Source organism: Poeciliopsis prolifica, unplaced genomic scaffold (genome assembly GCF_027474105.1).
Source record: "Poeciliopsis prolifica strain line A6 unplaced genomic scaffold, Auburn_PproV2 SCAFFOLD039, whole genome shotgun sequence".
Taxonomy (NCBI): Eukaryota; Metazoa; Chordata; class Actinopteri; order Cyprinodontiformes; family Poeciliidae; genus Poeciliopsis; species Poeciliopsis prolifica.
This window is the reverse complement of record NW_026562414.1, coordinates 4967531-5111709: the sequence shown is the minus strand read 5'-3', so window position 1 is coordinate 5111709 and position 144179 is coordinate 4967531. Positions and strand designations below refer to the sequence as shown.

General features: G+C 36.8%; 2 protein-coding genes across 5 annotated transcripts in view; both read right to left on the bottom strand.

The window, feature by feature from the left end:
* LOC129375430 (protein FAM184A-like) overlaps positions 1 to 19119 on the bottom strand; it is a 171616-nt gene extending 152497 nt beyond the window's left edge. For 2 of the 4 annotated variants that reach the window (XM_055054505.1, XM_055054504.1), the window contains exon 1: positions 18427 to 19119. In XM_055054505.1, the coding sequence (XP_054910480.1) occupies positions 18427 to 18582 (156 nt within the window). In that variant the 5' untranslated portion in view covers positions 18583 to 19119. The remainder of the gene's footprint in view (positions 1 to 18426) is intronic. The other 2 variants (XM_055054506.1, XM_055054507.1) reach the window with 1 other exon arrangement.
* Positions 19120 to 33382: 14263 nt separating this feature from the next.
* Positions 33383 to 141012, bottom strand: man1a1 (mannosidase, alpha, class 1A, member 1). The gene is made up of 12 exons (XM_055054239.1): positions 140312 to 141012; positions 112221 to 112317; positions 92027 to 92142; positions 87614 to 87694; positions 56172 to 56266; positions 46376 to 46499; positions 46211 to 46304; positions 42850 to 42965; positions 40402 to 40621; positions 39322 to 39494; positions 39033 to 39148; positions 33383 to 37436 (listed from the first exon to the last, which is right to left on the bottom strand). Exons 1-12 carry the CDS (start codon positions 140813 to 140815, stop codon positions 37310 to 37312), a joined length of 1863 nt encoding a protein of 620 aa, XP_054910214.1. The 5' UTR covers positions 140816 to 141012; the 3' UTR covers positions 33383 to 37309.
* Positions 141013 to 144179: the final 3167 nt, after the last annotated feature.

Here is a 144179-nt window from a genome sequence, read left to right as displayed (position 1 = left end):
ACTGTATGGGCTAACCCTGACTGACATGGACCCGGCCCAGAGGCTAAGCACACAGCGCGGCGGGTTCAAACGCGCCCGGCGACAGATGCACAGTGGTTGGTTGTGGCACTGACAGCTTGATCTAATCTGACCCCAGCATTGGATGCCTGGTTCGAGGTGTGTGTGGGCTGTGCGCTACACAGCTGCTGAATGATGAGGTGCACTCCATCACCTGCCTCCTAGTCAGCCTCCTGTGAAATACAGGATGAATGTCCTCTGAGGAGAAACACAGCTGGAGTTATTCCTGTCTTTGTGAGGACAGATGCATTTATTTCTGTTTTAAACTTATACAACCAGCTCGTAACCTTTAAGCAGTGTTCTCATTTTAAAATCGGTGTGCTGCAAAGATTCCCACGGTGAGACAAGCAGCCTCTGATTATCTCACCTCAGTCCCACGCTAATCCTTCTCCTTCTGTGGCCTCTTTACATTTGTCAATGTCTGCAAGGAGTGCAGAGTCAGCAGAATGACTGTGAGGCTCCCGCAACTACAAGTCTGTTGTTCACACACACATGTACAAACGCACACAAACATACACACAACTGTTTAAACATGGAAGAAAAACCCCAGGATCTCCCATGAGTCAGATCTGATGCATCTAATCATTATGGATTGTTGATTTGATTTGGTTGATTGGTTAGTTAGTTGGGTTGTTTGGTTGGTTGCGTTGATTGGTTAGCTTATTTGGAGTGTGTAGGTTGTTCAGTTTGGTTGTTTGGGTGGATGGTCTCAGTTTGATGAAGAGAACTCTGGTGGAAGATTGAACTATAGTGCAGGGCATTCTGGGTAAAAACAACCAAAACAAATGTGAGTAGCGCTGCAGGGAGAGATGAAAAAAAGAGAAAAAGAGAAATCCTACAACAAAAAAGTGGCGCTACTCCAATTTTGCTTACATTTTACGTCAAAGGAAGTTGATCTGTTTTCTTCAGAGGTTTTTGGTGCAATGCCATCACTGGTGAGGAGAGGACCAAACCAACCAAACTTTTCCAAAGGGTTTGGTTGGTTTGATGCAGTGCAGTGAGAACTACAGCTGCTGAAAATGTAACAAATGCTGCGTTTTTGGTTCCAAATCAAATTGATTCTATTGGACTATAAGGAGTGAAAACTGCCTTAGACACAAAGGTAGAAGATTTTTTCATCTAGAAGACCAGCTAGTTATTTTCTGTCAGGTGCTTTCTGTCAGGTGTTTGAGAAGTAGCCTTTATTCCATTAGCCAAAAAATGAACCAGAAAGCAGTGCTGTAAATGGAGAAAAAGCCAAAATGAGCAGGTTTCTCGTATGCTGTGTTGCCTGAGTTACAGCAACATCAGGTCAACCACCGAAGCATAAAACCCGTTTGAGATGCGACTGGATTCCCTTGATCTACACCAAGAATCACGGCTACAAAACTGGAGGTCACTCTGCACAAACCTGGCGTTTAATGTTTACCTTGAATGCATTTCTTTGATGTCTGCTTCAGGAATCAGTGCTGAACGCGTGCCGCATCAGAAGTGATGTATGAATGGGACGGTTATTATGGAACGGGTGTTAAGAATAGCACAGTGCCAGGCTCCTGTGGGAGCGGCTTGGCTCGTTCTATCTCACTATTCTCATCTTTCTCTTACAGTCTCTGTTTTGCTCACACAGTCGCAGCATGCAGAATTCCATTAGCACCGGCATCAGTCTGTAACACTTGTAGCCTGCAGCTTCTCACCATCTTCTGCCATATTTCTGCGTGCGTGGGTGTGTGCACAACCTGTGATCTCATCATTTGTGAAATTTTAAATGCAAAAGGACTGAAGGTACTGTAAAAGATGCAATGTTCAGGTGTTCTGTGCACATCTGTTTAATGGGGTGGTAAAAAAGACAAGGTCAATATGTCATAGCTTTCCTACGAAGCTGTCAAGACAGGAAAAAAGAAATCAACAAGCAGAAGAATCCCATTTGCACCAGCCAGTCGAACATTCTGCTGAAGTGGTAATGAGCTGTGAATCCACAAATGACTGCCTGAATGTTGCATTCACAGAAAAGCCAGCAGCCTCAACACACAAGACACTTCCCACAATGTTCAGATTGGCGGTCAGGATGATTTTTTCCCTTCCTACTACATTATTTTTACAAGGTTTCAGACACAAGCCCACATCATGAAACATCAATCATACAAAAGCAAAAGCAGTCAGTGAGCCAAAGAATACATGAAACGGAGCCCTCCATTTTTTTGCAACTGCACTAGATTAAAAAAAACAATAGCAATACATGCAGGAAGACTTGAACACAAAAGGAGTAATTCACACCAGTTTTCTGTGTCCTCTCCTCAGCCACAAACAAAGCAGCTGAAGTGAAGTAGGGCTGAAACAATTAGTCAGATTAATTGTGATGTATTACAATTAATCTGATGTATTGACTATTGAAATAATTGTCAACTAATTAGGCAATCGATTAATCGTTAACTAGAGCATACAGACTCAAACAGGACATTTGCTGAAGGAACAACATACACAATAAGTAACGTGTTTTGGTTTGAGATAAAAAGAAAAACTTTGTAAATATTTTCTACTCATGTAAGAAGAATTTTTTAGCTGTTTGTTCATCCATTAATACAAACGTTCAGGTGTGCACTAAAGAAATAGGTAATGAAATGTTTATTTGTATTTAAAAAGTGATTGAAATATTTGTTATTTGTATTGCTTATTTTATTTTTAACATTGTATAAAGAAGGCTGAAGTGGTCAAATTAAAAATCTGCAGAATGTGTCAATTACTGAAAATAATTGATTACTAAAATTTATCTTTTCTTTTTACTATTTTTATTAGCAAAGATTTCCCAGTTCTGAAATTGTGTAACACCTGGCAGGAGGAATCATGTCAGAATAACACAGCTAAATTAAAGGCATTTTCAAAAATGCCTTTAATTTAGCAATACCCATTTCACAGACACTGAAATGAATTTTTCCTTCTGACTGGGGAACATTTCTGTTAAATAACGGCAAAAAGAATCTATAGTGCCCTGAAGCTAGGGATGAACTGGGTTTGCTTTTGGATTTGTCTTTATTGATCACTAATAACTTTCAACTGTATGAAAGTGTTTGCAGTCTATTTTTGACTGTGAGAAATGAAACACAAACACAAAAGTACTTGAGTTACACGATCTAAAATAATACTTTGCCTGCTAGCCTCCAGAATGTAAGAAAAATGTAAGAGAGATTCAGATGTTTATTAAAGCAGGAGTGAGAAAAACTGATCATAGCATCTCAGGTCTTTAAGATTTCCCTTTCTGTAACAGTTCATCTCTTAGAGATCTTAAAAGTAACCTATTACGCGTCCCTGAACAGGTTAGGATCAGTCTGTGGTCTATGCAAAATATGTTCATTACAAATCTCTTGATTTTCAGATCAAGAGATTTTAGTCTCATCAGTTCTGCCTATGCTGAGCTCCTTTCTGCTGTTTTAGAGCCTCTTGTCACTTTAAATCCAAATAAGCTACTGCTCAAAACACAGCCATGCATCTTTGAAAAGCAGAAGTGGAGCCTCCTGCACAACCAACAAGAATGGAACAAGTGATTTTTGGATGGTAAGTCAACAACAAAACACTTGTCTTTCCAGCAGCCATTGTACAACACATGCAGCAGTAAAACCAGCTGACCAAACATGGTCAACTTGGGTTGCTAGGTAACAGGGCTGGGCTCAGCTGGGGTTTCTAGGTAACGGCACAATGTGACGATTTTGAAATGGCTCGTTTTTCAGATACCAAAAAACATAAACTTATTAAAATGGCTGTGTGCTTTTTGTTTTTGTTTTAAGCGCTTCAACCTTTTTTAGAAACAGTTTAAGTCCAGCAGGCCCTCCATGTAAATGATTGGTTAAGTCTTGCCTTGGTCTTTTTATTTCCATATTTGTGATGTTGTGTTTTTTCTTCTGTCGAAACTTTTTGTCCTGGCTGCACGGTTGGTAGCACTACTGCCTTGCAGCAAGAAGGTCTTGGGTAATTGTGTAATAAAATAAAAGTGATGCATGAGTTTTGAAATCGGAATTGGGTGCTTTTATCGCTTCAAATGAATAAGAGGCATTTCCTTCCACCATCTTCAGTCACCTCAGTGAAGCACTGAATGACTGTAAATTAAAGGTTTTATGCTGCGACTGTCTTTGTGCAGATTAAATGGCGCTCTTTAGGCGCCGTCAGCAGCTGCTTCATTTAGGAAGTGAAGCATAATGTTGAAATGTTTTTAAACTCAGAGACCAGCGAAAAAGAAGAAATTCATTCTTTGATTCAGCTTTTATTATGTCTGACGCTCCAGGCAAGAGAGGCAGACATCAGCCAAAGGATTAAACTTGAACAAATGGCTCCCTGGTTATAAATCCTGCACCGTTTCTTGTTTTCAGCTTTTATTTTTGATTGTGATCATAAGACGGGCATGAATAAGCACAACTCTTGCCTAAAGCAGCTTAATTACAGATTCTAAGGTGTTGGTTTTACATGAATAACCACATGCTGTATTTTCTATGAAACTTTAGCGTTATGCCTGCAGTCTGCAATGCAAAAACAATTCATTAAGGAACCATTTAACTCACTGACACACAAAGAGAAAAACCGCAAGAACCTGCTGAAAAATGGGCCTTATTGATCAGTCACAGCTCAACATTTACAACACAAAAGCTGCAAATCTGTAGAACACAAGTAAAAATTCCAATCTACTCAATGATCCCACATTTTTCTGATTTACTAAGTAAAAATTTGAGATTCTACAAGTGTAGGTAATGCATTTCATTCACTAATTGCACAGCATTCTCAAATTACTTTTCATTAAATCTGTTTGTGCTGTCACTTTGCATTGTTGGAGAGTTCCTCCTGAGGCAGCAGGGATCAGTTTGATCTGATCTTAATGGGAAGGCAGACTGGAGGCCGGGTGGGTGATGTCACGGTGAGGCCTGCTGCTGTTCGGATGCCCTTTAGCTGGAGGAAAGGACAGACTGACAAACAGGAGGAGGAGGAGTGGACGTGAGGGGAGCCAAGTAAACATGTCTGCCAGCTTCAATAAGAGTGAAAAAGGGTCTAATTTTCAGAAAAATGTACCAAAAAAAAAAAAAAAAAAGAAAAAACTAAGGAGTAATCAGGTGGAGGATAAATGTTAGTCTCACGCAATTAATCGAATAATAAACTAGTATGAGATGATAATTTCAATGCTGACGATTATTTTGCTTGCAAGGCCATTTTGCTTGTCATCTGGGTTGGATGTGGTTTGTATTTCAAATTTAATTATTGCTTTATGTTTTATTTTGGAAATCTAAAATATCTACATGCATTAGATGTTCTTTTAAAAAATAAAAAGTTTATTGGTCTTTAAGAGAGCAAAGTTGTATTTTTTGCCACATTCACACATATATTATTTGAAAATTGGCTAAAAACTGTTTTATTATTTATGGCATTAATTACTGGGACAATTTATTCAATTATTCAAACATTTTTATGGAGAGAGACCTAAATAAACACAATAACAGAATTTTATGTAAACATACATTATACATCTGCTGAAAGTACAAAATAGAGGCACAAAAAAAATATTTTCCATTTTTAACTTCAAATGCATGATTTTTTGATGAGAAATTATTTTCTTAAAATAATCTGCTACATCTTGCTAAAAAGTCACTTGTAAATTTGTACATTTGAAACAAGACAACACCAAGATATCGTATCAGGAACTAGATCATAAATACTTGGTAACATTGTGTTTTTGCAGTGTAGTAGTGAATCAACGACACTATATTAGACCTTCAAAAAAAATCTGATACTAAAAGTGTTTATTATTAAAACTCATATTTTTGCAAAAACATTAAGATTTCTTATAAATAAAAAAATCAAATCAACTTCCATAACCTAAGTGTAAAACTACTGTTTAAAGTTATTGAAACAGTAAATTGATTGACATGTACTAACAATCACTTTGCAAATAAAGATAAGTGGTTTGATTATGAGCCAATGACATCATGAATCTAAAGATGACAAGGCCTTGCTTAGTGAAACTGGAATATTATTCCCTACCTCGGTTGTTGCAGCACTGCAAGGTTTAATGTTGCCTGGTTGGTTTGTTTTGAAATGCAGAGACACAATCTTATCTGAATCTCACTGACTTCAGGAAATAAATCATGGTATCGACGTGAAGCAAGAGAGAGGCAGATTTGATCTGGCTGGAGCTAATTTCAGAGCTGTAACAGAGAAAGGAACATTTAGGTTTGTGAAGGTAGACTGGCCTCCCAGGCACTCCATAGATTTGATTAAAGATGTTGCATATAGGTGAATATGAATTCATATCTCTCCTGGAGTCATCTCATTTCTATGATGCACTTGTTAAGCAGAGAGTTAACACAAGCTTGGTGAGCCTGCACCGTCAGAAAAGTAGAATCCAGTAAGTAAAAATGGCTCCCTGGTGGCCAAATACTTGCCTGCCAAGAAAGAGTAGAAAGTCGAAGTAGCTTCAAGCCTTAAGGAAAATTCAGGCTGTTGCTCAGAGCTGACAAAGACTGCTAAATAGTTCACTGCCTGGTTTGTGGAGCAGGAAGAAGGTTTAGAGTTTCTGTTAACACTGAAATTTGCTTCATTCCCCCCCCCCAATTTCTAAATATTTTTAGCTTGTTGATCATTTTTATTGCTTGTTATGGGTGATAAAATCAATAAAGAGACCTTCAGGAACAGGTGGAGGCTGAAAAGAGAAGTTTGGAGAGAAAAGAAATGGGTGTCAACATTTGTCATGAATGACAGATTGCATGGTTTTCAGGCACCCTGAAGTTCCCATCTGCAACTGATTAAATCTATTTGTAGCCTTGTTATTGTGATTTATGTGTCATGTGAAGAAGAAAAGAACAAAACGTGACAAATCAGATACATAAGCTGAAGCTGGACTTACAGAACCAGTAAGAACACAAAGAAAGCCACCTTAGTATTAGTATATTTTCACATCTAATTAAATAAACAGTTTGTTTTGAGGTTTGTAGGAATAGCTGTTCAGTATGCTGATGAAAATTGAACAATCAACTTAAACAGTGAAGCTCTGCACTGTTTAAATGTGGAGCTTCAGTAGTAAGTAATATATCAGAGCCAGCATTTCGAAAAACACTGAAAAAAGTTGCAGAAAGAAATCAATTCTTTAGAGAATAACAATTATTAGTCCTGGGAATTCAGAATCAATTCAACAATATTCAAAACTCAGTTTTAGTCTGCTTAATTGTTTTGTAAAAGAAATATATTTTTGAATAAGTCTTTGATTTTTTTTTATTTAAGACAAAGCCAGGCAGCTAAACTAACCTAGATATGATCATTTAAGTTACAGAATCTATTGCAAAAATGTATTTTAGTTTAAATATAAAGTTATAAAATTTAACACAATATGAAACCTTATAAAATTGTCTTCAATAAAAGTGCATTTTGTTTACTCAACACATAATTTAAACATAATCCCAGAACCATTCAAACACAAACATTGTTTCTAAATCAAAAACTGTCAACCTAAAACTCAGTAGTTAGTTCACACTTTCTAATTTGAATAATTAATATATTTTAAAAGCGACTTTGTAATCAATTTTAATCATTGTTTTGTTTATCTATTTTGAATATTTCAAATGTTTTCTAGTGCCAGTGATAAATCTTGGCTGAATATTAGTGTTTTGGTCTCTGAGAGAGCGTACACATTATGCCTTTACTATTATTACTCTACTAGTTGAAATGGTCTCAAAATGACATCATTACTGTTCAGTATGAAAGTGACAGGCCAAGGGACAAACCCCCATAAGTCAGTAACATCACCTGAGAGTCTTAACCGATCACAGATCAGTGAGGTTGTCATGACGCTTTCTACGCCATTCCAGACTTAAAGTTGAGAATGTTGTGCTCTTTGTAACTGTGCCATATCTCTTGACTTTGAACAAGTCTGACAAAAAACTTGAGACAGATTCCTTCTTCTCAGCTGGACGACCATGAACACAGAGAGGCAATTTATAACAAAGGAACCGGAGAGCAAGACATTCAGGGAACAAAGAGGATGAAACTTCTTCGTTTTTCTTCCTACTGGAGGAAAAAAGATGAAACCAGCTTCCTGATGCTGTAGACCTGACCCTTCCCTAATAACCAGCAGAGTTGTTCTGACTTTTAGTTGAGAGGAGAGACGCATAATACCCAACAGAAATCGCAGTTTCTGACTCTGGTCATAAATATTGGGCCCATTCCAGAAATGTACTTTAAACCAACATAACCATTGCATAAAAACCAGTTTTAACTTCACTGTGCCAAACTCTAAGCAATCTTATGATATGCTTGTGCCTAATTATGACTTTTTTGTTGAAAACATTTTTTTTTTTTGCATGGTCATTTAAATGCAATCAAAATGCAACTGTCTGCATGTGATTGTGTTGTGATTCACTTCACTTCAAAATCCAGATTTACTGCATCTGGCTTCTTCTGGTGCAGAATTATGATGAATGTCTCATGTCAACTTTTGATAAAATGTGACATAACTGTTCTGACTGCTTTGGAAACTTTTCAACATGTCCAATGTCAGTAGCACAAGTGGTTAAACATCTGATTATTTTTCGGGAGTGAAAAGATCAGAAATGGGCCATTCAGACTGCTGTGAAAAAAAAATCAGATGCAATGGCAAAAATTCAGATCTGGGTTGCATTTGTGTACGCAGCCTCACTGTTGATTTGAGACTAATGAGGAAGGCCTTATTCAATACTGACACTGGAAATCTGTCCAATATCCGCCAAAATATGAGATCGTATAATTATCTCTAACCAGAAGACTATTTTATTTCATCTAACGGTGATAACTTGGGTCAGATACTTTGGTTGAACCAAAACAACAAACATGTCAAATAACACTGATAACACGGTCAACAGCCAAAAAAACAGTCTGGGGCTTTTCAACTGTTTTAGGGTGATTTTGAGGTGCAAAAATAGCAAAAATAGCAATGTTTTTGCTCAGTCAGGGAAACTTTCTGAACTATGGATGTAACATGAGCATCAAAATGCATGACTTGTTCTCACATATGGATCAGCTTTCTGAGAATCTGGGATCAATAAGTGATGAGCAGCAATCCCATCAGGACAGACAAGAGACAATGTTGTAATGTTCAAATTACATGGGCTTAACATTATCAGTGTTTATATTCAATTTACAGAAAACTAAGTTTAAACCAACATTCAATGAACACACTCTGTTAGAAAACATTCTTCTTTCCTAAAACCGTTTTTTGGACGAGAAATATTAAAGGAAATGAACTGATAACGTCACAAAAATGCCATCAATTTAGTCAGAAGATTGAAAAAATACAGACAACTTTCAAAAAATATTTTTTGAAAGTTATTGGTGATTTCTAAAATGCAGAAAAATGCAATAAAGGCAGCAAGGGAACGTATCAGAATGGCAGTTAAATAAAATCTACAGTAGAGACTATTGGAGTGAAAACTGTGGATTAAACAGGAAAGGTCATGCCAATTTAATTTTACTTTGGGACCAATAAGATATTTTTGACTTCAAACTAATGCTCACACAGTTCTCCAATGCTCCAGACTTTAATAGCTTAGGAAGGAAAAAAATACAGCTTTTCGATTAGGACTCAGAATTTCACAGCAATGTTTTGTGTTATTATTGTGTTAATGCTAAAAATTATTATAACCATTTTTATGTACATCAATCAAACACAAATACTGCTCTTAAAACGTTCCCATTTGAAACAGGCTTCTTCAGAAGAGTGATTTACATCACTAAGCTGCATAAAGTAACTGCATGTAATTATATTTTTGTATTTACTGATATTTATTGATGTTCTTGTGGAACAAATAGGAGAAAATAGTACAAATATAATTTACTATTATTGATTTTCTTTATCATTAATTGAAATCATAAATGATAAATGCACACCCCTGTTTTCAGTCATCTTCTTCTGTTTTTGTGCATTTTATTCAGCTTGATTAAGTAAACGGATTTCTGAAACAGACACCATCCAATCATCAGCGAGGCGGGCTTCGTGTCCGTTTCTCCTCATGTCAGACACGAACAATAGAAATCACAGAGACGCCGTCGACCGACACGGAGACAGGTGGAAGATGCTGACAGCCTCTTAGGAGGATCTGTCTGACTAATCAGGTACGCATTACAGCCAGCTGTGCATCGGAGCAGCGCTGCGTCCTGCCTGTAGCACCAACATGAAATACTGCAGCATCAGCCAATTAAACAGGCCAGAAAAAGGAGGAAGCAATATGGTTTACGGCTGAACAAAGGCAGAGGAAACCTTGAAGGTCAATGTTAACAGTGACTCATCAAAGCCACACTTCCACTGTGTGTGGATTGTGTTTTTATATCTGTGGACAAAGCTCCAGGCCGGTCCCAGTCTTCCTGCATGTGTGTGTTGGGGTGTATCTAAATGAAACCCGACAATGAATTGTGACAATAAATGATGAAGCTTCCTGCACAGGTTAATAAGCTGTTCGTCTCACAGCGGTAGCAGTAGGCCACCACACACACACACACACACACACACACGCAACACACTCTCGAGCCTTCATTTTCAGAAAACTACTTTTAGAAATTAAAAAGCTGAATGAGTTGGAGAGTATTTTGAGGAGCAATCTGTTACATCCCTAGACTCTGGGAACTATTGCAACAACTGAAGGAAACATTAACTTGGCTGTGGTATAAAATGGTACCTGCTTTGGAAACGAATGGTTAAAGGGAGCCAGTGCAAAAATGGATGAATGGACTGACGAATAAATGAAAACAACTGTTAAACAAATGGAAGAAAAAAATCAACTTATTCGTTTCTCCACACCTGAAAATGGTTGTGCAGAAACATAATCACTGCAATCACTCTGGAGAACAATTGATTGCTGTAATCAATGTAACAACCATTAATTCAAGCAAAATATATTCAACAGTTGTTGAAGAAGTACTTGAGAAAATGCTTGAACAGTTTTAGTTTGTTTGATTGTCTGAAAAAAGTACAGCTGGTATTGTTGTAATGCATCTTTCTTGGCTTCTGGAAAACGCACCCATACATTTATACATCTTCATTTTTATAACTATCTTTAATCACCTTTTGTTTGTTTTTGTCTCCACCTTTTCATCTACTGTATATCATTCTCTGCGTTTCCTCCAGTTTTGGCTTTTCATAAGCAATCTGAACGTAGAGAAGGAAATAAGTCACGATGTGATCCGGTAGTATTAAATAGACTGATCAAATTAATGACATTAACTGTGAACACATACAATTACTACATGCTGTGATCTTAGGGAGGTCTTGTTGCCGCACCCCTTGGATAGGGGGGAACAAACAAAAACATTTAATTATTTAATAAAATAAATATTTTATATGCATAATCAGAAGATGCTCAATCAATAAATACATTTTTCTTCATGTTTCAAGTTCTGTTCACAAAACCCCAGGTTCAGCAAACAAAACTCTTAACAAGCAAAGAAGATTTTAACAAGTTCTTCTAACCCTGAATGACCTGGTTTCTGTTATCGGACATCTCCAATGTAAAACTGGACAGAAATCCCTATGTCACGTTTTGAGGATCCTTTTTCAGAAGCTTGAAATCAAATTTAGGAAAAAGCAGAGTTTCACAGAGGATGTTCACAAACTGGAACAAGTTATGTGGAAGCATCCAGGAATCCTGAGTGAATCATGCACCTCGTATTTCTGAAATAAATGTCAGATTCAAGGACACAGCTGTTACCTTTAGACACTTAGCATAACAACAACAGAGACTTATAAACACTTCTGTGCTACAAAACGTTTCATTTATTGGAGTGTAGTAGCATAAAAATAAAAACAAATCTTTTATATGTCCATCTGAAGACACAGCAGGTTTCTTACCATGAAACAGAAGTTGACATTTATTGTATCATTAAACGTGGCAATAAGTTAAAATGGTGATTTATTGCAATAAATTCCAATTAATGTTTAAAACAAAACAGTCTATATTGTTAGGATTGTCAGTTTTAGTATTGTTGGTTCCAGGAGAGCATCAAATCAATATTAATAAACTTCAAAATATAATTCAATGCAGTTAAACTATGGAGTTAAGCCATCCAAATTACACTTGTTTGCTTTATCTGACTAAAGAAGCGCATTACAAATAGAAATGGCTTTCAAAAGGAGTATTTGTGTTTTTGGGGCTAATGACTCTGCAATGAAGCAACATTGCAGAGTAATTATACAATTACCTAAAAAATAAGTAATAAATGGTTGTTATTGTCACTTTTAGCATTATCATAATAGTACAACAGAATATCATGATAAAACTTACCTACCACTACTCATAATGGAAGTGCATCAAAAGCGAAACACAAACTTCAGAGACTAAATATGTTTAATTTCCTCTCCTTTAGATCTGAAACACATTCTCAATTCACCTATTTAAGGAAAATGGGAGTAAAAATCCAAAGTGTGTTGATTTTTTTCTTCATTTAACAGGTCATTTAGCAGCTTTGGCAGCATTTAAAAGGATAATTTGTTGATTATGTTGAAGAAATAGCAGAGAGATTAAAGTCACTGTGTCGGGTATTTGGTTTCAGTGTGAATCTGACCATCTGCTTTCTAATCCTGCCCGCCCCTCGCTGCATGGATCACTGCACTACCACCCCTGAATTATGGCTTCAGCACACACATTTTTCTGCCAACTGAGGACGGTAGATTCGGTGCTTTAGCAGAAAAGCCAAGAACCAGATTCCAATCTCATGCCGTCAACTTAGATTTTATAAATTCGATATCCAGTTACTGTTTTTGTTTTTAGATTTGTGTGAACTTAGCTTTGATGATGTAAGAGAAAACTTAATGGATACTAATGTAAAAAGGAACTACTCCATTACAGACGTGAACTGTGCTTCCTTAAACTATTACATTAAATGAAATTATTTATTCATGTTATTAAACCGTTGAGACCGTTTTCTTCATTCTACAACAGTGATAATGTAAAAAACAAACAAAATTGTGTTTTTAAATGTCTCTCTCAAAAACGCTGTATACACCTCAGTGGTTTGAGAAAGTTACAAAAAAAAACTCAGAATATTTTCTTGGCAAGTTGGCTGGCATTTAGCAAATAGAAATTATTTTGGTGATTCAAATTAACATAAATTTGGTGTAATTTGACTTCCCGCATTGAGAAAATGTTTTGATTATTTCTCAGTTCAGGCTTTTACTCAAACATTAGATTGCACTTTATTACTAAACTGGTCAGTTTTAATACAAAATAGGAGTTCGCACATAAATCAACCTTGAAAACAGCCAACGGAAATTGAAAGATTTCAAGCACCCAAACAGGCCCTGGTAAAAGGTAAAAAATAAAGACAAAACAAACTTTTCCCAAATTAAAGTTGATGCAAACTGGCCTTGATATATAAAAGCTGAAATAATGAACAGTCAACATATCAGTTTTTCATTTATAATGACTGGTTTTTAATTGTATAATATTTGGTTAAAAATCTGTGGTTGGTAATCAAATTTCACATCTAAATATCAATAATAATGTAATCACAAAGTGTTTACATTGATTTAAAGTAAAATGTTGTCATCTGAATGTTTTTGAGGCATCAAAAAAAGAAAGTATTTAAATATGTGTCTCAGTATTGGTCTATTTATGAGGAAAACAATGCTACACACACACACACACACAGAGAAAGGGAGAGAGAGTCAACACAACTGCATTTGACTCTCTGTCTCTTTGAATCCCTTCATCAGGAAAAACATGAGAGCTCAGAGGTCTATTTCTGACTCACTCACTTGAAGACGAAAGTCAGTCAGGCATTGCTGATGAAACACACACACACACACACACACACACACACACACACACACACACACACACACACATTATTTTCTACATCATTGTCTTGATGAAGTGAGCAGACATGTTGCATTGGACTTCCCAAACCTCAGGTCTGACAAGAGCTACATGCAAGAGCTTTGAACTATAATTTATATAAAATGTGTTGCCATGGCAGCAAAGTCTCTGCACTGCCTCCTTAACAATAAATCCAACCTTTTTGAACAGAAATAAAAACTCACAAAATAAAGCTTTCAAAAGGAAGGGAAAAAAACTGAACAGAGGCTGAACAAGAAGGCGATGAGAACGGCTTTGTGCATTAAAGATTACTGCGAGGAGCCTTAAATAACGGCGGTGGCTAACAGGTCCTTCATCACAAATCATGAGGTTCAGAGCCGCTGGAGAGCTGCAATCAATGACCCACTCACTCCCTATGCATGAAACGCCTATAGAGACAATTTGTCAGGAGCACAGAGATGGAAACCGTCTTTCTGCGGATTGTAGGGTTTAAAATTATGAGAAAAAGATGAAAAGATAGGCAGGAAATGGTTTATAGAAATATTAAACGAGAAGGCTGGTCAGACAAAATACAAGATCAAACACAAACAAATAATCGGATTAATCATGATGAATCAATCACTGAAATGATCTTCAACCAGACTGTTAATTTACCAATTAAGTAAGGACCAGATTAATGGTTAACTTGAGCATACAGACTAGCTAAAATAATAGCCAACTGCTGAAAAAAAACAAGACATTCAGATAAAGCTGCCCACTCATTTGTCAGAGAAAATTCTCACAGTGAGAATTTTGATTTATTCTTACTGAGGTTAAATTTGTATGATCAGAAATGTTATTTACTGGCTATTTTCTCCACTTGTTGCATCAATAAACATCAATAAATTCAAAAATATGATTAAATGCAGTTACAGTGTGTAATTCAGTGATATAAATCACATTTTTATGGCATCCTGGAGAAACCCATTTCAGATGAGAAAGTTTTCAGGAATATTTGTGTCTGTGGCGCCATGAATGCCATACTGTGCACTCGCCATCCAACAAAATTATTTGTTACCCATAAATAGTAATAAATAGTTATTTTATCATAATATTTAATGTTATCATGATATTGCAAAATATTGTGATAAAAATCTTCTTTGTTTGCAAGTATGTTCTACCCAGACCTCCTCAAGTGGCCTAGTTTTTAGCTAAAGAAATGCTATTGTTGCATTTTAGGTAATAAAATGTTTATTTTCTCATTTAAAAAAGAAGTAAATTTTTTATTTGTATTTTGTTGCATTTGTAATATTGTTTAAAATAAGCATGAATGGAAAATCTACAGAATTTGACTAATTTTTTGCATATTAATTGATTAATCATTAGAATAAATCTATTGCTAAAGTAGCAGCTCTTTCCCAAACATTTTCAGTCCCTGTGGGTTTGTCCTCAGCAGCTGGAAATCTCTCAGGCTGGGATGTCAGAGGGTTGAGGAGGCAGATCGGTGAGGTTTCAAGGTTGATATTTATTCCTGAACGCCTCTCCCGCTCAGCGGAGATCAGCGGTCAGTGTGAGCAGCAGATGGCCTGAACACTGCAGGCCGATTCCCCAGCTTTGTTGTTGTGGCCTCACTCAGCACGGCACTGGAGAGAGGCGAGGCTCAGACGTGTCGCCAGTGGGAATGTGTGCGGACTGGCTCATGAAAATACCATCTACTGTTGTTCCAGTTCCCAGAAACAACTTTATACAAACTTCATGTGATTTAGTTTTCTCTTGTCGGCCATTTTTAACTACCGATTTTGTTCTGTTGCAAAGGCTTTAAAAGGATGATAATTTTGGCTCCTTTCATTTTGGCTCCTATGGATGCGTTCACACCAGTCCTGTTTGGTCCGCTTTAATCAAACTCTAGAAAGTCTGGTTTGTTTGAGGAGATGTGAATGAGAAATGAAAGTCTGGTTGTGGATGTGATGCTGTGTAGCAGTCAGTCTCGCAGAGACTCTGAAGTGGCCTCTGACTGAAGACAGTTGCTGTATGATAGACTCATGAATGCTATGACATGCTAACAGAGATATTTCACTGTAACGTCAGTCGTTTGCAAGCACTCCTCTATAAATTTCTGCCTGTCTGTACGGTATGGGGAGATCACTCTTGCCCAGTATAATCAATATACGAGATGATTGAACTTCCTCTGTTTTTCTCTGCTTTGCATCCATAAAGCCTCCTTTTCAACTCCTCATAGTTCAGGTATTAATTGAGCTTTCAAGATGCTAATTAGCTCCTCTGGTTCCAAAAACTATACCTTGTTATCACAGTTACTCATAATACCAACTGTGCAAAAGCAAAAAAAAGTGAGAACAAAAATTGCACAGCATTCTTGCATGTTTGGAGTAACCATCTAAACGTGCAACAAGAACAAACCAAAGCTAATGTAACCGAGCTACTCCAATATGCTACATCCTGCAAACCCTGCAAAAAGCACAGATTTTATGTTGAGTCAGCATTGGATACTCTCTGACACATACTTTAGATCACAGAAAAGCCCCCTGACAAACATTTAAGGCTCCATAATGACAGACTGAGGGCCCAAACCTGCCTTAGCACGACTGAATCTTCCAGAGCGATTGCTACACTATGTTAGACGTTTTCATTTTGGTAAGAGTCGGATGAAAGCTGTGATCCTCAGGGCAAAAGATTGTTTCATATCCATTTGAAATACCAGTGAAAGCCCACAAGTGGATCATCCCAGCCATCTGGCTAAAAACAAATCCCTCAGAACGAGCTCAGAAATCTAACACATAAACAATACCCACAGCTTTCCATGCAACGTTGCTCTGGATGTTCTGTTTATTCTGAATTTCAGACAGTCAACTCCAAGACAATAAATGTTTAACTACAAAAGGATAAAAATTAGAAACGTGTGATTTTTTTTCTTTTCAGTCTATCTCTAGGTGAGTCGTAATAAATTAGAATATCAACAAAAATTTGGCTTATTTCAGTAAGTTGGCGCAAAACGTGAAAACATACTCATTAGAAACAGTTATATATATTCCAAGTGTTCGTTTTTACTCATTTTGATGACTATATCTTTCAGCTAAGGAAAACACAAAATTATGTTATTTAGGACGTTTAACTAATAATACAAATTAGAAAATAATATTTCTTTAGTCTCCACAATCATGAAGAAGGCTCCTCAGCCACAAAACATCAATGCTAAAGACTCTTGCTAAGCACAAGCTACAATATCCAAGCTAGTTAATGGAAAGTTATGCAGAAGGAAAACATATCACTGTCAAAAACATAAATATCTGGTTTAATGACTATAGCATCATTGTGTTTGGTGGAAACTCCACAGAGAATTCATCAGAATGTCAAACGGAAAATTAAGCAAGAATGAAAGCAGTGCCATCACTATACTGTATTAAATTATATTGATAGAGAAGATTCAGGTGAACTAAAATGTTGATTTTCATTGCTGTAAGTCTCAATCATAATCTGTAACTCAGAAAAACATTTTAAATGTATCACCTCACACATAATGAATCTAGAGTTACTGGACTAAATTAACTCTGTTATAATGATATTCAAAATTAATGAGCTGAACCTGTAGAAGTGTTTGTCCTCATAGTGCAGCAGCCTCAGCACACCTGAGTCAAATGAGTTCATTAACTCCAGCCTTTTCTCATGGCCCATTCATTGGGTTCAGGTGTGCAGAAGCAGCTACGACAAGGCACACATTTTAAATAGGAGCATTGATTATTTAAAGCTTGTAGAAGTCAAACCAAAATTAGGTCATAATCAGAGTAGGACGACATCAACATACTTTTATTCAAGCTAAAGTAAAAAGTCACCATCTTGGAAATTACTCAATTAAGAGTAAAAAAGTATTTGGTAAAAACTACTGAGTAAATGATAAATTATCAATCATTTGATTTTTAAAAGTTACATCAGACGTACCCAAATATAAAGAAAAGTGAAATTTTGGGAATTTTAAAATGACAATAATTCATGTAAGTAACAAAAAACAACAATCAGGCAAAAGAAAAAAATTTCCAGAATAGTGTCTTTCAATAAAAAACTTCTGAAACTTCAACAAAAACTGCAGGTGTGTGTCTGTGTTAAAACGATGTTTGTTTTTCCATTTAGTGGGTAAAGAATCCAGAAATTTTACTAAAGCATAGTGATACTTCAAAATAAATATACTCAAGTAAAAGTAAAAAGTACAGCATAGGAAAAGTACTTCAACTTTTTTTTTAAGTTACTCAAGTAAATGTAATTGAATACCAACTCTGGTCATAATAAATAATAATCCAGAATATGTTTTAATAAATTAAAACTTTTAAATTAGCGAGGAACATTTAAGTGTTTCCCTTTTAATTTTTTTGGGCAAGTTGGTCTTAAGTTATAAACTTTCAGATTTAATTTTATACAAATTGACTTGCAAAGTTATATTCAATCATAATAGATCCCGAATGTACTAGAACACACCCTAAATCCAGTCGGAAGTCATCATGTTTTTGCATCTATTTGTTTTGTTCAATATTTAAATATTTCCTGTTAAATGTGAGGAAAAAACAATGGAGTCCGGTGGAAGAATTCTGCTTACCTTGGTTAGCTGTGCGATCTTCTTGCTCATCCTCAGGTGCAGGTCCTGGGTATATTCCATGGCGACGCCGGACTGGAAAGAGGTGGTGGATGAAGAAGTAAATTTCCCCTGACCGGTGGGGAGGTAACACTGCTGCCAGCCCGACCCAGTCGCCATCTTCACGATGATGCTTGAGCGCGATAAGGGCAGCGATGGTTAACTGGACGGGGGGCGAGACGGCGCAGAGACGCACAGAGCTGGGACAGCGTGTTTCAGCGAGGCACGGCAAGAGTTAATCAAAAATATCAAGCCTTTCTGACACACAACCCGCTTTCATTTTTGTCCGCTTCCCGTTAATAATGAACTAAAGGGTCAGATTTTACCGATTCAACCCCAGAAAAGACCAGCTACTAGCATCGCATCCGGCCGTTATCAGCGGGTCGTAGTGCGGGCACCTGGCGCTGATGTGGAGCTCCGGTTCTCCGGGCGGCGGGCGGGCGGGCTGCCTCCCTCCCAGTCGGTCACCTTGGTACCGTTTCTCAGCGGCAGCCGTTAGGAGTGATTCCTCCCCGAAGCATTCCGGCTACATGTACCGGACAGAGCGGAGACCGGAGGGGACAATGGGAGAGAGTTGGGAGAGAGCGAAAGACTGGCTCGGCGGTTGGTTGCTGCCCCTCTTGTTGCCATGGATCACCTCAACAGTTTATGCTGCATTCACGAAGGATGGGAGCAGCGCTGCGTTCACGTGCCGTCGGAGAGATGAGCTCACGCGTTGTGTTGCAGCAAACAGTGGCGGTTCAAGACCAAATATTTTTCTTAAATTCGCTTAAAGGAATAAGTTCGCCTTTTTATGTGTTAATAACAAGTCTTAGATTTTGTTGTGGTAGCCTGTTTAATCTGGTATATGCTATAGTTTTTCTTTTTTTTTTTTTGAAGGACTTTACTGTTAACCGAAAGTTTCGGTGTGGTGGCCAACAAACGCTGTGTTCACGTAGCGTTCCAGCAATAAGCTAACACTTTCGATGCAGTAATGTAAAGACAAGCAGTGGCGGTTCTAGATCCAAAATTTCAGATCTTTAGAAGACGCTGAGTGGAACTTCCTTCAAAGTGAAATGGAAACAAAAATAGAGTGGCTTCATTGTTGGATTTGCTTTTTCTCCCTTTGGTAAAAGACCACCAGCTAGCTCTCTTGCTAGAATTCAACTCTGATTTGTTTTGGTTGTATTTACCCAGAATGCCTTGCGTTATAGTCCGCCTTTATTCACCTAGTATGAATTCGAACTGCACTATAGTTCCAATTGGTGAAAAGGGTAAAAATCGACCACTAATTTACATATTTCGAAAAGCCTGAATGTTCAGCTGCTCCATGTTTTTCTTTGGAGGATTGAATCCATAATTTCTTTAGCAGGAGTTGCAATAAAGACAATAACAAGCATTTCAAATCTTTTGCAGTACAGTGATAATTTAAAGATAAAACCACACACCTCCAGAGAGGAATACTAAAAAAAAGGCTCCTACAGATGTTTTATGTAAAATTACAGACTCAACTCTCCAGAGTTCGCAGTTCTTTACATTCCAATATAAATACTGAAGCTCATTATACATTTCTGACACGTTTCTACTGGGTTTCATAAACCAAACCTTGAAAAACACACAGGAAATAAAAGAGAGGATGAAATAGCACACCACATAAAAGAAGGCAAGGAAAGAAGAACATAAACAGCAACAAATGAAAAGATTTTAAGGAAGGAGCGACAGAAGGTAGAAACAAAAGTAAGTAAGACAGGAAGGAAAAGAGGAGAAAAGGATTGAAAGGCAAAAGAAAGCAAAGAAATACAAGAGAGAAACAAGAGAAAGGAAGGACACAAAGAAGGAAACGAAGGAAGAAAGAAAGAATGAATGAATGAATGAATGAATGAATGAATGAATGAATGAATGAATGAATGAATGAATGGCACCAATGAAGAAGAGAACAAGGAAGGAAGGGAGGCACTTTGAGACAGGTGGAAAATGTCATAAAATCTGAAAATAAAAATACTCTTCTTTGTGAATTTTCTTTACTCAAACTTCTCCACACCTGGAAAATACCTGAATTAACTTCCAGACTTTTCCAGACCCAAAAAAAATAAATCAGAGTAAAATCAGAATAAATGGCATCATAAAACACCGTATTAAACACTGAGGTCAAGTTAATCAGCTGGAGTCAATTACATCCACTTCCACCCCATAATAAGCTTCTATTAATCATTTTCCATTCACCCAGAAAACAACAGTTTAACATGAAAGGAAAAAAAACTAAAATAACAGCAAACACAATGTAAAAAATATGACATTTAATTTATTTCTCACTGCTTGTGTTTGTTCTGGTTCACCAAGATTTCTCAATAACGTCCAAAACTTGATGAATTTGTTGCTGGTTTGTTCCGTTTTCGCACCTAAAAATGTGTGAAATCAGCCGAGTTTCACAGGTGGAATAACTGAAGGCATTTTCACTAAAATATAAAAATATAAATCTGTGTTTGTCTGTTTTTATGTGTGAATATTAAGATCTGCTGTGCAACAGAAATGCACCAAGCTGCGTTTGCATGACGTCATTTCATCCGTCAAAGCAGAAAGAAGAGGAGAAAAATAAAAATAAATAAAAATTCAAGCTGACTGGAACGGCAGCTGCAGGCGCTCTCTCACAGTCATAATCACAGCCGTGACGCAAACAGTTTGTCTTCTGCGTCCTATTTATGGTTCCAAATGGATTTTTTATTTAATTTTCACATGAAAAAAAAATGTTTGTAAGGAACAAAAATCATCTGTGCGCTTTATTACAACCCCAGAGAAAAAGGATTTTCTACTTTTGCTCTGTAGAAACAAACGTATCTTAATATTTTGGGCTGAGATTTTAAAAGAAAGATGGCTTTCTTTTAAAACTTCTGGTAGATTTAGCCAAATCCCGTAAATTAAATAAAAATGGATTTGTGTGCAGCAAAGTGTAAAAATCTCTGGATAAACGGGATTCTGCTCATTGATACAAAGTCGCATTAGAGCTGAGGAGAGAAACAGAAGTAATTTCACCAAAAACAAGTTCAAGTTTCAAAAGTTGAGAATTTGAGATCAAAAGTCAGAATTCTGAGATTAATCTCAGAAAATTTCAAGAAAAACTTGCACATTTTTATGTTTCCAAGGTTGAAAAGTTTTGATTTTTTGAATTTTTCTGAGTTTTAAAAGTAAAAAAGAGGCTTTTTTTCCACTTTTAAAACTCAGAAAAATTCCCTGCTAGATTTCTGTGATTAATCTAAGAATTCTGATATTACAATCAAAATTCCCACTTTTTAGATTTCAGTAGGAATTCTGAGGAACAAAAATCAAACATTTTGATTGTTTAAAATAAATTTGAAAGCATAAGTGAGGTTTGATTCTAACCTCAGAAAATTATTTGAACAAAACTTAAAAACTTCAGTTTGAAAAGACAGTTTTTTATCTTTCATCCTGATTTTAGTTTAATCACAATTTTTACTTTTATCTTCTGAGTTCAAAGTCAAAATTCTACTTTTTAATATGAATTCTGACTTTTTTTCCCCATAATTCTGATTTTAATCTCAGAATCATCCCTTTCTGTACAAATTTTTTTCAGGATTCTGATTTTAATCTCCTGTGATCAAACGTATAAACTATTTTTTGATCCCAATCCTCTTCTGTACTTTTTGTTGTGATTGTTTCTTTTTTCCAGTAGTTGAAAAAACTGTTTCCAACGTTTCCAGTGTTTCCAGAGTTTCCAATTTTTCCAGTGTTTCCAATGTTTCTAGTGTTTCCAGTGTTTCCAGTGTTTCCAGTGTTTCCAGTGTTTCTAGTGTTTCCAGTGTTTCCAGTGTTTCTAGTGTTTCTAGTGTTTCTAGTGTTTCCAGTGTTTCCAGTGTTTCCAGTGTTTCTAGTGTTTCTAGTGTTTCCAGTGTTTCCAATGTTTCTAGTATTTCCAGTGTTTCCAGTGTTTCCAGAGTTTCCAGTGTTTCCTGAGTTTCCAGTGTTTCCAGTGTTTCCAGTGTTTCCAGTGTTTCCAGTGTTTCCAGAGTTTCCAGTGTTTCCAATGTTTCTAGTGTTTTCCAGTGTTTTCCAATGTTTCCTGATTTCCAGAGTTTCCAGTGTTTCCAGTGTTTTCCAGTGTTTCCAGTGTTTCTAGTGTTTCCAATGTTTCCAGTGTTTCCAGTGTTTCCAGTGTTTCCAGTGTTTCCAGTGTTTCCAGTGTTTCCAATGTTTCTAGTGTTTCCAGTGTTTCCTGAGTTTCCAGTGTTTCCAGTGTTTCCAGTGTTTCCAGTGTTTCCAGTGTTTCTAGTGTTTCCAGTGTTTCCAGTGTTTCCAATGTTTCCAGTGTTTCCAGTGTTTCCAGTGTTTCCAGTGTTTCCAATGTTTCTAGTATTTCCAGTGTTTCCAGTGTTTCCAGAGTTTCCAGTGTTTCTAGTGTTTCCAATGTTTCCAGTGTTTCCAGTGTTTCCTGAGTTTCCAGTGTTTCCAGTGTTTCCAGTGTTTCCAGTGTTTCTAGTGTTTCCAGTGTTTCCAGTGTTTCCAGTGTTTCCAGTGTTTCCAGTGTTTCCAGTGTTTCCAGAGTTTCCAGTGTTTCCTGAGTTTCCAGTGTTTCCAGTGTTTCCAGTGTTTCCAATGTTTCCAGTGTTTCCAGTGTTTCCAGTGTTTCCAGTGTTTCCAGTGTTTCCAATGTTTCTAGTGTTTCCAGTGTTTCCAGTGTTTCCAGTGTTTCCAGTGTTTCCAGTGTTTCCAGTGTTTCCAGTGTTTCCAGTGTTTCTAGTGTTTCCAGTGTTTCCAGTGTTTCCAGTGTTTCCAGTGTTTCCAGTGTTTCCAGTGTTTCCAGTGTTTCCAATGTTTCTAGTGTTTCCAGTGTTTCCTGAGTTTCCAGTGTTTCCAGTGTTTCCAGTGTTTCCAGTGTTTCCAATGTTTCTAGTGTTTCCAGTGTTTCCAGTGTTTCCAGTGTTTCCAGTGTTTCCAATGTTTCTAGTGTTTCCAGTGTTTCCAATGTTTCCAGTGTTTCCAGTGTTTCCAGTGTTTCCAGTGTTTCCAGTGTTTCCAGTGTTTCTAGTGTTTCCAGTGTTTCCAGTGTTTCCAGTGTTTCCAGTGTTTCCAGTGTTTCCAATGTTTCCAGTGTTTCCAATGTTTCTAGTGTTTCCAGTGTTTCCAGAGTTTCCAGTGTTTCCAGAGTTTCTAGTGTTTCCAGTGTTTCCAGTGTTTCCAGTATTTCCAGTGTTTCCAGTGTTTCCAGAGTTTCCTGAGTTTTCCAGTGTTTCCAGAGTTTCCAGTGTTTCCTGAGTTTCCAGTGTTTCCAGTGTTTCCAGTGTTTCCAGTGTTTCCAGTGTTTCCAGTGTTTCCAGTGTATTGACTGTTTCCAGTGTTTCCAGTGTTTCCAGTGTTTCCAGTGTTTCCAGTGTTTCCAGTGTTTCCAGTGTTTCCAGTGTTTCCAGTGTTTCTAGTGTTTCCAGTGTTTCCAGTGTTTCCAGTGTTTCCAATGTTTCCAGTGTTTCCAGTGTTTCCAGTGTTTCCAGTGTTTCCAGTGTATTGACTGTTTCCAGTGTTTCCAGTGTTTCCAGTGTTTCCAGTGTTTCCAGTGTTTCCAATGTTTCCAGGACCTGAATGGTTTTGCATACCATTTGTGAGACGTTTAACTGCAGCTTCAGCTCTGTAGGAGCTCCATCTATTAGCAGTTGTGCTGTGTTTTTGCACCGATCCCACGCTGTGCTGTTTCAGTTGAAATAAAACAAAAGCGTTTTTTGTGTAATAACCTCTGGAGTTATCCAATTATCTTCCAGTTTGATTGTTTGGCCTCTGGTGTTAAGGATGTTCTCGGTTTATTTCTGGGAGCAGAGATTAGATTGTGGCCGTTATTATGTTGTCAACTTCATCACTTTTCGGGTTCTTCTAATTGGATTGTGTTGGTCTGTATTCCCTCAGCAGGAGGAAGCGCAAATGTACAAAATATACAAATTATTAAGCTGTGAAAAGAGGAGATGAAGATGATTTTATTCACTCTAAAAGTGGAAACGAATGCATCAGTGCGGGTGTTTATCCCAAGAACAAAAACAACAACAGATAATCATCACTCTCGTCTAGTGCAACAAATGCAATTCTTTATTTTAAAGGTTTTCTTACGTTCCTCAGTGTCTGTATCATTCTGTTGGTTGCAGCGGGTAAATCTTTTAGTTTTGCTGTGTTGTGTTAGAAGCCGGTTCAGTCAGCCGATGTAACGAGTTCATTATTCACTGAGAGCAGCGTAAATGAGGATGTGACCTATTTTACAATTATTAACATGCTGCTGCCAGAAACACAGAGAAATTATTACCATCAGAAAATTATATTTATTTTCCCCTAATTTTGGAAAGGACACAGTTTCAACAGTCAAACGTTTTCAAGTTTTGGAAATTTTCTGAGTTTGGAAAGTCAGAAACTTTCATGTTTTTTATGAAAATGTCTGAGATTAATTTTTAATAAATTTGAGTTTTATCAAGAAAAACTTTAATTTTTATAAACTCAGTGCTTTTTTAAATATATTTTTTGGAAAATTTCTAAGATTAATCTAAAAATCTCAGTTTTTTTTGCAAATTTCCTACTTCAGAAACTTTAACATTTTCAGGTGTATTCCAGAAAATTTTGAAATTATTTGCAGAATTCTGACTGAGATCAGAATTCTGTTTTTAATCTTTTCAAATCAAAAGTCAGAATTTTACCTTTTCATATAAATTCTTTCTGTAAAGCAAATCAAACATCTGCAAATCAAACTTTTTTACTTTCAGAGGCTTGCTACGAGTAACCGTGGCATAAACAAAGTAACTAAAACATGCCGAATGCCGGCCCTGCAGGGCCCACTTTGGGCCCCATTCAAATTAATCCACATACTCTGCTTTTCTTCATGAACCGAGTTACTGAAATAATCGATCTTTTCGGTCATATTCTAATTTATTCAGTGTTTCTGTGAATGGACTCCATGTTCTGGTCTCTCTGAAGTGCTTTTAAACTTACCAGTCACATTCACCCATCAGCACACCAGTTACGGCTGAACTAACGGCCCCAATGATCACTTTCCCCAGTGAGCTGTAGCTGCCCGGAGTTAAATTAGCTTTGAACCCGACAAATATGCAATTTAATGGTCGGCTCCAGTAAAAAACACCACAGAAAATAATCTATCTTGGATTGAAAAGCCTTGAGAAGATAGATTAGGTTTGGTTGCAAAAAGCCAGGATCATAAAGGCTCAAGTCCATGTCCAGATTTGATGAGTAAAATATAAAATATTTTATTGTTAATATTCAGCCAGATGCAGCAGGGTCAACAGGAGGACAGACGAGCAGCGATCCTGATCGTATCGTCCAATAAAACCAAGAAGTTAACGATGTTCTGCCAGAGGCTTTTCTGAAACCTGGAAGTGTCTGATTTTTGTCAGGAGGTTGGATTTGATCAATACACTGCAGAAATACACAGCATATTAAAAAGCAAACATACAGTTCAATCCAATTCTTGCCTTGGGTGCTTACTGGCCTGGTCCATCAAATTACGCCTTGCATGAAAATGCAAACTTCAAAAAGCAAACTTTAAAATTCAGGCTTCTGAGCCGACGAGCAGCAAATCATTAAAACTCATCGCGGCGCCATCAGTGAGACGGTTCTGCCTCCACATCATCAACAAATACAACAAAAACCAACAACCATGTCACCACTTCCAAATATAACTAGAATCAAAGTGTGTATTTTAATTTGCTCAGCAGCAACGAAAGTTGAAATCCATCCTGAGCCTCTGGATTCGTCACAGTCAGCAGAACTGACAGCTGTAAACTGATGAGAGGAAAGAGGGGAAACGTTTCCTCTCCTGTGCGAGTCGTTTCTGCGTTTATTAGACAGCTGATCGGGAAGATGGAGACGGAAAACGAGGGATTAAAGAAAGACGAGTGACATGCAACACGGATCCTGGGCTGGAAACAAGACGTTACGACGACCGGAGAGTAAATCATTTAGAAACTTTTCATGTCAGGAGCAAAATAATTTCACCAAATAAAAACTAATTCAGGGCTGAAACTTAGTATTATTTAAGAAAGTGATTGTTCTGTCAGTCATTCTGACGATTAATCAATTATGATGATGATTAATCGATTACTCTGGTGATTAATTGAATAAAAAAAATTGGAACATTTTGCTGATTTTCATTACATTTTCATAAAATGCTAGAAATACAATCAATCGCTTCAGTTGTAGTAGATTATGCAGATTGAAATATTTATTTCTTACATTTCTGATGATTTGGACTGATAGATAATCAGGACTCAAAATTCAGTGTCTGAGAGAATTATATTTCCTAAGATCAGCAAAAAGTGATATTTTACCAAGGAATATCACGATTCCCCATGGATTACTGCATCAGTGCGGCGTAGCATGGACACAATGAGACTGTGGTTTTGCTGAGGCGTTCAGGGAACTCAGGCTGCTTCGATCGCCTCCATTGTTGGCCACCATTTTAGCTGCTTCTTCTTGAAAAGACGAATAAAAATGTTTGTAAAAGAATCTCTTTGATTTTCCTGACATTTAGCAAAAAGAATGAGAAATACTAATACAACCACTGATGCTCACATCTTGAGTTCCCAGCATTGTTTCTAAATAGTTGACAGAATAAGCAGATTTAGCAGGTTTTTTCCCACCCTTTATCCTTCAGGAGAAACTTCCCTGACAGTTCCCCCATGACAGGAAATGCTGAACAAGGATACATATGCATGATCAGGCTGTTTAGCGATTCAGCTGCTGTGTGAATGGAAACGTATTCAAAGGCTCCGTGTCACTGCATTGTCATCCCTCTGCTCACCTGCAAACTGATGGAGAAATCCACAGTTAGGCCGAATGCAGAGATCATATAACACACAGAAGTTCAGAATATTCATACAGAAGCAATTTGCTAAAAATATCAATATATCACCAGCTAATTTAGTCTCCAGGGAGCGCTGTCAAACACAATGAGCCGGGGAAGGAACATTTATGACGCTTTTTTAGATAAATAACCTCTGATAAAGGACAAACTGCTTTACTGGCCCAAATATGTGAATCTCATCATTCTGACTGAAACAATAACTTGACTTAAGTGGCCCAAGAAACCATAAAATGAACAATATACAGGCTGTGAAGGCTATAAAAACGCTGGGTGAAGGCTTTCTTCCCTTTATGGCTCGTTTTATGTAGTCGGAGGGTTAAAATGTGAAGTATTTATCCAGGCGGCTGCAGATACTCTGACAGCATGTGAAGTCAGGAGAGCCACATTTAGCATGTGGAAACGGATTTGATCTAAATTCACAGCATGAAAGCTGCAGTCTAATCCGGACTTGTCCTTCCTCCAGGCCAACACTTTGTCTCACTGGTTAAACTGGAATAAGTTCCTCTGGTGCCGACATCCCTGCACACCTCAGGGCTACATTTGTCTCAGTTTTTCTCTTTTTGCACAAAGATGGTGAAATCTTTGAGCTTTCTAAGAAAAATCACAGCACATACTTCAAATTAAGGGCTATTTTTATACTCTCAGTTATTTATATTATTTTTATTTAATTTAAAGATAAAAACTGACTCTAATAATCTCTTGCCTCTCAAAAGTGCTACACTGTAAAAAACAGTGTTTGGGAAAAGTGTAGTTTTTACAGGGAAACTCTGGCAGCCGTCGTTATTCATGTAGAAATGACAGAAGTCAGATAATGAACTCTACTAAAAAAAAGTAAATTAATTTAACTGCTGTAAAAATCCATATAAAGAAAATATTTTATGAAATTATTTCAATCAAAATCTGAGAAATAAGATGAAATCATTCAAAAATTCGATTCAGCTCCATTTATTAGCAGATGCTGAACGTGCATCATATCAGTGTTTTAATCTCTCAGCTTCACCACAAACGATGATAATAGTTGCATAACGAATAATCTCTGTTTAGATTATAATCTCCAGAGACTCAGGAAACTCTTTAACAGGTTTCTGTTTGGCTGCTGCAGCTAAACTGCAGGAAAAAACAGCAGGAAGCAAAAACGTCCCGAATATTTTTGGTCCAGTTTCTGCTGCAAACATCTTCGTGCAACATTAACCCACAGTAACAAGAAACAAGCAAGTGATTTCTTAAGATAGATGAATAATCCTTGTTCCAGATTATTTCACTTTTAAAATGATAAAACGTCTTGTTATAAATTAAATAATCTGCCAATGAGACTAAAACGTTTTTAAGATCAATATTATTGGCTCCTATATCTTGATGAGAAGCTACATGTAAGTTAGTTTTGTCTTATTTTGCACTAGAAACTGGAAAGCAGAAATCACTCAGAAATTAGAGACACTATTTGGCGTTTCAAGATGCTGATTCCCAAAAAATGTATTAAAACTGTTTTTGGAGCAGAAAGATCACAACCTCACCAGAAACTAATGAAGCCAATCGATGTGAATTAAACATTCTGCCAGAAGTTGGGGTCAAATTTCCAGACTGACTGATGGCAGAAGTTCATTAATCGATGTAAAAAGTGTGTCTGAGGTTCAGCGGTGGTTCGATGAGATACTGGGCAAAAACATCCATGCAAATGTTAGAAAGTCTGAATGAGACCAGAGCGGTTCCTCCTGCAGGGTTTCTGTGGCTCAGCAGATTTACTCCCAACACACAGACATGAATGGAGGGATTTTCAGGAACTCAATGCTGCGGTTGAGTTTTCTCCCCTGTTTCTGCCGCAGCAGAGAGAAATATTTTCTATTTAAAGCTCTTCTCTGTTCAGGCTCGTCTCAGTTCCTCTGCAGGTAAAACTAATGGAAGGGAGATTTATTTCTGCAGAACGACTGCAAGTCGATGAAGTAAAACAGAACTGAGGGTCTCATTGGGTGTTTATGGACCAGTTATTTTCTTACAGCTAAGCTAATCTTTCAGTCCAATTCCTGGGTTTTATGTGCTGAATGTCCTTAAAACTGCATTTGTAGGTTTTTGGGTTTCTTTGCTTCTGCCACAGAAACTCCTGCAACTTTAAACCATCGAATGTCCCACTTAGAGTTTAGTAAATCTTCACTAAACGTTCAGCGTACTTTAGCAGGTGACCTTCAGCAGCCATTTTTGGAGGTTACATCAGTTTTTTTACAGTGTAAGTTTTTAGAAAGCATAATTCCTGCAAATTTTCCTAAATGTTCTACAATCATTTTTACTTTCTCACTATGCTTAGGGAACATTTGCTAAAAATTACTCCTGATAGTGTTCATGGCCCGTCAGGGTACTTTAGCTAAATGCTATAGCTAATTTTCACTGCCCTTTATCCAGCCTTAACAAACTGTTAGCTAAAGGCTATAGCTAATTTTCACTGCCCTTTATCCAGCCTTAACAAACTGTTAGCTAAAGGCTACAGCTAATTTTCACTGTCTTCTAGCTAGTGCTCAGGTTACATTAGCTAAATCCTAAAGCTAACTTTCTCATGTCATCTAACGTGTGTTCTTGACTAAATGCGACAGCTAACATTTCAGTAACCTTTAGCTAGTGTTCAGGGATTGTTAGCTACATGCTACATGTAACTTTCCAGTTTCTTCTAGCATATGTGGACTATATGCTATGGCTAATGTTACAACATCTATAAACCAGTGTTCAGAGAATATTAGCTAAATGCTACCGCTAACTTTCTAAATCCTTTATCCAGTTTCATAAAATGTTGGCTAAATCCTAAAGCTATCTGTCTTGTAGCCTTGAATCAGTGTTCAGTGAATACTAGCTAAATGCTAATGCTAACTCTGAAGTATCCTTATATAATGTTCACTAAAGAGAGCAGAAAAAACAAGGTTAAAAGAAATAATGTAGGTTTGAATTAAATTTTTTTTTTAGTTTTACTTCCAACAAAATGTGTATTTTGAAAAGAAGAAACCATTTTTCAGTGGCTATTAAAAAATCCAAATCCCAGATGTGCTGATAGTGAATTGAAGATTTCCTCACAGGTGTTAAAATACCATTTTAGTAAGTCAAACTATTTTAGCTTTGGTATTTTTCATCAATTCTTTTTACCAAACTTCTGGTGTCGACTAAACAGAAATAGAAAAATGGAAAAACAACTAATGACGTCACATCTTCTTACAGTTTCACACCACAGACCAAGTGCTGCCTGTTTCTGCTTTATTTACTCTGTTGTGCATCATCTCTCCGCTGGTTCATCCAAATTAGCAGCTATCAGCATCGTGTGGATTAATTACACGTTGCTCTCTGCACTTTCTGCCACCAATTCAACAAATCTGAAACAGGAATTAACTCATCAACCGGAGACACGAAGGCAAACAGGATTATTCGTCACGTTCTGCATGCAGTAGCCAAACCTGTTACATTAATAAAGTGGTTCAAACAACAGCAGCATCTTGTTTTGCTGTTTCTGGTATCAATTCTCAGACCAAAGAAAACATGTTTTATCACATCAGAGCTGCTGAAGGTCGACTGAGACAGAAAAATGAAAGCAGACTTTACAGGGACGAAGCTTTGCTTCGCTGGTTTCCATGACAACAAGAGATGCTGCAGAAAACGTTCAGATAAAAAGATCAATCATTTGAGCGAGGAATAAAAACAGTTTTACGTCCAAACCCATCAGTTCTTCAACATCTGACTAAATCACAATTTGGTGGATTCGCTCCAAACCACTGGATGGAAACATGAATTAATTCACATTTTTGTTTTTTTTTAAGTTCCCTCAAATTTCATCCAAACTTTGAAAACCCGTTTTAGTCGAAGCTGATTCGACTAAATCCACCTGGAGTCTCAAAAATGAACCTTTTGTCTCCAAAATGATTTCATATTGTTCAAATTTTGGTAGAAAGAAATCTCAGTCGAAGACAAAACTGTTTGAGCAACACTGGACTAAAAATAACTTTAAAATTAGTTAAAAATGGAAGAAAATTCTTTAGAAAACCAGCAGTTCTGTCTCTGTCCACGGTGCTGAAATTAATCTATTTCCAGCAGCAGAGTTACATTTAGGAACCGTTTCACATTGGCGTCAGTATGTTGCATCAAAAGTATCGCTGTGCAGAGACATAAATAACTCTAAAGGATCCATCCAGGCGGCAGGAACATCTGTCCAGAATGTGGGTCAGACGTCCCGCCTCCCAGTGGGACTCAAACAGGAAGTGGAGCTGCAAACTCCTGGGGGATTTCCTGGTTTCAGAACAACAACCAGCCATGATGGTGGCAGAGGAGCAACGTCTCAGCAGGGGGGAAAACATCCGACACCCACAAAACAAAATGAAATCACATAGTTTTAATCTGTCCCAGTTAATCCGTGTGACGCGTTTTCTTTGACTCTTCTACTCTTGTGGTTTCGGTGGGAATGGTGTGGTGGTTGTGATGGGATGACAAGCAGAGAATAATCTCAAAAAGAGGCATTAAGATTTAAAACTGCAGCAGTGGGAATCATCTGGAGCATATATCGTCCTCTGCTGCCATCTGGTGGCAGGTTTTAGGAACCCCAGTATTTATGAAGGTTTCATTTTGGACAAATAAGAGCAATTTGTATGAAATGAAAAATCCTTTTGAAATCTAGATCAAAAGGATTTCTTTTGATCTAGAAATCCTTCTAATATGCTCAAACTTCCCAATTAATTCAGTTGAAATAATTCACACAACCAAGAACCAAATATTTAAACTTCCTTCAATGACAATGAGATCCAACACGGGTCCAATCCACCTTGAGTTCTAAAAAATCTAAATTGTATACCAAGCTAAAATCTGTGAATCAAGAGGAATTTAAAGATATTATCGTATAAAATACACGATAATGAAGGAACTGCCGTCAAGAACTGGATTCAGCTGAAACGCTGCGGCTCCAGTTCACATCGAGGTGCAGACAGTTTGTCCCAACATGGACAAACCAAATGGACCTGGACGAAAGAACTTTGGTCACATCAATGATCCCAACACAAAATGTGTAAACTATGCTTAGAAATGAACTGTTTTTGTTCCAGTCAGCCAAAGAGCTTTGCTACTCCGTGGGTCGAATATTCAGCCAAAATTCCCTGAAACTGGAAAGCTAGCTGTAGCATTTAGCTAATGTACCATGAACATTGGTTTATACATACTGAAATGTTAGCTATAGCATTAGCCAACACTCTGCATGTGCTAAGGGATGCTGGAAAGATACTTGTAGCATATAGCTTGTACCCAACAAGCCCTGAACACTGGATAGCTGTAGCAATTAGGTAGCAGTTCTCTTATGCTATTATTCTGTAAAGTTAGCTGTAACATTTAACTAATATACCTTGAATGCTAATTTATAGATAATGTAACGTTAGCTAAAACAGTTAGCCAGTTCTCAGCATGTGCTGGGGAACACTAGAAGGTTAGCTGTAGCATGTAGCAATCCCTTAACAGAGGTCAAAGGACAATGAAATGTTAGGAGGATTTTAGCAGATGCAGCTAAAATATGTACCTGAAAATAAAGACAGACATTTTTTTTCCACTGAAAACCACAATGAGAGAGAATATGTAGCCGATTTAGCAACATTTAAATTCAAGCTTCCCTTCGTTTCCTCAGTATTTGGTAGAATTTCACAGAGTTCTGTTAAACGTTCTGGGTTTCCTTCCACAAATTCATCAATAATTTGCTGACAAAACTGGAGAAACTAGATCAAGTTTCACATTTCCTGCTCAGAAAACCAATTCGTTAAGTTATTGACATGTTGTGCATTTCAGCTCGTCGGCACAGATCTTGATTTTAAAAATGTTCTTATCAAAATAATCAGATGATTTTTTTTTTTACCCACATCTTTGTCACATAAAGATCGAGGTTGTTCAAATAGATCCACAGGCGTATGGATGGTTAACCAATCAGAAGCTTGCAAAGCAATGACATCATCATCTTGAGAATTCCAAATTCTATTTGCTAAAAAAATACAGATAATTTGTTCAAAATGTACAAAAGCCACAAAACCTATTTCTGGTTTTCTTTGGACTTTGGTTGCTTGATAAAAACAAGGGAAACAACAATTATTAGAAGATGTTTTATTCACAATAGAAGTGTAACAAATATAGTTTATTAAAAAGTCTGCTGCTCAATATTATCATTTTATTCCATATCTTCAGAAGATTCTTTATATAAATGCCAAACGGCTCGTCTGCCGCAATGCAATATTTACATTTCATATCAACAATAATTATATTTCACACAATAAATCAAATTTCCCCACAGAATTAAAACACTGCATACAAATGTAAAATAATCTGTGCAATGGAATGATTCTCAGTGAGTTTTTCTACATTTCTGAGGCTGTTTTCACACATTTGAAGCTCTAAATCATCGGCTGTTTGGGCGACCGAGTCAGTGACAGAAAAACAATGAAGCACAAAATGATCAGAAAAAAAAGAAAAATCACCAAAAAGTCCAACCATTTTTATGGAAATAAATTAAATCTGAAGGTGATAATTGGACCAGATTAACGCTGCGGGACACAAAAATAAAAATAAAAAGCTGCAGATCAGCCCTTAAAAGAGTCTAAACCCAGTAATTCTCTATAATCTGAACAGCTAATCTCATTTCCTGCAAAGAATAAAAAGAGAAAAGTTAAATTCAAACCGACAAAGCAGCATCTCATCTTTTTAAATCCTTAATTTCACCACAAATAAATTGAGAAATTAGAACAAAAGACCTAAACTAAACATGAAAAAAAGTTGTATTTAATGTAAATTCTTCATGTTAAAGCTGTAAAAAAAATGAAAATGCTTCATACACAAATAAAAATCCATTGATTCAGAGTTGAATTACATCCAATAATTCAGCAAAAACTAAAATTAATACAAGTGAGCAAAACGTTTCTTTCTGAAACGAAACGATTCAAGTTTTAGATTTTTTTCTTCCTTTGATTTTTAGTTTCCCATGTTTGCGTTTCTACCTCTCAGTAAATTCATTCTTCTGCAGCTTTTTGTGCTTTTTAAGACAAATAAGTGAACTAAAGCAAAAATAATTTCACGTTTGATGGTACATTCATTCGGCTCCATCTGATCCTTTGTTTTGTCGTCTTTCTGTCACTTGAAAAACATTTTAAAAAGAACCGACTTCAGTTTTTTTTCTTTGATTTTGCAGATTATAAAGCAGCTGTTTCTGCGGTTTGTTTACTGATGAACCCACAGCGCCCCCTGGAGTCGGCACCCAGCACCCGCATCTCCTGTGATCCACCAGAAATAAATCATCACAATCAGCTTTCAGACAAACAAAAGACAGAAAAACTATTCAGAGAGAAAACGATTTAAAAAGGAAACTCTTTGGAGTAAAATATTTCATTTGAGATAAATTAATTAAGATAATTTTCCTGTTAGAGGAAATTAAAGCTTTTTATTGAGATTTGACCCCAAACTTTGGAAAAAAAAAGAAAAAAAAAAAGAAAATCTAATTTTTGACACCGAAATGAAAAATTAGATTATATTGATGTTTGATTTTTCTATTCAATCAAAACAGGAATTTAATTTAATCAGTTTAAGAAAAAGAAAGTGAAGTAATTTAATAGACGCTTTAAAAACAATCAGATTTTTGTTTTGTCTTCAGTTGAAATTTGCTGTTTTTTCAACTTTTTCAGAGAATAAAAATCTCTGCAAACCTCAAACATCTTTTTTTTTTAAAAATGTTTTCCAGCAGCAGCTCTCTGCTTTTTTCACTTTTTAGTCATGATGTCTTGGTCATAATTAAATCGACTCCAGTTGGTTTCAGTAACTTAAAGTGAAGAAATTTCATACATGATTTCAAAACAATCTGACTGATAAGTTGATTTCAGTTTAATTTGATTATTTCTGGTACTTTATCAGAGAATAAAATCAACAAAACATTTTCCTAAGCGCTAGAAAAACCTGCCTGGATTATTAAACTTTGTTTCTGTGTTTTGGCCAAACTTAAAGGTCAGACAGATGTTTTATAAACCTCGGATAAATAATCTCTGGCGGTGACGCAACTTTTTTAACGACTCTCCATCTGCCGTCTGTCTGCTTTAAAACTCGGCTGATGAATTGGATCCGCCGCCTCCAACATCATCATCTGGCAAGACGAGAGAAAGATCTGCAAGCCTTGCACATTGTGATTGGTAATTACTTTATAATGCAGCTAATTTCACAGTCTGCAGTCGTTTGGCCCAAGATTCAGGAAGCGCAGCGGCAATCTGCCACCACTAGGTGTCACTGCAGCCCAGGAAATAAGACTTATGACTCTGGAGAGGGAATAACGCATCTGATCTCCTACTTCAGATGGATTTTCCTCAGAAAGGAGTGGTAATCCTTTTATTCATGTCCACTTTTGGTTAAATCTTCATCTGAAGGATGGGAACACACTTAAAGCTGAGAGTCTTTGCTAAAAAAATCCCTTCTTTGTGTTCATGTGAGCTGCAACGCCTCTGTTTTTACCAGCGAAGGCACTAGATTAAAGACCAAACTGGATGAAATCTGGCTTCATCTCTGCGGTTCCGGGGGAAAAAAACGATTAATTAATCATGATGTAAACGACAACGTAAATGGTAAAAACTGCGCTACGTTAGTATGGCTTCAATGTGATGGAAGGTGGAGCTGTTAGAGCAAAGTTGAGTTCCTGCATTTCCTCACAGAGGAGAAGATCCTGCCTGACGGAAAACAGAAGAGAAGAAGAGAGGAAGGTTACATCCACTCATTGATACCAACTTTAACTACATTTAAATCACCATTTTGCAGAACAAAATGATTAAAAACTGTCCAACTTCAATGACTTTCTAACAGTAAGATCCGTGGATTTCCTCTAATCACAGAGTCATATATATATACATGCACCATCGAGGCCCCAGTGGCTGGTTATTAAGATCTCAGTTACAAGGTGAAAACAAACAGGCTCACCTGTTAATTGGGTTTATCGGGACAATTCCCAGTGGGCTGGTCTTTTTTTTATTTATTTATCATTTATTGTGAAACATTTCTCGACACTTTAAATTAGCCTTAAGGAACTACAATGATTCAGATGAGTGGATGTAAACTCTGGAACAGCAGCGTAAATGTTCAGGGTCTCAATGGAGGCACTGATTTCAAAATCTTAGCTGATATTGATAAGAACAACTAGAAATAATATCCCAGAATCCTCTGCAGCATCACCGTCACATCGGGTATTAACATCGGGCCAATTCCGATATTTCATGTATGCCAAAAATAAAATAAAATAAAATAAAATAAAGCTCCCTGACAATTTAAACTGCTCCAAAATCCATCAAAATTATTTATTTTTTTTACCGATTTAAAAAAATATTAAAGTCTGAAGTCATTAAAACTAAAATCAAACCAATTTTTACAGGGAAAAAAAGGCAAAAACTATCTAGTTAGGAAGAAATATCCATTTTTAAATCCCTGTTTTGGTCAAACTCTGATGGAAATGTGAGAAAGAGGAACAAATCAAACAGCTGGTCAAAGAAAACCAGATCTGAACGAGGCATGATTTAGATCGATGAAAACATAAAAAAAGGAAATCCCAGTGTTTGTCCAACCAAACAGATCCTCAAGCAGCGAAAAGGAAACAGGAAGTGAGCCGGGAGACTTTCCGCTCACCGTGTCGCTTCGTCGCCCCTGTCAGTCAGAGCTGACGGGTTTTTGTGCCCAAACGTCTTTAATTCACAGAGAAAAGAACTAAACCCGACAAACATCCTGATTAATAATGTCACCAGAGGGAGAGCAGCTGATTATCTCTGCCGTTTCCAATCCAAACAGGAAGTTCTCATGATTCCAAAGCTGCTCCGGATCCGACCCAACCGGAGATCAGTGTTTGCAAAAAGATTCAAAATAAAACAAAAACCCAAAACAAATCAGATAAAACCAGAACAGATCCAGTTCATAAAAAGAACAAAAAAATCAAAATCCGACAAGGAGGAACCTGTCACCAGCAGGAGGCTCAGATATACAGGGTCAGAGGTCACTGGGGGGCTACTCCACTTCGTTGGGCGTGTCTGTTTTGTCCTTCCTGATGACGGGCAGCGGGTGCGCCTCAGTGTTGAAGACCCAGTGTTCGAACGGCAGGTGGTCGTCGTCGGAGAACAGCAGGTACAGATACCTGCAGGAAAACAAATTAAACAGAAACTTTTTCAGATAGTTTCCAAACCAAAGGACTGGAGCGCTAACATTCGCTAATCCGCTAAGTCAGGTAGTGCTTTCGCCAGCTTTGGAAACATTTAGCGCATGAAACGTAAACCGTGTTACAGCGTATTTGATCCTGTTCATCAACTATCAAATATCCAGTTGATCTGTTGCAGAAAAAACATTTAAACTTAGCACTTTAGCATTAGCATCCACTAAATACCACGTTGCTGAAGTTCCTCTGTGTTGCATCATAAAACCTCAAATCCAGCATTTAGCAAATTAAATGCTGGATTTGTTTGTGTGAAATTGTGAAACACAAAACCTGACCAGTAAAAACAAAAGTAACTGGAGACGATTGGAGCAAAACGTTTGACGCTGCGGCTGGCAGGGGAGTTTCTGTCTCTAATATTTGGAGCCTTTTCTAATTAACTTTTTTAGATTTATGTAACAGACATCATCTGGGTGACATATCTGTAATTACTGAAGCTAAATTAGGAGCTTTTGTTTCGTCGTTATTCCTGGAACTTTCTCCAGATTTTAGATTTGTGTCTCTGGGGCTTTGATCAGAAACAAAAAGAGTTTAAATTCATTGTTATATGATATTATTATTACAGTTATTAGTATTGTGTTGTACATTATACCACAGGGACAAATAAAAATATTTAATTTAATACACTTGACTGCTCTAAGAACAAAACACTAATTTCCCAAAAAGCAAAAAAATTAATAACTCGAATGAATAAAACAAAAATATTTTACACATTTTCTGGTATTTAGTAAATAGAAATAATTTTGGTAACTGAAAACCAGAAAAGTTCAGTCCAATTGAACTTCAGACTAAGAAAAAAAAAGTTTTTATTAGATGTATGAATTTGTTTGATTTGTGTTTTTCCAAATTCAGGATTTTAATGAAACATTAGGAAGCAGGCGAGTCAAACTCATTTTCAATTTTAGTTTCATTAAGATTATGAATGTTAATGATGAAACAAATTAAACTGTTAAAATATTAATATGTGTCTCTGCATTCAATGAGTATTTCTTTAAATTAAATAATCTTGAACATCTTTCCAGGATTTTGGAAATGTTTTTGTCATTTCTTGTGACTAATTTTGTGGAGCAGATTAAGAAATATTTGCACTTACGTTAAAAATGACATTTTGAACAGTGGAATTCAAGAAAGAAATACTGCCCCCTGCAGGAGGGAGGTAGCATCACTTAAACCAGACAAAACATATCGTCTGTTGATTTATGTTTTAAACCATTTTTGCAGAACATTTGCAATAAAATCACAACTATAGACCCGCAAAAAACAAAAACAAAAAATACTGGCATCTGTTTATTGTGTGTTCATTTCCACAATTAACTAGAGGAACTGACTGATGTAATTTAGCGTCTGAGGGCCACAAGATTTGGCCCCTAGGCCTCGAGTTTGACACATGTATCTTTGCATGTGTGTGTAAGAAATAACCTTGAGCCTCTGTCTGAAGCTGAGCTGGAGTGAAAGGCAGCTCCAGTTTGTGTCAGGTCAGGCCTGCAGGGCCGAAGGGAACGCTGCTCGGTTTGGACTTACTTTAGCGTTTCGGCCAGGTAGAAGCTCTGCTGCACGTCGTCGTGGTTCGGAGACGAGGCGTAGACGTCTCTGACGCCGCTGTAGCCTCCTTCTAGTCGGCAGTGCTTCTCCAAGGCCTGGATGAGACGCAAACAGACAGACTCTTAAAATATCCCTCAGCTCATGTGCTTCATACGGAAAGGGAGCTAAATGAGTTTGTTTTATTTTAAAGGGTGTCAGATGAGGGAATAACACGAACATGATGTAAAGCTCAAACGGTTCCTTTTGGAGAGAAATGAAGTTACTTCACCTGGACGGCCTCCCAGCCCCACTCCCTGTATTTGGGGTCATGGGTGAATCTCCACATGTACATGTAGGTCTCGATGACCTCCGGCCGCAGGATGAAGTATTTCTCATTCTGTCGGGTCGCGATGGCCTCGACTCCGCCGTCGAAGCGGAACGCCTCCGGACCGAGCTTCAGCGCTTTGGAGAAAGGAAACAACATCGTTAAAGACTCACATCACAGCTTTCATTTACTTTATGTCAAGGATTTATATCACCTGACAGCCAGCGTTAGCAGACTTTAGATTTATATAATAGCTGCTGTCGTTTAGTTTACGCAGAGAACACCATCATAAAACTGTTTTCATTTTGCTGAAGATTGTAATCCTCCAGAAACTTATTGAAACATCGAACAAAATATGATCATCATCATTTTAATTTCTTTCTAATGTTTAATAAAATAAAGATAATACAAAAACAATGATAAAAGAATAAAAATGAATGCTAATAAAATCAATTTCAATCATAACAGCGTAGAAATGAGACTAACTATCTGACAATTAATCGAACAAAAAAAAAAATCAGTTTTTTTATTTAACCACTTTGTCATTTTCATACAATATTAGAAATATATTAAAAGATACAGGACAAACATTTATCCAGTTAGCAATTAATTGATGACTAAATTAGTTGTTATTTTAATAATCAATTAATTTGATTAATCGTTTCAATGGATTTGTTTCATAAATGGAAAGTATTTGTCTTTTTAAATAAAGCGTCTTGTTTTTATTTTAAACTGAAGATGTGGAATAAAAAGGACAAAAAAGCAGAATTTGCTTTTTCCATTCAAACTTCATAAAATAAAGGAGGCGTCCCAATTTTGTTGTGAAACAAAAAAAAAAAATCCTACGTGGAAGAATTTAAAAATAATTTTACTAAAATATTTGAATCCACGAGAATTTAATGATCAATTAACTCAAAACAAAAAAAGACAAAATGCTTTAAATCACATATAAAATCTGACTAGAATCTATTTATAGTTAATTCTGAAATGATGATTATGAAACATAAAATTTCCAGACGACTCAAAGGCTCGTCCTGGAGTCACCTGTCCTGGCGTACGACTCGTGGCAGGTGCGAGCGATCTCCGCCGCCTGCTCCATCTGGTGGCCCGTTCTGTCGCCCGGGGCCCCGTCGGCGCCCAGAGCGATCATGCCGCCGGCGAAACACGTCAGGTGGCCCATCTTGTGCTCCAGCAGCCCCCCCTTCCACTCGGCTATGTAGGTCAGGCCGCTGCTCGACTTCCTCATCAGGTTGGTTTCTATCGCCTGGCAGCAAGAAAAGGATCAGAAAACGTGAATCCAATGTTGTTTCTATGATAGGGATGCAATTGATCAATTATCTATCAACTAATGATTAATTGATAAGCAGCCATTTTCTTAAAAACTTGAGTTTTCGCCACAGCTTTGCTTTGATTGCCTCTTTTTGACAACAAATCCAGGAATGTTTATAGAAGGGATGCGAGTTACCAATGATTTAGTTGATCTAAAGTTGATTGACTGGAAACGTTTAATTGATTAACGGCCATTTTTCTACAATCAAAATGGCTGATCGTCTTTCCATAACACAAAGAGCTAAATTGTCCATAATATGCTGAATTAAAATGGTTACATTTTAATATTTTCTATCAGTTGTGTTTAATACAACTGATATTAGCAGAAAATTGAGGTTTTCTAACCTACTTAGCTTAGATTAATATTTGGTTGAGAAGTCGACACTTCTCTTTCCCGCTCCACCATTTTGTTTCTCTGATTAAGAATGACCAGCGGCGCCATCTGCAGGATGGACCAAGTTAATCGATTGGGATTCATTTTAATCTAAAAGACAATTACTCGACAATTCATCATAAATAGATGACTGTTTTGGATCAGTAGTCAATAATCCTCCCAGATTTCGTCATTGTCGATGTTTAACTCCAATATTTTCGCTCTTGAACGCACCGCAGTGAGACAGAAGGACATCCAGCCGCTTTCTCCAGCTGAGACCCATCGTTTATCACCACAACTTAACTGGATGATTTATTATAATAGAGGACATAAATAATCCTCTGGGTGCAGGAGGATTTTTTCCCCTTCCTATGAATCAGCTTCACCATCTTCGACTCTTCGTGAGGTCATTTAAATAACCAGATTTCTGTAACGTCTGCAGATGAAGGTAAATACCACAGCATGACTGCTTTTTATTATTCACAGCTGACCTTGCTGTTGTTGTCCGCCATTATTCAGCATCATCTATAATGACTCAGAGGCTGCATGAGGGATTTAAACCCTGTGGAGTAAACAGCAACACTTCACCAGCTGTAAACAAACATCACGCTGTCTGCTGAGAGGGAACAAGTGGAAATTAGACGTCCTCTCAACGTGAGGTTTATGTAACACCACCAGGTTCTAAAAGTTTCATTTGGTTGATCACAGACTGGAGATATATCTTCTATAACTTCAACTAAAGAACATTGACCACCAAACATATATGCATCAATACACATTAAATTGCTTTCGACTCATTACCACTGGCATTGACCAACATATTTAACATCTATTGATGATTTTTATGACAGAATTTGACAAAACAGGATGTCAATTGGTGACTGCATGTTGTTTTTAAGACTTATTTTGTGGTTTTATGATGTAAAGCACTTTTTCCTGCCTTCTTGCTAAAATGTGCTATGCAGGTCAAATTGATTGGATCTACGTTTCCATTTGTCAGGTCCAAGTCGCGTGTGGATTTTGTGCAAACATTTAAAATGAACCTGAAAATGCGAATTAGACGCGTCCGTCTGCTGGTTTGGAGCGAAACAAAGTTTGATTTTCATGAGATGTTGACGCTAAGCATGGCAGTAAAAAAGTAGAGGTTTCAAACTACCGACTAACTGCAATGAAGCCCAGCCTGTCACCTAGCAACCTCAGCGGAGTTCGGACCGTTACCTGACGAACCAAGCTCCAGCAAGTTTGGTCAGCTGGTTTCCCACTGTATGAGCTGTACAATGCCTGCTGGAAAAGAGTTTAGTTGTTGACTTACCATCCAGAAACCACTTGTTGGCTCCATTTCTGCTTTTTAAAGATGTACGGTTGCATAGTTGCGCATTTGTTTGCAGCCATTTTCACGTGCGAGTGTAAACATCGAGTTGAGGGGATGTGGCCAGCAGCAGCTTATTTGGATTTAAAGTGACAGGCGGCCCTAAAACAGCTCAAAATCGGACTGAAATTTGATCATCTAACAATGATTTTGCTAAAAATGTAGCAACGTTGTTTTGCATCACCCAGAGAGCAAACCTAACCTGGTCAAGGAAGCATAATAACTAAAGCAGGAGATCAGAAAATCACCTCAAATTAAGTTTGACATCGTAAAGTGAAGCCAAAGTTGTGGATAAAGACATATTTAGTATTTCTGACCAACCCCTGAAGCTTTATTTAAGTCCCTGCCCTTTGTTTAACTTGAGCAGCTAATCCAATAAAAGCCCTCTCAGCATGTGTGTGTGTGTGTGTTTGTGCCTCACCTGCAGGGCATCGTAGTACATCTTCTTCCCTTCCTCGTCGGTCTTGTCGGACATAAGCCAGGCCTTGAGCAGATACTCATAGAAGCTGTCGCCGAGGCCACCCACAGACACGTGATCTGCAGCAAAGATTAGCGGAGGAACATAAATCAGCAGCGCGGCTCCGGCGAGGGCGCTGCACAAACACCGCTACGTTATTCTGGCGGCAGGCTGATCGAGTAGTTTTCTAGTTTTTGTCCCGCTGATAGTCGGCGAAGGCTCATCCATATGCATGCGTTATTAACGCAGTCCGGCACCGTTGAGAAGCGCAGAGATTAAATGTCAGCTGTGATCATCTTGAGGTGAAACGAGAGGAAGAGGATGATGATGATGAGGAGGAAAGTTTGGTTTAAAGAAGGAGAAACATTTAAAAAGAAAGAATCAGTGATGAACAGAAATATTTCTACATCGCAAAAACATAAAATTAGTAGTTTTGGTTTAGTTTTCTAATGTAAATATCTCAATAAACCTGAAATAAGAAAACTAACTTAAAAGTAACTTTTCAGCAACAAATAGGAGCTTATTTAAAGTAAATAATTCCTTTATATTGATGAAAAGGTACAAATTATCTAACTTAAAACACAAGATTTTTCCCGGTTTGGAGTTTTTTTAAAATTGCGACTTTATTATGGTAATATTATGACTTTGGGTTGGTAATATTGCAACTGTGTTTTCATAAAGTTGCTTTAATTTCAATTATAAGTTGAACAGATTACTAGTGCCAGGCTATGAGAACATTTCTTTAATTATGAGAATATAGTCTCAATATTAGCAAAAAAAGACACAATTTTACCAAAAATCTGTCCTAAAATTACATCAAATAAGATTTCTTTTGTTATTTTTCATATTGAGTTCTCATTGAATTATGACTTTATTTTCAAAAAGTTGCTTTTATTTCATTTATCCTTTCCGTGAGTTGGACAATTAAGTCCAAACTATGAGAATTTTGCTTAATTATGACATTATAATTATAATGTTAGCAAAAAAAGATAAGATTTTAATCAATAGGATGTTTTGAAAAACAAGTTTTAATGAGAATTTTTTTTTTCTTATCTGTTGGCGTTCATAAAATTACTACTTTATTCTGGTCATTTTAACATTTATTGTCATATTATTTCAACTCTGTTCTTGTATACCATTCTTGCATTATTATGACTTTCTCCTAATTAAAAGTAAGTATCTTTATATTTTGTTATATTTCGATGATCTGAATTTCTCAACACGACTCAAACCTTAAGGTAGAATATAAGAGTTTATGAGCTTCCTCTCCTGCCAAAGTTCCCAACCCAACCGCCGTCATATTCTATCAGCTAGACAACTTTTATGCAATCATTCCTCTTTTCTTTGTGTTATCTAAACAGCGATTCTACTTTTATGCGTCTCTTAATGAAATACTTACCTGAAAACACCGTTATCAGCTTTGTGTCACATAAATATGAACAATTATAACCGCTCATGCGGTTTAAATGGTTGTTTTACTGAGCATTTCAGAGCAGTCTGCGGGAACAGATCCATATTTATCCGACTCAGACAGTTGCAGGCCTTTCATAAAAAGCTGTGCAGTAAAACTATACCTGACAGCGCTTCAATAAAAGCTGAGAGCATATCAGTGGATATAAAAACAAAATAATAAAACCAGGCAAAAGGACTTTTACTTTAATGTCACATTCTTTTTCGGTGGAAAGCACAGGTTTCTCTTTTTTTTTTTACGGAGAACAGTAAAAGTTAACAGCAAAATAATGTGAATAAAAGGTGAAATTGGATCAAGAATATAGAACTTTTTATGGCTGTTAAATGTGAAACACTAAAAAGTAGAAGGTGGGTTTAAGGAGGTCAATTTGAGCTCGTCTCAAAGCATCTTTTTGCCACTTTATATTCCGATGCGGCTGCAGCTGCTGCGTTTTTTGGACTTTCTGAATAATTCTTTAATAATATTTTTATTAAGGTTTTGTAGTAGATTTAGTTCACTTGTTGTGAAGGAGTCAACAGCTAAATAATGTCTTAATCAGTTAGTTACACTTATTCAAATACAAAAGCGTTTTAGAAAAAATTAACTTTTAGGCGTATTTTTACATTTTACTTGACTAATTTTATTTTGAAGCATTTTTATTCTTACTTAAATCAAATTTCCTCATGTAACTCATGTTTTATTCATGGCTGAATAAAAAGTTATTCTGCAAACAAATTTCTCCACAGATCAACTCTTTCCTTAAATAAAAGAAGTAATCATTTAAAAACTGCATTTTTCATTTATCTAGACTAAATATACTGATAGAAAACTTTCTTTGATGTATAAAAACACCAACATCCCAGCTTTTATCTTGGCTCTCCGTTAGTCTTTGTTCTCCGCTCGTCCTTCACATCCGATGCCTCCATCATCATCATCATTACCTGTTTAGCTCTGTGGTTTTAAGAGTCGGCTAATGGGTTTAAAATTACACCCTATCAGGAACATAAAAGCATCTGAACAGACCGAGAATGAAAATACTTGACGGGTGAAGAGTGGGCAACCAAACCGTGAAGTCGTCCAACAAGATTCAACCGGCAGCTTTAGGAAACGGAGCATGACTTGATCTGATGCTAGTAAACATTAGCGTGCTTTGGAGCTTGTGGAGGGACAATTTTTTTTTTATTTATAAATTTTGTCAAAGTCCAAGAAGAAAGTGAAAACATTTTTCTTTAATTTTTCTGCTGAAAATGTTTATTTCTAGAGGAATTTCTCTTCTGCTAATTGTAGTTAGTGACAAAACATTACTGTCCAAAAAAAGATTATATTTCAATAATTAATAATCTCAGTCTGATCCAGACAGTTTAATGATTACATCAGGAGAATAAATGTATATCAGCTCTGCTGATTTAAATCTGCACAATTGCAGGTGAAAGACGGACATAACGCGCTGCAGAACTGCAGCAATTTGCATGAATTAGTTCAAACCTGGGCGACGTTCATAATGTAATAAATTCAGATTTCTATTGTTGGTTTACATAATGAATTCAGACAGTATTTTATATGTTAACTACAGCGTTTCTTCTATATGAGAAGCTTTAAGTTTGAGTTTTTGCATATTCTTCTGTTTGTAGGAGTTTAAAGATGTGTGTGTCAAGAACAATAAGAGTTTATTAATATTAAATTAATGTCCAAAAAGCCTCAGAGAGATGCTTAAATTAATACTTTCTAGTTTAAATGAATTGTGTATGAATTTATTGGCACATTTATTGAAACTTTAAATGGTTTGTGTCCTTACCACATGCTTCTTACAGCCACCGTTCAGGTTCAGATATAAAAAGATCAAATGATACTTTATCAAGTGACAGAGTTACTTACGTTGGCCCCACTGGCCGCTGTTCGGGTTCAGGTAGTTTGGATAAAGTCCCTGAGGTTTGTCCAAACGGTTCAGTACTTTCCTGATGTTCATCACCTACAGAGACAGGAGTATCTGTCAGTGAAATTGTTGTTTTGAACAGATTTCAATGGCTTTGCTTCGCTTACCTTCTGAGCAAACTCTGGGTTTCCGGAGAGTTTGCTGAGGTGCATGAACTCCAGATGGAGGGTGCCGTACTCCGCCAGGATGCTGCTGCCGCCTGAAGCCCAGGGCCAGTTCCTACCGACACCACTGGGACACAAAGAGAGGGACGGTTAGAGACGGGCGGACGGAGGGAGGGATGGATAAATTGGTGGTTAGACAGATGGATGAGTGGATGGATGGTTTTAGAGGCATTACTGTATGGATTATTATCACTATTCTATATATTTAAACAGACGAATTGATGGAGGAAACCTCAACATAAAGTGTCATTTCAAACTAATGGAAACAGAAATTTCTTCCATATTTTCCTTTTCCATAATTTTGCAGATCTAAAAACAATTCAAACTATTTTTCAGACTTCCAGTGTCATACAAAACAAATTTCCATTAATGTGACAGAGAGGATAAAGAGATGAAATGGTAAACCAGGAGTTAAGGGTCAAATCCAAACATGGAGGCATTTATCAGCCGGATCCTGGATGGGAGCTTTAAACCAGCAGCTGTTTAAAACTCAGCAGCTCCTTTGATCCGGGAGACGTCTCAGCACTACATTTGCATTCTTCTTCTTTAGTTGATTTTAACAAACAGATTTCTAAAACAGACCTGGAAGGAGCCAGACTGACGTCACAAAAAGCAGCATATTTTTCCTTCCTGCAGAGCAACCTGCTTCCTTGACAAGTACAAAAGACTCTACAACGCAGAGTCTGCAAGATCATTAAAGCCACTGATGAGACAATTTCAGGCCAAGGACTGATGACTCTGATGGCAATGCCTCAAGTGAGTACTCATGAATACATATTGGCTATTTACTTCACTGTCAGTGCAACACGAAGCGCACGAAACAACCGCCGCATTCAGGGAAGAGATCCAGCAAATGAGAGGAAGAAGAAGAAGAGATCTGTGAACTGGGAGAAGAGCCACACTCACACAGATCTCTTTAAGGACGTGGATGAACATACTAATTATCCCCCCCTTCAAGTCATCATGCTGCACAAGGCGTAATTTGTTTCCCATTACACCCTGGATTTAATCAAGTCAGCCAAACAGAGGGAGGACCAGGGGAGCAGCAGGCGGAGAGACGCGGCAGGGTCACCGGTGAGAGACAGACCCATCAGCGGAGAACCGGGTTCATCCATGATTCAGTCCGAATTTAACCCCTTCAGGCCTGTCTCCACTGGAATGGGCGTCCTTTTTCCTTACTTTCTTCTGGGTTACTATTACTAATATTAGCAGCTTATTATTGTTATCATTCCATCATTATTATCACTTTCTTCTTAGCGTTTACATTTCTTTCATTTATTGTCATATAGCACAAATTAGTAAGAGTTTATAGGCATATATTTGCAAGGAGTTGGTAATTATTCAGATTATGTATGAGTAGTTATTTATAATCGTCATCATCATTATTATTATTATTATTATTATTATTATCATCTGTAGATTTTCTTGTCTTGTTATGAATTGGTTTGTAATCATACAACAGGTACAAGAATATTACAACATGGTTTTAATTACAGATTTTGGCTAATTATTGATATATTTCATTAAATTGAAATAAGTGTTCACTCCTTCCAAATCATTTCAAACAGAAAAGTAATGGTAACCTGACTATTTTGTTGTTGGGTATGTATGCACATGTTTTCTCTGTCCTGCTTGTTTTCTTGTTTTGAAAAACATAAATAAATAAATAAATATACAAAATCAAATTCAGTTATGGATGGATGGGATCAGTAGATGGACGACTGTTGTGATGATGGACCGACGGGTACAAAGTTTAGACAAAGGGTTAAAAAACCTAAACTTTATCTTCATTTCTGCTCCACTTTGGACCAAATGAACCAGTTTAAAAACGTTAAACCAGTTTTTTTGTTTCCGGTCCCATTGGTTCCTGTTCTGGGACTGGAAAATGGCAATAATCCATCGTAATACCGAACAATGGAGCTTCGTCTGGCCCACCTGGGTCCACTGTTGTGTTTGACTACTGAGGCACATGGCCCACTGACCCAGTTTAACAACTCCACGCTCCACAGAGTGGGGAGACACTTATTAAAATAAATTATTTGGTTAATGTCCTGTTGCATTACTGGAAGTGGACCAATCTCATTCAAATAAGATGATGTTTAAATGGATGAAGTGCACACATGGCTTTGATTTCAGCTTTTTAATGGATCATCAGGGAATTAAATAAATGAAAACAAACTTCACCTGGAAGCTTCTTTTATGCCTCTTCTCATTTAGCTATTAGTAAAAGCCTTGAGATGTTGAATAGAGCTGTTGTAGAAGAGGCTTTTTTTTTTTTTTTAATCCACCAAAATGAAAATTTACTCACTCAGGAAATGTTTCTGAAGTGTTTCGGTGACCCAGAGCTGCAGCTTTATCAGGAGATTATGAAAAGACCTTCACTAATGCACCAAGGCAACTTTCAATATGAATCCAGAGATCAACATAAATTATCCAACTCTGATTTAAACGATATGATGCTGTTTGTCTAAAATGGTATGGATTTATCTGCTTGTCCCACGTTTTGGGTAAACATTGTTTATCTGTTATGTATCAGCAAACCCACAGGGGTCAAGGTGTTGATGAATAGCAGACTGATGCTGCTGTGATTTAAATTAGTTTCCAGTAGAGGACATGAGTCGCTCCTGGTGAGGTTTCATTTCACTCGGATGAAAATCACAGAAGTCTTTCAGCCTTCAGTGAATTCTGCAGAGAGAACAACTCCTATCTAGAAATTGACTTTCAAATATGGGTGAGGATTTTTATGACTTTTGGTGCCATGATCCAATTAAAAAATAAATTTTGTTGTTCATAATGATTTCTTAATCTATTGGTGTTCAAAGTATCCTCTTGATTTACTCCAATCTGCTTTGGTCTAAAACAATTAATCAAAATTATGGTGATTAATTGATAATTGAAATATTTCTCAACTAACTTACAAATCAATTCATTGCTAATTGAAGTATATAGACTCACAAAAAGGCTATTTGAAGTAATAAGTCAAAACCTTACTATATTTATACATTTTGCATTTAATATAAAAATACTTTTGTCTGCAAATATTTTTTTTAGCCAAAACTCCTCAACTAGCGCAGTTTTAGCTTCATCCGGTTCATTTCTAAAGGAATGTTGCGTTGTTGCATTTTAAGCAATGAAATGGTTTCTTACTTAATGAAGGAATTGAATTGTTTATTTGTGTCTTTTACATAATTGTAAAAAAAATAAAATAAAAAATGCTTCAGTAGGAACATTTAAAAATCTGTACAATGTGCTAATTTATTTCAGACAAATTGCTAAAATAATCAACTACTAAACTAACTAGCTTCAGCCCTAAACAGGATACACATTAAAATGCCACATTTATTAAATTTTAAATATTAATTCATGTTAGAAGGCCATTTACCGCCTTTTTTAGAGTTTATATACTCTAACAATTAATTAATTGAATGAGTTGACAGTAATTTTAATAATCGATTAATCATGATTAATCGTTTCAGTCCTAATGTGAATCGATTTTTTGCACACTCCTACTTTCCAACTTCATATATTAATAATCAAGTTTCCCTTCCAGGGTCATGAATTAATCAAGAAACATTAGAAGTGCACTTTGTAGCAGGAGAAAAAAAAATAAATTTTCACACTTTCACTGTCCTCAGCCTCAACAGGAAGCTTCGACTTCTCTTTTTCCACCTCATTTTCTTTGCTCACGCTTCAAAATCTATCGCACCTCTTCTGCAGCCGTGAAGAAAATGTGCGATAATGTCAGAGTTTGGGTGGTTTAATTAGAGACCTTTAATCACGGCTGCCTTTCCACCGCAGGTTGCTGCTCTGAGAGTTAGAGCCAACATTTGGGCAACTTATTCCCTCAAAGAAATTTGTGCAACTTAAAAGCCAAGAATTTATTTCATGGTTAGATAAAACGATTAGGGTTGGTGATCTGGCGCTACGACGAGCGTCTGTCTGACCACAGCATACAGTAAACTTCGTGTTCAATAGAAAAATTTAAATCTGAATAATTACACCAAAATCGTTGTATCGAGTTATAACAGAAGGGATGGCTGAAATAAAAGCCAATTTTTGAAAACCATTTGTAATTTCTGGTTTCTAAAACAAAACAAAAAAAATTTAAGTTGGAAATGAGTTTTAGTCTTTAACCTCATTTCCAGTCTAAAAATGGCCGCTACATGCTAAGTTAATGCGACTATAAATTAGTATTTTAAACAGCTGCTTTTGTTGAAATCAAATGTCTAAATCTGTAAATGTCTGATGGAATATTCTGTGAAATGTTTCAACTTAAGTCGGAAACCAATCATGTAACATCTTCCTAAACTTCGTCCTGAACCCGAACAATGAACACAACTTAACTAAAACACTAAATACCAACTCAGACAAACAGTTCTCACAGTCATCTGCCTCTGCTGAGCCAAACTGCATGAATTAACAACCTAATTTTCCTCTAACATCAAGAAGAAACTGCTCCAGGACAGCGTGGGCCAACATGAGGTCAGCTGGAAAGAAAACGTCTCCCAGCTGCCAAACACATCCGTTCCCAGTCCAGACACATTAATCACAGACGCAAATTTTCCCCAAAATGGGATAAAAACACAGACGGAAAGAAATGGTTCAATTCTTTCATTGTTATCAAAAACATTATTGGGTTTTTGCTCCAGTTCAGTGACAAAGTTGATTTTTTTTGTGACATCTGTTGATGGAAGAACAATGAAAAGAAACAATCATGTAAAATATTCTGATTCTAATTTTCATGTAGCGCTTCAGCATTTCTGCTAACTTTTTTACTAACATTTAGCTCACTTAGCTGCCAAGCAGTAATGATGTTTATATTGATGCTCTTATTTTGAAAGGGGTTAAGATTTTACAGGTAGGTGTGCAAAACCAAAATTTTACTTGAAAGAAAATAATTGAGGATCTGTTTTAATCTGGCAGAATGTCTTTAGGATTACATATTTAGTGCAGACTGAGAGCTAAATGTTTGTGTCCAACATTAGTGTCTAACCTCACTAATGGTCAAAAATCAACATAACTACACTCCTACACTTTATGTACATTTTTTTTTATCATATATAAACAGTAAAATACATTTATGATGTGGTTCTTGTAAGATATGTGCAAGAGGCTGCAGATGCTGCCAAAGATGTTCCTTTTATTCAAGTTTTTTATGTTAAAATCTAACGATTCAAAGAACTAAAAAGCTTTAATATATCTGAATACAATAAGATGGAAGTGTACATGTTAGTGTTTGATGCAATCACTGGGTTGGTGTCTGTTGAGAAGATGGAGAGGCTAATTTCAGGATCCAAACACCTGAACAAAGCCAACAAAGCCCGCTGCCTTGTATACACACAGAGACACAATAGCCCAGCTCATTAAGACCAGTCAGTATGCAGTGCGGTGGGAGTGATTTGCAAAGGCTTTATCAGTCTGGATGTTAATAAGAAGAGCAGTGGGACATAGTCGCCAGATCTGATAGCAACCGTGGAGCTGCTGTGTGCCTGAAAGACAAAGTGACAGGGGGGAAAATACTTCCACAAGGTTTCTGTTCCAAGTTTAAAAGTATAAAAAAGCCATTAAACAACAAAAAATGTAGTTATTTATAAAGACAAACAGCTCAATGATGCTGCAGATCTCTAAAATCAGAGTAGCTACCTGAAACAAATTATTAAAGACAGAACTTTATGAAAAATGTTTGAATTAAATCTGCTACTTAAAGGGGAGATGGAGCAAACTTCACGTTTTGCACATTTTTATACTTCCATTTGAGATTCTAGTTGTCCTAAAAACAGCCCAAGCTCTTTAAAACCCCGCCCAGATGTTTTTTTGGCAAGGAGCTCATGTTTTTTGGCGTCTGGAAAATGAACTGTTTCAAAAACCTTCTGAATGTAACATCACAAATCTGTAGTTACCCGTTGGCTAGCGCCAATCACCTAGCAACCCAAGCACAGCATTAGCTAGCTTGGTCAGTTGGTTTCATGGACTGTACAATGGCTACTGGAAAAGACAAGCGTTCTGACGTTCATTCAGAAACATTCTTGCTTCGTATTCTTGTTGGTTGTGCAGGAGGCTCCACTTCTGCTTTTCAAAGATGTACGTTTTTAATATTTGCTCATCTTTTTGCAGCCATTTTCATGCGCGAATGTTAACTTTGAATTGTAGGACGTGGCAGCAGTAGTTTATTTGGATTTAAAGTGACAAGAGGGACTAAAACAGCTCAACATCGGCAGGAATCTGTGAACAGGTTGTGAATAGACCATTTTCTTGGAAATTTAATACTAATTATTTTTTCTTTTCTGTCTACAACATCCCTAATACGCTGCTGTATCATCCAGACGTAATGGGCCACTTTTAAGGACTAAAGATTAAACTAAACAAGTTTGTGCATTTCTTCACGCTGACTGCAGTCGTCTGGTCTCTCCTGTGAATGCGGTGAGGCTTTCAGCTCAGTCCGCGTGGCTTTAGTGCTTCCAGATCTGCTCTAATGAGCCATGAGTCCGGGGCAGATCAACTGGGACAAATCCAGTGGATCTTAGGAGCATTTTCCACTTCGCCAGCAGGAATCAATGAGCTTACATACCGATGAAAGGAGGCGAGGAAGTCGGAGAGAAAAAGAAAGTAAAAGTATGTTGGATGTGGCCACATGGGGTCTGCTTCATGACCCTTTATGACGTAACCTTGATTTATCGCTCCTCTCCAAGGGGCCAACTAGAACTCGTTTTTGGTGAATCCAGCAGATAAATCAACTGGACACAGTTCAGATCTCTAATCTCTATAAATAACTCCCTAACCTTATTTTTTAAAAACTTCTGCAACTAATTTAGAGTCCCTTCATAAGATCCAACAGAAGGAACATTTCACAGCAACACAACTCAGGTCATCAGATCAATTTAATCTCTGAATTAAATAAACTCAACTTTTAAAATCAGTAAATAATTTAGATATAGAACTAAAAGTTTATTTTCTACATTTGTGATTGCAGACATGACTTGAAAATACTGCGGGGAACAATGACCAATATAAATACAAACTATTTTTTAAGAAAAAAGCTGCAAACTTTGGTAGAATTGTTTTATTTTAGCAACTTTGGACCATTTTCAAGCCCAAACGGCCTATTTAAAGTCATGCCACGTTATTACTACTAGCATATTACATGCACATTTTCTATTTTATTTAATAATCCGACTCAGATGCACATTTCTCTTAATCTTAGAGATTTTTTAATAACTATACAGTATGGTATAAACTTTTTATTGTTTTAATTAAATAAGATTTTTATCACCAACAGGTGAAATGACGACAACCACTAAATTTTATTTGTTTACATTTTGTGAAGAAGGAATTTGCACTTAGTGTTTTCTTCAGAGGGTTTTGTGTCGTTTCCTTCAGTGAATGTTGCTGCAGCGCCCCCACAGGTGAGGAAGGGAACCGTTTTTTTCACTGGCTTGTTTGGTTTCACACAATGCAGAATGAAAGTGAACCACACCAGCTGAAAAATGTAACAAATGTTGCAATTTTGAACTGAATTTACCAGAAAACAAGGTGTGTAAACAAAAGCTAAATAATGACTTGACAACTAGGTTAGTTTGGCATCAATGAAAGCTTTTTTTTCACCATAAAAAAATGCAACCTGAGAGTTTTAAAATGCAGGCCACTACTAATAAAACTTTCTCATGTTATCTGTCTGCTTCTAATATACATGTTTTCTGATGATTTCAAGACATGAAATCATCAAGTATGGTTAAAAAAACCCAGAGGAAATCTGTGAGGGGGGTGAATACTTATTCCATGCCTCTGTATTTCAGGAAGAACAGAGTGAACTCTGCAGAGTTCTTATTGCAGAGCTCGACTCTCATGGCACCAATCACAGAGGCAGAGTCGGCTCAGAGGTGAAACCTGTAATCAGCCGTCTGCAGAGAACATGTAAGATGACAATCACAGGGAACGTTTGATTTCTACGAACAACAAAACCAAGCATTACAGCCGGTAACAAACACTGACTGCAGGAGTTAAAATAACAGAGAAAGTTTGAGGTTTGACCTCTGAGAACTGGAGCTGCTGTTTGTCCTCTGCAGGACAGAAAGTCAAACTTCACCAAAGGATGAAAAAAATAAATCAGGTCAAGTAAAGGAGGAGAGCAAGGACGAAAGGGCGAACCAGAAAGTGAGAAGAAACTAAAACTTGTGCAGGGGTGGAATAACTGAAGGTTACACACAAGGTGGTTCACTTTTAAACCATTAATTCAGAATTATTTTAGGTTTAAACTCTAAATATTGCATTAAATCTCAAACTGCAGGAATCAATCTGTGGGTCAGTCTGAGATATGAATAAACATTTTAAATTAACAGAACAAACCTTCAACCTAATTACTTAAAAAGTCATTTTAACTCATTTCTAGTGTAAATATTTTACTTCACTGGAAATAAGACAAAACTAACTTTCAAGATTTTTTTAAAGAAGATACAGAAAATTATTTTGAGTATTTTGAGTCACTTATAACAAGCATGGGAGTGTGTGCGTGTGTGTGTGTGTGTGTGTGTGTGTGTGTGTGTGTGTGAATTGAAACAGTCATCTGCCACACACACACACACACACACACACACACACACACACACACACACACACACACACACCACACACACACACACACACACACACACCTGCAGAGACACACACACACACACCCACACACACACACACACACACACACACACACACACACACACACCTGCAGAGACACACACACAAACACACACACACACACACACACACACACACACACACACACACCTGCAGAGACACACACACGTGGCTCCCCCAGGGCGTTGCTCTCTCCAGGAAGGAGGATGTGGGGGCGTTGGGGTGCATTCACCCGTTCAGGCACAATGGAAATTAATTTGTTACAGCACATTTATTGTCATGACAACCTGCCTTTTAATTAAAAGCCAACAAACAGCAGAGCGTTGCGTCTTTCTCGACGGAAAAGGAGAAAACCGGAGGAAGAATCACTTCAGTCCAACATGAGAATTTAGTTTGTTTAAAACAAAGTCGTGAAAATTTGATTTTAATTTTGACTCCTGCTCGCTGTTGCAAAATTATTCAGAAACTCAAGAACATTTATTTTATAAAGAATATTAACATGCTTTAAATAAGGAGTTTCCAAACCCACAATCAACTTTTAGGACGTTTTTTTATTCACTATTCAGAAATTATTACATTAATTTAGCATAAATGCTGCCTCATGCTGTCTTATTTTAGATCTTTTTCTAGTAGAAAACTTTTCCAATTCCTGCTTGCTAAGCTAGCTTCAGGAGCAACGCAGCTAAATGAACTGCAAGCAAATTTATGTTTGATAAACAGTTTGTAGAGATTGAAGGAAGACTTCTTACGTTTAATCTATTATTTAAGTTCAGGAAAACATGGTGACAGCAGTCAGATGGAAACACCTAAGTGATGGAAGACGACCAACCAAACGATTCTCCATCTTTATTTGTGGTGTGTGAAACCGGGGAAACTGTGTGTCAGCATTTCATGGCGCGTTAATAAAAGCTCCTTCAGGTTTATAACCTTCAGAGCGCGCTCGGGGAAAACAACAACGCGTGTGTGGCGGGGTGGCGCCGCCGTCATGTTAAACCAAAACATCTCAGTGAGTGAGAGCGGCGAGCCGCAGACCACACGGCGCTTTAAAGCAGCAGACCATCAAAACGCAGCGCCGCCGGAGTGGACCGCCGGGGCTGTGTGAGTGTTTTACCTCTTGAGGTTGAGCAGAGCCCAGGGGATGCCTGTGGGCGTTTTGAAGGCTGGCAGCAGCTTTTCTCCCAGCTCCACCGCCTTCCTGCGGAACACCTGAGAAAAAACGGCAGCGTTTGATTATCTAAGGGTTGCACCAAGAGACAAATTTGTATTTTCTCCAGCACAGCATTAAAAATAACTAAATATAAACAGTAAAGAGAAAAGAGACTCCACTGGTACAGGAGTTTAGTGAAGGGAAGCTTTATCTCGTCAGCCAGATAAATAGTTTTTGTTTTGTGGGGAAAAATCAAGATAAACTGGTGTGTTTGTCTAGAAAGTCTGGTTTGTTTGTGGAGGTGTGAATGCTAATCAAACCAAAAATGCAAACTCTGGTCCGCCTGAAAACCATTTTAAATAAACACTGGTGCTCCAAAAGCAGGAAGTGGACTACACCTCAGGGCATTCTGGGTAAATACAAACAAAAAAACATGCTAGTTCAGCCCTAGCAGAACAAAGTGGCTTGAGGTTTTTATCAGGGACCAGACAGAAATCATACAAATGTTATTCCAATTTTGTTTTCATTTTATGAAGGAGGTTGCACTCAGTGTCTTCTTAAAAGGTTTTCATGTTGTTTCCTTCCGTAGTTCTTAATGCAGGCAAGGAAGGGAACAGGTTTTTCAAAAGGTTTGGTTCGTTTGGCTCAGTTCAGAGTGAAAACGAACCAGGAGACAATGTAGCAAATGTCGCATTTTTGGTTTCAAATTGAACCGAGTTTATCAGACTATCAAGTGTGAAAACGACCCGAGGCGAAAAAAGAAAAAAATATCCAAGGAGGAGAAAAGTTCTGCTAAAAATCTCAGACATTTCGAGTTTAACATTACATTTTTTACAAAAACTTTTGTGTCAAAATTCTGAGGATTTTTTCTAATAAATTTCTGACATGTCAGGAAATATCCCAACTTCAACTGTAAAATTCTTAATTTCTAAAAATTTAAAACAGAAAACATTCAAGTTTCTCTAAATACAATATCTTCAGCAGCTACTCTATATCTCACCTGAATGATTTTGACTCTTCTGTTGTTTCTTTATCTTTTTGTCGTTTCTTTTTGAATGAGGCATCCCATGATGGAGCTTTTACCTGCACTGATTATCACTCTGCACAGTTTTGAAGCCATAAAGTTACATTTTCATGCGGAGTAACCTTCCGCTCCGATTCAGAGCCGACTTTAAATAACTTCATGAATATTAAACAAATGAAAAGGAGACCAAATACACCTCGATCTATACAAAACTGGGTGATGATGTCCTACTAACATGAACATGTTTATAACCAACTGGACTCTTTTCTACACTAAACATCGTAGAAAATATCTACAGTTACAGAAAGTTTGTTTTATCTTAAAAGCAAAATATGTATATATTTGTATAATTTTAACTTAAATACAGGTGTGAATATGTTGTATGTTCAGTAAAATGCCTTTTTCAGTATAATGCAGTTAACAATAAATTTATTACTAAAATAGTTGATTATTTTCATAATCAATTAATCACAATTTATGCAATTAATCATTTATGTATATGATTTCTTTGTGTTTTTTCCACCTCTAAATGTATACTCTAGATTTTTCAGACATTTTCAGTGAGATTGTGTGTTATATTAAGGTTTTTTGTCCAGGGGAAACTATAATTGTTGAGGCCTCTGTAAGTCTGTGCTGCAATCGATTAATCACAATTTATTCAATTAATCATTTATATATATTATTATTTCAACCTCTAAATGTATGCACTTGATTTTCCAAACGTTTTCGATGACATTATAGTGTTATCTTCATGCTTTTCTTCCAGGGTGTGGAAAAGTGTGGAGACTGCTGCATTTGATTAATCACAGTTAATCTGATTAATCGTTTATATATATTATTTATTTATGTGTTTTTTTTCAACCTCTAAATGTACGGCCCTCATTTTCCAAACGTTTTCAGTGTTATCTGTAGGCTTTTTTCCAGGGGCAGCGATAAGAGTGGAAGCCTCTGTACTGTCACCTGCAATCAAACCAGACTTCTCTGTCGGAGAAGAACCTGCTCTGCAGACTTCGGAGCAGTGTTAGGTGAAGGGTCTCGGTGTCTCTTTCTTAGAGAGACGTTTTATATTTAGCTCCAGGCACAAGTCCAGTAAAAATGTCAGGATATTGTGAGTTCTGCCCTAACATGCAGCCGACAGTTTGACACAGCTGCTGGCAATTCAGCAGCTTTATTTGAGCTGCTGTAGCTGACCACTGCCATGAGGTAAAATGACACTTTTTTTATTAACTCCTGCTGCCACTTTTGACTTTTTAAATCAATTTTAAATCAGCCAAGCTACTTATTTATAACTCCAGCCTGCAAAAGAAACTATCTGATCCCAGCTTTGAGATTGAATTTTCCAGATTGGAAGGAGAGAAAAAACAAACATGGAGCTCTGTGACCTGGGTCTCCCTGTTCTCCGTCTTTCACACAAATACACTGAGAGGTGTGAAGTAGTAGAGACTAAACTGGCAGCTATCCACCCCAGGGACCAACCACTCAGCAAAGTCTGTAAGACGGGGGCAGATTGGAGGACACGTTTTTGCTTTTTTTTAAAAAATAAAAGCTCTAGAGGGGCTGCACGTCAAAACAATGAGGCAAGTTTACAGCGTTTCTTTGAAACCGCATGGCAGGAAAAAAAAATACTCTGAACAGAACAACAATGTACAGAATCCACAAGCAAAGACAAACGCTTTGGTTCAAACAGGCCTTTGAACAAATGCAGTTTTAAAGCGAACAGGCTGGTGGTTAATAAGAAATGAAACAACCCAGACAATGATCACAGACTGAAAGCACCAAAAATGCCTAAAGTGGTTGAAGCAACATGATGGAAATGGACTGTAGAAAAACATTCAGCCAAGATTTGTGGCCGTCTTCTGCACAGAAAGCAGCTAAAAAAATATTATATGTATTGAAGTTCTGCAACTAACGATTGTTTTAGGAATTTATTTAGATGATTAATCAGACTTTTAAAAAATGGCACAGTTAGCAAATATTTCACTTAACCTCTTAAGCTTTTTGCTTTTACTGATTTACCATAAGAAAATAAGACTGTCATAGCCAGAAATGGCAATTATTTCAATTAATCTTCTCAGTCCTAACTTTTTCTACTTATAAAAAAATCTAAATGCTCTCCAGATGGTCAGTTGCTAGAACAAGATAAGATGAAAAGAATTTTTAAAAAATATTCTGGACTCAGAGGCTAACAGAGAGGAACATTAAATGCTTTTTCCTCTGAGTGGAAAAACAGCCACTCTGGTGAAACATTACCCAACTGCACAACACTATTTCTTCGCAAAATTCACCAAACAGAATTTCTTTTGTTTTCAGCCAACCGCACTCCAAAACGTCCAATTCATCTTTCATTTCTGAGTAAAATGCACTCTAGTTGGTCATTTTGTGTGAAGAAATTTCCATTTTTTTAGTTCTAGGCTTTAGTAGTATTTTTTAATCATTAACCTGAATTAAACTGGGTGGAAAACCTTACTGAGGGAACTCTGTGGGATCTGCATGATTAAAATGGATAACATCCCGAGGCAGGAAACACAAAACTGACAACTAACTGTACACCTTAGTTACAGCTCAGTATTTCTGCTTTCCAGTGGTAGTTTAAAACCACACTATAATTTCAAAAAGAAAACCAAAATCACATTAAATACCTTCAGTTTTCAGCTAATTTAGACAGAAAATAGACTCTAATGTTAATGAAAATATTAATGCATATTTGGTGTTTGGACTATAAAGGTGGGCAGATAAAAGGATTTTTTGAGAATATATTTATGTTTTTATCAGCAGTTGTCGAATATAGAGGGATTTCTTTAGTGTCTCCTTAAGCGGCGCTGCCTCACAAACCACTGAAGGAAACAACATGAAAACCTCTGCAGGAGACACTGAGCTCAACTTCCTTCTTCATAAAATGTAGAGGGAAAACAACAACAAAAAAACGGGTTAGCATCAAATTCCAGGATTTCAAATGGGTACAGCAATATTTGCTGCTTTTTATTGATGGAAATCAAAGCAAAGCAAAGCAAGTTGTATTCATTATTCTAGCATTACTTTGGTGTGGAGTGCTTTGCTGTCTTACATTACCTAAAAACATTGTAGAGTGCCCCCCGGAGAGACGCATTCAACCCAGAAAGTGACATCTGTACCATAATTTGTGACAACAACATGGACTATGTCACCACTAGCAGGTTTTATGTCAGCACCAAACATCTGAGTTTGAGTTTTGCCCTCACCAACAGAATGATGCGAACCTAAGGGTTAATCTCAGAGCAACGCTGTCAAGAACTACCATCTGTGAAGCTCTAGAGAGCAGACGGTGCTCTGCAGCAGAGACAGAAAATAAAAAAAACAAAGCTGGGTTTATTAGATGGATAAAACTTTCAGCCACCCAGAGTAATACTCTGAAATACATACAGCATAATCTGAAGGGAGAATGCCAATGATGGCTACAATATACCTGTAAGCAAGGAAACATGAAAGTCGTCAACAGATTGCAGAATTTGAAACTCAGATAAAAAAAGCAGTTAAACTTTTCTTTCTTTAAAGAAATTGCATTAAATACGCCTTCAAGGATAGTCAGAGTGCATCTTCTCGAGTGTGTTTACCAGAAAAAGCCCACCGGCTCTCATTAAATACATTTGCAAACACGTCATCACATCCACAGCAGAACGACCGAGCCCAAAGGATGCTGGAATCAGATCAACAAACGCCAAACAATAAATGAAAATATTGAACATGGAGCCCAAACTCAATTTTCTTCCTTTATCTCCGGACTTCCAAGGCAGAGTAAGTTCAGGATGATGTGCGAATACATCTCTGTTTTATGTTGCACAAATGGGAGCCGCGCCGTGTCGTAACAAGGCATCAGATGCCAGAGATTAATGTGTTTAATAATGCTGGAAGCACACAGAGGGAAAGGAAAATCCCAGCGACGCACAGACGAATGAATTACACACAGCCCGAGTCCGAGGCCATCAAGCAAGCTGACAACAAGCTTTAATAAGCAAGTGAATCATACAGAACCTGAGAAACACGCTCAAAAACCCGCGGCTGATGCCGTTAGGAAAGGCTAATGTTGATAATCACATTTCACACCTCAGTGCCTGTGACAAAATATCCATCAAGAAGATTTACTGCTGCACTACAGTGTGTTTGTTTCTCAGAGTTAATCCTGGTTAATAGATAAATTAGTTAACAGTATGTGACAATTCAGTCCCCGGAGACATCAGCTGGCTGCTTCAGATGCACAACAAACGTTTACGAGCAGGAAAAAGAGAAAGCGTGCAAACTGAAAACAGAATCCAATGATTTGGAAAACAGTAAAAAAAGAAAGAAGAGACATAAGATCTTAAAAGGGAGAATTTGCTGGAGGCAACATATTTCAAAGAGCTGGCCCAAAAGCAAGTTTTACTTGGCATTGCATCACTCCTTTTGACATCTATTTCAAATTAGGTACATTAGACATTAACTGTGTAATGGATGTCAGAACAATATTAACGTGTAATGGTCTTCAGTTTACAAATGTGATAAATTCTGCTGCAGGGACGGATATTGTTTTGCTTGCATGGTACTAAAACCATGCATCTATCCGTCACTGCAGCAAACTACGCAAGAATTGTTAATTCTCTTATTTAATAAAATAATTATTTGTTTTAATCTTTTAATGTATTGTGTTAAAAGGTTCAGGCGGCTAAATGACAATATGTAGAATGTGTCGAGTTGATTGTGTCTCATTAATCAATTAATCGTCAGAATAAATGATTGCTGAAGTTATTAGTTGCAGCCATATTTTCATGGCTCAGATTGTAAAATGTCAGTTTTTGTGAAAAACGTAAAGCCAACAGATGAATCAATGGATCGTATACGAGTAGATCAAGAGATATTTCTATTTTATTTATTGGAGCCATAAGCCTCCACTCGACATCACTGACCTCCCCGTTTTCCTCTTTAAATCGAAGAACGAGCTTCGATAAATAAATCTCAGATCTGGGTTCGGGTTACGCACAGCCAGCGTTCGGGATGTAATTCAGAGAGGAGGCATCAGAAACCTGTCAGGTTTGCGTGTTCGTCAGGTTCTGTATTTACATGTTGCAGTCCACAGAGAGTGGAGCGGACAGCTTCCTAACTAAGATGAATCACTCCGCCTGGACGCTGTGTGACCAGCAGGCCCAGTGGGACATGTGGCCCAGATTACAGCAGCGTCGCTGGGATGAAGTGGGCCCCTGTCATCTCCTTCCTCATCCTTCCTCTGATGTTCACGTATTACTCAAGATTTACTGTGTCAACTCTCCTTTTTCTTCAGTTTCCTCTTCTATTTGTTCCATTATTTTTTATTTTATGTCCTATTTAATCAGCCGTCATTCAGTTCTGAGACACAAAATGTAAAATCTTATCTACCATTCGTGCTTAGATTTTAATCTGTGATTTTTTTCTTTTTTAACTGTTTATGTAGTATTGTGGAGTATTGTGGAGAGTTTTCTGTCTTATTTTTTATTTAATTTAACCATTTTCACCAAGAAAATCCCAGAGATCAAAAATCTATTTTGCCAAAAACAAATAAATTGGTTAAGATTCCTCATTTAATGCATTTAGAGCCAGATGATTCCTTCTCAAATCAGGAAGAACAGAAACTTTAGATTTATGTGTTTCTGCAAGTCGTTCAAAGAAAAAAGGAGCAGAAAACAGAAAAAGATTTCTTTACGAGTTCAGTTCGGACCTGAGGCACTGAAAGTAAAAATAAGTTCAGCAGTTTTCTTTAATTCTGAGAAAAACACACTTATATTTGTGAAGCCATTTGAAATGAACAAATTTAGATCTTTTTGTTCCTTCTTACCAGTAAAATCCCATTGAGACATTTAGAGAACTGCTGCTGAAATAAACTCTTTTTTTGTCTTTTTCTCACGATATAATGCAGATCTTGCTCAGTATTTGTGTTTTTCAGTTTTATTTGAAATATCCTGTTTTGAATGCATCTATTTAGCTTTTCTTGATTGTGAAAACATTAATAAATCAGAACGTATATAAAACAATTTTTATTCGTAAAGCCATCTAAACTGAACCAATCATTCTGTTACGTAGCTGTTTCTAAAATTAACAGTTTTTTGTATTTTTCTTCCAATATAAAGTTAATCTTGCTCAGTATTTCTGTTTTTTGGTCAGTTTTATTTAAACAAATATCTTGAATAAATCTTAGCTTTCCTTGGTTGTGATAACTAAATCAAAATGTTTTGCCTTTTTGTGTATTTGAAAAGCGCTCAATAGTTTGCCAAATATTTTTTACGTCGATTAGTTTTTAAAAATCTACATTTCGACTCAGGTGCTTCACAAATTTACAGTAAACAGCGAACAAATCGCTTCTTGTTTTCTTGTAGCTGCATGTAAAGGGCTTCGGGACTGTTAAACTCAGCCCATGCAAAGCGACTGAGGATGAAGAAAACAGGCGGGGAAGACTTAGCGTCGGCTGAAGGAGGTGGTTCTGGAGGCTGCAGCTGCACTGGAGAGGCTTATCCAACACACTCGCAGCACTCTGAGGAGGTGACAGCTTTCAGTAGTTAAGAAGCCTGCTGTTGTGTGAATGGTTGCTCTTGTCCTCCACTCCACTCTGCTCTCTGTCAGAGCCTGTCCTCAGCCTCTTTCTGGGTTTAATTCATTGCTTAAGAAGGGGAAAAAAACCCACAAGGACAGGCAGCGGGGAATAGCAACACCAGGATCTGTAATCGATGAAGGAGCAGCAAAGGAAAGGAAATGGGGGGAAATATCTAATTATTAACTCCAGTTAATAATTAATTAATCTGATGTGCAAATAACAGAGTGACAGTCAAGCAGAAGATAGGGTTTCCTACTCTCACAATGCAACACATTTCTCAGCAGGAGGTGAAATATTCTGTTTATGTACTTTGATTTGTGTTTCTACTGCTTCCAAAAATAGTCCAAGCACTTAAAAACATTTTTTGGCAATACTAACGTTTTTTGGTGTTTGGAAAACAAGCCGTTTCAAAAACCTCCTGACTGTTAAGCCACTTGCATTGTTACCTCGTCACCTTCCAACCCAAGTGGAGCTCCAGCACCTTTGGTCAGCTGGTTTTAGAAAACTGTTTTGTTGCCGTCTTTCCATCCAGAAATCACTTGTTGCATTCTTGCTGGTTGTGCAGGAGGCTCCACTTTTGCTTTTCAAAAGTGAATGGTGGCACCACTGCATGTCTGTTTTCAGTCATTTTCACGTGCAAGTTAAATGTTCAGCTGGGGGCCGTAGCCAACAGCAGCTCATTTGGATTTAAAGTGACAAGATTCCCTAAAACAGCTCAATCTGGAGGTAGAAATGAACAAACTGTAAACTCACTGTCTAAAAATAATTCTGAGCAAAAACTTTAATAAACATGTTTTATATAGCTTCTATACCTATTCTACCCTGTTTAAGGAAACATAATAGGTGCCTATAAGTGTTAATCTGATGGGTTAACACTCTAGTTACTCTCTGCAGGACGTCTAAATGACCCGGAAATGCTGGTAAAAGTCCGGAAGCATTTCAGAGTGGCTTGAATCTCTGCTTCAATTGCACATTGTGATTAAAAAACAAGTATATCACATTTCAATATATGCAAAAAGTACATTTCTCAAACTTCTCAAAATTCCAAACTGAGCATTTATATGATGTTATAATTTTACACCCATATATAAAACATGTCAGGAGCGTTGCTTTGACTCTTTCATGCATGTTTGAAAAGTCATTTAATATCCTGTTTCAGTCATTCGAGGGTTTCTAAGCACTTACTCATACAAAGCAAAGCCAATTTACACAATACTCCCCGTTCCCACTCAGCTCCTCTAGACTAGTGGCAGCAGCAATTAAACACCTTGTGGCACGGTGGAGCTTATTATATTAACTATTTCACTGAACACTTGTTAAAGGAGAAAAGTTGCTGAAGGCAAAGTGTCGGAAAGAGAAGGAGTTTCTTAAAGAGACAGAGGCTTAATTTAGAGGCGTTAATATGTTATTTGAATTGTGAATACTGTAGCAGGTCGGACAGTCGTCAAATGCAAAAACACTGATATAAAAATAACTGGTTTAGTTACTTTTACATGAGAAAAAGCTTTGAAAGAGTTCCTGTTGGCCAGAACAAGTGAGTCAAACCTTCCATCTTAAAATCTATAAAATTTACGCAGTTCACTCAGAAATATCTCTAACAAATTCCTCTCTGAGCAGAAAACTGCCTGACTGTTTAAAGTTATTTGGACCAAGTTGAATGCAGCTCTGTTTAGTTAGAGGGTGAAAAAGCAAATGTTACTGCAGAGTGCCAGATAATCTATTAGCTTAATTTAACACACTACAGGCCAGACATCAGCCCTCCAGGTCCAGTTCAGCAGCTAGGAGCGCGCAGCTCTTTACTTTATAATTAGCCTTTCAAGCTGCAGTGCATCACAGCTTCACTTCAATTAAACTCTCTGTAAATTTCACAAATTTATTTTCAAACATGAGCTGTAATTAGGCCCGTCACGATAAAGTTTCCTGGCCGATAAATTATCCCAGACGTTATTGTGATAAATGATGATGATGTTGTTTTGAGACAATTTTAAAGGAATTTAATGGGATAATAAAGCAAGAACAGATTCTCAAAAATCAACAAACTTAAAATCCTCATGGAAATTTAACACTGGAACTGAAAGACATCTGAAATATCCAAAATAAAACAAAACAACAAATAACATTAATTATTAATTAAACAAAATTGTTGAGACTAAAACACCAAACTGAAAACTTTTATCATCCAGGTTTTGGAAGAAATAAAGAAAAAAAAAGTAAAATGGAAATGGAAATTATCTTTCGATTATTGATTATTGCAACAGGCTCATCTGTAATAAATTATCTCTGTGATTAAGTAAGCAGCTCTTTAGTCATTGGTATCCAAACTTTTTGCCATCAGAGCCAAAATCAGTCATTCTGGACGATTTTGGGGGCCGCAAAAAATATTTTAAAGCAAACATTTAGTGCCAATAATGAACTAAAGTAAAAATTTTAATTATTGAAAATGCAAAGCACAAAGAAACATAAGACCAACCCTCAGCTTCTGACTTTTTGGGGGTTAATGTTCTCCTATTTTTGCTGAATGCATTTGAGTAAAACTAGTTTGTGGTTCTAGTAAATAAAAACGAAGATAAATGCAGAAAAGTTAATAAATGCGAATCGAAGGTGTGAATCTGCAAAAATAAACCTTTATTATTCATAAAAATCAAGAAAGTGAAACAAAACATTCACCATCCTATCCCTAAGCTCTTCCGTCAGAAGCTTCTTCAATTGTGCTGTAATACAGACTGCTACTGCAGATCTTTTCTGCCAACGGCCATCACTATCTACAACAACTCAGAAGAATTTTATTCAGTTTGAGTTGCAACAACGTTTAACTTCCCTTTGGGATCAATAAGCTATTTTTGAATTTGAGCTGAATTAATGACTCCCGTCTTAAACAAATGTCACACGACTTGCATCTAAAACCAGCAGCGAATGATGGGATCTGATGTGTTTTTCAGTGTCTCTCAACCCAAACCATCAATATGCATCCATACACGATATGCAAAGCAAATCAACCGCTGATAAAACGCTCCCTTGTGGCCTGTGGCACAATCTCTGCTGACTCTGCAAACCTTTGACAGTCAGCTTTTTTTGACAGCGTCGCTACGGAAATAAAGAGCTGGGAAGATGAATTTACATAGAAAATTGCCACCTATGTGAGAAAGTTGCAGAAATGGGCCTGAACAGGAGAGAAGGAAGGATGGAAACTGCAACGTGAGCAACCAGAGGAAAATTTCAAGGTTTAAAGGTTTGCCGCTGCAGCTCGTATCAGCTGCTGCAGCTCGTATCAGCTGCTGCAGCTCGTATCAGCTGCTGCAGCTCGTATCAGCTGCTGCAGCTCGTATCAGCTGCTGCAGCTCGTATCAGCTGCTGCAGCTCGTATCAGCTGCTGCAGCTCGTATCAGCTGCTGCAGCTCGCATCAGCTGCTGCAGCTCGCATCAGCTGCTGCAGCTCGCATCAGCTGCTGCAGCTCGCATCAGCTGCTGCAGCTCGTATCAGCTGCTGCAGCTCGTATCAGCTGCTGCAGCTCGTATCAGCTGCTGCAGCTCGTATCAGCTGCTGCAGCTCGCATCAGCTGCTGCAGCTCGCATCAGCTGCTGCAGCTCGCATCAGCTGCTGCAGCTCGTATCAGCTGCTGCAGCTCGTATCAGCTGCTGCAGCTCGTATCAGCTGCTGCAGCTCGTATCAGCTGCTGCAGCTCGTATCAGCTGCTGCAGCAGCAGAATAGACATGAACTAAGAGGCATTTTCAAAATAAATCAGTGTTTATGACTGAAACACTGGGATTAGAGAAGCACAGATTAGATATTAAGGTCTGTATCAGTGACCATAAAGTCAGATTAATAAATGCACTTTTTAACCATTTTAAAGGCTTGTAGTTTAGTTTTTACGTGTTTGACCAAGGTAGCTAATCTATTACTTTTGTCAGTTTATTTTTTATTTTATAAATGTGTGAGTCAGTGCATTTATGTCTGTGTTTAAAAAAGAAACATGGATCAGTGCTTCTTTACTAAAACTGACTAATGGATGAACCTGTTGGTACATCAATGGAAACATCAATTAAACAGCTAAATCAATACTTCACCAATTTTAATAGTTTAGTTTCCTTTAAGAAGTTTTAGCTTTTCCACATATTTTTATATCAACATGTCATGTTTTTCCAGACGTTAGTTTCTCTTTCTCAGTGCTTCTTAGCTACTGTTGAGCTACTAATAGAAATCTTTGAGTCTGATTGGATGGGTAAAAACATTTAGACTTCAGGTCAAAAACATTAAGTCTGGAAAAACAACCTATTCCATAATTTTATGTTTTGTTTTGTTTTTATTCAATAAAATTCCACACTTTTTTCAGACTGTATCGGAGTTCTGACAATTATTTTGTACCTTGAACTACATTTAAAGTTTAGGACCGAAAACAAACATTTATTTGCTTTTGCAGAATAAAAACACACAACTAAACATCAGTGCTTTAAGCTTAGCGATGGGTTTACTGGAAACCAACAGACCTCATTTACTGGAGGTCCATTCATTCACGTCAGCTGCCTCTATGGGAATTACCAGCCGGACAAATATAGGCCACAGTAAATGATCTGATGCTAATGATGATAAATATTTCACAACTCTGTGCTTCGTGAAAAACAAACTAAAAGCAGAGATGAAACTCCCAGAGTGCATGTGTGATAAGGAGCCAGTAAAGCGCCGTTTAGACCTCCCAGTGGAGGATTTGCCCCGTCGCTGAGCTGTAACCCTGACAGCTTTCGTCTGAAGGAAAATGTCAACGATTCCTTCAAACAGTTCAACAAGGCTAAAGACCATAAAGGCCCTGAAGTTCCCCCTCCTGGCAAATCAAACAACTGTTTAAACCAGCGACAGCAGGACTTCCACTGCTTCCTGGAGGGAAGGGTGTAACTAAAGGTAAAAACAACGTTAACACTAAGATTAATGCTTCCATGACTTTTTTAGTGCAATTTAACTCAATTGACAAACTTAACTGAGTTTAAAACAAGATTATAGGTCATGGAAAGCACATGCTTGTGTAATGTTGGTTATTCCCAGTATTCCAGTTCCCAACCAACTGGTCTTACTGGTTTTTATATAATTATGCAAACAATGTTTCTTCTATGTTGGCTGTTGCTTTGCAAAACAAGTCTATAAAAGAAAGGCAGCACAATCCTGAGGAATATATAAATGTTTTGGAGATAAACTTGAGATATTTAGTGCTGTGAACAAAACAAAAAAAGAGCCAAAAGAAGCTTAAAATCTCACATGGAGAAAAATGTAATAATTCATCCATAGGTTGAACTGTTAATTGCAGAGTTAAAAACGTAACAGCTGGGAAAAAAAGAACAGTTTGTTTGGTAATTTTGTTTGAAAAAGCAGAAAAACCCCAACTTGGACATTATGAAGAGAAGCTCAGCAAAGAAGAAAAGTATTTTAGATGTTGCTTGAATGGTAAACAAAACTAAATGTCAAAAAAAACAAAACAAAACATCAAAGCTTCAGATCTTCGCAGTTAAACAACATGAATACAAAATCCACATATAGGTTCTTGAAAGCAGTAAATCATCAAAAAAACATCAGTGGTAACTTTGGCTGCTGCTCACGCTCAGACGTAAAGATCCAGACAGCAGGAAACAAAGACGGGGAGACAGCTGATGTAATTGAACTGTAAGTCCCACAGAGGAGAGACGCCTGGTGAAGAGTTCGGGTTTTTACCAACCGCACTTTCACTGTCTCCAGATTTCATGTTTGAGGTTTATTAACATTTTGGAATAACCACAAAATTATAGTTGGTAATTTCATGAAGATAATCCAGAAAAATAATATTTAGAATTAAACCTGGCATGTAGGACTGAAACGATTAATCGTTACTAATTGATTAATCGTCAACTAGAAAAACTTTTTGTTTGTAAAGAAGTTCATTGGTGAAGAAAACCAGTGAGGCATAACTCCTGTAAATAAATACAAGTAGGGCTAAAACAATCAACTGGATTAAATGTGATGAACTGAATATTGAAATAATAGTTAACAAATTTAGTAACCGTTAACTGGAGAATATAGACTCAAAAACGGCCATTTCCTAAGAGAACAACGTATCTATATATGTTGTATCTACATCTACATATGGCAGTAATTAAGTAAACACTATACAACCCCCTCCCCAAAAAAAACATACTTTTGCATGTTGTTGATAAAATTAAACCCTCAATAAATTAGCATAGTTTTAACTTGCTTTAGATCAAATTCTGTAAAATTTCTTATTAAGCATATTTACTCTCTAATTATTAATCAACACATCGGTTCTAAACTGTATTGATGGTAAATCAAACAGAAAAACCAGAATTTTCTACAATTTCACAATTTTTTAACTCCGTTTTGCTACAAATGATAACGCATATGCTAAATGTTATTATATTTAATGCAATAAAATATTTATTTTCTAATTTAAAAAGAAATGCAATTGTTTCCTCGCATCTTTCCAATTAACGGTCAGACTAATCCACTGATTGTGCCTTACTGGTCTGGTTCCTTCATGTTAAACTCATTCATATTGAAGTCATTCGTGTTTCTGGTGAGCTGGCTGCTCCTCCATCCACTCAGAGATGCAGAAAGACCAGTGAGTCGCTGCCCTGCAGTCTAGCCCAGGGAAATGCTTGCTCTTTTCACACCACTGAGCAGCACAAGGGCCCGCTGCATCCTAATAGCACTTTTAGGTGCTCGAGACTCGCCTGGGCTGTAATTAAAAAAAATGAGCACACTATGTCGAGGTGGTATTTCGCAGTATGCGGCGGGTCAATAGCTTTTTAATCAGAGTATTCGCTGGAACTGTTTGGAAAATGGGTGCAAAGGCCTGCAGGCCAGGCCTGAAATATTGTTCTGCAACAAGCTCTTCTGCACCCTGGGACTTAGTTTGTTAATGACACTGGCTTATAACTGTCTTTCAGCCGAGGCTGCTCTGGAAACATGTTACAGCAAGTCCAAATTAAGACTTTTTAATGCCAGCTTGAATTAAATTTAAGACATAAAGAAACTATATGGGATAATTCTGGTGTGTTACAATAAATAATACCTACAATTCTAACATTTATTAATGAACAATCAACACTACTGTATAGACTGTAAATGAGCCAGATTATAGCATAATTGCTAATTTCCATCTGTAGTCCTAGACAAGGAGACCCAAACAACAAAAAGACATTATAAACATACAGTCAAGAATTAACAAACATTCAACAAAAAACACAGTAAAAAGTTAGTTAAAATGAAGACATGTCTGGGAAGTTTTAACAAACCGTATTCATTGATATTTTAACAATTGAATTGGTTTTTATCAATGCAACCTGGCACAACATTCAGATTTTTGATCTGGGCCCAAATGGAAATGAGTTTGATGTCCCTGACATAAGACAAGAGAATCATGGACTATTTTGACTGTAAACAAGATATTTGGAGGTGGAATGATGTCACACCGCCAGCAAAGGGAGATTCTGTGATGTCACTGGCGATGCCGTCTGTGATGTCATCAACTGCAGAATTGTATGTAACACAATTCTGCATATTTGTCATTGCTCGCAATACTACTGACCAGTTCAGACGCTCGCAAACTCTTTGAGATATTTTATCGACGATTTCATTGATAGTGTTTGAGAAAATGTCTCAGCAAAGAGCAAGATCAACAATGATGGGATTTAATCCAAGGAGGGGAAACCACCAACACCCCAAGGCAGGAGCTCTACTGCCAACCCTGATGATATGGAAAGAGAGATCCATCGACTTAACGGCCTTTTGAACAAGGAAAAGGCCAAAAGGATTGCAGTGAGAGAGAAGCTGGAGGAAGAGCTCCAAGAAATGGAGTTCCAACTCAAGAAGCAGGAGGAACTGAAAGTTGGCTATTTTGATCAGGCCTGCAGAGCGAAGGCCGAACTGGAAAGCCTGCAGAAGTTCAGAGACGTGGAAGTCCTGAAATTTGATGTGATAGCTTCTCAGGCTCAGCTTGAAATTAAAGATATGGAGAAGGAGGAAATTCAGCAGAAATATGAACAAGTGAGGGTCTCCTGCTTTCACACAGTTGAAGCATTTATGGACGAACTGCATGAAGAGAAAGAGAAAAATAAGGCATTGGAAGAAGAACTGAAGGAGCTCCAGAGGTCATTCCAGGAGCTCAATGCTAAATATAATGCTGACTTGATAAAGAGCAGAGAAGAGACCAAGTCACAAACATTTTACGAGGAAAAGATAAGTGAGAAGCAGCGATTATTGGATATTGTGAAAACAGAGATGGAAATGATGAGGGTGGAAATGATAGGAAAAATTGAGTCAATGCAAGAATCTGAACAACTTTTACAGAGAGAATTGGAGGAATCTAAAAAATCGTATCATGATCTGACTTTGGTCCATGAGAAAGAAATCGCAATCCTGAAACTAAACCTGGAGCGATGCCAACTGGAGCTAAGGCAAGAGAAAGAAGATCATTTAGAAAACCTTGGAAAAAATAAGGAGCTGACTGAAGAACTGAAAGCCAAAGAAAGTGGAGAGATCCTGAAGAAGCAAATGATTGAAGAAAAAAGATTTTATTTGGAAAAGGCAGAAGAGGAGAAGAAGGTACTAAATGACTTAGAATTGGAAAAAACCTTCCTGCAGAAATCATCACAAAATGAGATTAAATGCCTGCAGGACAAACTGAAAAACGCCACAGAAGAACTGAACAAAGTTGACAATTTATATCAAGATTTGTCCATGAGATACGAAAGAGACATCAGTTCACTTAAAAAAGCTGCAGAACAAAACCAAATTAAAAGTAATTCTGTCGAAAATATTGTTGAATCTATGAATGATTTACCGTCAACCACCACGGCGAGTCCTCAAGAAGAAGAAGAGGAAACATCAGTCGGCCATGTTGACGTGATTAATGATTCAAATGACATGGATTCAGAGGAGGAACAACCTGAACCAGAACCAGAACCAGAACCAGAACCAGGTTGTTCTAAGGACGCTGAAGACATTGAGGATATTATGACCCAACAAGAAAGTGGCCTTCAGGATTTAGACATTAAAAAGAAACCGAAAACCACCATTTGGAAAAGAATGAAAAAATTTCTTGGAATTAAGTCAAAACGAAAACCAAAGACAGAAAACGATAAAGATGATTGATTTTGATATATATCAAGACATGAAAGAGAAGAACTGAGGACCACATCCAGGTTGTCGCCTCTGTGTTCAGGGCAAGTTTTAAAAGTTTAAAGTTTTAAACTTTTAAGTTATAAAGTTTGAAAACTTTAAAGTTTTAAAACTTAAGTTTTAAGTTAACTTAAAACTTAAAACATTGCACGGCCCAGTATTTTAACACTGAAAGTTGCATTAATAGTGTTTTAAAACTCACCATTTTGTCTTATTGGAAATAAACCCATTAAAACGTCTTGATTAGCTAAAAACTGACATGTGGCATGAACATGTATAAACATTCAGAGTATAAAAAAATATTAAAACTTCTTTAAAACTTTATAGTTTTACAGTTTTAAAACTATAAAACTTTATAAAACAGTTTTTCCCCCGATTGACAAAATAGATCCTCCCAACCCAACAGAAAAATGGTGGGCAGCACGGTGGCGCAGCGGTTAGCGCTGCGTCTTCACAGAGACCATCTGTGTGGAGTTTGCATGGTCTCCCCGTGTTTGCGTGGGTTTTCCCCGGGCGCTCCGGTTCCCCCCATATCTGCTAAACCATGCAGGTCAGGCCAGTTGGTCGCTGCAAATCGCCCCCAAAACAGTTTATAAACTCCAACAATGTTCAGTTTTATTGTTAAACTTGTAAAATTAATTGGCATTTTCCCTCCACTGGTTTAGTGATAGAGGCTCATTACTGCAACACTCAGCTAAATATTTATAGCAACGTGTTGATTAAATTTCCTCTTTTCATAGTAATGATTTCTCTTTATTTTCACTGTACTTGTGCTTTCATGGTTTGACCTTTGGTTGACCTTTTCACATTAAATTGCCCTGAATTGTAGCTCGTTATGCTGCGTTTAAACCTGTATTTTAGAGAAGATTAGCAAAAGGATCACGCAATGGCGTCTTTAGGACGACTGTGTCTCTGTGGGTAGATGGACCAGAAGGTTGTCGGTTTGATTTCAGCTTCCTCAGCCACATGCTGAGGTGCCATTGGGCAGGGCATTTAGCGGCACGTTGCCCAGCGACCTGCATGTGGGTGTAAATGTGTGTGTGGGTGAATGCGACTGCAGTGTGAAGCGCTTTGAGTATCAGCATGACTAGCAAGTTCAGTCCATTTACCTTTGATAATAAATCCTGGTTTTCTTTTCATTAGTGATGTTTCATGACGTGCCGAAGCTTCGGAGCGAGGCGAGTAAATAAGTCTTAAATTCATCTATCTGAGAATAAGACTTTAAGAACACTATTGGAAAAGACCCTCATGCCTAAATCTTCACAGCTCAGGTGGGCAAAAATGACAAAATCTTCTCTTTAACATGCATCTCACACTCACAAAAAAGATAAAAATAAGGGAAAGTAAAAGAAGGCAAAAAAGGCACCAGAATGAGTGACAGGCGAACAAGGTGGCGAGTGGTGAGAAAAAAGCTGAACAATAGGCATGTCAGAGTCAGCAGCTAATCTGTGATTAGATAGCGCCTCAGTTTGATAATACTCCAATGTGAGAGCAAAGAGGGAGACTCTCTCAGCTTCCTCTGTCACTCAAAGATGCAAGTGTGTGTATGTATGTGTGTGTTGGTATATTAACTAGGCAAATGGCTCCCTCCCCTTATCTTCCTTGCAAGGGGAAGAGATAAGGTCCAATGAGGGCAGGAGTGGAAAGCCGCTTGGCTCCCTTCAGGCCAGATGACAGGAATAAGAAACAAAGCAGCAGACATGAACTCTGGGGATATTTCAGGCTTTCTAACAATAACCGACTGCAGATCTGCCAGTCAGCAACATCGAGGATTAAAGCTACACCCTACATGTGCAAATATGGATGTTTAATTACGTAACACAAAGCATTGTTAGCTCTCTTTACTATTTGTGGTTCTGGTTCAGGCATTCTGACATAATGATGTTGTTTGTAGGTTGACTGGATGCTAATGTTTTTCTGGAGCAACAATAACTATTTAGCATAAACACTCGGGGGATTTAGGACATAAAACGGAAAGCAGCCTTTGATGATGTTAATACGGAGGTCTCCAGACACCAAGCAGGGAATTTTCTACCAAATAATTTCTCCTGGTAATCAGCCTTTCAATTAATATTCCCACATTAAGAGAATTTCAGCAGAAAGCCTCCAAATTAGACTCAGGAACAAAACAGATATTACAAAAATCTAATCTATAATTTGATGTTTAAGAACAAGAATTACATGTAATTCTGATTATTTAATTTTTAATGTCTTAGGTAATAGAATTGATGTGATGCAAATGTCAAAAACTGGACCCAAAACCAGATCTAAAGATTTTAAGTAAGAATGCGATCAACAGTGTTCTGGGTCAGCAGCAACGTTTTAGTTAGAACTGTTCCAGTAATCAATGCTGATTGTCCCAGATGTTGTTTGAACATTTGTTCAGGTGATGAAAGCCTGACTTTGTAACAGTCTTTATGTGTTTAGGTTATGGCATCAATTGAAATCAGCTGGACTGAAGCAAGGAAAAACCTAAAACAAGCAGGAAAACACTGAACTGGAATATAAATTTGCTCAAAGAACAACATATTCAGAGTGATAATTACACATTACCTGCAGATTTAGCCGAAAATCCTGAAGTTTTAACTTCACCTGGTTCAAATACACTAAAGGAATGAAACATTATTGCATTCTAGGCAATAAATATTTATTCTCCATTGTTGAAAAAGGAAGTGAATTCTTTGCTTTCATATTTTAAAGTATTTCTAATATTGCACAAAAAAGATTAAGTGGTTAGATGAAAAAAATCTGCAAAATCTGTCCAATTTTGATTTGATTATTCAATTAATCGATACTAAAACTGTCGTTAGTTGCGGTCAATGAAACTCAATTTCTGGGGATGAATAACTTCCAGTGTTTTTTATTTGAGTTGGGTTCATGACTTCTGACATTTTCCTTTGTGCTATTCATACATTCTGCTGCAGAATATATTTTATTGCTATTGTGATGGGATTACAGAAGACATGATGGAGATTTATTCTGTACGTGTTGAATCATGCATAAGCAATAATATAAAAAGGAAATATAAAGATGCACAGATTTAAATGCAATATTGGCAAGAAACTTTCACTACTTTTATGCTGACCAATAATTCTTTATTTTATATGATTCTTAATGTCAACACATCAGTTTCATCATAAATATGACTATTTTGAACTGCTGCTCTCAGGATATTAAGATAAAGTGTCAATCTAAAGATTTTTTTCACTTTATGATACAAACTGTCTATATCCTAGGATATTTAAAGTTCCACTAACATTTCCTAGGAATTTTTGGAGTGGAACGCCTTTAACATTTCCCTTTAGTGAGAGTTTAGTAAGAGTTTCAAACCGCAACTTTTCAAAAATTATAATTGACCATCTTGAGCTGGAATTTAATTATTTTTACTTAGAATATTTAACACGTTAAAAACTCCTAATTATTATTTGAATTTTCAAGAACACAGGGTCAAGTCTACTGCCATTTCAGTCATCATACTAAAGTAAATTTTATCTGTACAGACAGAGGGTCTGCATAGCTTAGCATGAGATTAAGTAAAGGCGAAAATGTGTATATATAGTACAATTTGGGTTTACAGTGCTCCGAATATATAGTTTTTTTTTCAATCCTATTTTGAGCCTGTATATTCCAGTTAGTAATAAATCAATTACTAAATCAGTTGATAATTGTTTCAATTATCAATTAATCAGGACTAATCCAATTAATCGTTTCAGCCTTAGATGCCAGGTTTAATTCTGTATGTTATTTTGGAGGATTATTTTTATTAGTCACAAACTACAGTGCTCTTGGCTTCTCCAAGGGCTGAAACTGTTAATCAATTAATCAGTAAAATGAAAACCTTTAACCGTTTCTAGCCATGCTAACATGCCCTATCTGAAGGTGTATTCCAAAAGCTCAGGTTTGATTTCTTCTTAAAAGCTATTTTAAAAAAAGTGTTTTTTCTCTCATGCAGAGATGAGGTTGCTATTGCAAAGTTTTGAGATATACTGCTCAGAAAAATGTGTTTTAGTTGATGTATCAAGTGCAGAAACGTCCCATTTCATTTATTTCATGAACAAAGTTTCAGTGTCTTGCTGTGAATGACTTACAGACTCCACTTCGCCCTCCTGCTCAGTGTGTATATACCCATACAAGACAAAAGGGGAGTGCAGGGGGAAGATGAAGCTGTGTGGTGGAGCAATTACTCGATGTGTCAAAGCATGGCGAGAGGAAAGGCTTGGATCCTTTTCTGACAGCGAACATTTGTGGAGCTGTTAGAATCCTACAGAGTCTCGCCTCACAGCTGTCTGAATTAGGGAGCGTGCTTTTAGGTGGACACACAGGGAGGGCTAATAAAGGTTTCGGTAAGCCACAGGACGGAAGAGAATATACCACCGATGTGTGACCCTGCAGACCAAACCAATTTTCTTGGTGTTGAGCAGCCCGCTGCTGCATGGAGCTATGCGGGTTTTTCCTAGCTAACGGACAAAAGAGTGTGAACTAATATTGTTCTGCAAGAGTCGGATAAAAGCGGATAGAAAACAGGGCAATAAACAAAATTTGTCCTCTATTTAGAGCTGACTGTATTCTCGTGTGTTAGCATGCATAACAACTAGCAACACTACATTGAACCCTCAAGATGTCCAACCATTGTCTTCCGTTAAATAAGAAATGAAATTAAAATCACACGTGAATAATATTGTTTACACAATAATCCACGATGCGTCATGGCGGAGACGGATGTACACAGTTACATGACATACATTCAAGGTGTTGCAGCGATAAGAGTGGCTAATTATGTGGCGTTTAGGAGGAAAATGTGGTCGCCCGTTTTACAGCCAGGAGCTACAGACTCAAAACCTCAGAATGACATGCAATGCTTTATCACCTGTTCAATAAATATTTGTTGACACAGGTAATCTGGAGAAATTGATCAATCACTGTTTCCTCTACGCTACACTGCAGCTAGCATAACCTGTTGTGAATGCTAACTGTGGTTAGCATAGCCACTATTGACGGTGGACAAACTGTTTATTTAGCAGTGAGTAGATGGGATGATTGACAGCATTAAGCTCCTCCTCCTGGCTTTGTCTGGAGATGGCAACAGTGGCTCATAGAGGAGGAGGAAGAGAAGAATGTTGATCTTTTTCACAGATTATCTGTCTCATACTGTCACAACATGGTGTCAGTTTAAGCAAATATGTACAAAACGTTTTTTTTTTTTTTTTTTTTTTACTGCTGCTTTAAAACAAATCTAATTGTGATTGGAAAACTGGTCAAATATGGAGGTCATATGCTTGTTAATGGCTGCAAGAGGGGTGTTGCTTAAGGATATTTAATCAAATATTGTTTGTAACTTTATGGGTAGTTTATTTCTTTATGTTATACTGTCAGACCAGAGTAAAAACAAAGATTTAAATGAACCACAGAAGCCAGCAAGAGATTTCTAATTGTTCATAAGTGTCTTGAAAGTCTGATATTTTTTGCAGATAAATGTTTAAACTTGAATAAGAAGCTCTTCAGATTGTAGGAGGTTCTGAAACTACTTTAATGATAAATTCTAGACGATACATTTACTGGTGATAAGCCAACAACCAAACTCATCTTCCAGGTTCCTCAACAAGAGAGATAAAAATATAAATAAAGACCCAATCTGAGGATTTGAACAGCTTAAAAAACGGAAACCAAGCAGTGCATTACATTTGTCCGACACTTCTTACTATTTCTGTGTCCTCAAACAGCCTATTTCCATGTGTAGGCCCGCTCGATTTCCTCAAAACAGATTAGACCGGTCTAAAAAGGGATTAAGATAGATATCCAGAAAAATTCATTCTCCACGGTTGGTAAATAACCTTTTCTTGAGTGTGTGTGTGTGAATCTAAGCGGATTCGTAAGGGGCTTTGCTTGAACGCAGCGGGAGGGAAAAGCAGAGAAGGCCATGAGGGGAATGGGTTGGCTTGGCTGTTTTTCTCACTCCGTCCCTCAAGCAAAGCCAATTTTCTCACAGAGCGAAATGGATTTCCTGAGGACAGCAGGTAGAAACTGTCCGCTGGCTCCAGCAAACACAACGCATCACTCTGTGTGTGTGTCTCATATGTCACTGATCAATAGTGCAGGTTGTCAAGATGACCTATACAGCACGAGGTCAGTGATGGGATTACACCGTGGGTGGCTCTGTGAAACAGAACCGGTCCCTTTCTGTGAGAGATCAACTCAAGGTCTTAACTTTTACAAAGCTCAGTGTTTCGGTCTGTATAAACATCATAAAAAGGTAGGATTGTGTATAAGTTAACTGATTATTATAGCTGTACAATAAACTGCAAGTATATCATCTTGGGCTGAAATGATTATTCAAAATTAAACTGATTAATTGAAATAATCAACTAATTGTTAACAGAATTTAAAAATTCAATTTGCTGAAGATAAAAACATACTTAGAGGAGTAATTAAGCCAAAGCTGTACCAAAAATAAGTATATTTTTATGTAAGATGAAAAACATTTTTTGTCTGTAAATATTTTTACCCAAAACTACTAAAGTTACATTTTTAGCTTCACTTGGGTCAAATACCGCAAAACCCCAAACCCCAAAATTCACTTATTTATTTAGTAACTAGAAGAAAATGTTAGATGACAGTATTTTATTGCTGCAGAAAACATCTGCAGCAATATAATTGTTTTTAGGTAATAAAATTTATGTGCTTTAATAATTTGCATATTTCAGTCCATTTCAAATATTTTAAAAACGTTGAAGTGGTTAGATTGTCCTGAAAATATGCTATGAAATTTCAATAATTACAAGGGAATATTGTGCCAGATCAACAGGTGGGACGATTATTAACTTTTATTTTTTATTCTTTGGACTCAAACTTTTTTAGTTGCCAATACAGTAAAGAAAGGTGTGAATAAAGAGAAAATTGAAGCCAATAGAAATCTTTTTGGGAAAAGAGGTACCTTAAATTCAGTCATAACACCATGTTAACATTCTTTTCCTCCATCTTATAAAACATTTCACTGAGTAATTGTGAGATTTGTCATTGAACTAATAACTTCAGTTGTTATTTAAATGGAGGAAAACTTACACCCATGTGAGAAATGTCATTTTACAGAACTGAAACCTTTTATATTTTTGCTACTTCTCAGCTGCTGAGATAAGATTTGTCCTACTGTGCTGTAGATTGAATAATCACACATTTCACTCGCTGTGTCAATGTCAACACAGACATGCAGAAAATAAGTTTGAATACAGGATAAAGATGCAGATACCTCAAGTTTTCATCAAGCAGACAGAATAAAAAGGATTAAATGAAAGAGTAAAAGCCATTTTTTCCCTTTTTATTGTAAAGGTGGTGGGATATGTGTTCAATCATTTCTAATACCTACAAGTTTAAGAGAGTCTTCGTGTCTCATGTTTAATCTCGGCTTTTTGATGAGAACAATAAGTGAAAAAGTGAAGTAAAACCAGGGAAGAGAAAGGCAGCATGTCTCCATCCTGCTGCTTCAAATCTCCAGCGGTTCTTTTCTCATTATCGTCATTTTTTCACTCATCAATATAAAACCGTTTTTCATGCCAGACACACTCATTTTGGCACATCATCCAGTATTTTCCATTATCTGAACAGCTGGACAACATTCCTCAGTCCTGATATTATTCTCAGTGCTGTAATTTAACTTTTCCGTCCCTCTGAGACATGTGTTTGGTTTTGTTTTAGGCATATTTTAATTAAAACTTGATGTGTTTGTTTAATTGAGCTGTGACACATCTTAAATTAAACAGACTACAGGTCCAAACACGATTTTCCTGTAGTGCTACTGGGATAATATTGGTAAGGTACTTGTTCCATACTTTTTCATCTAAATTAGGGAATTATTGAATTAAAAGAAGCTACTATACCTGCTGAAAAGCTATGTGTAAGTTAGTTTTATCTTATTTTTATGCAATAAGATGTTTGCACTAGAAATTAGACTCTTTACTTGGAAAGATTTTGTGCTTTTGCAGTGAAAACGGCCCACTCAGCCTATAAGGACAGGTATTGTAATCAGTAATCCTGTGATCGGCTCACAAAGGTCTGGTATGAAGAGAAACACCCATCCCTGTCTGCAGAGTGTTGCAGAGATTTGCGAGCGTACTCTGGAAAAGTTACCTTAATGGATTCTAATAAAGTAGTGGAGGGATTGGCAGCAGCGCGCGGCGGTATCCTGGGCCAGACCGCCCTGCTTGTTGAGCAATCGGATCAATCGCAAATAATAGAAGCTTTCAGGAAATGACTAAAAGCCTGGCAAGAACCATCATCATTCAGCTAATTTCAGAAACTACCAGCACAGAAGGAAGAAAAATCAGATAAGTGTCTGGGCCCTCGCTATCAGAGGGTTTATTCATGTTGATTTTAAGAAAAGAAGGAGAAAATTGCTCAGCTTAAATTGCTGTGGAAAGGAAAGTTGGGTCAATTTATCAGGTTGGATCATTTAATGGTTCAAAAGAAGGCAAAGTTATTACAGCTCTAACTGGATGGAGGGAGTCTGGAAGTTATTTCTAACCTTCAAAGTCACTGATTATTGATTGGAGTTAAGACTAGACTTTGACTAGACCATCCTAACACCAGTATGCTTTGATATAAACCATTTTATTGCAACTCTAGCTGCCTGTTATGGCTTTCAGATAATTATTCCCTCTGGTTTTATAAGCGTTTCAGCAGGAAAGGTCTTTGCTCTCCATTTCTGGATTTTGGATCAACATGGCAACAACGTATTGTTTTTTTTTTACAACTGGTAGCAGCTGATTAGCATAAGCATGCTCAAATCACACCTGAAGTAGAATCCTAAATCCCAGAGGACCTGAAACGGAGGCTTCATGGATGCAGAAGGAGGGAAAGTGAAAGTTCAAACCATGTTTTCCATCCATAACAATGGGCAAGGATCATCTGCCCTACTTCAACATCTCTCTAATTATATGGCTGAACGAATATTTTAAGAAGACTTACTCCTACCATAGATCATTCCATCCTGCAGAGTTGCCAGGCAAAATGACTCTTGGAGGATACTTAGATAATTTGAGTTACGACAACATTTATTTTCTCTCTGCAAGCATGATATCCTCTACTTCAGCATCTTTATAAACATAGAGCTAAACAGAGATTTGAAGAAAACTAGAAAAAAGCAAATCAAGTGGATTGCAGTGATGAATCCTGGACATATGGCAAAGGAATATCATCTCTACTGCCCTCACATTTCACTATTAGCATGTAACGACAGCTACGGTCTTCAGGCAGAGGCATCTTCTGATTCGCTGCAATACTGACTGCTACTGTCAATTATTCCATCCCACAGCTTCAACATCCAAAATGTCTGTTTGAAGATGCTTGGAGTTACAACAAAGTGTAATTTCTCTTTGGTATAAATGAAGTATTTTTAAATTGAGTGTGGCAGTAAAGATGATATTCCATGAATAACTCAGCAAACATATGCACGGCTGTTTATGAGGAATGTTTAGGTGATGCTCCTGCATGCACCACTTCACTCTTTTCAGTGCATTTTTCTGCCTATAAATGAGGTCATGAGGGAATCAAGGCTTTGCTTTGCTTTAACAGTGATGGTGGGTTTGATTTAATCAGGTTGGATCTAAGGGTTTGAGAAAAACATTCAACAGATTACAACAGCAGATATGACTAAGACGTGGATTAGCTGTCATCACAGCTGAGCATAATCATCTTTACGTTTCAATCACTGTGGAGGAAAGGGTTTGGAAGGAATACAGATCTCTCATACTGAATATTGTTGAGCTTTAAAGCTGATTTTTCAACTCAAATAATAAATACAGGATATTTTCTGCACAATTTTCATGGAGACATTCTGTTGTTCAGGCTCCTTTTTATGTAGAATATTAACATTTATTGTGAATTCATTGTATTTGAAATGTTTAGGTTTTAAATATGGAAGCTAAAAAAACTTAGTAAGGAAGGAAAGAAATAAGAGACTGAAGGAAAAATTAAAGTGTACAGGGAAGGAGAATAAGGACAGAATAAACAAAACAAGGTACCAAGAAAAAGGAAATGAAGGAAAGAAGGAAGGAGACGAGCAATGATTTGAGTAACTAAGGAAAGGAGATAAGATGGATTCAATGAAAGAAGAATAAAAACATGGAAGAACAAGGAATGTAGGATGGAAGGGAAGCATGGCAAATCAGGGAAGGAAAGATAGAAGAGAGGAAGGGAAGGAACAAGAATGGTAAGAAGGAAGTAAAGAAAGACAGAAGGAAGGAACAAAGGATGAAAGAGAGAAGGAAGCATGAAAGTGTGCAGAAGAGAAAGGAAGGAGACAAGTGAAATAAAGATGGAAGGATTAAAGGAAGTAAGGACAGAAAAAAGGAACATTTAAAAAAGGAAGGAAGGAAAGAAGGGAACTAAGGATGGATTGAAGGAAGGAAAGAAAGAAGAAAGAAAGGAAGTAAAGAATTGGTTAAGAAGTAAAGGATGGACAGAAGAAAAGAAGACAAACAGAGAAAGGTATATAGTAAAAACAGAAAGAAATAAGGAATTGTGGAAGGAAAGAAGAATAAATGGAAAGTCAAAATTACAAGGACACAAGGAAAGGAAGGGCAAACCGAAGGAAGGTAGAATCCCAGCAAGGTAGCAAAGATGAAGGAAGGAGACTAAGTGTGGAAATAAGAATGTTTCTCTAAAATCCATTTTGTTCATCGAATCCTGGAAAATGATTCCAGACTTTTCCAGACCTTTCTGCTGGTGAATCCAAAGCGTCTGATTTCTACTCTTCCCTCCTTCTGCAGCTTTTTTCCTCACCGATTCCTCCCATCAATTTATTGCCTCCATCCATCACCACTTCTTTCAGGTGTCTCCCCTCATTTTCCCGTACAATCTCTTCCTTCATGCTCCGCTTCCTTTCCTTTCCTGTCGCGCTCCCTAGCTTTCATCCTCTGTCCTTTCTCTGTCCTTGCTGCCTTCCAGCACTTAGCTTTGATTAGCAGAATGACTGGAAGCCTTTCAGTTAGTTCATCATCCCGTACATGCGTTACCTGCTCCCTACCATTCTTCATTTCTGTGCAGGAAGAGGATGCACGCTGGGATCTGGACGGACGCTAAAAGCCTGCCAGTAGGGCGCAAGCAGCCGCTACCAGCTCTGCTCTTACTGATCAAATTTTCATCAAAGCGAACAGTTTTCTTCCTCTCTCTCACTTTTTGAGTCTGGAACGAACTGCAACCAATGACTGACTGAGTCGCTCGTCTTCCCATTCAACAAAAATCATACACAAAACTTTAAAATGGAGGAAATTACAGCCAATCTAAAATCATATTACTGAAAACAATGCAAGGTTTTAAATGGCAGTGTTGGGCAAAAATACCTTCAATGATTCACAAAACATGTTTATTTAAAGTGTAATTAACCTGCAAATCAACTTCTTTTGCTTATAAACTGTTTGATTATCGAGGGTGTATCTTTATGTTTCTGCTAATTGTGAAAATTTTGTGTGAATTTGCTTAGTTACGCATTATTTTGCCAAAAACCTTCTCAGTGGTTGAACCAGTGCATAAGCAGTTGAATTGTTCTATTTTTTAAAAGCGCTTCAGATACAAAAAGTATCACTTTTTTTTATTTGAAAAAGTTGATAAAAGTAGCAACAAACTGCAAATTAAAAACTGTGCATCTTTGGTCCAAAGCCTCTGAAGACGATCTGTTTTTCTATGACGGTCTCCTGAAGAGCATGCTGAGGGCTGTTTGCAATGTGCTTGATTTCATGAAGAACCCAGTCATCTCCAGAACAGAATCAGCCATCTTTGTCTGATTAAATCTGAATCCTACAAACAGCTGATTAGTCTTCACGGCAAATGTCATTTCCTTAAATAAATAAACATTCTCATTCTTCTATTAAAATGAAATCACAAATCTGGTTTAGAGTTTTTTTAAACCAACAGAAGGAAGTTCGACAGTTTTCAGCTGTGATGATGAAACTGAACAGGTCAAAAATAAAAGCACGTTTTCAGCAGCAATCCTTATTAAATCCACTAAAACAAACGTCCGCAGCGCCACGCCCGTCCTTTCAAACGGATTAAATTACTCAACTCTCCAGTCAAAGCGCAGACCTCCTGCTCCGTTCATGTTTGATTTGTATAATATACAGGATGTAATAAAACAGAATATGAATGTCGATACTTTCCATTTCTCCCCCTCATTATCGAGCATGTTGAGTGGCTCTAATGTTGACGAAGTCTCTCCGTCTCTAATGAATATGATTTAAATTCTGAACAACATGCAGACAAAGTCAAGAGGCCGAATATTCGCTAAGGTCACAGTCTGACTCTCCACGTTCAGGCTGTTTGTCTCCTTTCTCTCTGGATGTTTTGGCTTCAATAGCTTCTCAAACAGTCAGGAAGTCTCATAGCAAAGAGGCAAATCATTAACTGTTCATAAAATCCAGTTCTGTTGAGGCCCATTAATTCCTCAGGAGGCAGTTTTATAATAATAATTTAAAGAAACTGAACAAAGATTAGCTTAACATAGTTTCCACTGCTTATCCAGGGCTGAAACGATTAAACGGATTATTCGTGATTAATCAATTATTGAAATAATCGCCACCTATTATAAGAATTGATTAATCGCTAGCTGGAATCAAAATATGGTATTTCCTGCAACAACAAAAACTCAGAGAAGTAATTAAACCAAATCTGTACAAAAATATAAATTTTTTTGCATCTATGACAAAATGCCAGACATTTTGGGAGTAGAAAAAATCTCTTTTTTTATCTACTTATTAATCAGTTAATCTAAAAAATAAACAAAAATAAGGTTTCAAATGTTATTGGTCTGAAGAGTTTTTTTTGTTGTAAACCTAAATGATCAAACGTTCAATAAAGGAATTCCACTTTATCAAATGTCAGGTAACACAATGTGTATTTTCTCAGTAAATAATGACAATTTTGTTTACTTTTAACGCATAAAAAATGTTTAAATGAAACATCTGCAGAGTGTGGCGATTTTTTATGTGATTAATCGGTTAATCGTCAGAAAAATCTACAGACTAATCAATAACTAAAATAATTGTGACTTGCAGCTCGAAATTTACAGCCAACTTGTGGCTGTAATAATCTTCAGTATTGGCTTTAAATATCTTTTTCAGGTCTTACCAGCATGAGCTAATTTCGTTCCTTTAACATCTCCAACCAATCTTTTACTGAAATCAACTGTCGCTGATGTCTTTTTACCCCCTGCAGCAGAACCCAGCATTTCTTCAGAACCGTGTCGACTTTCATTCAGTGCCAGAAAATCCAGCAGCAGTCCATCATCTTCTCAATCAAACCCCCCCTCAGCTCTCCAAGGCTGCCTGTCAGCCATTTATACACCTTCACCAACCTGCAGGGAACCCCAACCTGCAGCCGGAGGAAGGGGCATAAAAAGCACAACTGACCTGAAATGAATGAATCTCATTCAGGGAACAAAAAAACCTGCTGTGAAATATTAAGAGTCATCATTTTTTTAAATCAAGTACGTCAAACTTTAACATCTTGATAAGTTTCCAGCTGATCGACAGCAACCAATACTTTCCAGGGGATTTCTAAGGTAATGAAAGCAATTTAAACTCACAATAATTCAAATATACTTCTAGCTTGCCATTTGTCTTAAAACCAGTTTCTTTCAATTACGTATCAAAAACTTTATTGATGATATTTAAATCATGTAGATGATGATTTGTAGTTGTTTTCCATTATGTACTCGGTCTAATCTCAAGCAATGTGCTTCTCTACTACAAGGTGGTAAATCGTCTTTTTAGCCCAAAACAGGGATCATAACGATACATAATTGAAACAAAACAAGACAGTAAAAGATATAATACAAAATATTCAAAAACAACAGCTAACATAAATAATACATCATGTTTAATTATGCAAAGCTCATCAAAATCCTTAGTGGACACTCAATTATTTAGTAGAAAATGGTTTGTGTGCAGTGGTGGATGGAAGGGCAAATTTATCTGGAGTTAGATGAGAGAAATGAAAACATTGAGCTCAGTTTTAGATCCAACACGATACAATCATATTTAATTTAGGTTTTGACCTCCAGAAGTGGGTGGATGGACGGACGGATGTACAAATGGTCGGATGAATGGATGGATGGTTTGAAAAGGGAATAGGACAAAAAAGTCTGAAAATCGAACTGTTTTTCTGTGGTTCAATTTTTAACCTTCAAAGGTTTTCCGAACTTCCACAGTTTTCCAGACCCTCTCTGAATCTTAATGAGGAAATCAAATGGCCTCATTCTAAAGTGAAATTTGGAGACTTTTCCCCCCAGATGTTTTCAGGCAGTTAGGGAGTCTGTTGAGTCATATAATTACTAAGATGAGGAAAAATTACCACCTGATTTCCACACTGACTCAGCATTGCAGGTAAAAATCTCATAGTAACATCTCCAAGACTTTCACATTAAATTCACTAAAAGAATCACTCTCTAGACTATTAAATATTTAATATTTTTATCAATATTAAATATTTTTTTACTTAAACAAGCTCCTATATCTTGCTGAAATGCTATTTGTAAGTCAATGCATTTGAAATAAGATAAAACTAAGATATTTGCGGTTGGGAGTCTGACTAGATCAAGAATACTTGGTAAGGTTTGGTGGTTTTGCAGCGCAGAAGCAGCATGAAAAACAGCAATGAATCTTCTTACCTCTTTCCCAGACAGGTAGTAGGCAGACAGCAGACCTCCAACAAACCTGATGTTCACCTCAAACACAGAAACTTCTGCATTCTGCACCAAAAACAAAAACAAACACACAAGTCAGAAAACTTATATTAGTTCTATTGATTTTCATGTAAACTTGTTAGCCCAAAACTAAAGGTCATAATATATCCCCCAACTTTGTTTCATCATCTGAACCCAAAACAAAAGGGAACTCCAGCTCTGTCAGGGAGAGGTTTGGTTTATATTGTTGCGCTGATTGACTTTACAGAGCTGCTGGCATGGCTGCCTCTTCTGAAGCGGCTTAAATGCGACAATAAATCACAGGTCTGCTGATTTTTAAAAGCAGGCACAAATTAAATAAACAAGACAGCTGATTTCTTGCTGTCACAACCAACACTGCTACCCTGGACTGTTAAGTTTCCGAACATCGCTCCCAGAGGCGTCCAGGAAAACGAGTCAAAGAATAACTCCTGACTCTCTGATGGACATGGGATTCTGGGAAATGTTGTTTATTATTTCTGGCTGGAAGGAGTTAGCCTATTCAATTCCCTTTTCAAATAAAAATATAACTCTTACTGCCTAAAGTGTGATAACAGTGTTTCTTTGGTGTAAGATTGATCACTTGTGGTAAAGGATGCATTTGCAACTAAAGAAATACTGCCTACAAATTTGTTGACAATTTTTTGGATTAATAACTGGACAGTAAAAAATGCTTACTTTATAAATCAATTAATCACAATTAATTTGCTTAATCATAGCAACACTAAGACGTGACACAAAAACACATTAAATGGCAAGAGTCTGTACTTTTATAGCACTTCATCAAGTTCAGAGGACTCCAAAGCACTTTCCTCTAGAATCAGTCAGATTGTAGAGGCTAAAGAGAGTCTAAAATGCCAACTCCATTATTGTTGTCTGTTTCAAGTGAGTTAAAAACTAAATTTTAACGTTGTTTCTTAGTAAGCATAAGCATAAACAATAATATTATAATCTGCAAATTATTTCTAATAAAAAAAGACTTTGTACCATTTATCGCCATGTGTTAAACAGCACTAATACGTCCTCCAACTCTTCAGCTGCTCAATAAGACAGAGATTAAGTGAACAATATCTACAAAATAACAATGCCCATCTTTCTAGACAACAATAATAGCGCACCTCAAAATAACAGTTGTCATATTATTCGTCACTGGGGCAGAAAATTGGGTTTTTCTGAACAGATTCCTGAGTCAGATGAAGATTTTGAGCTTGACTGACAGCTCTCATAAGCCGCTGCTGCCAAACTGAGATATGACAAGAGGTTGTCCTGTGGGAAAAACAAATAGAAAATATCTGAATTCTGAAAGCCGGAGATGCTGAATGACGAGGTTGACAGTTTGGTTAATTTCTGCTGATTTAAACTCACAGCTGGAACCAGAAGTTTGCATACACAAAATAAATGCATTTTTTTTCACACCATCTAGAGTTAAAAACAAAAGGTCTCTCTTTTTTTTTTTAGCACATTTACAATGAAAACAGCTACAGAATAATCTCTGACATATTCTTGCTCTAATTATTGCAGAAGTTAGTGAATAGAAATAATTTTGCAATCCTACCAAACACTGAGGAAATGTATGTAAACTTCTGATTTTGACCACATTATTAAATAAATCTGACATTTTTTCCTCTTATTATTGTTTTTTTAGCAAATAGAAATAATTCTGGTAATTCTAACTGATCAAAAACAAGAGAAGTTTGGTCTGATTTAACTTCAGACAGACAGGAAAATACTCATCCCACTTCTTTCTCTTTAATTTATTCAAAACTAAAACTGAATAACTACTTTTGGACTCTTTAATTTTGCCAAGTCAGGATGATTATTTCTTCCCATATACAGCAGTGATTTATTCATGTGCTGGCCTTCAGCAGCTATTACAGCTTTAAACTGTTGGGCAATGACCCTGTGAGTCAGCATTTATATGACACCATCTCCCTCCTGAAAAAAAAAGGTTGGCAAGCTCAGAGTCGAGTCTCCTGATGTTGCAACATTTAGGCCATTACGGAGCTTGCAGGAAACTGACTAAGCGTGGCCATTTCCAAGCTGAGAACGATTTGAGGGACTTCAGCAAAAGCCAATGAGTTAATGATCCGTCTTTGGATCTGAAAGGAAGCCTATCATCACCAAGCATCTGCTCTCTTAAAACGCCAAAAAGTGAAAGTTGAGAGCATTTTGAGAGGCTCCTCCTGGAGAAATAATCAAAATATGCCTGTTGGTACTTTAAAGAAGAGTGGCAAAAACAGATGAAGTGGATCAGCAGAGCTTGTCAACAAGTGATGAAGATGTAATGTGATACATTTAAAAGTTAACATGTCACAAAGACTCTTTGATGATACTTTAATGTTGAAGTATTTCTGACTAGAATGAATATTGTATAAATACAAGCGGGGATAAAACAGATTAAACATGATGAATCGATTATTTGAAATAATCGTCAACTAATTAAGTAATCAATTAATCGTCAACCAAAGTATAAAGACTCACAAAAAGCCAAAACTGCACAAAAATACATAGATTTTTTGCATTTAACATAAAAAAGAAACTTTCTTACTTATTTTATGTATTTCTAACATTGTTTTAGCTAAATCTCAAGTTGAATAATTTTAATTTTATCTGCTTTAGATGTTATTGTATTTTACTCATTTGCATTCTTGTTTTTTTGTTTAGAAAATACATTGTTTATTTGTATTGTTAATGTATGTCTGATGTAAACTAAAGGTGGATGAAATTTGGTAATGTTCTATTTGATTAATCATATGATTAATCGATTAATCACGTGAATGATAGCAATAATTGCATTCAGCTCTAAATGTTTTTAAAGTATCTAGTAGTGTAGACATGGCAGAACGAAGTCATTAACAACATTGTCATATCCCAGTTCTCCCATTCATAATTCTTTCTATCCTCCAGGAACCAGTAGCATGCTAACGCCTTCCCACTTTAAATCCTCTAAATTGTCTCTACAAACTGTGCCCTGAGCCGTACTTCTCTGGGTTTTTGACTCCTGCAGGAAATAAGAAGTTTATGCCAGGAAACAATTGGCTCTGCTGATATAATCCAGTTTGACTGACAGGCCAACAACTGCCACACACTGAAATCAGGAAGGATTATGCAAAAAAGCAGCAACAGCAAAAAAAAAAAAAAAAAAAGAAGAAGAGATGTGGCTTCATTTTACGAGCACATGAAGAAAAACGTCTCGTATTCAGAGCATGAAACCTTTTTCTTTAGACAGAAAACTAGACAAACAGGCTGATTTCCTGTCAGTTGTGCCTGTTACAGCTGATTTTCAGTTTTATTTGGTTGGTTTAGATGAATCTGGTTACGACACCGATCTACAGAGCTAAAATGGTTTTCTGCCTCTTCTCAATGAGAGGCTCTTAATCATAATGAGGATGGCTGGAGAATAAAGGGAAACATCAAAGGAGAAGAGGGTAAACTGTCTGCACTGTACAGACGTTCATATCTTCAGGAACACAAGCCGCTGAGCTCATTAGTCAACGCAGAGTAAAAAGATATACAGTCCTATTTCACCTAAATAATCTTTAACTAACTCCATTAAGAAAACTCAAGATTTATTTCTGGAGGTTTTAACTTTTAAAGCGCCTGGTATGATGATTTGATTGGGATTTTATTGACGACAATAAGGAGAAATGAAGGAGAACTAAATTTATGTTTTGTTTTTTTAATCCGTACAAGAAGCTTTCATAGCTTTAGTCTTTATCCATTAGCAACTAAAGTCCTTCAGTAAATAAAACAGTATTGTATTAACTCAAGGTAAAAGTATTTAGCTGTGTTCATCATATTCATGAACCTAAATCAGATTTTTTATCTCATTTCTAAATTACTTTGATAAAAAAAGGAATATGTTTAATTATCAGCATTGTAATGCTGTAGACTGAGGAGGTTTGAATAAAATTTTTTAAATCTGCATCCTTTGTAAATTCGGTTCTTTAAATGATATGGCTCAGGGCGGCATAACCAACGGGGCGTCGCAAGACATCAACTTTCAAGCTTTTATTTGAATCTGAACATAAATAAATCTTTGCCCATTTACAGCTTTATTTTCACATTTATTTAACTACTTTTTCATTTATTTTTGCAACTTATTTGCAATCACACTAATACAATTTTGTTATATTACTACACAGCAGAGCAGTATGCACAGGTGTTTCTCTGGAACGTAATTTTAAATTATTCACATAACATTTTTAATTTTATTAGTTTTTGCATATCTTGTCTTTCTTGTTTTCTTCACAATATTTTTTTAATTATTATTTGTAGGTCTTGCCAAAGCACATATGACACCTTTGAGCCAAAGAGTCTCATCAGAAACATGATAACTATGATATTTTATTAACTTACCACATTGAAGTCCAAGTTTTTCTCCACCCATTCTGTGGCAGCTTCAAACTCCTCAAACATTTCCATGATGTAGAGCGTATCAAGAGCGTCCACTATTGTTGCACCTTTTATACTCCCTGGAAGAAACAGAAAAAAAAAAACACATATTATAATAGAGATTCAAAGATTAATCAGAAAAATTGTGATTTATCTATTGTTGAAATAATCATCAACTAATTTCGTTATCAATTAACGGGATTCAAAACGGGATATTTACTGAAAGAACAAAACAGTCAGAGCTGTAATCAAGATAAAATTGTACAAAAATATATATACATTTGATATTTATGGTAAAAAACAAATATTGCATAACTGTACAAATCAAAAAGTGTAAGCTCAAGGAATGGTGTATTGTTGCATTTCAATAAATAAAATGTTAAAGAAATTGAATTATTTTATTCTTGATGTATTTATAATATTGTATAAAAAGACTTAAATAAAAAATCTGTAAAATATGCCATTTTGATCTGAATAATCAAATAATCACCGGAATATTTGATAAATCGATAACAAAAATAATCTTTAGTTGCAGCCCTCATTTAAATGAAAAGTGTTCGCAGGTTTTTGTGTCATAAATGTATATTTAATTTGCCGTCTATTCAGCAGGATCAGAAATAGATTTAACGAAGGCATAAAAAGATTTCTGAGTTGTTGAAAGCTTTATCCGAGTCCAGATGTTGGCCTCAAATTTACAGCAAAGTTCTGAAAAAGCCGTTAAAGTTATAGAGGTAGAGTAAATTATTAAGCAGGCAGATGGCGAACGGTACAGAGGATCCGATGAAACGTAAAAACTTCTGTTCATCTGCAGGGATTGATATAGCAGGAGGCAGGATATATAGATCATCATTTCAATGCACTCATTATTCCAACCAGCAACAAATGTGGGTCTGCGTCGGCGCCAAGCAGCTCCATAAGTAATGAAACATGCAGAGCTTTTAGTTCTGAACATAAAACCCAACACAGAGAAACCATCTGACCAATTAACCCTCTCAGGCTCAAATTACTTGCAAAGACTAGCTAAGTAGCATTTAGCTGTTGCAAATCTGCAACATCTGCCTGGAGAGGGTTCAAGGAAGAAAATGGAAGCAGTGCAAAGAAAGACGTACAACAGGAAGTAGAGCTACAGAGAACAAAGGAAGAAGAAACAAGTTTGCTAAATATGTTTCAGTCGTATTTTAATAAAGGATGCTTTATTAGACACAACGCTGATTCATAATATTATTATCCTTTATAAGCAGCGATGCTGCACTCTGATTATTAAAGTGAAACGTAAAAAGAACATGAAAGAGCATTTTGAAAACAGCCAATCCAGGAGCACCAATCATTTTCTTTGTCTTTGGGCTGCAGCCAATCAGCAACGAGATGATAAACTGCAGAAGTTAGCTTCTGCTGTCCAGTTTTCACTGATCATATAAATGATTATTAATTAATAATTGGTGTCTGAACCATTAAAATAAGCAGTTATGAGCATTTTAACTGAGATCTCAAAAATGAATAGATTTCAGCAACAATTTCTTGCTTTTAAAACCTGCAAATAACAGGTATGCTTTTTGCTTCATGAAACAACAAAATTAAAGTATGTAAACATGAAATTAAACATTTTCTAAGATCTAAGAGAAGATTTTTGGGAGATAAAAGTGATGCAGACATGAAAAAATGTTGCTTAAAGAGAAAAATAAATCTAAACGTCTCAATACGCATTACTGCTGTCATACAGATTTTTCTGTAATACTGAAGGAGTTTTCATCCTAATGGCCCGTCTGCAGAAAAAAGCAATGGAGCTGCCACTCAAATCTGCATTAACTAACCCTTTGAATGTATGAACGCTCCAAGTATCTCAGTGTTTTATTAAAGCAAAAGCTTTTCTTACAGACTTTAAAAAGGGACAAATTATCCAAACACCAATTAAAACTTAGAAAAGGTAAAACAGTGGCGTCAGTCATGTTTTCTGCTTTGATTCGTCTTCTTTTACGAAACTGTCAGGTTCGTTTGGCAGTTTAAATTGTTTCACAGTGGGAATAATTATCTTTCAGGCTTTTGTTTTTAATACACTAGTGTTACGACTGGCGTTGTAATTTTGCAAATATGAGTGTGCAGGTGCCTGTCTCTGATTGGTTCCCGCTCAAATTAAATGAACACAATTTACAAATAAAAAATATTTTTTTTAAATGTTTGCTAAGTTTTCTTCCATTTAATAAATAAAAATAATTTTAGTATTTTTAACTGACCTAAAACAAGAAAATTTTGTCTGATAAATTTTCAAACTGGGGGGAAAAAAATAACATTGTATGACAATATCTAGTTTCAACTGTAAATATTGTTCTCTAAATTTGGATTGCACTTTATTACAAAACAGAGCAGTTTGAATATCAAACACTTTCAAGAAGTTTCCAAACCTTGAAAACACCAAGTTTGATATTCAAAACTTTCAAGGATTCCAAGCTCCCTGAAACAGCTTCTAAAATTAGATCAAGGATCTGTATATTGATCCAGATGGAAAGGTGTGAGGTTGTGTGAAGGCTGGGTTTTGTCTGAGGTGTGTGAGCGCGTGTGTGTGTGCGTGTTTGTGTGTGTGTGTGTGTTTGTGTGTGTGTGTGCTGAGGCGGCAGATGGTTCAGCAGAGGAAGGAATCAGTGTGGCCTCTCCATAAACATGAGTACCAGAGGAAGAGATGACTCTTCAAGCACCGAGCGAGAGGGAAGGATCTGTGACGCTCGCTCTGGGCGTGCGAAAATTTTACTTTATATTGGAGATTTTGCAGAAATTAACAAACAGAAGTGCTTCTGTCAACAGCAACAAACAGTATATTTAGCACACCAACTCTTTTTTTCTCTCCATATTTCCTGTTGAAAAAATTAAGCTCAACTTAAAATGCAACTCCAATGTTGGTCCATATGCAACTTTCAATTTCAACTCACTACATTTCTAATCGTATTCTTCCAAGTTTTTCCACATTTTGTCGCGTTTCAGTCCCAAACTGCAGGATTTCATGGGATCAAACGATACTAGCTGCAATTCCATTGATTGTGTGATTTATTTTATTTTGAAAATAAATTTGCTGAATGGAAACAAAACTGCAATTGAAGCATTTCTTTGCATGACATGATGTTGCTACTGGCGGAAACGACAAAGAAGACGACAACAGGAAAGAGTCGGAGAATCATGTTTTTAATGACTTATCGTGTGAATATATGTATTTATTTGTGATTTTATTTGTGTTTCTGACTTTATGGAAATACTGCAAAAGTCAAATTAAAAGAAAACTGACGAAGTTCTGCGCACATTTGTAATAGAAATTAAGATAATGTAGCACATATCCAAATTGTAAGTAGGATTTGATACTAAGGCTTAAAAACAAAACCAGATTTTTTCTTACCAGATCTGATTTAACATTTATTGATCTTTGAGAATGTGTTCTTGCATTATTATGCCATCAGTATTAATGAAAGTACTCAAAATGACAGAACCATTAACTTGAATTCAAACTTCAAATAAATAGAAGTTTGCCAAACAAGATGGGGGCTTTAGCCATGCTGACATCACCAAGAAGTGCTTTGGTGAAAAAAAAAATCCAAAAAGAATCTTCAAAAACCAAATAAAGTTTTCACCCGGCTCTCTGTTAAAGCATATCCATTTGTTAAAATGGTCTAGTCAATGTCCTGACTTGAATCCAATTGGCAAAACAGATTTATGTTTTTTGATGTTTTATCCAACCTGGCTGAGCTTGTTTTACACTGAAGCCACAGAAGCTGAAGGAGGGAAGAAATTGACAGATGGATGAAAAATGGGAAAGCCAGTGTCCCCAGAAGACAAGAATCATTACGGCTCTGTTCTGAGGTAGGACACAAGGATAGATTGCAGCAAACAGAGGCAGAAAAATGAGAGGAAGGGGGTCCAAAAGTCATTAACCAACATTATTCTTCTTTTCCTGTGAAACACACTCCATCCACTCCTTCCTCTTCCAACACCCACTTCTCTTCTAACGACAGATTCATCAATATTTTATCCAACTTCTCCTCCTTTCATGAAAAAATCACCAACATTAACCTTAATAATTAAATGCATCATTAAGACGCGACGTCACACGAAGTCCAGATTCATGTCTAATATTTAAAAATCAGCAAAACAAATGGGAGAAAGTGGCATGAATAGAGTCTTAATGCACAAATTGGAGGCAAACTGAAAGCTTTCTGTTTGTGTGGGAATGTGACTGAGCCACTTTTATTTTGAAAAGCACAACCCTTCATGGACTGGATGAAAACCAGAAATAAAAACAGACTTGCAATCTGTGAACACACTTTAACTTTGAGAAAAATAAAACAGCTGTTTCCACCTGAATTGGACCTGGTTGCTTAACTTAGCTACAAAAGTTAAGCTGTGTGATGAGTTTGCCTTTTGCCAATTGCCTTTTAGTTAATCAATTACTAAATTAGTTGTTTTAGTAATCGATTAATCACGACAAATCCAATAAATCACAATTAATCTGATTAATTACACTTAGCCCAATTAATCATTTTAGCCCTAAGACAAGAGTAACCAACATAGCTGAAACTTAAAGTGTTAAAACAAAAATAATCATTATTTGTGATAAACAAGGAGGAAAATAGATCAAATATTCCAAATTAAAAGGGAAAAATATGCTGATCCTTAAATTTTTTTTTTAGAAGAGCATTTTGTGTCAGAAGGACGCAGGTGGAGCAAAAAGTTAACAAAACGTGAAGGTGTAAGTCAGTATGAAGGGCAATGCTCCCTTGTGTCTGGGCATACACAAGCTTCCTGAGCACACTGAGGACCACTGTGGGCATCATCAGTGTGCACGGCGTAATCTTTGGGCTGCGCTTGGTCTGGTTCCTCACCTTGGACCCGTCTGCATCGGGTGGCCCAACCAGAGGCATGAAGCCCCGACAGCATAACTCCTAGGATCACTGGGACACTCAAACCCCCCACCACCATAAGGTGGCAGCCATGGAGGGGACGTGTAAATGTGTGCATGTGTGTGTATTAAATAACCTGTTAACTATGAAGGAAAGAGAGAAAGTGAGAGACAATGGAAGAAAGTTGTTAACATGAGGAAACGAGCACAATGTGGAGGTAATTATATTCTGACTTTTGGTCCATTTGTTTAGTTTTTAAAAAGTTTTTCAGGCTCTAATAAAGTGTTTTAGGTTCTAGTAGCCGTTATTATTTACAGTGGTCGAACAGGAAATTGGGAGGAGAAGGGTGGGAATGACATGCAGCAGATTCCCCAGGACTAGGAATTAAACCCAGGTTGACAAACAAAACCGATAAGTAACGTCCTAAACAAAACATAATTTGCAGTCTGACTATAAAGCTGGTTAAAAAACTGATTTAGGCATTTCTCAGCCCCTTTTTCTTCTCTTTTATACAAGCAGACAGCAATAAGCTCAACAACACAAAAGCTTCATTTATTACAAAGTATTTATCTAAGAATTGATTTCTTCCTGTAATGGAAATGATTTCTGATTAAGTTCTCTGTTTTCATACTTTCATGGATTGTTCTTGTTTTTTTCCTTTTCTACACAGTTTTTATGTTGAATTGCACTATTTTTGTTAAGTTTATCTTGAATTTGTTATTCTAAATAAAGACTAAGAGAAAGATCACACAGTAACTTTTATCTTTGATAAAAACTGTTTTATGAGAGATAAAATAACTCTGGGCTTCTTCACGGTCCAGATTATTAAATTATGATTACAATTATCATCATCTAATTCCATGTAATTTAACTTAAAACTTAAACTGAAAAAAAGTCCAAACGTGTTAAATTTTTTTATTTTTTTTTATGAAAAGAAAAAGGATTTATTTATCAAAAAATGAACTTGCTAGTCATGCTGATACTGCAGTCAGCGCTTCACACTGCAGTCACATTCACCCACACACACATTTACACCCACATGCAGGTCGCTGGGCAACTTGCCGCTAAATGCCCTGCCCAATGGCACCTCAACATGTGGCTGAGGAAGCTGAAATCGAACCGACAACCTTCTGGTCCATCTACCCACAGAGACAGTCGTCCTAAAGACGCCACTGCATGATCCTTTTGCTAATCTTCTCTAAAATACAGGTTTAAACGCAGCATAACGAGCTACAATTCAGGGCAATTTAATGTGAAAAGGTCAACCAAAGGTCAAACCATGAAAGCACAAGTACAGTGAAAATAAACAGAAATCATTACTATGAAAAGAGGAAATTTTAATCAACACGTTGCTATAATATTTAGCTGAGTGTTGCAGTAATGAGCCTCTATCACTAAACCAGTGGAGGGAAAATGCCAATTAATTTTACAAGTTTAACAATAAAACTGAACATTGTTGGAGTTTATAAACTGTTTTGGGGACGATTTGCAGCGACCAACTGACCTGACCTGCATGTTTTAGGGGATGTGGGGGGAACCGGAGCGCCCGGGGAAAACCCACGCAAACACGGGAGACCATGCAAACTCCACACAGATGGTCTCTGTGAAGACGCAGCGCTAACCGCTGCGCCACCGTGCTGCCCACCATTTTTTTGTTGGGTTGGGAGGATCTATTTTGTCAATCGGGGGAAAAACTGTCTTTTTAAAGACAAAGTCCTGTCTTTAAAACTTTAAAGTTCTAAAACTTTTATACTCTGAATGTTTATACATGTTCATGCCACATGTCAGTTTTTAGCTAATCAAGACGTTTTAATGGGTTTATTTCCAATAAGACAAAATGGTGAGTTTTAAAACACTATTAATGCAACTTTCAGTGTTAAAATACTGGGCCGTGCAATGTTTTAAGTTTTAAGTTAACTTAAAACTTAAGTTTTAAAACTTTAAAGTTTTCAAACTTTATAACTTAAAAGTTTTAAAACTTTAAACTTTTAAAACTTGCCCTGAACACAGAGGCGACAACCTGGATGTGGTCCTCAGTTCTTCTCTTTAATGTCTTGATAAATATCAAAATTAATCATCTTTATCGTTTTCTGTCTTTGGTTTTCGTTTTGACTTAAATCCAAGAAATTTTTTCATTCTTTTCCAAATGGTGGTTTTTGGTTTCTTTTTGATGTCTAAATCCTGAAGGCCACTTTCTTGTTGGGTCATAATATCCTCAATGTCTTCAGCGTCCTTAGAACAACCTGGTTCTGGTTCTGGTTCTGGTTCTGGTTCTGGTTCAGGTTGTTCCTCCTCTGAATCCATGTCATTTGAATCATTAATCACGTCGACATGGCCGACTGATATTTCCTCTTCTTCTTCTTGAGGACTTGCCGTGGTGGTTGACGGTAAATCGTTCATATATTCAACAATATTTTCGACAGAATTACTTTTAATTTGGTTTCGTTCTGCAGCTTTTTTAAGTGAACTGATGTCTCTTTCGTATCTCATGGACAAATCTTGATATAAAGTGTCAACTTTGTTCAGTTCTTCTGTGGCGTTTTTCAGTTTGTCCTGCAGGCATTTAATCTCATTTTGTGATGATTTCTGCAGGAAGGTTTTTTCCAATTCTAAGTCATTTATTACCTTCTTCTCCTCCTCTGCCTTTTCCAAATAAAATCTTTTTTCTTCAATCATTTGCTTCTTCAGGATCTCTCCACTTTCTTTCTGGGCTTTCAGTTCTTCAGTCAGCTCCTTATTTTTTCCAAGGTTTTCTAAATGATCTTCTTTCTCTTGCCTTAGCTCCAGTTGGCATCGCTCCAGGTTTAGTTTCAGGATTGCGATTTCTTTCTCATGGGCCAAAGTCAGATCATGATACGATTTTTTAGATTCCTCCAATTCTCTCTGCAAAAGTTGTTCTGATTCTTGCATTGACTCAAATTTTCCTATCATTTCTACCCTCATCGTTTCCATCTCTGTTTTTACAATATCCAATAATCGCTGCTTCTCACTAATCTTTTCCTCGTAAAATGTTTGTGACTTGGTCTCTTCTCTCCTCTTTATCAAGTCAGCATTATATTTAGCATTGAGCTCCTGGAATGACCTCTGGAGCTCCTTCAGTTCTTCTTCCAATGCCTTATTTTTCTCTTTCTCTTCATGCAGTTCATCCATAAATGCTTCAACTGTGTGAAAGCAGGAGACCCTCACTTGTTCATATTGTTGCTGTATTTGCTCCTTCTCCATATCTTTAATTTCAAGCTGAGCCTGAGAAGCTATCACATCAAATTTCAGGACTTCCACGTCTCTGAACTTCTGCAGGCTTTCCAGTTCGGCCTTCGCTCTGCAGGCCTGATCAAAATAGCCAACTTTCAGTTCCTCCTGCTTCTTGAGTTGGAACTCCATTTCTTGGAGCTCTTCCTCCAGTTTCTCTCTCACTGCAATCCTTTTGGCCTTTTCTTTGTTCAAAAGGCCGTTCAGTCGATGGATCTCTTTTTCCAAATCATCAGGGTTGGCAGTAGAGCTCCTGCCTTGGGGGTTGGTGGTTTCCCCTCCTTGGATTAAATCCCATCATTGTTGATCTTGCTCTTTGCTGAGACATTTTCTCAAACACTATCAATGAAATCGTCGATAAAATATCTTAAGGGGTTTGCGAGCGTCTGAACTGGTCAGTAGTATTGCGAGCAATGACAAATATGCAGAATTGTGTTACATACAATTCTGCAGTTGATGACATCACAGGCGGCATCGCCAGTGACATCACAGAATCTCCCTTTGCTGGCGGTGTGACATCATTCCACCTCCAAATATCTTGTTTCAGTCAAAATAGTCCATGAGTCTCTTGTCTTATGTCAGGGACATCAAACTCATTTCCATTTGGGCCCAGATCAAAAATCTGAATGTTGTGCCAGGTTGCATTGATAAAAACCAATTCAATTGTTAAAATATCAATGAATAGGTGTTTTCAGCATTCAATAAGTGTTTAAAATAAAATAATATTGAACATCTTTTCACACTAATCAGTCCGTTTGCGATTGTTCAGACTTTTGCAGCATCACTGTTTGGAGATAAAAAATGAACTAAAATAATCAAATGTATCTTTTAAGACTCCCAGTGATCTTGGGGTTTCCCAACAAGACAATGTTGACTGTTTTAACCTTTCACCTCTTCGCCTGCTTTGGTCACATGAGCTGCAGACTAGCAGACAAACTTTAATAAAACTTTCAATGGCGGGTAAAGTAGCAGGTCAATGGTGGTGAAACCAAAAACAACTCTGTCTCCACTGTTTGCTGAAAGAACATGGAAGATGGCGAGGAATATTTTAGTAGAGAGCATCCATCTCACTTTTCATTAGTTTGAACCTCTGAGCTGATAAGGTGTTATTGTTGCTCTGGCAACTAACAACATGCATTAGAAGTCATTTATTCATAGTACGATAATTATTCTTAACCAAATTAAATAACATTTACCTTAGCATGCTAAGTGTATTTCTCGATGCACAAATAGTTGATATTGTTCAGGGATTAAAGGTTTATTATTGTCATATCAGCCACTGGCCACCAGGGGCTCCCAAAGCGACCCAGCCTGGCTCCAGGCTGTACGGTGACCCTGAGGTTCAAACTACTTCAGCAAATTGAAACCACAATTACAAAAGCTCTATAACATGAACATAAACACAATGACATTAATGAAAGCGTTTTTATATCACCAAGAACGTTCATGTTTTTAAAAAAACACGTTAAAGCCAGAATAACTTCCGATTCAAAGTAAAAACGAGCCACAGAGCAATCAGCGATTTCTTAGGTCTCCCACTGGGACATACCTGATCCGTTTCATTAACGTTGTAGCACTTTCGTTAACGTTGGACTTTATTTTATGCGCTACATAGATTTTCTGGTGCGCTGAGAATATGCGAGCAGTGCGCGACTGCGCAGGCGCGCAGCTTAGAGGGAACATTGATGAAGGGTTACATTTTCAGAAGAAAAGGCCATTTATATTTACAAACTATTATCAAATACATATTTTTAAAGAAAATGTGTTCAGCCGCAACTCCTGGCTTATAGTATAAATTATTGTATCTGAATATAAATAATCTTTGGGTGATTCAGCAATTTTGCTGGTTTTGACTGGATGTTATAAGATAAACTTAGTTTTTAGTTTTCTTTTAAATTCTGCAGATCTTTGATCGACTATTCATGTCTGCCTTGACTCTCTAAACCGCTTCTTTTATCCGTTTGGAGTTCTCATGTACAGACATTTGGCTGCAGCCATACCGAATATAAATGAAACCCTGCAGAGGGCAAAGTTGATTAAAAACGGAAGAAAACACAAATAGATGTGCAGAAGCCGAACCAGCAAACATCGTAAATCTTTTTTGACATTTTGCTACACATCATCTTGTTTTCCCTCTTCCCAGTAAAGAGAAATTGCCCGGTGCCTCTCCAAATCGGACTTGCCAATGAAAATATCTAGTGAAAACATTGTTCCCTGTCAAAAACTAAACACAAGGTGAGCTGACAGCGGCTGGAAAATTCCCTTGACTTTATGAAATATGCCGTCACACAGCCAGGCGACGGAAAACAGACACGGCTGCAAACTCTACCTCTCGCCAGCTTTCTAAGGCAAGTTAAATGGATGGGGAAAGATGCGCTGACTCTGCAAAAAATAGAAACGGCAGCCTCAGCCTTCAAAAGTCTGGAAGAAGCTAAAGAGTGACTGGTATTAAAAACACAACGCTGAAAGCTTTTTCAAATGAAAATCCTGTCTTCAGATCATTGTCTTTCTAATCAACCAGTCTAAAATTAGACGTTTAATCCCTAATCCCACAATATCATCCAGATCTCAACACATTCAGCTTCCAGTGATCCAAACACTTTCCTCATTTTAGTTTTATTTTTTATTTCAGGAGGTCAAAAAGGGTTGGGGAGGAAAAGTGATGGCTAAGGCTTTGGGTAATCGTGTTACTGTGAGCAGGAAGCAAGCCCACAGTAACACACACACACACGCACACACACACACACACACACGCATACATACACATCCCAGAGCACGTTAACCTCTTGGCTTTGGCTGCCACATATTCAAGCGTCAACTGTTTTTTGTCAAGGTTACAGCGAAAGGCATTAGCCAGACTCCTTTCTGTTTTTACTCTGTGCTGAAGTAAGACGTAAAACAGTAGGATGGGCAAATTTAAAGCATCCATATCATCTTTTAGGATATTCTTAGGATTTTATACAATGGGGTAAGACAAAAGTGATGAACGATTTTCTAAATGTCATTACTTTTACATCAAGCCTCTTGATGTGGTTACCATTTACACTGAATCAGGGCTGAAACGATTAATCACGATTAATCTGTTGTTGAGATAATTATCAACTCATTTAGTAATTGATTAATTGTTAACTTGAGTACACAAACTGTGTGTACAAAACCGTACAAAAAATATATTGAGTCTGGAACGATTAATCGGAATCATCACAATTAATCAATTATTGAAAGAATCGTCAACTAATTTAGTAATGGATTAATCGTTAGAGTACAAAGACTCAAAATTGTTCAAAGATTTTTATATTCAGAGGATTAATTATGCCAAAACTCTACAAAAAATGTGTCAGGTTGGAACTATTAATCAGATCAATCGATAATTAAAATAAATGCCAGCTAATTAGAAATCGATTAATCATTGACAGGCTATTTACTTAAAGGACACAGTGAAAGAAATAATCCAAAACTTTACAATTATGATTTAAGTATAAAAATCAAACAGAAAGGTGAGCTTGTGGCTGATCTGATATCTGCTTTAAAACATTTTTTCTTTACCTTTTTGATTGGTCTGAGCACCAGAACTGATATTAGACTTTATTTTTAGGTGTCATAAATTCCTGACAAATTTATGACAATTGCTAATAATTCCTGATTGCTTTTGATAAATTCTGATAGTTTGATATTTTTCTGATGAACATATGTAGTTCTCATGCAGTAGTTCCTGCTAGTATTAAAAAATCTAAATAAAATGGGCATTTTTAACATTTCAAAGGGCTGAAACAGGGCAAAGGGATGGCATAAGAGTAATCAGTAGATTGAGTGAAAGTTTGTGTCTTCAATAGAGTTAACGAGAGGGTTAGTGGTGCTGCAGTGTCTTTCAAACCCTTGGAGGTGAGACTTCTTGCTGTTTAAGGTGCATTAAGTGTGATTAATTAAAGCAGTCGACCGTTTAAAGTTTCACAACAAAAACCCAGGAGAAAAGTTTTAGCATCTCAGGCATTTCAAGTGTATTTCATTCATGTCACGACGGCAACATTTCAGCTCCCCTCTTATCTGAGTCCCATCCACAGCCGTGCTGCGGGAGATTTACATCACTCCAGACTCAACCAAATTCAACTCCCTCCGCCTCATCATGCTGACAAACACACAGCAGAAAAACCTGAGGGAAGGCCACAGCAGAATTACTCCATCCATTTCAATTACAAAGATTGAATATCTGATTCACAGGCACACTGAATGCTGCGTGGGAGCCGAGGCTGCAGCCCGGGACTCAATGTCAAATTACATAACCAACTAAATGACTTGTCGGAATCGAAAGACACCAGAAACATCAGTCCTCTTGACTGGTGGATAATATTATTTTTAGCCTTGCTCGCAACAGCGGCGGGGCTCAGAGGCTGTCGGCGAGCAGGAAGCAGCAGAATCAAATGTGGGATGATATAATGAAAGGAATGTGTGCAGTCAACTAGTTTACACACCTCAACCCTGCAAGCCCCCGATGCCTCAACATCATCAACTCTGGCATCAAACTGAAGGTGAGCTGCAGACCGACGTGTCTGCTTCTCGTCTTTTAAGTTTTTTTTGCTGCTTAGCATTTGGAATTACATTCATTCAGCTGGAAATGTCCAAATTACACACATCTCCAAACTCAAATTTTCTTAATCTTTAAAGTTATAGACAAATGTTCTCTATGAATTTATGGCAGGTATTTCTACAAAGGTCTGACTTTGGAAACCAAAGGTTGACTGGACAGCAAAACCTCTGTGGATGGATGGAAGTGCAGACCAATGGCAGGATGGGTACACAGAGGGATGAATTAAAGATTGGACAAACAGTTGATGGATTGATAAAAACACAACTTAATGACTGGACAATTGCCTATATGATTGACAGAAGGATTAAAGGACAAATTGAGGGTTGGACAACTGTCTAAATTGTTGAAGGATGGATTACTGAAGATTCAATGGTTGGACAATGATCTTTGGACAATGTGGTTTACAAATTGATGAATGGATAAAAGACTTTAAAGTCTGGATCGATGCATTTAGAAGAAAATAGATGTAGACAAATTAAAGGATGTTGGAAAAATCCACACAAACTGCTGGGTTAGACTTTATAATTAATTGACATTGACTTCAAACAGCAAAACAAATGCTTAATAATATAAAAGTCAATTTTTTCCAAACATCTCCTGGTGAAACCAACTAATTAAACCTCAAAAAGTCAATATTGCACAGTTCATTAATTATAAATATCGCTTTAACACACATATCTTAAACTTGCAAAATTCAAACAGAGCTATTAATAGAGAGAAGTTGTTCTAAATACTTTTGTGTTATGTTTTGTTTTTTGGTCAAAAAGTGCCCTGCAATAAATTTCAGAGATTAGTGATAAGACTTTCTCAACCATTAACGTGAAATAAAACGTCTTTCTGTCCAAAGATCACACTTTCCACTTCAAGTTTTATCTTCTATCTTTTTATTTCTGATGGTATTGATTCATAAACCCAAGTTTGAAGGACAAAGTACAAATAGGACAGCTAATAGACAGCTGGGCAGATTGACTGGTACGTTGGCTCACAGTCAAATAAATATCTGCGCTGGATTTAGACCAACAAACTGAATCAGAAACTTTCAACAAAAAAGTTGGACATTTCTGAATTTCAAATATTTAGAGAAAAATCAAAGTTTTCTATAAAATTTATTAGATTATTTACAAGATTTCAGAATTTCTGGCTGAAATTTTCTCCTTTTTCCCCCCATCGACTAAATGAAACTAATGAAATGTTGTAAAACTCCCTTTCAAGTTTAGGCTTTACAATAGATATCGGGTTAATATATATTTGCTTGATTTGATCAAAGCTGAACACAGATTAATGAAGAAAATAACAGCAAGAAAAAAAACATGCTCAGGTGATTATTAAACCTGAAAATTTGTTCCAGCTCTGCATTAGCTGCAGTACAGCTTCAACTCAGGGCGATAATAAATGAAGTGATAGTGCTCTGACATGGAGGAAAAACCGCAGGGAGAAAAACAAAGTGACAAAGAAAAGCAAGTCGCACAAAAAGCCTCGCAGCATCTGTGGAAAAGCCTGCCCTTCATCCTGGGGCTTTTTAAAGCACTGCACACGGGGCCAGAAAGAAAACCTGCGCTGCAAAGCCACTGTGTCTCAGGAGGAGGTGAAGGTCTTCACTTCTTCACTTCGCCTCCAGCTACAGCTCCATCCGACTGTCTGGGAAAACAACCACACTTTCAGGTCAATGTCAAACCTCAACAAGCTGCACCCGATTCATAAAAAATGGAAAATATTGTGTTCAATGCATTATGTGTTAATAGGTGGGGAAAATGTGATTTTCCATTGGTAGCTCAGTATTTAAACAACTTTTACACACAAAACTCTTTCTGCAGGTTTCACCGACTGAAATCCAAGGCTTTTTATGATGAATGAAATTTAATACCTGTATTGCAACAGAAATACTTTATTCATGTTTTATATGGTAGTAGTGCTTCGCATGGGTTAGCAAGAGAAGTGAGCCAGTCGCGGAGATGAATGGCAATAAATTCGACCTTACCAAGGAGCTAGCAAAGGTATATTAGCAGCTAGCTAGCGGTAGCCTCAACCACTTCAAGTGAGGAAGTCTTTGTTAGGGTGGCCATTTATTGTATTGTTCATCTTCATAAATTTCTAGTCTTGACATAATAATAGTTTTGCTATTCTCTGTTTGTTCAAAGAGACTATCAATAAAAAATACAAATACTATGAGCAGTTTAGTGATATAAATCACGCTTCTTTATGCGACTGAGGAAGTGTGTTACAAATGTTTTCCATGTGGCTATTATTGTTATGTCATACATTCACAGTCTTACAGTTAATACATAGTTTTATCATCACTTTTATTGGTATTTTAAGAGTATCACAAGATATTATAAAAGCTGAAGTCCACATTGTTCAGCTTTCATAGAATATACAAAAGTAAATAGTTCTGCCACAACAATATTGAAGATCTGTGATTTACATATTTATAAATAAATATAAGACACTTTTAGGTCTTAATTTTAGACGCATGTATTTAGGACTTTTTCAGACTTTTTAAGGATGCACAAAAACCTCTGAATGATTAAAACTGGAGTCCAAATGTCCAACAAAAACAACAAAAAAAGACCTTAAGAAAGCAGGAAAAACTATTGATTTAAACCACCTTGAAAAGTTACAAGCCAGCAACTCAAAAACAGAGACGTACCTGCTCTGTATCAGAAGTATTTCGGTTCCTTCAGGTGGAGAAGGAGCCGAGGCGACAGGTGGAGAGATGGATGCCATCCACGCCTCTAGCTGGTTTTAATTTTAGCAGAACCAATGAATCTAGTGAGTCCTAAGGCACGGGATCTGAAACAGCAGTCAGCTTTTCAGGATATTTGTTTAAAAATACAACTTCGGCAAAAGCCTTCAGTCACCAAACTGTGTTTAAGACTTTTAATAAAAGGCAGGAAGAGAAACTTCACAGGGACAAAAAGAGGATCAACTCTGACTACCCATATGGAATTGGGAAAACCGAGCCTATTTGTTTATTGGCATCAAGTTTATTTGCAGAGCACATTTCAAAGTGCTTTACCTCATAAAAACTTCATATAATCCTCTATTATGAAACAAACAAACATATTTTGTCAAATGTAGGATTTTCAAGATCATCAAGCAAGTATGCTTCAAATATGTTGACCAATGTTCCAGTTACAGTGAATAAAACTCTAAACAGATGAGTTTAGGTCTTGATTTAGAGGAAATCAGCTTTTCAGCTGTTTTTCAGTTTTCTGGAAGTTTGTTGCAAATTTGTGATCCAACCGATGTATTCAAGCATTACTTATTTATAACTCTACAGCAAGTGTCTTATTGGCCTACTGTTTAGGTAAAGACAACAGGCGATGATATTTAGGCATAAAGAAGCTAGCTAGCATTGCTTATTAGCGCCTAGTTATCGTTTTGAGTCACAGAACGCAATGAAGATCTCTGAGTCCTACTCAAACTTTTGCCTGACAAATAAGACCTGCGAGAAAAAAACTACATAACATGAGATTCAATAGTCTTGTCACGACATTTAAAACCAAAAATAAAAGTATTTAAGATCAACTTTAAAGAATTTAAGACTTTTTCAGACTTAAGTATGAAGGATAACACACCTTGACCTTTAATATCTTTATTTTCTACCTGAAAACAAACCAGATCATTACCAACTTTAAGTTAATGCATTCAAGTTTTCCAAGTTTTCGTTGAACCGTAGATTCCTAGTATTCACAGGGTTTAGGAACTACAGCCTGTAAATACCTGAAATCTGCAAATACTTGAAAAGATTCATCTAAAAGCGCTTCCAACTGCCTATTTTAATGGTTCAAACACCAAATATACATGATTGAAAGCTGTGTTAGCATTGTCACAGAAGCCAACATCTACAGTCTTAATCCTGACTGTCGTTTTTGGGGATTCAATCAAACAGCACCAAGGAAAATTAATATTTGTTTTATCCAGACAAATAACATTTTCCCATTTCTGGACTCCACCTCAAAGCATTTTAACTCTCAGAAAGTCGACAACAAATGTAGTTATTTTTACCTGAATCTTTTTGTTTTGTAAGAGTCAAAACTTGAAAACTTAAAAACTCCTGGTTTTGTCGCTGCAGGAAACCGAGATGTTCAGAAAGCAGGACATATGTTCGACGCAGGATAAAGACGTCCCTGAAATGAGCCAAAATCCAGCTAAACACACTTAAAGTGGAAACAGCTGATGGAACAGCTGGCGTCTGACAACAAGGAGTTTCTCTCCACAGACGACACGCAGCCACCCATCAGTCTATCCCATCTCTGCTGGAAACACAACAATCCGCCACCACATTGAAAACATTAGACTAACTTATTTTCCCAACAACTTCCAATGTTCTGCTGGAGAAGCCGTGTGAATTTTCCCAATCCATTTCTTTGAATGCATCCTGTTGGGAGGATAATCCATGAACTCATGCCAGAGAGTAGCCAGCCCGAGGCGCTGAGTGGGTCTCCAAGCCCTGCAGACGGCCATCTGACGAGGATACTCGAGAAAAACGCAGATCTAAGATGGCAGCAAGCCAAAACTCACAAAGAATTCAATCATTCTAAAAGAGGAAACCTTCACAAATAAGCCAACATCTAGATAAAATCCAATATTTAATCATCTTTTGAAACACTGATGCTATATTTTCCAGCTTTTCATTCTCTATATTTCCACCAGTGAATGGCTGATGAACCAACAGACCTAAATGACAATCATGATTGTACAAAATCATGCAAGAAAGTTTATTTTATTATCATATGAAGCTGCAGCGTAGCGTATCTAGCTATCTATCTCATTAGCTCTATCTAGATAAATATGTGAAGAAATACGTCTCACTATTTGGCAAGAACAGGTAGATTTTATCTCCTTTTTACCCTTAATCAATGCATAATAAACAGTAATAATGATTTATAAAGTTTACAGATGCATTAATAACATGGCTATGAGCCATTTTAAAATGCATCTTTAAGCCTGTTAATTTTAAACAGACAATAACTCTGTTACTTCTGAGTTTGATAAATGAACTGTTGAGTTTATTTTGACTGTCGTGTTTGATATTACAGCGTATGCTGATGATAATGTTGTATGTTGTGATGTGCAGCAGCCAGAGAAGGTTGTGATGAGGCCCTGAAGACGAGGCGTCTGTTTACTGATGGGATTGGGTCTGGAGGAACAGGAGAAGAGCCTATTTACTTCTCAGAACACCAGGAGGGGAATGTAAAGAGAAAGACAAACACAGGACTGAACAGGCTAATCTAATAATTAGTATTCATAGACCTGGATTGTTCTCTCTCTTCCTACATTTACATACGACTAGGAACACAGGGGGGAAGGAATTTACACAAAGCTGATTGAATTTCCTCATTAAATGTAAGAGGTGCAGCACTAAAACAGTATTCAGTATGAAAAAACTGGAGCAGCAGATCATATACAGCCAGAATCTGCACTGTGAGCAAGTCTGCAATACTGAAATCACAAAGGATTAAAAGTGATGGGCTGCGTTCACGTCAGCGTTGTTTAGCCTGTTTTAACTGAACTCAAGTTTGTTTGGGTAGGTGTGAATTCTCGCTTCCTTTTCTAAACAAATTAATTATAAATGACAGAGTATATTTTTTAAGTGGCTTTTATTTCAATAATTCCTTCTAAGAATTGTACAATGGCATATCAGAGCAAAGTTACACAATTATTTATTAAATTATGAGGTGATAGTAATAATTTTAGCATAATAAAGGCACAAATTGACCAGAAAATGTCTAAAAATTACAAGAAAGAAGTTCATACAGGTTAAGATCTGATGCAACAGCTCAGTTCGTGCATCTCTTTCTTTGAAATAGACAAAGTCGTTTCAAGGTCCTGCTCTGGATAATACTTTGATGCCGATCTGTTAAAAAACTAAATGTTTTCTTACTTGTAAAACCAACACCAAAGCATAACTTGACAAAATTCTCAACATTCTTCATTAAACTTGTTATTTTTTATGGATTTCTCATAAAATCACTGTTTTTTCCCCCTAATATTACGACTTTATTCTGGTAATATTAATATTTTATCCTCACATTATTTTGACTTTATTGTCATATGACTATTACTATGATTACTGTAAATTATGACTTTATTTTAGAAATTAAACATTTAAAAAATCTTAGTCTGGCCCTAATATTCCATCATAGAGTTAACCAATGTGTCCAAATAAATAGAAGGTGTGAAACACGCTTGTTTAATAAAAACGGTCAAAATTGGGCGTGCCCAAAGAGCGCATAGGATAAAAAAATGTAAGATTTTCCAAACATTAAATCTTCAAAAACCAAAAATATGACTAATCGATAAAACCAAAAAACAAATAAATATATATTTTGCTTTTTTAAATTTATTTATATTGCCTATTGAAAGTAAAAAGGAAGTAAAGTCCATTTTTATGTTCATAAAGCTGGTAAATTACTGTTTCTGTCTTAGGAACGCAGTGGGATCATCAGGGTGAAGGACTGAATAAAATATGCAATTTTTATAATAGTTCACTTGTTTTCTGAAAAGCCTAAGAAAGGATTTTGGGATGTTTACGTTTAGCAGGTGATGAAAGATGTTTTTACAGGTAAGTGTCTCTTCAATGAGGATCTTGCCGGAGGATTTACCTTCAGCACATGGTTGTGGTTTAACACCTTTACGTAACACCCAGACAACAAAAGCAAATGCTTAAAGACATGTTCATTCAACAACTACAATTCAATACCAGAAATTACAGCCAAAAAAAGAAAAATCTGACTGTTACAAACAACAGGAAAAACTGAGACCAAACTTGTGAAGAGTGTTTTGTTGTTTCCTTATCAGCAGCTGAGGCCAAGCTGCCTTTTTCACACACGAATAGTATCTTATCATCAGAATGCAACAGCACTAGACTGACACCTCTGATGCACAAATCCCCAAGCTGCAAGCAACTCCAGCAATACTTACAACAAAGATCTGCTGCAAGATGTCTGTTTGCAGGGATGCAACTACCGATTCTGGGTAGAACATATACATACAGATATGATTTATAAATCCTAAATTTAAAAATGTATGTCTTTTGTTTAGTTTTGTGTTAATTACTGCTTTGAGTGTGTTGTTCTTTCAGCAAATAGACTTTTTTGAGTTTGTATACTCCAGTTAAATATTCATCAATTACTACGTTAGTTGACAATGATTTCTATAAGTGATTAATCGTGATTAATCGTTTAGCTGTGTCACCATGTAAAAGCTGACAGTTACAAACCCTGCTGCACTCATTAGCACCATAGTGTTGACGATTGGTTAGATGCATAAACAAAATATAAATATATGATAAAATTGACATTTAGAGGCATGCATAGACGGATGGCTCTAAGTAGCGGCCAATTTGGCTGCTAATCTAAAGGGCAAGGCTGCTGGCGGCGGGGAAACGAGATCAATCCTGTGTGTGTCTGTGCTGTGTGTGTGCCTGGGTTGCACTTCTCACCGAATAGATTGCTGGAGTGGCCCTGCTTGGAGACCGGCCGGAGCTCATTGGAACCCCAGGCGTAGCGCCGGTAGCTGTCCCAGGCGTGCTTCATCATCTGACAGGTGGGAAAGAAAAGGAGCAGGAGGAGGGGAAAAAAGAGAAATGTTAACCTGGAGAGGAAATACTGAGCTGCAACAACTGATTCATTTTAATATGAAGTGTTAACACATCCACAAATCCATGACTCACATCTCTATTAACAATAGATCAAATGTTTAAAAATGCAGACTTAATTCAGCACCACTGACGCTCTTTCAGTTTATGCTTTCATGAACTCTATTACTTTTTTTTTCAGGTGAAACATGAGAATTCTCCTTTTCTCATGAATAAACTCTAAACATAACATCTTTTATCAAACTACAAGCATGCAGCACCAATAAATTAATCATTATAAGCCTGGCTAATATGTCACATTAAAACCCGACTACAAACAGAAGTTTCATTTACTCATGTTTTAATATAACTATTAAAACTTGACATTTACAGACACTTTGCTATAAAAAATCTTCATATTCTGAAAGCAAAATAGATTTTATGTTATTAGAAAAATCTGTCCCAAAGTTTGAATATCTAGTTTTATGCTGCCTTCATATTTCTACTGAGGCTGAAACCATTAATTGCATTAGTCACGATTAATCGATTATTGCATTAACTGTCAACTACTTTTGTGATTTAATAGTCATTAACTGGAGAATGCCTAAAAAATTGAACAATTTTGGATGAATAACACTGTCAGAGGAGTAATTTAACCCAAATTGTACAAAATCTAAATATTTTGCATTTAAGATAAAAAAAAAACAAAAAAACAACTTTGTAAATATGTTCTACCTACAATTCTTCAAGTAGCAGTTTTAGCTTCACCTGGTTCAAATTACGTTAAAAATGTATTAAAAAATGTCTAAGGTAACACATTGAGGTCCATTAGTCTGCCATAATAACAGTGTGGTTGTCGGTAGAGTGCTCTATAACTAGCATTGATTGATCATCAGAATAATCAATTCATTAATCCATGACTAATCTGCTCTTTTCCAATGTGAACACAACTTTCCAACAGAGAATCTCGACACTCGTTTCAGGCGAAGCCATCGACGGATGGGTCCACCGTGGAAATCTGGGTTAGCCAACGTCGACCCAAAGCCCTCTAGAACCTGCATCCAGATTAGACCTCCAAATCCTTTTATCCTCCACCTTCTGACAGATCCGTTCACTCACAGTTCACCGCTCAGCTGCTGCTTTAATAAACACACGTTACTGGAAGTGGAACTTCTGCCTCCAATGTTATCTCGGGAAACCCGACCGCGGTTCTATACATGTTCAGAAACAAGCTGCACTCGGTTCCTGTTGCTACAGTCCGTCCAGGTGTGAGAGCATGATGTGCGTTCAGCTGCACTTCTTCCCATTACAGCTGCTGACTCAGTATTAAGTTCCTGTTTGAAGCATGGACACATGCTGAGAACAGCAATAATTAGAGGCAATTATTTGTAATGACTGGTACAAATGGTCGCAGCAGGCAGTAAACCAGTAGGTCAACAAGTCTGCTAGTTGGCGTAACGTGTTGCCTGGGAAACTAAAGTTATAATAGTGAGCCAGTAAAGCTGTCAAACAACAGCAAAGCCATTTAGAAAGTCACTCAAGCAGGAAAATACGCTCTCTGAACCGTTATGCCGCCAACTCCATATACACACAGAGAAGCTTAAAGTCGACAGAAAATCAAATGAAAGCCCTTTTTTGACCTTTCATGATATTTTTATAGCTGCAGAGACCAAAGCCATCAATCATCAGGATCCTTACACATTTAAGCTGAGGTCCAGGCAAACTAGGATATTTTGATCACTCCAGCTGTGGATGCCAAAGCTGAAGTTAAAATCCTCACAGGCATTTATGCTATCACAACATCTGCTTAAAAATGACACTCTAATCATGGAGAGATGAGTAACGAGGATAAATTCGTGGAAATCATGAATAACACCATCAAATACGCAGATTTTTTGTGCCCTCATTGTGTTTGCAGCTGTGCACTCAGGTTTATTAAAAGCAAACACTTTGGTGAAACGGCTCCGGCGACCATGAGAGTGGAGGACGAGCTTCAGCTGCTTCGACACGCGTCTCACTGCAACATGGAGGGGAAACTCATTTATTCAGATAGTTAGATAACTACTAATTTCAAACATACTTTCAGTTTGATTCCTTCTTTAGTTTAGTAATGAAAATAATTAAAACACCATTTAAAAAATTATATATTTTTTAATTCTAATAAATTAAAAATGACTAAATAAAATCACTCATTTCAAATATACTGTCAGTTTAGCTATTTTAGTTTCTATTTAATTGAAAATAGAAATAAAAAAAATAAAAACACTGATTTTCATATAAAATATTAAATAACTACACAAAATACTTTAATAATTTTTCAAATCTTTTTTTAATTAATAAAAAATAAGAGCTAATTACCTGAATGTTGACCTTAAATAAAAAGATTTACATTTATGCATTTTAATATTTTTAGATTTGTTTTCACCTCTAACAAACCTGTGTGTTTTCTAAGATACATAAAAGTGGAAAACATTTGAAAATTATGGTCTATTTTTCAAAACTTAAAACACCTGTAATCCTAACCAAGAATATATTGTGACTATATGCATCTGTAAGTCACTTTAAAACTACCAAGACTTAATGAGGACTTTCAGTGTATTTGGCTGCAGACAGAAGGAAAAACAAGCTGTGTTTACATTGTTGTGCTCCAGTGGTTTACGGCGAATAGATGCACTGCAGTTACATCATGAGGGCATTCCCTCCAGCTCCAGGAAGTGAACTGACACGGGTTAATCCTGCTAAATACGCTCCATCTCTGCTATTTTAAACTGTTCTCAGAAGCAGGTAGCGTTAAAGAATTCTTCAACCAGAATACAATTCTTCATAATAAACATGGTAATCTGATACAACACAGACGAGAACGTTTTCACAGTGCTTTTTAGCGCTAACCTGTACTAGATTTATTGCAGAGGGCAGCTATGTGTTGACTCTAATTGGATTAACTGTTCAGGATTTTCTGGGATTATTAGTCTGGTGGCAGAGATTTCAAACTAGGAATCGCTCAAAGCACGTCGGTGCAACAGTCAGATATACGGAAGATTATGACATCGAGATCCAGTTTTCACCACAAAACAGGAGTGATTAATCACCATCGCGTGGAAACAGTGAGAACCAGGAAGAAGGAACATATCCTGCTGATGTCACCATGTTCTTACAACATGCATGATAACGTTGTTTTCAGACAGAGCTCGATGTTAGCCAGGGGGATTGTTTCCCATCCGTGTCTGTGTTTATGTTTCCAGAATTTAATAACCCTCTCTCGCTCCCCCAATCTCTTCATGTGGAGAAGGAAAAGAAAAACACACCATCTGTAAAAATTTTACTGCATCTTGAGCTCATCCAAATCTCAAAGAGCCAGTGCTGCAACTTTAAATAGGCCGTGCGCAGCAGCGGACACACACATGGGCTTTTATGGGAAGGAACTGGAAAGTTGAGACTCGGAAGGAAAAAAATGGTTGCAGTTTGGATAAATCTGAAATGTTATAGGCAAATCGGGAGACGAGATCTGGCAACTCTGAGCTCAAAACACACTTCACATGTTTTAGAGAAAGATGCCTCTCTGCAACGCAACGCCATCACCCTCAATAAAATAAACAAGTTCAACACAAAATCAAAAAACGACTTCGAGTTTAGGATTGATCACCCCGGACTCTTATCAGCAGAAACTGATGGCAGCTAAAGAAAACAATGTTGATCAATCTTGACGTGAGTTTCTGGAGCCATGGATAAAAAATATTGAATGTTTTGATTCAGATTGACAGAAAAATGTCAGAACCCAGTTTTTATACATTTCATGTCCATTGATCCTTTCACTTTAGATTTATCAAAAAACACAAACAAAACATTCGTTTTATCGCTTCGGGCCAAGATTGGAGAGGACCTGAACATTTCAGTCCAGCTAAATTAAATTCATTTAGAGTCACAAATGTTTTTACAAAAGGACAATGCATAGCTTTAATATCAACCTTCGATTTCTGATTGTAGCAAATTTGTGTGAAATCTGCTTGGCGACATAAATCATGGAATAAATGACAATAAAATGAAATGTTATCTCAATCTGACTCTAGATGTGCATAAAAGTTGTTTGAAAGAAAGAATTAAATATCCCTGAAAAACAGATTAATAATTAAATACCTATGTGATTCATCTCAACCAATCTGGCTCTAAATGTTCATTTATCCTGATGGTGGACGAACTTTTCTGTTTAATATTTTTAATCAATAATGGCTCAACTTTAATGTGCCCAGTTCAGTGATAAATTATAGTCATTAGCTTGCATAGAAAAGCTGCTATTGCAGGTATGAGTGCTTTAATGTCAGCATTAATCATTCAATGAATGAGTCAATAAATGAGCCATAATTGGAAATTTCGGACACATCAGGACATTCTTCAAAAATATGTCGTGGTTGAGCGGATAAATGGTCAGCAGCTTAAATTCATTCATGTTTTACATTAAAGACACTAACTTTGGTCTTAATTAATTCAGCGTTCTGGTTTAGTGGAAATGGTCAATATGGATATCTATGAAATTAGCACAAATGACAAGTGTGCTGCGACAGTGACCCAGATAAAGCCGTCACCACAGGAATAATTCCCCTGAAGGCCGACTGCTGTTCAGTTATGAAGGAAATGGATTTCATCACAGCAACTCATTTCCTACTAGAAGAAAACCTCAAACTGAACAAAAACTCACAAAATAACATTTTTTCTACCTCACATGTTCTTGATGGTAAGAGGATGGCAATTTCTACCAATTAAATGCCGAGTTCAAATTTAAGACTTTTTAAGACCACAATAAATGAAATTTAAGACTTGTATTATGACAAAATGACACAGAATGAATTTGCAAATTATATATAGTAGTGCCAAGCACTTTATGGGTTGGAAACAGAAGTGAGCAAATGGTGAACAGGAACAACCAACTGGTGACAGATGAAAAAAAAAAAAAGCGAGCTCTATAGCTAGCTGAGGTATTTTAGCAGCTAGTTAATGGTAGCAACAACCTATAATAACAGAACTCCATAAAAATTTCTGCATGTGATTCAAACTTTTTCCTTAAACAAGATTTCATATGCTAATCAGCAACTCCCAGGCGTAAAAGAACAAGAGGAATAACGTTGCCGCTTTGGTTGCGCATTTTAATAACTGCCTAAAGTCAAAGTATGAGCAAAGGTCCTTCAAGCTGCATAGCATCCCAAACCAGCAGGAATAACTGTCCAAACAAAAATATGAACCGAACAAATTCAACAAAAAAGAACAAATCAGCACTGAGCTGCTCCAACATGCTGCAACCAGGAGACCCTCATACTTTACATTCCCCAAGTCATTCATATTTGCTACAATTGTATTGAGCATTGTGATAAATGTGGATGGATGTGGCCTCACCCTGTTGTCTGCAGACAAAAGAGTCATTTCCCACTGAGTTTTGTAGGCAGTTCTGCTGCAGCTGTGAGACTCCAAGCTTTTGGTGAAAAATATTACATATTGGAAATCATTTTGTCAAAATAAACAGCACAGCTGTTCAGAGTTTAGAAAGCATATTTCACGTTTTGACGACTCGCAGTCTAATCACCCAATATAATAAAACACAAACTATATGGAGGAAATCTCCCAAAGCCAGACTCCATACAGCAGCAACAAACAGACAAAAAGATACAAAAGAAGCTGAGATTAGATATCCTTCAAAATATAAATGTTCTGCTGCGTTTGCATCTCTACTCTGGTTTTTGTCGACAAAATAAACTGGATGTTTTTTAAAGGGCTTCTTCATTTCTGCTATTGCTTTATAAGCTAGAAATCTCGTGTCGTGTCCACCTAAACACGATTAATTTACAGTTGACTTCTGTAATTGTTGCATGACCTTCAGAAAAAGAATTTAAAGCTTAAAAAAATATTTGCATTAGAGAAGTTATAACCCTTTGAACTTCATTTTTAGGCTTTAAAATCAACAAAAACATCAAAATAAATCTTTGCAAACTTTTTCCTCTGGGGGATGTTGGTTTTTGTGGAGAATTGTTTAAAAAACAGCTTTCAGCTAAACAAGATAACAGACCTAAATAGTACATAAGTATTATGGCACTTTTCATGCTATCTGTTGTGGAAATTCAATTAAATCTGATTGGTTTTGATTAGTCCTAAGTGTAACATTGATCAATATATTGGATGTGTATTCGCTTGATAATTTTGATGCTGGCATATAACAAAATGTGATGTTAACAGCTTGTTTCATTTTTATGACGTAAAACTGTTGATGAAAAGTGCGTTAAAATTAGCTCCACATTATTCCACTTAAAACTGGAGAAACCACTAAAACCTAGATTTCAAAACATTAGTAGATTATTTATTGCACAGCAGAACGAGGTACTAAACTGAACTGAACTAAATAATTGGATTTGTTACTTTTCTGGTCAGAAATTAAACACACATTTAGTATTTTAGCATCAGCTGTAAAGATTTGCCCTTTACAAAACCAATCTGCTGGCAACACTTTGCAAAAATAAACCTTACAAGCTAGGTGCTAATGTATGCGAGTCGTCGGCCGGTGCCTGGGATAATGCATTCACAACGCAGCGAGTGCAGGGATTTCTCCTGCTGCATCAAATGAAAGAGACATTTAATAAAGATTTTCTTTCTCCCTCTGATTCAGACCGCGAGCTTTGATTCATAAAGACCTGACAATATTTATTTCCACAGTGGGTAAACCATTATTACTCCATTTGTGTCGTTCACCACAACAGGCACGACCGGCTAATAAGACATGAACATGAACCAGCATGAAGGAAAATGATCAACAATGCATTAAAAAAAAGTCTTTTTTGATGTAAATGTTGTGCTCTAATTAAATTTTATTGAATAATTTAATCAATACGCTTTTTGAGTTTGCATGATTTTGCTGACTGGTTGACAAATGTAGTAAAAAAAAAAAAATGCATCAAGCTTGTTAGGATCAGAGTTTGTCCACGTTTCCCACAGTAATATTTAAATACCTTTCCAGGGATTTTTAAGGTAAGTTTTGAAACTTTTCCACCACCACACTTTGGATATAATATTTACATCTGTACAAAAAAAAAATTATTTTCAATTCACAATTATATGACATTATTTTACTGTTCGGGTAAAATTATAATGACATTTTATGACTTGAAATGTCTCATACATGCTCTGTTCGCCTGACTTGTCTGGGAAAAAAAACATTTTACAATTAAATAACTAACAAATAAAATATAAAAGAAAATGTTTATTTCAATTAAACAAATCATAAAGTCGTTGAAAAATTTGGAATCATAAATATTACGTTAAAACAACCCAAACAACTTCAGCTAACTAACTTTGTTGCTCAAGTTAAATGCTTCAAAACATAAAGTTACAAAGAAAAATCTCAAAGTTTTCTAGCATTAAGCAAATAGAAATAATTTTAGCAATTCTAACTGACCTAAAACAAAACAAATTTAGACTCATTATAATAATGTGACTATGATTTTATTGATTGCATGAAAATATCTGGTTTGAGCTGTAAATAAGGTTTAAGTTTTTAAGCAGAGGTCAAATTGTGCTTTTTTTTACAAAGCTGTGCAGTTTGAATGTCAAGGACTTTCTACAGAAATCAAGCACTTTCCAAAGCTCAAATTCAATTCAAAATTAACATGTTGAAAACAGAGCAATTGTTGTTTTTTTTGGTTTTCTAGCTAGAGGCCATTTACTTTTTCTACTCCATCACAAACTGACAGCAAGACTTTTGCAGAGCAAACAGTAATACAGAGTCTGACATTTTTAGATCCATATGAGGTTTTTCATAATGTCCTTTTCATTTCATTGTGGCTTTAATGTCATAAAATGAAGTCCAAAACCCTGTTTTTCAACCCTCCCAGCAGTGTGGTTGGCTTTCTCTGGCCGTATCAAAATTCATACGCATGCATTTATTGACTCGACCTTTCTCGTGGTTGTAAGGAGCAGCCAAACTTGGTTTGACCTCGCCGCTTCACAAAAGGCAAACTAATGAAGACTTTGTGAAAGGCAAATTGATTTTTCTCTACCTCCCTCCACGTGATCCATGCCTCGCTTCGACGCGGTGGGCAGGCAGGCGGCGGCGAAGCCTCAGCTCATCACTCATTTGTTTAACAGGTTGACAGGGATAAGGACTGAACAGCAGACAATGCCAGAAAATGCACACCACCCTCCATTTAAACGATTCGAGCCAAGAAAACAAATAACCATCAGATGGAAATCAGGAAATTGCACATGATGGTATGAAATTAAGATTTATCTGCACTTATTGACATTAAAAAACTTTAAAACACAACTTTCAGTGACAAAACAAAGTAGTTGGATTTAGTTGTGAAACAGTTATTTGATTGTTGAAATAATCAACTAATTCAGGAACATATTCAGTACAGTAATTCAGACAAAAAGAAGCAGCAGATAATGCCAAAAGATTACCCTCCGTGCTCAATTTAAATTATTTGGGCCAAGAAAACAGGTGACGATGGATGGACATCTGAAAATGGCACATCTCGGTCATCGGATACTGAGAAAATTTAGATTTATCTCGGCTTACCGACATAAGAAAAACACATCTTTCAGATATTAAGCAAAGTGGTTTGATTCAGTGCTGAAACAGCTAATTGTGATTAATCGCTTAAACTGGAGCACTCAAAAAATGCCATTTGCTAAAAACATTTTTTTAAAGATCAGCCAAAAATAGATTTGCAAAAATGCATATCTATTGTACTTAAGATAAACAATTTAGTCTGTAAATATTACCCAAAACTCCTCAAGTGGCATTTTGAGCTTCATGTAATTCATACTCACTATGAATGCTGTTACTGCATTTTAGCCAATATGTTCTTTATTTCCTTACTTCAGAAAATGATTTGTTTCCATCTTTTAATGCCTTTTTAATATTGTACAAAAAAGGAGTATGCTGTTAAATAAAGAATGTGTACATTTCTTTACCTGATAAATTCATCAATTGTCAGAATAATCAATTGATCGCTAACTGCAACCCTAGTTTGAGTTACTGCACAGTTATGATGACAAATTCACTGAATATATGTGAAGCAGCAGCAAAGAGGAACAAACAAACAGGTGATAACTGAACTCAGTCTTAGATGTTCGCCCACCACATGTCATCAGAACAACTTAATGTTCCTTTGGCGTTCCTACAGTCTCTGGAATGCCACGGCAGAAAGACGAACAAATTATTTTCTCTTATTTTGTCTAAAGTCTTTTTTTCATTTTTGAAGAGTTGCTAAAGATAAACGAAAAACAAGCAAACTCATTTAACGATTTGCCCTTGTGGTTGTCGCTTTCATCCACAACCTGCATTTATTTTGTCAGAATTTGATGAAACAGTCTAAAACAAAACAGTGAATAGTAAATACACATCCTATAACATTCTTTGCTGATCAAAATCTGAAAAGTGTGGCGTATATAGCACATCCAGAGATGTAGGGTGTTTCCACCAGACTCGGATAAACAGGGGACCAAAATTGCAACATTTGTAAAATTTTCAGCTGTCAGTGCACTGTGTGAAACCAAACTAATTGAAAAACCTGCTCTCTTCCTCGCCTGCGGGGGCGCTGCAGCAAGAACCACATGGAAACCTCTGAAGAAGACAGGAGTGCAAATTTCTTTTCATGAAATGTAAACAAAAATGGAGAAGCAGCAAATTTTAATATAAAAACTACAACCCATTTCTCCAACTAGTGCTAGACTCTTGTGTTTGTTTCGGTTGAATTTACCCAGAATGCCCTATGCTTTAGTCCACTTCCTGCTTGTGGTTCTTATAGGCATTCAAACTGAACCAGAGTTCACTTTAACAGAACTGAAACTTGGTTTTTGGTGATTTTTGGTCTAGATTTTGTATTGCCATTGGATGGAAAACATCCAATTATTTTCAAGTCTCAATTTATGTCTGAACTTTGACTAGGCCATTAACACACTTCTAGTGTAGGAATGAATTTATGTTTTGGTTATAGCTTCACTGAAAGGTTCAACTTCTAACAGATTCTCCTCCTAAATTTATCTTGACAAGGTTCTCTGTCCCGGTTGAAGAAAAGCATGGTGCTGCCACCACCGTGTTTCACCAAGAAGGAGCCTTTTTATTAACCAAGAAGAAAAAGTCAAATGTGTGGAGCTGTGCTTTTTCCATCCTTAAAGTAAAGTTTACAACACGCTCACTATTATAGACAAACATCATTCTATGGACTCAGGCTATGCAAGTTGCACTTTCATCAGATATATTCAACACATCCTGAGTACAAGTTAATTATCAGCTTGTATTATACCACAATCTGCACTCTCCTTCCTGCGATGTGAAAGGGTTGCTGCAGCACAGCGGCTGAATTATTTAGCCGATGTTCGTGGTTTCTTCCTCTACACAGCAAATTGAAGCAAGCTGCAGAGAACCACTGCAAACATGGAAACAAACCACAACTAACAGGAGTTGAAGCCACTGGGGAAGAAACATGGGGTGGATAATAACAGGGAGGAACCAAGAACAACAACAGATAAGGATGCGCTTCATCATTTGGATAAAAACAAGAGCTGTCACATTAAAACATGAAGGAAGGGGGTTGGTGTTTGAGATGTGAAGGGAGGGAGAGAAACAGGGACAGAGGATAAAAGAAAATTAGAAGGGAATCACCCAAGGTAGCAAAAATAGGAAGGAAAGAATGTAGTAAGGAAAGAAGGATGGAAGGAAAGAGAAAGGAAAGAAGAATGAAATAAAGAAAAGAAGAAATCCGAGATAATGAAGACATAAGAAAGAAAAGGAAGGAGTCGCCCGAGGGAGAAAGGAAGTCTGTGGTTGTGCAGGATGCTATGCTAACATTTGCAGGATGGTATGCTAACCATTGCACTATGCTATGCTAGTCTTTGCAGGATGCTCTTCTAAGCACTGCATGATGCTATTCTAATCATTGTGGTGTAGATTTCCTGTTGCACAAGAAGTGTGTGGTTCAATTGGTGAAACAAAGCTACAGATGGAAACACCACAAGTGCATTTCTGGGACGGCTTTGCCAACTTTCACATGGTCAGGAGGAGAAAAGCTGCTGCAAAACCAACATTTTCTCTTTTACTGTGATCATAAATATTTCAGCCTTTCTATTTCAACATGAATGCATTTTTGAACAATACTTCTGAGCTTGTTTGTTTCACAGACTCAAACCCAGTGAAGCAACATTTCAGCTCCTAATCACTTGCAGTGCATGCCCACAGGGCAATCCTATTTACTTAATGTGTAATTACCAACAACTTAAGTAAATCAGAAGCTAATTAAACAAAATTGCAAACACAATTAAAAAGAATGTTTTTCTTCTTCTTCCAAGTATGTAAATCTCTCATTATGCTTCGTCTGCAGCTCAGTTTGCCTCCTCAAGAATGAGACTATACATTTTACTTATGTGTCTAAATAAGTAAATACTTGTGAACTGATTTAGCATTGTAACATTCTTCCTTCAGGTTCTTTTAAAGATCTGAAAAAGTGAAGTTTATTATTTATTTATGTCAGATATTTCCACACTGGAGAGGCTGGATGGGCAAAGAATAAAATGAGGAAGGAAAGAAAGAAGAAAGGAAAAAAGGAGAGATGGAAGGAAGGAATCACGCAAAGAAGCAACGAAAGAGGGAAGGAAAGAAGGAAGTAAGCAAGGAAGGTGTGAAAAATGAAAGAAAGAAGGAAGGAAGAAAATACACAAGGTAATTGGGAAGAAAGGAAGGAATCACACAAAGTAGTGAGGAAGGGAGGAATAATTAAATCAGATATTTCCCGTAAACATTAACCCATCGTCAGCTGCTTCTGACAACCAACCATATATTTGAATAAGAACTTCTGCTTTTCTGACACGACTCTCTAGCACTTAGACATTCACTTCTCTGCTTCCTGATGCAGTTTCTTTGTAAAATGAAACCATAACACCTCATTATTTGAATTATGTAAACCAAGAATTAATAAAGCAACCACAACTGCATGACATCAGCAGCTGCATCAGCAGCCACAGCTCTGTTCTTCACAGGAACCAGAAACTGTTCAGGCTCCTGCATATCTGTGGAAACGTCCGAGCCTGTAGTTCTCGCTAGGATAGAAACAGAAAACTTGATCAAACATTCAGCATGGCAGAGGTTTCAGGTTTAACATTCCAGCCCTCACATGGATAAGGGACAAGAAGGAAGCATGGGGAGATTGAAAAATAATGTATGAGAGTGACAGCTTGTGATTCAAGGTATTAGATTGAATTGGATTAGAGGAGAGAAAATCAGCCAACCATAACCCCTGTAGTACTTGAGACACGCCAATATTGAATATCCAAGAGGATTCCCCTTCAAAAGGAGACAACACTGGATGTAAATATGCCAACAAGAAGAAAACCAGGCCGTAAAAGGTTTCACTCTGAGGACGCACCAGACAATAAATCAATAACATATCACAATAGAAACATGATCAGTATCAATCAATAACACATCTGACAGAATATGCAAAATTGTCACTGAACCGCACAGCATTCTGGGAGATGTCGGAAGAGGAAAGGCTTTAGCTCAGGGGTGTCAAACTCCAGTCCTCGAAGGCCACTGTCCCGCAGTTTTTCGATGTGCCACAAAACACAGGAACGAAATGGCTTAATTACCTCCTCCTTGTGTAGATCAGTTCTCCAGAGCCTTGCTAATGACCTAGTTATTCTATTCAGGTGTGGTGCAGCAGAGGCACATCTAAAATTTGCAGAACACTGGCCCTCGAGGACTGGATGTTGACACCTCTGCTTTAGCTGCTCAACCTCTGAAGGCCAGCTAACTCACTCATTCTTTGGTAACCTAGCAACAACCTGTTGCGTAACTTGCACAGCAGCAGTTTCATGTTTTGCTCCATGCCTCATTACTGCTTTAAAATGGCGTGGAATGAAAACAGGAAAGGTTTTTATTCCTTTTTCATCAAAATAAAAGAATAATCAATAACTACTGATGCACAATAAGTGATATCAACTGATATGAAACATTTATACTGTGGTAGGTTTTTTACCATCTACTCTGAAGATGGTAAAAAATGCTTAGATTTTCTTTTAAATTGTAATTGGAACACTGATCAATATATTTGATGTATATTGATCATTTTTATGACAGCACTCAACAAAATGTAATGTTTGTCACTGGATTTTGACTGCCTTATTGCTGAAATGTGCCACACAAACACATTTTATTAATTGATAAATTCAGAAATGGCTCAGTGTCAAAGCAAACGGCAGAAATAAAACAAGACCAGGCTAACAGAACTGTAACCCAACCCTGGAGGAATGTGACCGGCTGGGAGCTGGTATCAAATAACCCATAAGGTCCAAACTGCATGGAGTTTTACAGCCTAATAATGGACGCTCATCATATTTCCTAGATTGTCCATGTACCGCACCCTTAATATTATCCGCTAGTAATGCGACACTGCTGTGCTCTTCAGTTAACAACCTCAAAATAACAAACATATTGAATGCAGCTGAATAGACACAGATAAGTCATTTTTATTTGTAAAGCAAATTTAAGCAACCAAGCATTTCAAAGTGCTTTACGCCATAAAAACAGTACAGAAATGAATGAAACAAGTAATAAAAATCACATTTTGTTAAAGGCCATCATCAAGCAAATATACATCAAATCTAGTGATCAATGTTCCAGTTGTTATTAATCAAAAGCAACTCTTAACAGTTATTTTTTTTTATATTTGATTTAAAGGAATTCAGAGTTTCAGCAGTTTTGCAGTTTTCTGCACGTTGTTCCAAATTTGTGAACTGAATTAATGACCGAGATAATTTTTAATAGGAGTTCCTGAAGCTGAAATGCTAGTGCTGATTTTATTACCAGTTATTGGTTGAATCTTGATTCAACCAATAAAGTAAGAAATTGTTTTCTTACTTCTCTTAGTAAGAAAACAATTGAACAAAAGTATCTATACGGCACCAGATGGCTAAGTGGTAGAGATCCAAATCCAATTCCTCTTTTCTGTCATTCCTCTATCTCACCAGCTAATTATGAAAAATAGTCACAAAGCCTTTACAAAAATTATTATTTTCACTAAAACACACTAAATTTAAAGCTATATATTCCACTTAATTTCCTGAAATTAAAAGTTACAGATCTAAAAAAAAAGACATCATGTCACAAGTGATTAATCTCTGCAATGTTTCCAAATATGAAACTGACCATCAACTGTGTCTGTGTTTCTTTAAGTGTTGCCATTATTTCATGCATCAATACACATTTACAATATGGCTATTCTTCTACAAATATACTAATTGCTTTTAAACAGGGTCATGCATATGTAATGCCAGTAGTGTTGCAGCTTTATGAAACAGCAGACAACCTGCGCACTGGTCAAAACCAAGAGCTACAACAATTTTACACGCCCATTAATGCCATTACTGGTTTGTTGATTTGTGCATTCCCCCAGAACTGCTGGAGGTTGTGCTGCCCAGTGTTTATATTACGGTTTTCAGCAAGGAGAGAACAAATAATCCTGTTGCAAAAGTACAAAAAAAGATAGCAAGTGCAACTCTCTTCATTCGCCATAAAGCTCACATTCAGCAGTAACATTTATTTAAAAAAAGCAAACAAATAGAATACAAGACGCTTCTAACTTCTGTATTTTTACTTAATTTTAAGAACAAGTGCACTAATCTACATTATTAGGATCACATCTATGATCTCTAACACTATATCATCTAAAATCAGCAACTTCTCTATGTGAAGATGTAAAAAAGAATAGAAAGGCAAATCAAAGAAGATTTTTTTAAGACTTGAGGGAGTTTATTTATCTTCTTTCATGTACCAAATATAAAAAATATAACCACAGGGGAAGCAGATCCATTTTTACAGCAGGTCAAAGCCTGTAGTGTATTGATAAAAACTTATTTTTGCTGAAAAAAGGTCAGGCTATACATAAAGGTGATGTTTGATAGTGAGAAGAAATTGAAACTCTACAACACTTCCTTTTTTTGCGACCTTTAAGTCCACTTCAGATTTTTTCTTTTTCATTCAACGAGGCCACGGGTGAACAATGGACTCCTCTGGAGTTTTTCCCTTCGTCGCAGTAAATGCATGTCTGCCTGTTTATGTCTGGCTGTGACGGTTGGGCAACGAACTCCACAGAAACTTAAAAGCGAGCTTTGAGTGCAGGAGAGTGAAGCTGTCTGAGGCGTCCAGCAAAGTGATTTGCTGAGGGAGCGAGAAAGGTTACTGACGACTTGTTATTGACGTTTCATTTAGCCAACTTTTTTTCCAGACACCACTTCTTTTAGTCTCTGGGAAAATTGGAGAACTAATTTAAAGCTACTGGTCAGATATGTTTGTAAAGATGAATAAAATTCTTCTTTGGCATAGTTTTTAATCCACACAACATGTCATGATTTTTTTTTTGTGTGTGTAAATCGTTATTTAAATCAACATTGAATGTTCAGTCCCCAAAAAAGCCAATTAACTCTTATGACATCACACAAGGTATGAGGCAGCTCAGTGTTTCTTTTTATTCTTTCCTTTTTCAGAAATTGCTGGATTGTAACTGTGAACTTCCATGCTAGTGTTAACACTGTTCTCACTGAGTTCATTAAGGAATATTAAGATACACATTTGGTGTTTGATCTACTAAAATAGGCAGTTATAAGCATAAGTTATAAGCAGCTGTGGTTGCTAACCTTCACAAATATCAGCAGACTTACAGCTATGTCAAATTTTGCAGGATGATAAATTATTGAGATAAAAGATAAAGTTGTTGTTTTGAGACCATGTTTAAGTCACATGGCATAATAACGCAATTTCTCCCTCTTAAAACCCAATAAACTTTAATTTTGTAAAAACATGTGAAACATTTAAAAATAGCAGGCAAAATCAATAAATACAATGGAAAAGTAGCAACAAGTGAAAAGTCATGTGAGTCAAAAGAGGACAACGCATAGCTAATGCAAAAATATTAGCTTGATATGAGACCATTTCTGCTTTTTCATGCATAAACACAAAGCTTAGAAGTTAAAGGTTTAAAAAGTTCCTGAACCTTTTCCAACAAAATTACTTCTTTTCATGAATTTCCAGAGAAAGTGATGGAGAAACTGGAGCTAAATGTTTCTGTATTAATCATGTTTAGGAATGAAGTATTGCTATTCTGCTTCAGCAAAACTAGTTAAATTAATCGTCTTCAAGTATTTTTATCAAACGAAAACCATAAAATGTTAATTTTTATTTACTTTAAACATTAAATACAACTGCAGTTCTGAGTTCATTTCACTCGGTAGATTACACTAGAGTGCAGTCTTATCAATTTATCTCCCCTCAGGCTGCCTCATGGTTTGAACTTTATTGCAAAAACTATATGAAAGTATTAGTGATTCATCGTATTTGTGTTCCCTAAAGCTTTCCAGATCAATGCTCAATGACTATGTGAGAGCAGTAATGAAGCTGGGAGAGTAAATTCAGCGACAGCAGCGAGGAGTTAAATGTGCCTCTGAGATGGTTAGTCCAAGTAGATAAAGCTTAATATACCATCTAGGTTTGTGGTGTGAGAGATTGTGGGGCTCGCCTGGGGCTGTGGTTGGACATTACAAGAGCTGAAAGACACACACACGCACACACACACATTGAGAGACACACAGTTGGAGTGTGTATGGAATAGGAATCAGTCAGTCACACCTAAAAAGATCTCACACAGTGAGCAGGCAACATAAAAACCAGGAGAAGAAGGATTTTAGTCATCCTATCTGCAGCGTGAACTCGAAGATTGCCTGAAAGCCAGACAATGAATTAATCAATCTGCAGAGGCCTGCAGCAGAAATCCATACTAATGTATGGATTTAAATTATCCACAGCCAGAGGGCTGTCCATTAGGACTGCATTTTAAATGAAGATGCACCAATCAAAATGTTCCAACTTTTACAACCCAACTTCACAAGGTTCTCAGAGTTTAGATTTATTCTTCTCACAACTTTTGGTTAAAATTAATGCGTATTCATTAAAAACTGTCATGTTAGAAGACCTCTAACAACTTCAAATAAGATTAAGGTGTTCACATTTTATCAGGACAAACAGATCAAACACCTTTTTTAGTATCGGTAATTATCAGGGCCGGATTTAGAAGGCTGAGGGGTCCTGGGCTGGAGCCAGGTTGATTTTGGTGCCCTGTCCCAGAAAAAATAAACATAAAAAGATATTTTATTCATACAAATTATAGATATTTAATAGATAGATCTACATATTTGCAGGTATGACATGATGGATTTTGGTCGAAAAAGATAAATATAAATATTTACTTCCAAATATATAAAAAGTCAACAATGTAAAAAAAGAAACATAAAAAATGAGCTCAAGACTTTAATATGAAGTGAATTGTTTTTAAAACTCACAGAATACAACAAAAGCATGTTTTTTTTCCCCTCCTTTTTTAATTTGCTGTTTTTCTGATGAGCGAATTCAGCATACCTACACTGTGGCATCATGGTAACAACACTCTTCGGTGTCAAAGTTGTTACTGAACAAAGACTGTTTATATGAACAGAGATAAACCATAGTGGGGAAAAATGGAAAGGAAACTTATTTAGCATGTTAAGCAAAGCCTGTGGTTCATTCATACTGTGAGAAAGCAAGCGATAGCAAGACATTCAGCAGGTAATAGGAAGGCTCAATGTAGCATAGCAACATTACGCTGCATGTTTTCTCTAATTGTTGTGACTGGTACATTGTCACAACAGTTTAATTTTCTACTTTTTAAAAAATGAGGAAGAGTATGCAGGGTAATTATGGTTTGTTATGCAGTTCAGCATTTGAGGTGCATATTTGTGTCTGATCCAGTCTCCCTATAGAACAAAACAACGAAAGCAGATGTTGGTTCGATTTTTCTCTGGAGGTAGGAAAAAAAATCTCACGCTACAAGAAAAGCAGATGTGACATTAATTATTTAACTCCAGGCATGCATGCCAAGAGAGACTAATATAAAAGGCCATAAAAAGTAGGAAAAAAAATCTTGTGTGGTTACAGATTACTAGTGCTAATTTCCATTTCCGTTTGTCATTATTAAGGTTTTTGAGTATTTTTGACTGGGTTTCTACTTGTCTGGAGTCAAAAGATCCAAGATAAATACAGCTATTATTAGTTTGTGTTTTCAATAAAACAAAAAGGGTCACAGCCTACCTTTGGCCCCACAAAGGCATCCTGCACATAAAGCTTTACCTCTGCAAGGATAAGTGGTGGTGCTTGTGAGCCAGAGCCATTATACCTTCTAGGCAATTAAAGAGAGCACCTAGCGAGGGCTGGCAGTAACTCTAGCTGACAAACAAAAAGCATGTGTATTGTTTCCACTCTAAAGGAAAGGAGTAGGACCAGGGAAACCAAGACAAATAGTTCAAAAAGCAAACAAGAAACAGATAGAAATCAAGCTCTAAAATGTAGAAAAGCACATAAAAAATGTTTTTAACAGAAAATAATTCAGAATTTAGCTAAAAGAAAAAGAGAGAAAGATGGAAAAAATCTACACATGAGGGAAAGAGCAGAAATAAGTAAAGAAAACACAGAGTAGGCTGAAGTGTTTCATCTTTCATCAGCTGTCATCTCTGGGAAGCATTGAGTCAGTTTTACCAACATCTGAAGCATCTTGCCTCCAAACCGCAAGATGGATGTTTACAAGAAACCATGCATGTTTTTTCTATATGCATTCTAAACGTGCGCCACAGGAATTTACCGGCTGACAGCCTTCAAAATACATAACGCCACTTACACTTCGCTAACAGCAAGCCAAGCCCTGATTTGCATCTGTTTTGCAAAGTGACACTCTCCACCTCATCAAACTTCATCTTTCATCAAAGGCCCAACATTGAGCAGGACAATGAGTCACAGACTCAACAGCTGCCCTGTGGTCCAATGAAAATGTCACAACAGTGGAAAGTTTTATTAATTCTGAATTTTACAACTCAGCTAACTTTTAATAGAGCCAAGAAATGAAGCTGACTGGACAAGTAACACACTGCGTCTTAGAAATGTTCTTATGTAAAAAAATAATAATAATAAATAAATAAAAACTTAGTAATTTCCATTTGCATTATTTATTGCTTTTCTCTTTTTCTACCAAAAATGATGATAAAAGTTTTCAATCTGGTGCTTCAGTCTCAAATAGCAACAATTTTAATAACTGATTTTATGTAAAATGTCTTCCAGTTCCTGTGTTAAAATACTCACTAGTATTGACAGTTTATTGATTTTTCTGAATGTTTTCTTGCATTATTATGACATTACCATTACTTTACTTGAAAAATGGTCATTTATCGTAATAAAGTTTAGGACAATTTGTCACCTACATTGTCATGTAGGTCATGTCAAAATTACAAAAGTTCCCACTAGATGGCCAAATTTGTACCACTGCAGTGAGGGGCCACACAAAATTGTTCAAAGGACCACAAATGGCCCCCGAGTCACATTTTGGACACCTTTGCTATAAACAGTCTGAGAGCTCTAGACTTATTAAATAATTATTAGTTGGAATTATACAAAAATTGGTCAGACTGAAACTCCGAGCAATCAAACAGTGTGTCTACTCCAGTTAATACTAATCAGTGCAGACAGAGAGTCTGCATAGCGTAGCATGAGCTTAAGTCTCATATTACTGTGTCATGGTGAATCCACTGGACAAAATATGTATAAGAAGATCAAATGTTCAGAACATATATGGTATCTTTAAGTTGCAACTATCGTGTTTGTAAATAAACAAAACGTGGGGAAGTTTGACTTACATTGCCTACTTAATTCTGTCAGGCAAGTAATAGTTAATATTTATTTATTCTAGAGTTCAATCAGTAATCAGGCCTGCTTGAATTCAGCACTCTAAAAACTGTGGTTAGTTGAAGTCAATTATCAATTTAACAATAAGGGAGCAATTACATTTTCACATCTTGCCATGTTGGTTTGGATTTATGCTTTCCAGTAACAAGAAAAATAATTTGAAAACTGTTTGACAAAAGCAGCAGTTTTAAAAAAGCACTGAATAAATCTGTAAGAGGGGCCGATGCTTTTTCACAGCCCCAGACTCAAACCAAGAGAATAAAATGCAAATCCACAGCAATGTGACAAAAACTTTTTCAAATATCCTTTTTATCTCTTGCTGTGCTATTTTTAAAACTCTGCACTCTTTATTCTCCTGATCTAAATCTATAAGCACTGTGAGTTTTCTTGCAGTTGGGGAGGAGGCAACATGACTGTTTACTGTTTATTTCAAACAGTTCCTGAATATTCTGTGTATGGAAGTAATTTTTGCAAAGATATACCTGATAGACTTAATATTGTATGAAACTTTGTCAGTTTATCCAGAAAATCCAGAGACACTGACCATGAATGGATCATCCTTTCAACCTATTGTAAAGATGATGTTATTATGACCAGTTTTTCCTTGAAACATTAAAAATGTATACAAGTTTCCTTAAAGGTGAATTCACACCAGCCCTTTTGAGTCCAATTCCAGTTCATTTACCAAGAAAGTCCAGTTCTCTGAATGTGTAATTGAACTCAGATACAGCCAAACAATTAGGTCGATGTTCAGTTGAAGTGAACTTTACCGTAGTTCAAATTAATATATGAATGCCAATCAGACTAGAGACCATTCTAAAAGCAGGAAGTTGACTAAAGAATAGGGAATTCTGGGTAAATACAAACCAAACAAATGTGAGAATCTAGCAGGAGAAATGTTTTGTGGGTTATTTTTCAACTGAAGGCTAAAGAGAAATCTACAACTGCTAAAATCTGACGCCACTCAGTTTTTGTTTACATTTGCTCAAGGAAGTTGCGTTCACGTCTTCTTTGAAGGTTTTTGTGTTGTTTCCTTCAGTGGTTCTTGGTGCAGCGCCCCCATGGGCGAAGAAAAGAACAGTTTTTTTCAATTAGTAAATCGCTTGAGACGAATGTTGCAATTTTGGTCCCTAACTGAACCAAGTCTACCAGACTATCAGGTGCGACAGCACCCTAAATCTCATCCATTCTCAAAATGTTTCAGCATGTTCGATCAAATAACGCAGGTGTTTCAACAATAATGCATTGGCCTCATCCAACTCCATTTTTCTTGTTTATCAGCCAAGGTTTTCATTATTACCCCCAACTGCTGCTGCCTCCAGAGAGAGAGAGTCCAAACACGGGCCACGCTGTGGGGAGGCCGGATCCTCCAGGGAGCCTTTGATTTTTCAGGCTACAAACATGTTTAGCAGATTTTAGGACTGTGGTGGTCCCTCACAACCAGCTGTTTATCCCTTACACGGCGCCTCATGTCCTCTGCTGGTAACAAACACAATGATGACAAAGCCAGAGCCCAACAGCACTGAGCAGATCCCCTTGGGAACCAGGTCAGATGGTGATGGTGTAATAAGAACCTTGCTGTATCAACAAATATTTCTAAAGAAAATATATATAAAATCTCTCTGAATGACAGCAGGGCAGCAAAGATCAGGGAGAGCATGTAAGAGTGGGGTTGTGTAGCCGTGTTTGGTCAACACGGTTATTGGTTTGCCAAACAGAAAGGGCAGAGAAATCAAGAGGCGGAAAGGTTTGAGTCTGAGCCTGAACACTTCAATTTAGCAGAGACGTGTACTTAAAAATATCCCAAATAAAGGTTAGAAATATTATTCTTAGCTTGTGATGGCAGATTATAAAATCAAATTACAAAATACAGGACAAACCAAAGCACCGATGCCTACAACATCTGTAAAACTTAATATTGTATCACTTTTTGGTTGTGTATGACTTTCACTATTTTGAAAAGGATCAAACACTTAAAGCATCAATTGTAGTTAAATTTAGTTGTTTTGTAGACAAACTGAAGACAACACTCGTCGGTGTGGATGTTGTTGCAGAGGGAGATGACTAAAATTACATGTTTTTCTGTATCATAAATTGCTTAAAAATCGATGAAAAGACAGCACAAAGTATTAAAATAAACTTTTACTTTATAAAAGAACATTTGGCCAAACTAAAGGAAATTTCTATTTACTAATGTTGTCATTCACAACTTTATTTATATAAATATACATTTTAAAACATTCTTTACATTTGCGTATATTATTTTTATCATATTTATTGTGTTAATTAAATTATAATTTTATTATTTGTTGATCACCAGCTGACTTCAGTCGGTACCATCCAGGTTCAACATATGGCAATAAAGTTAATCTCTTAAATATTTTTGAACTTTGGAAACAATAATGAGGGAAGTTTTTGGGTTTGGAAATGTTGATGGCCTTTAGGAAACTTCAGTCAAAATATGGGGCCTGCATTTATTAGAGAATAAACACAGACACCAATGTTTACTGTTAGTACCACTAACATTGCTATTGATGCTAATTTAAGATGTTAAAGTCAGCTTAAAATATCAAGTTTGTAATTATTCCATGTTTGTTTTAAATTAATTTAAACGACTGTTTTGCTTTCTCACACAGTGTGACATCACCTCTACTTGAAATACAATTAACTGACAAATCATAATAATTTGAACTGTGTTAATTGTAATTTTCAAAGACAAAATATTAGATTTTCAAAGAACGAAAGCTACTGAATTGTGTATATGTACATAAATTTTGGTTAAATATGAGAGTTGAAACTACTAACCTCTTGACATTACAGAGTATCTTTCATCATAATATAACCCAAAAAGTTACCAGGAAAACATTTAACAAAAGAAAGTTGTAATTTCAGAAGAGAGTGAAGCCGAAGCAATCCCAGTTTTGATTTGAAAACTGGTGTCATTAATTGAAGACAGGCGGCAGGAAACCCAGGACAGCATGTTTAACCTTCTCTGGAGGAAAAACAGTGTCAGAATATTTGAAACCATATTCAACATATCCAATTATCTCTATTCAGGCAGAAAATGTGTAGCTACAGGTTATTTCACAGTGCCAGTCAACTGTTGGCCACAGCTGTGAGATTCTGATCAATAGCTATGACTAAAGGATATTGATGGAGACAAATGAAAAGCAACCCCTGCTGAAATTTCTCATACTGATGTTGGTGTTTAATAACACGAGGCGTAACCAGCGCTGCTGTGTCAATACTCCTCCTAAGCTTAACAGGTTTGTCAAAGACACTTTCCTCCTATGAATTATTGTCGCATTCACATTTTTGAGTACATTGTAATGAAGAAAGAAGACATTAAACAAATGTTTTGCTATCTTCTTCTGTGACATTACTGTCGGTTTTTTGTTTCATCTCAGTGACAACAGGCCTGCCAAAGCTTTCTCCATCTCCTGGAGTGTTTACTTTGATCAAACATAGATTAAGACTCGTGCAATGAATGCCGCCGAAGGTGACCTCTACACACACTCTCATCCAACCATGAATTTTCTTTCTTTACTTTTCAGAACCTGCCGACAACGTTTGCTTTTAGCCCAAAGCAGGAAGGAAATAGCATTTTTTATTCATCGAAAGTAGAGCTGGAACAAGTTGGTTAATCATTAATAATCAATTAATCAACTAATTTAGTAAACTAATTGTTAGATGGAAAAAAGACTAAAAAACACATATTCAGAAATTAAACTAAAACAGTACAAAAATATACTCTGCTGTTTTCAAAAAACAGCTTAGTTGAAGTATTTTTTTAACTGCACAATAATCCTTTGCTACAAATGATCAAACATACAGTTGCATTTAAGGCAAAAAAATTTAGATTTTCTTATTTAAAAATGAATTGAATCTTTAATATTCTATAAAATAAGCTTAGGTGGCTAATTTATAATTTTTTAAACCCAATTACTTGATTAATCACTATAATAATTGATATAATACTTGATGACTAACCCTGTCAAAATAACAAAAATTGCTGAATGATAAATTGTCCCATAACTTATTGCTATAAACAATAACATTGTTTAGAGAACATGTAATATAAAGGTAATGACATAGTGAAGCCAGAACATGTTCTTAAAGAGCAATAAACTTTAGATTCTAAAGAACATTTAAAGGAAGACATTTTAAATACCACAAATAAGTGAACGAAACGACAAATAAAATGAATTATTCAGTTTTTAAACAAAAATTGTCCTTCAAAAAAGGGCTATTTGAGACTAAAGCACCAGACTGCAGACTTTTATCATCATGTTTCTGGTAGAAAGAGAAAAACTATACATCATACAAATGGAAATTATTGATCTCTTTTCAATTCATCAAGCAATTAATTGATTTACTGTGACAGGCCTATTATTACTCAAATAACTGTTAGCTGCTGTCCTAAGTCCTACCTCAATCGTAACTGTCAAATTTTGCCCCACAGATATCTGGATTTAACAGATTTTTCCATAAATACACACACCAGAAAATGTCCTCCAGCAGCTCTTTTAGGTCATTAACTTCTTATCTTTGACTCACTCAGCAATCCTCTATCAGCTGCCCATGTAAATGAGAATATTTAGTGGAACTGCACTCTAAAAATCCCGTTTTCCAATTAAAAACACGCCAGAATATGGCCCCTGCTTATCTAAACACTATTTCTGAACAAACGTCTCATAACATCAGCTGGAGCAGCAGGCTGACTGCTTGCTACGGGGCTGCCACCTGACACCACCTCTGGGACTCCAGCACAGGGCTTTCCACTTGTTTCCCCGAACACACTCTGCAGAGACATCACAACACCAGACACGCTGCAGGCGGCTACAAGATTTACTGAAAGGATTTTTAGGAATGATAAGACCCCAGATGACAGGGAACACAACACACCCCAATTTTGTTGTTGTATATTGTGCTTTGTACGAACGCTCAGCAGCCATGATGGTTTTGAATATGGGTCACTTAATTTGGGTATATGGCAGGAAACCCAAGCTGGTTTTATACAGCACACGGAAACCAACAGAACGGGCGGAGCAGCCTGAAAGGCACTACTTCATGCATTCTTTCCCAAAGACCAGACGCCGAGTGAATTTCAGAGAACATGATGATGAGTAAAGGTGCAATCACACCTCTCCTGTTTGGTCCACTTTATTCCAACTCCAGTTTGTTTGTTTTTTATTGTTCTATTTGTTGTTATATAAAGAATTTATAATCTTCATTGGAAGGAAGTTGGGAATTATTCTGATGCTGTATGTCCGGTTCAATTTTCATTATTACTATGAGTCCATAGATTTTCTTTAGTTTGTAATAATTCTTTTACATAATAAAATAGATTTGTTGGTTCTAGGCATATACCAATAACATGGCATGGTCACAAATTTCTAATAATTATTGAGTTGGTAAGTGATATGTTTAATTAAATGGAGATGAGGTGTTTTAATCAATAAGTCTTCACTTCTTCCTACACTTTTTTGAACAGAAAAGTAGAGGTAAGCCAATTATTTTGTTATTGGTGATGTGTACATGCTTTCTTTAGTGCAGAAAGCACAAGACATGTTTCTTGTTTTTAAAAACCAGCTTGAAATAAACAAATAAAAGTCTGGTTTGTTTGGGGAAGTGTGAATGCAAAATCAAATTCTGTAAAAAGCCAACTCTAGTTTTGGTTCGAACTCTGGTGTGGTTCAAATTCAAGCAGATCAAAGACTGCTCCAGAGGAGGAAACGGTTTACAATGCCGGGTATTATGGGTAACCACAACCAAAACATACATTAGAGTGGGAGAAATGTCCCGTGGTCTTCCATCAACAACAAAAAAGAAATTATAAAACAATTATAAAACAATTTGATGAAAGAAAATCTACAGGTAAAAGATGTGAACACTGTTGGGAAGTGGTGATTTAGTCAAATGTGTGAAAAAATACTAAATGTAGCACTATAAGTCGCTACATTTTGACCTTCAAAACAAGGTAAAAAAATATTATGAACATGCTGTCTTCAAAAGTCTTCCTCAAGACTCCATAAACCAGAACATCATATTTCTGTATTACAAAATTTGTTGTCAATTGATTTTTCTAGAATCTGAATTTCATTCAGACATGGCTTATATGTATCTGTGACCAATAAATGTTCCCTGGGAATTGGTATGTTAGCAATTTGACGTTCAATTTAAGTGAATTTAAACATTTTAACTTTAACTCCTGTCAGGTAAGATCAGAAAACTGAGGCTACAATCCACACAAACTCAACCAAATTGGGCAATAATGCCAAAAAATGTTGCCTGGTCACGTCAGAACTTGGTGCTAATAAAATTTTAGGATTTTATTAGCTTTGGGTCAAAATTATCAAGATCTTCATAGATTAGCACCAGTCTTTGCTTAATGAATCTATATTTTATGGGTTTTACTTTATTAATTATATTTTCTATTCTAATTTACTGATGTGAAGGTATTTTAATAAATCAATGCTTTTCAAATAAAATTGCTAAGATACCAATTCCCAGGGAACATTTATTGGTCACAGATACATATAAGCCATGTCTGAATGACCTACAGGTGTCTGGGTTAGAACGTGTGAAACTGAGCGATTATCTGACTTATAAATGGACCTTTAAAACTCTAAACTTAGCCTTCTTTAAACAACAATTGACAAGCATAAATAAAAAAGGAAATTCAATGACCTGGATTAGACCTGTAGGCCTCTCAATTACAGACCCCACTTTACTAGAAAAGCCAGAAGACTGTAAATAATGTGTAAATAATAGATAAATCCAGGATTATCACGTGTAACTGTATCTCAGTGCTGCTGCGTCATCTGCATCATGAGAAACTTGATTGCAAAGGTCTAACCAGCATCTCCAGAGATATTCAGATAAGATTCTTGTCAATAAACACCTTTATTAAGTATTTATAGACCTTTTAGGTAACAATGTGTTAGCCATTTCCCCATGCATGTCAAATATAAAAAAATGGTAACACATTTTTCACTTTTATCTCAATTTTGAGTTCTCAAAGCAAAAATTCATGTTGAAATTAGTGCAATAACACCAGTGAAAAAATGACTATTTTTGCTCAATCATCCTGAAATAAATTAAAATGAGTTTCACACTGAAATTTTAGGTGGTATTGTTTGGTTTCTGTGGCTAATGATACTGTTAAGAACACTTGATCAACAGCTTATCAGCTCAAATCACATGGCAGTGAATCAATGCATTCAAGCATGAAGATATGGCACAGACAACTTGATGCTCAAACACAGAATTAAAATGTTAAAAAATTATTGTTATTTAAATGAATTTAAACATTTTAACCTTAACTCCTGTCAGGTAAGAACAGAAAACTGAGGCTACAATCCACACAAACTCAACTAACCCTACCCTAACCCTACCCTAACCCTTGGGCAATAATGCCAAAAAATGGTAGCGTCAGAACTTGGTGTAAACAATAAATACGCCTTATATGAACAGTTCAAGCTACTGGTGACCAACATCTACTTTCAGCAGGATAATGTTCCTTATTTCAAAGCTCAAATCAGCCCAACAGTTTTTGCAATTATCAGATCTCAACACATTTGGTAAAAGAAAATGGAGTCAGAGCCTCATAGGATGTTGTGACTCAACAGGTATGGGGTGGAAATGTTAGAAGAAATTCAAAATAAACTAGTACATGCATCTGTAAGTTACCAATATTCGCTACAACTGCATTAGAGGATCTTTTAAACATGGAGGAAGAGGAGATAGTCATCATGGACAGGCAGCCAAAAATCTGCTGCATCTGTGTGATGTAACTAAGTCAGTATGAATCTCCAAAACATGATTTGCTGAATCTAAACCACAAAATTAAGGAAGAAATACGGGGTTACCAACTTGTTTCTAACAAGGTATGACTAATAAAGTGTTTATTTTACATTGTGCACCCTTGAAATATATAGGTCAAATATATTTTTTTTATTTTTCATCTCTAAATCATAGAATCTAAATGTTTAAGTATTTTTCTCAGTGGATTTCTGGTATTGTCCAGTTATGGTGCATCTCCTCCTTGTTATCAGTCGTTTAACCCTTTTGAAAACTTTCTCGAGTCGCGTCTGGGTTTCTATAAAGCGTTCAGTCATTTATTTACCCATCACCCAGTTAATGTTGCTCCACAGATCCTCACCTCTTTGATTTTAGCCCGTCTCTCCTTGGTTTCGGGGTCCAGCGGTTCGTGTCCCGTCGCTCCGGGCGGACGCTGATATTCAATGAGAGGAATTTTATTCACATCATTCCCAGCCTGACCCGCAATGTTAACTTGAGCCTTGTCGTTCATGATGTCCCGTTGTATCTCCTCGGGCCGCTTCTGGAGCGTGTCCTTGGCCTCCAGCAGCGCCTTTTCGTGGTCCTTCTTGATCTTGGCCAGGACCCGGTCGTCGCTCACAGCCGAGCCGGAGAAGCTGCTCTCCGGACCGGTGCGGGTGTTGGTCTCCACCGCCGGGGAGCGGAAGAAAACTCCGCTGAGAAGCTTCGACGAGTCCGGGAGGAAGAAGATAGCCCCGAAACACAGGGTGATGAAGGCGCTGAACACCAGGAGAAGGATAAATTTCTCTGTCAGCCTGAAAGAAGTCGGGCTGGCGGACTTCCTATTTGGCGGAGCGGTGAAAGGTAGAAGAGTTGCAACTGGCATTTTCACCCTTTTCCCCTTTAAGACAACTCGAACCAAGAGGAAAACAAAAAGGTTCTAAACACTCTGTTTAACTCAACTTTGGTTTACTCCTCTCACAAACCCATTTCCGAGTCATATGAGTGGACTAAAGCGACAAGCGGACGGTTTAAAAATCTCCGGTGAAAAGTTGGTGGACGAGAAGCCGCCGTCCATGCCGAAGCCTCTCCGCAGACAGACCCGAGTTCCAACGACTCGCGCACACACAGGAAGCAGCGCCTCGTGGGCGTGGCCAAAGCCGTAACTGACAGCAGGGAGGAGCCAATCACATTCCGCCCCGTCAGAGGTGGGAGTTCTGACGGGGCGTGGCTAACGACATCTGGGCAGAGAGCCATAATGAATGGTCGGCTGAAGCGCGTGAGAGATTCTTAAACTTAAAGTTAACCTTTAATTTGAGTAAATTTGTTTAACGGGATAAGAAAGTCTGTAAAAATTTGACAAAAATTTATTTTTAATTTGAGAAAATTTACTTGACAAAGGAGGGGAAAAAAATAACTTTAAGGAATATCTAAAATATTTAGCAAAAGTTAAACTTTAGTTGGATCAAATTTATTTGACAGGGAGGAAACAAATCCGAAATCAAGGAATGCCAGAAAAATTTAGAAAAATTCAAACTTTAATTTGAGCACATTTATTTGATAGCATGGAAAAAAGTCCCATATTAAACAATGTTTTGAAATAAAAATGAACAATCGTGAACAAACTTTTAACAATTTCTGATTTTTTTTCTGGGAATTTTCAAGTTTTTCTTCACACATGTTTAGTCACGTGAAATTAATCTCATGACTTAAATTTATTTCTTTTTTTTCTGTCTGTAATAATACGCTGTCATATGTTTTCCTTGCAAAATCCCTGGAAATTTTAGTCAAACACATGGAAACATAAACTCTGACAGATTTAGCTTACAAATTTAGATGTAGATTAAGTCAAATCTAAATCTACTGTTTGAATTTATAGGGAGAAAAAAGTGTGACCCTGTTTGTTATTTTTATTTATTTATGGAAAAATATTCTGTTTGTTGATTTCAGGAATCGTACGTACAGGTTGTAAGGAGAACAGAGACGGATTCATGCAGAACATTTCTGACACTGCTTGATATTTGTTGTTTGTTGTTGTTGGTCACGGGATCATGAACATGTTGACCCAAAATGGCCACATCCTGCTGATTCAACATTTTTAACATGTACTTGGGGAAAAAGCTCAACAAAACTCCATTGGACTTTGTGAACGCAGCCCATGTGACTCCAAACCCTTGCAGTTTACATCCTATTGACTGTATGTACAAGATAACTAGATAAATCTTAAAGTACAGTCAGATTAACCTATCTCTTAATTTGCAGAAAGTTCAGATAAACACTTCAGTTGATATAACGAGACACGTCAATAGGGTTAGTAGATAACAGCTCAGAACAAAAGAAAATAAGCTAATTCTCATGGATGTGAATGACAAAAGTACATTTTTCCACTCTTGGCTGTTTTGTTTATTGGCTTGCCGATTGCTCATGCCATATGACTAACAGCTTTCAGTCCTCTGACCTGCGAATTTTTTATTGTTCATCATCAAACACTTTTTACAGAGATGTGGAAAATTTCAGGTTAACCGTTTATCAAATGCTTACAACAAATTCTTTATAAATGTCAGATTTTGCATTTATGTAACCTTAACCAGAAACATAAATTTGGAATCCATTAGAAAAAAATGCATATTTAAACTTTAACAGCTTTTTAAAACTATAAATTACAAACATTTCGATGTACTTTGTGATTCACTGAATATCCAGTTGAAAACAAACTCTTACATTCACGCACATGGACTTTATTTCATTGTCTGACATTAAATCAGAAACTTTTCTTGTTTTAGGACAGTCCGTTTTTGTAAAATAATTTCTATTTGTTAAAAGAGCAAAAGAGATAAGACACATGTAACTTAAGGCAACACCTCAGAAAGGAGGAAACATTTTTATCCAAATGTGGTCACAGAAGATTAAATAGTATTTCTTCTTAAATGGGAAAACATCCTACAGTGAACCATGATTTTGCTTTCAGAGAAAGAGAGAGAGAGAAATACTTTATTGTTCTGTATGCAATTGAGTGAAGGGAACTCGTAGACTACAATATAATAAATTACTATTGAATATACAAGACATGTTCACTTCTGCATTGTATAGCTTTTTATTGAAATAAATTCAGAGGCTACAGTGGTGTTTTTTTTTATTTAGTTCATACCTAAGGTTTTTTGCCAACCGCCAATAAAACTCAAGAAGAAGAACTCAGTGCTGTATTAACCCTTTAACAACTTTTTTTTTTTTTTTTTACCAGCATTGCATTGAGAAGTACCTCCTAATATGAGCTTGGCAGTTCCACCAGATGTTTGCTAATTGCTGCTGGCTAGTCTGAGGAGCTCAGTAGGGAGGAGATGCACCTTGAAGGCGGAGCTAAGTCCATCCAGGTGTTTTTCACATCTGAATGGTTGCTATGGTTAACCGACTAAAAACGCACTTGTTTAGAATTGTATTTGAAACGTAATCAATTAAAAATGTAATGATGGAACAATGTATTGTTTATTCTATGTTGCATGAAAATTAAAGGATTTCTCATACTTGTATGAAAGTATCAAAGCAGCACTCCAGGTTTGTTTTTGATGTGACAATAGTATTATGACATGATGGAAAACTCAAAAAAGTCGACTTTACCGAATACTGCCCCTTTAAAGCTTCTAAAAACTAGAAAAGCCTGACATTGTTTTGAGTTGTTTTAGGGGTGAACGCATTAAAGCTGAAATCTGTTACCTTTGTTTGACAGATAAACGTTTCATCATTTAAATGATCTGCAATCTGAGTAATAACAGCTTGTGCAAACAGCAGGTAGTTTGCATGCTGTTTGAAACTGAATGCAGATTTAGATAAAAGACAGCCAAACGAGAGAAACAAGTGCATCTCAGAGATCCGCCGTGTTATTACTGATGGGTGTGCGCTCCTGTTTTCTCTCCTCTGAATCCGTCCCCACTGTGTGACTGGAATGCAAACTTATTTGTTGGCTGGTAAACATTTTGTCGAGCAAATAGCTTGTCGTGCCAATCCGAAATCACTGAAAGGAGAGCTGTGGAAACCGAAAGATTTGTCACGTACGGCGTGCGCCTCACCTAAACTCCACCAGCGGGAGAAGTGTGCAGATAAAAACCCTAATCTGTGGGTGACAGATGCAAGCTGCCATCCTGACGCTCTAATTTTGGGATGACAACTTGTCTAACTGATGACGTACGTCTGTGTGATTAGTTTGTCTTTCTGAGAAACAAACAGAAAATGAAAGCTGGGATGAAATGAATGGC

Excerpts from the sequence above, each read along its gene's own strand:
- man1a1 (XM_055054239.1), bottom strand. The coding sequence starts at position 140,815 with ATGCCAGTTGCAACTCTTCTACCTTTCACCGCTCCGCCAAATAGGAAG. Across the intron at positions 92,143-112,220 it reads CCACTCCAGCAATCTATTCG|GGAGTATAAAAGGTGCAACA; the intron begins GTGAGAAGTGCA and ends TGTTTCTTCCAG. Across the intron at positions 46,500-56,171 it reads GCTCTGCTCAACCTCAAGAG|TGGTGTCGGTAGGAACTGGC; the intron begins GTAAAACACTCA and ends TTTGTGTCCCAG.